The sequence below is a fragment of the Sciurus carolinensis genome, chromosome 12 (assembly GCF_902686445.1).
Source record: "Sciurus carolinensis chromosome 12, mSciCar1.2, whole genome shotgun sequence".
Taxonomy (NCBI): Eukaryota; Metazoa; Chordata; class Mammalia; order Rodentia; family Sciuridae; genus Sciurus; species Sciurus carolinensis.
In genome coordinates this window covers 29,093,349-29,230,984 of record NC_062224.1, presented here as the reverse complement: position 1 = coordinate 29,230,984, position 137,636 = coordinate 29,093,349, and the positions used below count along the sequence as shown (strand labels likewise).

Genomic DNA, 137,636 nt, shown 5'->3' with positions numbered 1-137,636 from the left:
ATCTTGGGTTCTTTTAGTGTCCCACCCAAAAATATTTTTTTTTCTCTTAACAACTCAGACATTCTAAATCTCATGTGGAAGCATTCAAAAATACAGTAACCGGAAAGACTGTAGTGAAGTCATTAACAGCTTGCCAGCACAAAATAAGAAAATGCAAGATGATCCTGCTGGAATGGGTGAAACTTTGTGTGAAGTGTGAAGTTTTCCTAGTCACAAGACAAGGTGGCCTGCCCCGCCGTCTGGCCTCTGCCACATCTGTCGTCCTGCAGTGAGCATCTCCGGTGAGAGCTGGGTACTACAAGAATAATGAGCCATCCTTTTTGTTCTCACCAAAGTTCTTAGAGCCCTTCCACACACACACACACACACACACACACACACACACACACACACATCGAAGTATATATTTAAATTAGGAACACTTCAAACTTTAAGAAAATTAAATAATTAATTAAACTTCACTTTATGTATAAACTCGCAATTATTATGGACAAACTTGAATACGTAAGTCACAGCCTTGCAGATAATAATATCACAAATATCATTTTGTTAAATGGGTCAGATACTGGAAGAATCTCCAGTGTGTCCTGACACACTAAAACTCTTGCAATCTATTACAACTGTTGAACTTGCTTTTTATTAAACCACTTTGCATTTCCCGTGCTAACAGTCAAGACAGGAAAATAGATCATTCTATAGTGCTGGCAAATTCATACCATCATGTTTTGGGGCCAGATTTTCTCATACCATATGAATTGCTAATATTTGACTCAGCCTTTATTTTGGAAAAAGTTTTCCACAGATATTAGTATTCTAGAGCTGTATGTGATTATTAAAAATACCAAGTTGGAATAAATGTTATTTCTCTTATCATAAATTGAATACACACATTTATTTTAAAAATAGGTTATACAACTAAGAATAAAAAAGAAAATAAAATGAATCTATAACTCTTCCTTTCTAGAATTATGTACTATTCAAGCCTTGGGGCACATTCTTCCAAGTCCTTTATTATGTATGCAAATAGCAGAGAGATTACTTGCCTAGGACAGAGGTGTTTTCTGGGGTAGTGAACTTTTGATTCCAAAACTGGACAGTTCTGTGTAAACCATGAAAGTTGGTTTGCATAGATGAGCTTGTGTACACACACACACACACACACACACACACACACGCATGTGCATGATAACAAATGAAATCATTCCTACTGAGATTCTTAAGTGCAAGGCCAACACTAAATTTTTTATATGCATTATTTTTATTCCCATTAGGAAAGTCTTTTTCATTAATGAATGTACTGCTAGTCCCCAAATCAACTTTCCTATTGGAATACAGAGGTGATATAAACTTTTTTTGTCCAACATATATTTGTATTTTTTCCTAGTTTGTCATTTCCTTTTTCACTTTACTTATGATTTTCTACATATAGAAATTATAAAATTTTATGTCAGTACTCTCATTTTTCCACTTTATGTGATGTTTAGAACGTCTTTTTCCCTCCTAAGGTCACATAAAGAGTAGCTTACAACTTTCCACCAGTACTCTTATGGTGACACAGAATTAAATAATCCACCCTTTCTCTTTTGATTTGAAATCCATGTATTAAACACACTCTACACTCATGTGTTCACAGGCGTGGGCTCATTTCTAGACCTCTGTTCTACTCCATTGGTCTCTTTGTTTCTGGGACTAGATCTCTCTATGCTAAATATTGCATTCCTAGAAGGAAGACAGAACGGACAGAGAAGTGTTAAAAACTTCCCTTCCTGATTTTAGGAAATATGAGATCAAATATAGTAGTCAACCATGGTTGTGAGTGGCAAACATGGCAGGCGGGCGGGCTGGGTATCAAAGTCACGAGTTACCGCTTTGCAGTTCCCAGAGAGAGAGGCCCAGGGGAGTCACGGAGAGATTGAACCTTGCAAAGTCCTTAATTGCAGTAGCAGACAACTTTGAGCCTCAGTCCCTTGTCTGTTTTGTTGCTACCCAGCACAACACAGAGCCTGAGCTTCTAGTTCTTTCACAATGAAGATTCCAAGGTCATTACACTTTTCTTGGAGGAGTGGTTCTTCCTACTGTCTGGAAAAACACAGAAGTTTGAAGGGGTGATGGGGAGGATGATAACAGAACTACAGAAAGGAAATAGCTGCAATTGGAGCAATATCAAAAAATCTGGAATTCTGGTCTCATTCTCAAGTGGCTCAATTGAGGATTCCAAGTTTCCTTTTTCTTCCTTAACTATGATATTAACAAAAATGAAAGATGAAAATACCAGTGGCACTGCTTAATTTCAGTGAAAAATGTGTTCTTCCTTGTTTAAGTGTTCTGCTAAAAACTGTGAGCTGGTTTGTTTTCTCAGTTAAGTGTGATTTAAGCTATTTCACATTTTTTTTTAAAGGCCTGAGAAAAGAGACAAGTGATTTCTCATTTTGCTTAGAATGTCTTGATGGTAGCAAACTGGTATCTTACCAAAAACATGCTTAGCCTGTTTGCAATTTGCTTTGGCTGTAAACCAGTGATAAAATTAGTTTGAAAAGTTTATCAAGTTTGGATAAGCATAGCAATTATTTTGTAGTCAGGTCCTTGGGAGTGTGTACAGTTTTATATCTTTCCTTTCAGATGTGGTGTTGTAGCGAATGAGCAAAGGCATCCAAAAATAGCCCACTGAATGACAAAGACCTTCTATAATTATTCAGACTCTGTTGGAGTTTGTAATCAATTCCATGCGTGCTAAAATCTTGATTTAGTTCTTAAAGATTGTATTCAGCAAATGAGTTTTAAAAGTGACATCTAAATCAAAGATATGAAACATACATTAGGTTGGTCAGTCAGTGCCCAATAACCAAAAAAGGCAGGGACTTCCTTCTGTGATGGATAAAATGTTGGAATGTGCCATTTGTTCTAAAAGTTGGTGGCAAAACTGGACTAGGAGACAAGGCAGCAGACTCAGTCTCTACTTTTCAATTTCTTGTCCACCTTTAAAAATTTGGAAATTTCTTCTACTAGCGCATTGATCCATCCACTCTGTAACTTCCAAGTGTCTGGGAGTGTGAGAGACACCAGGTGCTGAGGATATAGCCATGTCTTTTTGAGCCATATATTCTAGAGAGGAAGGACAGGCAAGAAGAAATGAACCAGTCTAGACAGAGAGTGTCAAATAGCACAAGGTAAGGGAGCTAGCAAATGCTTGTTTGACAGTTGGTGGTGGAACTGTTGCTATCTTACTTTGGAGAGACTAGGAAGGCCTTGCCAATATGGCGTCATTGTGTAACCATCTAGAGAAAAGAAGGAGTGGACTATGTGGTATCTTGGAGAAGACCACTGAAGGCAGAAAGATCCAGAAGCCCATAGGCCATGCCCACTGAACTGCTGGTGGAGCAGAGAGGTGGTGTGGGTGATAGTGGGGCCAGGAGGTGAGGAGAAACTGACAGGGAGGGCTCGTGAGGGGGTGGCACATGCAGGGTCTTTCTGGCCACGTGAGGATGTTGGTTTTATTCTGAGTGAGATGAGAAGGCTTTGGCAGTTTGGGGGAGAAGGCATGACTTTTGGCAGGACTTGCCTTAGGTTTTCATAGGATCATTCTGCTCCAGCATTGAGAATAGACCCTAGGGACTGAAGGAGGTGCTGGAGGGATCTCAGAAGCTTCTGTAATTAACTGGGAACGGTAGTTTCTGATATATTTTGAAGGTATAGCCAACAGTATTTGCTAATGGATTGGATGGGGATGAGAAAGGGAGGAAGACCAAAGGCAGAGTCATGGATTTGGCCTGGAAAACGGAAGGTTGTAGTTTAGATAATAGGGTCACCAACCTCCTTATTCATTGATTTCGCTAGTTGTGGTCCTGGGTCTCTTTCCTTTTACTTCCACCCTTTCTACTCTACTGATTTGTTTCAGTTAATAACATCTATCTTTTAGAGCAGTTTTAAGTGCATTGCAAAATTGAGTGGCAAACAGAGAGTTCTCATATAATTCCGTGGCCACATCCATTTACCACCTTCCCTACTATGACCCCCTCACCCAGAGTGGTGTGCTTCATCAATCATAATTGATGAAGGTACACACACGTGATTATCACCCAGAGTCCACAGTTCACTCTCATGTTCACTCTGTGTTGTACGAGTGCTGTGGGTTTGGATGAATATATAATGGCGTGTAACTAACACTCACATCACACAGAATTGTTTCGTTGCTTCTGAATCTCCTCCATGTGCCTTTACATCTGTCTCCCTCCCCAGCCTCTGACACCACTCATCTTTTCCCTGTATTGTTTTTTCCTTTTCCAGAATGTTATATAGTTGGCATCACATCATGGGTAGCTTTTTCACACTGATTTCTTTCACTTAATATTATGCATTTAAGTTTTCTCCATGTCTTTCCATGGTTCATTTCGTGTCTGGAATTATTCAGAGTTTATCTATCCATTCACCTATGGAAGGACATCTTGATCAAGTTCAAGTTTTGGCAATTGTGAATAAAGCTGTTATAAATACCAGTGTGCAGCTTTCTGTGTAGATATTAGGCTTTAAATTTATTTGGGTACATACTAAGAAGTGTGATTGCTGGATTGTATGATCAGAGGATGTTTAGTTTTGTAAGAAACTATCAAATTATCTCCCAAAGTGGTTGTACCATTTTTCTTTTCTACCAGCAATGAATAAGTGTTCCTGTTACTCCACGTCCTAAGCAGTGATTGGTGTTGTCAGTGTTCTGGATTTTTGTCTGTTCTAATGCAATGTAGTGGTATCTCATTATTAATTGATTCCGTTTTCAATGGCTTTCAAGATTTCTTTTTACAAAATTGACCTCTTTCAAACCTTCATCCTCCAGCATCACTAACGTCCTTCCAGCTTTCAGGAATTATTTTGAGTCTCAGATTAGGTAAACCAACAAATAAGGCCCTGGCAGTGGGCATTGTTAGTAGATAAACGTCCTCCAAGACCCAAAATCTGTCTTTACCCAGGTTCAGCCCACTGGAGTCTCTCCCTACACTGACCAACAATCTGTGAGTGGCTTCTGATTTTCCTGCCTCCTCTCTGTGTCTAAAGGACATTCCCCTTTGCATGACTTACTGTTCCTGTTCAATGCTTAGCACTTATGAAAATTTCAACCACCATATGTAGGCTGATAAGTCTCCAAACTATATCACCAATCTTAACCTTTTACTTAATTCTAGCTCTACATTTATAGGTTCCTGGAGAATCCTCCCATCTTGAGTATCTTGCTATCCTTTCCTTGCTGTCTCTCAAATTCTGTGTTTCTCATTTTTGCTGGCTGGGGACTGCAGATGCCAATCTTGCACAATACTCGTACCTTTCCTCACGTTCCTCCTTGATTCCACCAGCAGGTGCTGTGGGCTCCTTCAGCCAAGCATATTCACTGACTCGACTGTTCTTGACTCTTCTGCTGCTAGTACCTAATCCCACCAACATCTCTTGCCTGGAGTCCTGCAATAACCCCATCGTGGTCTCTTGCCTCCATTTAGGCTCCTTGTGATCATCCCACAGAGCAGGCAAAGAAGTCTTGTCAATCACATCCTTACACATTTTTTTTTTTTTTAACTAGAGATTAAACCCGGGGTGCTTGACCATTGAGTCACATCCCCAACTCTTTTTTATTTTTTATTTTGAGACAGGGCTTCACTAAGTTACTTAGGCCTCACCAAATTGCTGAGGCTGGCTTTGAACTCGCCATCCTCCTGCCTCAGTCTCCTGAGCCACCGGGATGACAGGCATGTGCCACTGTGCCCGGCTTCCTTACACTTTCTTGTTTGATGTTTTTGTTTCTCAATGGTGTCCTCTCACTATGAATAAAACCCAAACCTCCCACCATGGGCTAAAGCTCCTCTGTCATCTGACCTCATCCAAACTAATCTCCAACCATGTCTCCCTCATTTCCAGCTTTTAAACCTGCAAACCTGGTTCCTGCCTCAGGGTCTTTCCGTCCTCTGTTCCAGGTACCTGGGAGCCTTCCCTCAGGACCCTTGCTGAGCTGGCTCATTCTCATGTTAAGGTCTCTGGCTCTCCCTGCGCTCCCCAGGGAACAGGGTTACACCTTCCACCCCTGTCAGTTCCATTCATTCTCTCTCCCATTTCCTATTTTTATTTTCTTCATAGCATTTATTTGTTATTATTGGGAATTATTTTATTTGCTGCCATGTTTGTAGTCTGCTTCTCTCCAGTCAGATGTAAGCTCCCCCAGGGCAGGAAGGTGGCTTTACTGGTCACTGAATCCTAGAACTTGGGAGAGTGTCTGTCACAAAGTTAAGAACTTTAAACATACCTGTCAAATGAATAAATATTTAAAAACTTGACACATCCCGCAAATAACTCACCATCTTATTCCTTCCATTGTATTCCAAATAATTTCTTTCTTGTCTTCCATTTGCTCACCCCCTCAATAAAATTTTTCCAATCATCTTTATTTCTTCTCTTTGTATATCATATCCAACATTTGGTCCTCAAACTCGCCCTCTTCATCTTTCTTTCCCATCTGCTTTGGATTACTTCTTCCCTCCATGATCCTCATCATTGATTTGTTTTTCCATCTTTGGTCTTTCTATATTTTCCCAACATTGTGAGGAGTGATACCAGACTGATGTTTCTAAACATATGTTTGAAAATTTTATGCCCATATAGGCTACACTCCTTTTATATGCAAAAAATATCAAAACCAATGCTAGGAAGAAGCTTCCAGAAGTAAATGGAATTGCCTACCAGGGTACCCAATCAACTCTGAGGTATTCTGTGTAGCTTTTGTTGTGGAAACCAGTATGTTTGAATTTCACCTGGAATCTGCTAATTTAAGTTTAAACTAGTGAAAGATATATCCTTGGAAACTCAGTGGTATTTAATTCTGAATTAATGATTGCACAAATCCATATTATATCTTTAAAGAAGAAATTTCTAAAGAGGGTGAAACTGGTTTCTCTGTCTAGATTTGTACGGGGGAAGCTGGGGAGGCCTCATGATGTCGACTGTAATAGACACTTTCTGTGATCGAGATGGAAACAGTCTTTGACTTGGAGAAGGATAACCTATAAGCTGTCATTAGTTTGCTGTAAATGTTGTTTTGATGATGCAGAGTTTACTTTTTTCCTGATTCTTTGCTAAGTGACTTGCAATTTGGTTTCCTATTGACCTTCCCCATCTCAAAAAAAAAAAAAAAAAAAAATACACACACACACACACACACACACACACACATATGTGCACTGAGTTCTCACTGTGTGTTAAGCACTGGTGATATTGTAGTGAACAATACAAGTGAAAAATCTCATGCTAATTGAACCTGCATTTGACAGATATTTGTTATATATATGGCACTGAGTTTTGATATAGGTGTATTTCCTAAGAAAATTAAAAGATTTGCATTTTCATTAATAAATGAGACTTTGGTGAAGTTTGTTGGTGTGAAATGACCTCTCAAATTAATTCCCCCTTGGATAAGTGATGAGTTTTGTATTTTGGATGCTGGATCTGTATTTGCTGCAGATGCTTTCTGAAGTGGCTGTAATGGATTGTGACTTTGCCTGTACCTCCCACTGCTGCAACAAACTGGACTTCCCCATGCTAGTGTCCTGGCATAGTGACCTCTCTTGTTGACTCTGAGCTTGGCCATGTGTCTATCTTTGGCCAGAGGAACCCAGCAAACATGATCCAAATGGCTCTTACACTCTGGACCATGTCCTCTTGGAATAATCCTTTCTAGAATCCAGCTCCTGGGCTAGGGGAAGTCCAAGCACCTCTAGGAAAGTTTGCATAGGACAGAACTGAGGACAGGGTGGAACTTCAGCTGAACTCCAGCCAGCAGCCAAGATCCACCATCAGCTGCACATCAAGGCTGTTTGGAACTTTCTGTCATCCCTGTGACCAACCCTGACAAGAGTTCTCCACTCTCAAAACACCTTCCATGTTTACAGCATAATTTCAATTACAGATATTCTTTGCCATAAAAATATGGATGATAGGCATAATAGCAAAATTTTTATGCAGTTGTGTGATCGCAAATCTGTGGTGGTATAAATGCAAAGTTTTGTATTTTTTCTGAGTCATTGATTTAGATCACACTTGGTTGATTTCCTATTATTGGTCTTTGACAAGTTCTTGACTGGAGTGATTCTTTCCACAAACACTAAGTTCCCCCTGTGTTAAACACAGATGATACAGCAGTGAACAATACAAGTGAAAAATCTTGTTATAATTGACACTATGTTGTAGGGGAAAATGTAGATGATCAACAAAATAAATAAATGCATCAGTTAGCTTAGAATGAGTTATATGAACCCAAGAAAGCAACTGCAAAGATTGTTTGTAGGTTGTCTGCTGTGCTCTGTATCTCCTTCAGTATCAAGGAGCAAACCTTTTCCAGGACATGCTGATTTCATGGCAGAGGGAGGGAGAATCCTGCTATGGTTTTTGCAACTTCTGAGTCCACATCACATTCTCTTATACTTTACTGACCAAAGCAAGTCCTATGAACTAATCCTTAAGAAATAAGAAAGCATGTAATTGAGAACATTAATATGCTCTATCACAATATCATTAGATATTGATAAGAGTTGAGTAGAAAAATAAAGAAAATGGAGAGAGGGAATACAGGGGATGTGGAGCAGAAATTAAGATTTAAATAGCAAGGTGGTCTCATTTGGAAGATGTCATTTAAGAAGGATCTTAAATAACAGAATGAGACAAACATCATCACCCTATGTACATGTATGATCACACATATGGTGCAACTCTACTTTGTGTACAACCAGAAAAAAACAATAGTTGTACCCCATTTGTGTACAATGAATCAAAATTTAAAAAAAGAGAAGGATCTAAAAGAAGTAAGGGGATGTATTCTTCAATATTTCATTGCTATAAGAAGATATGTGAGGCCGGAAAAATGCATAAAGCAAAGAGGTTCATCTAGCTCATAGTACTGGATATTCAAGAGCTTGGTACTGGAACTGGCTTTGCCTTAGCTCTGATGAAGATCTCATGGTGGATGACATCACAGTGGCAAGACAGGATGCCAGAGAGTGGGGAGGGGCCAGCCTTGCTCTTTATAACAGCTTCCATGAGAACTAACCAAGCTCTGAGGAGCCTACATTAATTTCTGATGTTCCAATATCTTAATTACCTTGTACAAGGGCCCAGTACCTCTCAGCATCACCATACTGAGAACCATGCTTTCAACATACAAACCCTGGGAGGATTTGTATCAGTAGAGGATGAATCTTGAAATATCTGGGTAGAGTTTCAAGAAGAGGGAAAGCAGGCACAAAGGCCCTGAGGCAGAAGCCTGTCTGAAGATTGGAAGAACAACAAAGAGGTCAGTTGCATCTGGGAAACATAGTGCTTTAGTGGGTAAGTTACCAAAAGTAAGATCAGAGATGGACAGGGGTGGTAGGGTGCAGACTATGTATGAGAAGCTTGGGAGTGGTTTGGACATAAGAGTACCTCCATTTGACTTGAATTTTACTAAGATCATTCTACCTGCTGTTCCAAACACATCACAGTGGGGAAGGCTAAAAACCAGGACACAAGTGGAGAGCCTTTTTACAATAATCCAGGCAAGAGATAATGCTGGCTTGTACACAAGGGGAAGTAGCATCGTGGTGAGAAGTGGTTGGATGGTGTATACATTTTGAAGGGAGAACTGACAGGCTCTTGGAATGATCTGATAGTGGGATGAAGAAAAGGAGAGGGATTAAGTATGACTTTAAGGTTCCTTAACTTTCAGCGCAATTGCAGTTATTAAAAGCAGTTTAGTCTGAGGCTTCAGTTTCAAACTCTATGTCAGACTCACTTGCTTCCATTTCTCCCTCCCTGAGCTTGTCTAGGGACCTTGACTGCTGGGATTGGTGATGATGGAAGTGCTTGGAATGAGTCTGAGATACCTTCTCTCCCGTCCTGCCTCTGATCCTCCCGTGTGGTGGGGCAAGGAGGCAGGAGAGGGACGGCGACGCATCCTTCTTTCTGTAACTGGGAAGTCTTGCAGTCTTGCCTTGGTTGGTTGTCACTCCTTTCCTGGATGACACTAAGCTGCCACTGGTGTTCTGTGTTTGGTGGGTTCTCAAATGCTGCTCTCTCAAGGAGGTACCCAGCGAGCCCTTTGGCATGTACCAATGGCCTCCCTTATTTTGCACAATCCCTTAATGCATGGACTCTGTTGGGTGGCCATCCTAGCTGGGCCACCTACAGATAACTCAGATGTGGCTACTTCCCAGGGGCCACCAAAGGTTAGAAATGCGGGCTGTCCCCCTGCATGCCACCCTGCTCCAATTCTCTTTTGTTCAGGCCATATCAATACATCATTGTCTCTGCTGCCCCAGGCAGTCTCTCCTGGCAACAAGCTACCATCTCAAAAATGTTTCCTTTAGTCTTTTTCTTACCTGTGTCTAGAAGGGGAGATCCTCTACCTACTCCCAAGCCCAGGATGAGGAAGGGGGGTCTCTCAGCATGAATATTACACTTGTATAAAGACGACCACCCAGGACTCTGCCACCTCCTCTGAATGCTCTCATTTTCTTATGCAAGGCAAGAGGGACAGGAAGTGGTAGACAGTGGCTGCTGACCAGAGCAGCAGAGCTGAACTAGAAAAACCAAATGGAGTATTTTAGATCTAGGAAACAGGGAACTGATGGCAGAAGGAAGGGTAATAATCTTGTTGGTTCCTGTCTCCGAAGATCATGGACTCGCATCCTGTCATCCTAGGGACAAGTAGGTGTTTCCTGTGTTGAAGTCCCCATTGTGCCACTAGTGTGTGACATTGGGTCTTAATTTGACCCAAATTGGGCCACTCAGTATCGACATTTCTTGGTGCACAGGGGCTCTGGTCAGTGGAAGCTCTTCCCATAATCATCTCCTAGGCGGGGTTTACAGTAGATATTAAATTTACTGAGATAACTAGAGGAAAACTTTTGAAACCCCAGAGCTTAAGAGAAAAATTAATTCATGCAATTTCCCTTACTCAGTGATTGAAGATTATAGTAGATGACAAACGGGTACTATGTTCAGCTAACAATTCAATGCCCCACTACTGAGTCCCAATTTTGTTCCATAAATTGTTATTAGAATTGCAGGCATGAATAAGTTTTGGTTGCTGCTGCTGAAAAGCTCAAAACTTATTGTAGTGCTTATTAATGTCATCAGGTAGTTCACAAATCCCTGCTGAAATCTGTTGCTCCATTAGTCCAGTTTCCTAAAAAAGGGTGGATTATTTGGGGCCTTGAGTCTTTTTTTTTGGGGGGTGCTGGGGATCGAACCCAGGGCCTTGTGCTTGCAAGGCAAGCACTCTACCAACTGAGCTATCTCCTCAGCCCTGCCTTGAGTCTTTTAAATAGTTATTGCTGTTGGTCTGGTACACAATGTATTTGTGTATCATCTCCTTTAGAGAGTTAATATTTTTTCTCCTATATGTCATTGTTGAGTTAGTAATGTGTTTTGATTGGCTAGAATATTGAGTCATTGGTTGGTGAGTAAACTGATAATTGATAACAGTGATTATAATCCCCCCCCATTTATTGAATACTTAAGTCAGAAAATTCATGCACAATATTTAAAAAGCTCAGTTATCCATTTTTCAAGCCAAGAGAATAGAGTAGAAACCAAGTGACTTGTCCAAGGTCATGTAGCTGGTGAGGGGTAGGATCAGAGATGTCCACTATGGATGGCTCCGACCCTGGCAAAGAACTGCTGTGTAGTCCATTCAGAGTTTGGGGACTCTGCCAGATGAGGAAATAATGTACTGACTTTCTTGGAATGTAAAAATGAGTGAAGTCTGACAGTAAGTAGATAAGATCATATAGGAAATGTAGTAAACAAAAAAACATAATTTTATTTTCTCTGATTAGCATGATTTTTGACATGGCATATTTCCCCCATTAAAATTTTAACAAGATTATATATGTATTTATAGACAAAATGTTTTAATTTAATTCCCCAAGACAGCAGGAAATTGCTCACATTTGCTTTTTCACTCAGAATATTTGTTTAGAATTAGTCAATTGATTTAATATGTAACATCAGTTAGTGTGAACAAGAAAAGAAGGGCAATTGACAGGGAAGAAAATATTATTGCATAACGTAACCACTGTGTTGATAGAATGAGTTAGTGTTTTTCAGATGAGATGTTTAGTATTAATTCTGATTCTAGAACTTGGTGAAAAAATACTTACACTGTCAGTCTTAGATCAAAATATCTTCATGGAAGAAACTCATGCTTAGAAAATTGTAAACTACATAACCCAATACGGTAAGTACTATATCATATGGCAGTGGGCTATTTATGTATTTTCCTTAATTGATATTTACTATAAATTATAATTGTTAAATATATCTTAAGCAGATTGAGTCTAGATTATACCTAAGTGCCAGAAAGAGGCCAGGGGAAAGAACAAACATTTGTTGATCATCTAATATGTGCTAGGTTGCTTTATGTTTAATAGCTTGTTTAGTGCATGAAGCACTGTTCAATAAATTCCTGTGAATATTATTTTCAACCCCAGATTATACACGAAAGGGACTTGGTATTTAAGCACATTTGTTCAATAACATACAGGGCAGTCAGTCAAGGGGAGACTAGTCCTTGTCTTCAATGTGCTCTGTGCCAAGTCATCAGATCTTGAAGGTGTAGGCGACGCTGACTGTTCTTGATGTTTGGCACTACTGCTGTTGGTGTGAGTTTGGGGAAAATTCAGGGCTCTGGCCCACTTTTAAGTTTGACTATGTTCTCTTTTTGATTGGTAACAGCTCTCTATAAGTCCTGGATATGATCCTTTGTCACACATGTGTAATGCAGGTATCTTTTTCTGATGTTTGTATTGCCTTTGCACTTAATGTCTTTGATGAACAGAAGTCCCCGACAAGGTCCAATTTATCAATCTTTAAATGAATTTTAGGTGTTTTCTTTTAAAGATATCTTTGACTACTGCAAAGTTATAAAAATATTACCCTGTATTCATCCCTAGAAAGTTAGTTTTATAAATTCACTTTAGGTTCATTTTCCATTTCAAATCAATCTTCGTGTATGAAGTGAAGTAGGGATTAAGTATGATTTTCACACAAATACTGATCAATAAACACTACTTCCCAACTAGACCATTCTTCTATTTAACTGTAGAACCTTTTTTGAGAATCCAGATACATTTGGATGTCTGTTTTAGAACTACAGGTTGAACATACCTAATTTGAAAGAGATCCAAAATACTCAAAAACCCTGAACTTTTTGAGCACCAATTTCTGTACCACAAAATTATTAAAAATATTGTATAAAACTACCTTTAGCTATAAAGTGTATATGAAATACAATGAATTTTATTTAGACTAGGGTTCCATTCCCAAAATACATCATTATGTATATAAACTATCAAAATATCTGAAAAAAGTCCAAAATTTGAAACACTCCTGGTCCCAAGAATTTCAGAAGAGAGGGATACTTAACCTGCATTTTTTCCCCAGTGATTTGTTTGTTTATGTTTGTACCAATATCACATCTAAATAGTGTAGTTTATAAAACATCTTAAAATTTAGTAATTAAATCCTCCAAATTAGTTTTTCTACTTTCAGATTATGTTGTCATTTTCAATCTCCTTTTATGGAAAATAAAAGTTTATAAAATTCTACACATTTTAAAAAAAACATGAGGGATTTTAATTAGAATTTCATTGAATTTAATCTTAATATGGGAAGGTTTGACTGTCTTTGAATCTATGAGCATGGTATGTCTCTCCATTTCTTTATTGCTTCATCTCTTAGCAATGCTTCCTAGTTTTCAGCATAGAGAGGTGTATTTTTTTTAAATACCTTTATTTTATTTAGTTTTTTTTTTCAATGTGTGCTGAGGAACAAATCCAGTGCCTCACATGTGCTAGGCAAACATGCTCCACCACTGAGCCACAACCCCAGCCCAAGGTGCATCTCTTTGACTTATTTCTTCTTAGGTATTTGATTTTTTGATGTTATTGGAAATGATTTTCCAAAAAAAATTCTAATTGCCTGTTACATCTATTAAAAATGTGCTTTTGTATATTAACCTTATATTAAGCAACTGCTAAATTCACTTAAGAATTCTAAATGTTTCTACAGAGTATTTTACTTACTATATATGAGTAACATTTTAACTTTCTAATTTTTATACTTTATCGCTTTATTACAATGGCTAGGACCTGTGTGGAACAATACTGTGCAGAAGAGGTAAAAGATCAGAGTTTCTCCTGAACTTGGGGAGAAAGTGTTTTAACATTTCACCATCAAGAATAATTTTTTTGTAACTATTCTTTACACATGAAGTTCCCTTCTTGGCTTATTATTTCAGTTTTTTACCAAACGCTTTTTATGCTCTATTGATGTAATAAATTTTCTCCTTAATTATGTTAATATGAAAAAAAACACATGTGTGTATAATTTATTCATGTGTTTCAAATATGTACAGAATTTTTGTTCCCATGATCATGGGAAATATTTGTCTACAATTTTTCCTTTTTGTAATGTCCATTAGGTTTTTGTATTAAATCAGAGGCATTCTGGATTCACAAATTGAATTGTGTTGTATTTCTTTTTCTATTTCCTGGAAGCAATTTTTAAAAAATTGGTATTTTTTTCCTCAAGTGTTGGGAAGCATTCACCATTGAAGCCATCTAGGCCAGGAATTTTAAGGGAAGATTCTTACTAAATTTAATGAATATGGGATTTTCTTCATGTGTCAATTCTGCTGTTTTAAATAACTAGTCCATTTGATCTAAATTTTTTAATTCATTGGCATAATACAGCTTATAATTTCAATAATTTATTAATATCCAGACAATCTGTTCCCCTTTTTCTCATTTCTTTCTTGATCAGTCTTCTTAGGTTTAACACTTTTATTTTTTCAGGGAACTATCAGATTTGCTGAGTTCTTTTCCCCTGTAGATCTGCTTTCTATTTCACTGGTTTTTCTTTTAGCCTCAGAGTTCAGTGGTTTTACAACCATCACCGTGATTTAATTAGTAGGGCATTTCATTATTCCCAAATAAGCTCCATACACATTACAGCCATTCCCCAATCCTGATATCCCAGCTCATCCCCATCCCTGCTCCTGCTAATGCATTTTATGTCTAAGGTTTGCCTCTTCTGGACGTTTCACAGAAATAGAATCATAAATGTAGTCTTTTATAACTGGCTCCTTTACTTAGTATGTTTTTAAGGTTCATCTATATTTTGGCAAGTGTAATTCACTTTTTATTGATAAATAAAAATTTCATTGTAGGCATACCGTACGTTTATCCATCCATCAGTTGAATACTTGGGTTATTTCCTCTTTTGGACTATTATGAATAAAGCTGCTATGAATATTGACATAGGTTTTTGAATGTTGTCATTTCTTTTGGGGATATAATTAGCATGAGGATTGTTAAGTTGTATGTTCTGCACATTTCAAGGAACTACAAAACTTTTCTAAACGTTTTCCTTTCCTACAAGCAATGTGTGAGGTTTCAGATTTATCTTTCATGTACTTATCATTTGTATATCATTTTTGGAGAAATGTCTCTAAAACAAATGTTATTGGTGAGTTATGGGTTCTTTTATAAACTCTACAAATTCCTTGTGAGATATGCTTTTCCAATATTTTCTCCCATTCTGTCAGTTATTTCCTTTTCTTGATGGTATCACCTTTGACATACAAATTTGGACAAAGTCCTTTTTTTTTTTGGTCACTGGTGATTTTATATTCTAAGAAACCATGGCCTAAACCAAGGTCATGAAGATTTACTTCTGTTTCTATTCATTTTAGAATTTTAGTCCTTAAAATCCAATATATAATCATTTGAAGCTAATTTTTGCATAAGGTAAGTTGGGGTTAAAATTCATTCTTATTCATGTGAATACTTCTTTTATCTTACATCCTTTTTTTGTGTTTGTTGAGATACAAGCTTCGATTTCCAATTTGCAAACTTTCTACTTTTCTAATATACTTATTTTAAAACTATTTTTGCCTAAGCATTGCTTTAATTATAAACTAATTTTATTATGTCATTTTCATTATCGGTAAAAGATACATTGTAATTCCCATTGCAACTTTTCTTTGGCCCTTGGGCGATTCAGAAGTGTGTTACTTAATTTCTACCCTTTTGGCATTTTCTAGACTTGCTTTATCCCCCAGCATATAATCTGTTTTGGTAAGTGGTCCTCATGTGTAAAACGTACCTGGAGTTGTCTGGTAGTGTCTACATCTGTCAATGAAATCAGGCAAAGGTCAGTCATGCCTGTCCTGTGTAAAGACATCTCCCTGGCCACTGAGTGTCTTAAGCTGAGTCTCCAGACTGAGAAGCAGGAAGCCTTCCCTCCACTGTACCATTTGAACTTCTAAGTGACCAAACTGGTGAAACTAACACAAGGATTGTTTTATGCCATGACATTTTGGAATGATTTGTTGCACAGCACAGTAAGAGCACTCTACTATTTTGTAGGGTAGAGGATTATGAGAGATTTTGCTTTTTCAAAATCCTTACGGAATTTAAGACTGGAGTTAGATAAATTAATTGAGACATTATGTTTATATATGTTAAATATATATGCATATGTAGGTACATGTGTTGCATCAGAGGCAGCCAAGATTTGGCCAAAAATATTTTTTAACTGGAATTCTAGTAGCTAGTATCATACTTCTGGAACAGAATGCCACCAAGTTATATATAAAATCTCATGCCACTTTTTTTCCTGTGCTAAAATTTAATTATATTGTAAGTATCTGTACAAAAATAAAACCCCAAACAGATTCACACAGGAAATAAGCTGTTAAAGGTAAAGTTCAGCTCTGAAATGTGTAAGAAAATACTAAATGGCTGTCTGTTTCACATGTGAAGGCAAAAACACCTCTGGTAATTCAGGTTTCAAACTTCTGTGGAGCAAACTATTGGAATAAAGTAATCTCTCTCTCAAGTAAACAGGATGAAGTTTCTGCATCTTTGCTCACCAGTCTAGACAGCTGCCACCCTGGCTCTTCTGCTTCTGGCTGTGTGAGTTAGCAGAGCTCATAGGTAAAAGCATAAGGTTTGAACTATTTGTCAAGGACCTCTGAGTCCATTAGAAATGTTTTGGATGCTGTGTTTTTCAGGATGGCTGGGCAGAAACATTTAAAAATATTTATAAGTGTTGGTGAGGATGTGGGGAAAAGGTACACTCATACACTGCAAATTGGTGTAACCACTATGGAAAGTAGTATGGAAATTCCCCGGAAAACTTGGAATGGAACCACTATTTGACCCAGCTAATACCCAAAGGACTTAAAATCAGCATACTACAGTGATGCAGCCACATAAGTGTTTCTAGCAGCTCAATTCACAAGAGCTAAACTATGGAGTCAACCTAGATGCCCTTCAACACATAAATGGATTTTAAAAAACGTGGTACATATACATAATGGAATATTACTCAGCCTTGAAAAATTAATTTCTGGCATTTGATGGCAAATGGATAGAACTAGAGTATTTCATGCTAAACAAAATAAGCCAAACTTAAAAAAAAAAGGCAAAATGTTTTCTCTGAAAAACTGATGCTGATTTATAATGGGGTTGGGTAGGGAAGATGAAGGAACTTTGGACTGCACAGAGGAGACTGAGGGGAGGGGAAGGAGTGTGGGGATGAGCAGGATGGTGGAACGAGACAGACATTATTACCTATATACGTGCATACATGATGACACTACCTGTGTGACTGCACCATGTACAGCCAGAGGAATGAGAAGTTGTACTCCATTTGTGTACAATGTGTCAAAATGCCTACTATCACATATAACTGATTAGAACAAATTTAAAAAAAAGATTTACAACATCAGGAATGAAACCTAATGTAGACTACAGACTTTGAGAGAGAGTGATATATTAACATAAGTTCGGTGATTGCAGCAAACGTGCCATCGTGCTAGGGACAGTGATGGTTGGGAGGTTACGCATTTGTGTGGGACTGTGGGTTACAGGGGAACTCTGTACTTCCTGCTCAATTTTATACTGAATCTACAATTGTTTGAAAAAATAGTTTAGTAAAAAACAAAAAAGTAAAATAAGATAAAAATATTTGTTTACTTGTGACTAATGTAAGAATGCAAGGATAGAGTTAAAGAAAAAAGTTTTTATTTAGGCTATCAACTAGGATCATAATAAATAATGCAATATACTAATGTAATAACAGATGTTCTCATGCATTTATCACATTTATAAATATACAAGAAAGCTGGCTTACAGGGCTTTTGGAACAAATTTGGAAAAGCATTTGGCAATACAGTGAAAGTTAACAGTGTTAAGACTATTAAACATTCTTTCTATCAGTTTAAAAAATACATCCCCTATACCTGTGAATAAATGGGAAGTTCTCATATAGTTTCTACATTTTGTAAACATGCCAGAGTTAAGCCAATTATCAAAGGACCTGGACTGATAAATTGTTATTTATCAGACTTTCTAATGGAAAAGATTTTAGAAAAGAAAAAAAATTAACTTCTGCATTTCAGTGTGGAAGCTGATAATATTATAAGGCAGAATCATTCAAACGATAAAATGTGTCTGAATGAAATAAACCCAAAAGTTTATATATAGTGATTTTGATACTTATCTGATTGCAAAAGTGATGAACTTTGATTAAAGCTTAATTTTGCTAGTAAATTTCAACACAAAGGGTTAAAATAGGATAATCTTTAAGGTAAACTTTTAAAACGAATAATTTAAACATATCTTAAACACCAAAATGTGTTTTTAATTGTTATTTACAGTTAATCAATGATACCAGTGTTTAGCCAATTGCCAGTCATAAATCCCTCTTTCAACATCTGTTATTACGATCTTCCTTAAAATACTTAGGCAAATCAGTTTAGTGAAGGAGAGCGATCTGTGGTCCAGAGTAACTCAATGTATGGCCATTTGGTTTGGAGACAGCGTTTAATAGGTGTGTCATCTGTTTGTAGCATGGGATCTTCAAAACCCATAATGACTGCAGTTCCCTCTACATACATTACCTGTTGAAAAAAGAAAAAGCCACCAAGCTCAATTAATATTCTTAGTACGTTCTTTGGTGTGAGACAGTTTTTATAGGCTAGTAAGTTATTCCATAGGGTTTTATGTGGAGCTTCTCATCTATTTTGATAGAAATTATGAGCAAGAATATTTGCTTATTAATTTGAAAATAAATTTGTAAAGAAGTACTGATATAATTGCTAGCTGATCTGATGATTTTTAGAATTAAAGTATATGTGAATCACAAGACACATCAGACTATTTTTGATAAAAATCATCCTTCAAATAATATTTGGAGGAAACTTTATTATACTCAGTTACATAGCTTTCATTATTGTGATACCAAGGCACTTGGACACTCATGCCAATCTCATGAAATGGAAAGCCAAAACAGAAATATAGCTATACATTCTAAGGAGGACTTCCACTTTCTCCTTTCAATCTGAAGAATGAATTTCCAGAGCTGAAGACAATTTGTATGTTTGGAAATTAAATTTATTAATAAGTATTTCCGAAATTCAGCTCATGAATGCACTTTGTCCTGACATATTTTTTGATGTTTTTTTCCTCCATGATTTTTCATGCAGTACAACTGAGTAGTAGGAGGAGGCCGATAGATTAAGCATTTGATGCGATCACTGTCATTGCATATATACTGGTTGCTAGATACTGGAAAAAAATTATTCTTATTTCTTCCATTTCAAAGAAAATACACAAAAGTTTCTATGACATAACACACCAATGAAAATCTTAACTGTTTACAAAAGGTCCTCTGTGTACATGAAAGTACTGGTCATTAATTATTTTCTGCATCAACAGAAATTATAACCATATAATTTAATAGAAAAAGATATAAGCTGCCTCTTCCAAAGTATATGTAATTACTTTTACACATTCAATGGGTGGATACACGATTATAATAATGTTCTTCCAATATATAAGTCACAACTTGACTAAGGAGTCAAAATAAATAACTATAAGCCTTAAATGGGAGTTCCCTAAAAGACACATTATTTCTACATCAAAAGTATTACTAGGTCGGATAATTTGGTTTCATATATCTAATTTTTTAAGGAAGGTTTTCCAGTGTGAAATTTTTTTTTATATCTTATTTTGGTTACTATATGTTTGTTTCTAGTATTGATGAAATAAACTTATTATTAAAACAACTACTCTTACTTTTCAATTCCCCAAAGCAAAAAAGCCTTTTCCTGAAGAATTGTCTGCAAGGAATATAACTCAAGTTATAATACTTAAGTAAGACAGGACCTATTTTTCACAAAGAATTTCAGGTGCTCATAGCACCGGAGTCCAAGTGCTGGACAGAGTACGGTGGCTCACTTCTGGAGGTCCTCAACTAGCTTTTGTTGCCTGGGGGATCAGGCATGGTAGTCCACTTCCCTGTTTCCTCCAGATGTTTCTAATAGCACCTCACTAGCTCCTGAGTAACTGTATAACATGGTACTTCTGCAACTTAATGACATTACATGCTTTGATTTTTAGTTCTTATATACTACTGTCATGTTAATATCCCCTCTGTTTCGATATCTGATCTTTGTTAGTATGCCAGATACTTCTCACAAGCATAATTTGAAAACTTACTATATACAGGTAGCGTGGCCAAGCAGACCAAGGACAGGATTGGGAATCAGGAACTCAGTTCCAATCCCTGCTCTGTCAATGACTTGCTGTGTGACTCTGGATGAGTCACTTAATCTCCCTGTCTTATCTGTAAAATACGGATAATATTTGACTACCTTGCAGGAACTGTGTAGGTGAAAAACTAATGACTATAAAGCACCTTCATTTCAAGCTATGCAAAGCTTCAAAGTCTAGATGAAGCACTCAACACACATAGAAATGGCATCCAAGTTTTCTTACTGACAATTTATATTTTCTGTTATATGTATCAATAAATTATTTTTGTGAAAAGATTTTGGACCTAATAAAACTTTCCATTTATATTATGAAAAGTAAATTTTAATATTTTAGATTTAACCAAATCATGTATTTACATTATAATCTATTTTCTGTAGTCATCCTCCAATTTAAATACTTATGAAACGAGCATGTACAGATCAAATTTAAAAGGACTATCAGGGATAATTCCTTCTAATATTAGCTATATCCACAACAACTGTCACTTGAATAAATGCAAACATAATAGACATCACATGTGTACACAAAGTTGGTATTTCATCAAAATAGTGAGGTGGTGAGACAAAACTTTTGCTGAAATCATGGGAGTCATCTTCATGCCTTTTGAGTTATAAAGGAAAGCATTTTGGGGAAGAGGGCAGGTTCTGTGCTAGACTTCCTAAGTTTCAATCCCAGTTCTGTCACTTCCTGGCTGCTCGACCTTCAGCAAGGTTGCTTACCTGTGCTTCAGGTCCCTCCTCTGCAAAATGGGGATAAACAGAATACTTAATACAATTCCTGGTAAATGCTCAATAAACACTAGCCATTGTGGTTATTTTAATCCTTTAAACTATTTTTCTCAAATCAAAATTCTTATTGTACCTCTTTCTGCATTTAAACAGATTAGTAACAATGTTCACTATATTAATCATAAATGCCAATTTAGAAATACATACAAAGCCAAGGGTAACCCTACACATTGGATGCATTTATTTCATCACAGTGAAACTACTACTCCAATGTAGATCTTCACTGTACAGTGCCATGTTGGGCAAATCAATATGACCAATTCTAAAATATGTTGTGATAGTAAAGAGACTCCTGGAATAACCTCCTTAGTAAATCACTGCATGGGAATTAGATATTGTTATATACATGTGTTCTTATTTCATTCACCCAGTTGAAGACAAATTAGTTTGTGAATTTTCATACCTTTTCATTATAATTTGATTGCTTCAATCCATTGTAGTGGTAGACAGTAAAAGATTCTGGACCACTGGAACCCTATATAAATAAAGTACAATTAAAACTTTATATCATTTTATCAGGCAATCTCTAATAAGCAATGAACATAAAATGCAAGTTTCTTAAATCCTCATCCTTTCATTAGGGAATCATTTGACCAAGCAAATAACTTAAATGGGTACCTCCCAGAAAACCAAAAAGCTGCAATTGGTGCTTCTGGAGAAGTGACTGGAAAGTAGGAAGTATAAATTGTCATTCTAAGCTCTTTTGCACTTATGTTTAACTATGTGCATATTATTATTTTAAAACACAAAAATACTTACTAAAATATATCTCTACTTTTTCCTTTGCAATAAGTTGTTCTTGCCTATTAATATGGAAGAAGAGTAGTATCACTCTTGCTTAGATCATAATTATACAATGTACTGATGCTTCCAATTTAGTTTACAATACTGAGTTAGGGGTTTCCATTCTAAAAAATATCATTTGAAAACTGTGAACTTTTTTTTTTTTTTCCTAGTGTAGGTCCAAGCCCTATGCTTTTCTTTTTTTTTTTTTTTTGTAAACAAATGGGATACATGTTGTTTCTCTGTACATGGAGTCAAGGCATACCATTTGTGTAATTATAAATTTACATAGGGTAATGTGTTTGATTCATTCTGTTATTTTTTTCCCTTCTCCCCACCCCTCTTTTCCCTCTATACAGTCCTTCCTTCCTCCATTCTTGCCCCCTCACGAATCCTAACCCTAACCCCTCCCACCCCCCATTATGTGTCATCATCCACTTATCAGTGAGATCATTCGTCCTTTGGTTTTTTGAGATTGGCTTATCTCACTTAGCATGACATTCTCCAATTTCATCCATTTGCCTGCAAATGCCATAATTTTATCATTCTTTATGGCTGAGTAATATTCCATTGTATATATATACCACAGTTTCTTTATCCATTCATCAACTGAAGGACATCTAGGCTGGTTCCACAATCTGGCTATTGTGAATTGAGCAGCTATGAACATTGATGTGGCTGTGTCTCTGTGGTATGCTGATTTTAAGTCCTTTGGGTATAGGCCAAGGAGTGGGATAGCTGGGTCAAATGGTGATTCCATTCCAAGCTTTCTGAGGAATCTCCATACTGCTTTCCAGAGTGGCTGCACTAATTTGCAACCCCACCAGCAATGTATGAGTGTACCTTTTCCCCCACATCCTCACCAACATCTATTGTTGCTTGTGTTCTTGTTAATTGCCATTCTAATTGGGGTGAGATGGAATCTTAGGGTAGTTTTGATTTGCATTTCTCTTATTACTAGAGATGTTGAACATTTTTTCATATATCTGTTGATTGCTTGTACATCTTCTTCTGTGAAGTATCTGTTCATTTCCTTAACCCATTTGTTGATTGGATTATTTGTATTCTTGGTGTAGAGTTTTTTGAGTTCTTTATAGATTCTGGAAATTAGTGCTCTATTTGAAGTATGAGTGGCAAAGATTTTCTCCCACTCTGTAGGCTCTCTTTTCACATTACTGATAGTTTCCTTTGCTGAGAGAAAGCTTTTTAGTTTGAATCTATCCAAGTTGTTGATTCTTGCTTTTATTTCTTGTGCTATGGGAGTCCTGTTAAGGAAGTCTGATCCTAAGCCGACATGTTGAAGATTTGGACCTACTTTTTCTTCTATAAGATGAATGGTCTCTGGTCTGATTCCAAGGTCCTTGATCCATTTTGAGGGCCAAAAATATGCAATGGAGAAAAGACAGCCTCTTCAACAATGGTGCTGGGAAAACTGGAAATCCATATGCAACCGAATGAAATTAAACCCCTATCTCTCAGCCTGCAGAAAACTGTGAACTTTTAATTAATGAAAAGAACACTGTGAAAACAATAACCACCTTAAAATTTAATAATTATATCTTGCAATTTTCCTTTAATATTTTTTCTGTTTTACAATTTTCTACCTGTTGAAACACTTCTTTCCTGATAGAGGTAGAAGAGAAGTTGGCATTTCAATTGAAACAATGAATTTCAATTTAAACTATGTTGTGTATCTAAATAATTCATTGAAATATAAAATAATTAGATAAGAAGACAGCATAGGATATAGAATTGGCTTGCCAGTGACACAGACAAAACTCAAGGGTTTCGTGACAAGCATATATTCTAAATAACTGAGCTACTATCAACATCCAACAGAAGAAATGTCCCTGTATGAAACAGCACAGCTCCACTGAAACAAAACACCACCTTTTCTTCCATTCAACTGAAATTCTCCTGGAATTTAGGTTTACTAGTAGGGGCTCCTACTACCTATAGGCATCTTTGCTTTCTTTCCCTGTGTTTAAAGAATTCTTAGAAGAGAAATAGTAATCTATTAATAATAGTTACATATGAAAATGCACATGGGGTGGGAGGGAATGGAGAAAGGGAATCTTTTTAAATTCCAGATACTTCTGAATTTTATCCTTGTAGAAAAAACATATTGTTATGTATAAATATTGGTGTTAGCAGTGTCCTTTGCCACTCTTCCTCCTCCAAGCAGGTGTTGTTGTACTGGCATGCTGGTATCCTCCAAGCACTGCATTGACCTATTGGTACACAGGGTTCTGGCCTCTCTGCATGGGAAGGTCTTTCCATACCAGAGCATTCTCAGTCTCATATATACACTTCATGACATTTTAAAGAAGTAGGAACAAATACCCAAACCATGACAGGTGATCCACGCAAGAGAACAAAACAATAAATGTATTTCCTCAATTATTACCTGATCAGGAAAAAATTCTTGAAGAAATGGACCCAACAATATGATTCCTAATCCTTCTGGATCTAATTTATTCTTCATGAGATTTATACTATAGGAGAAAAAAGAAAAACAGTGAATAACAAAAGGGGGTGGGCTATTTTTTTCCTTTTATGATTAAATTACTGGTACTATAACACATGTGACTGCCAAAAATTTTAAAAGCTGTTCTTTTTAGAACCTTAATGACAAATACACAGGAATGACATTTAATTTGCCAAAACTTGGTTATTTTTAAACCAGAGTAATCTGTTACTATTTAAAATTTAAATTATGATGATGACTTTGGAATATTGTTCCTTATTAGGCAATTTAAAAACCAAGGCTTAAAAACTCAGTCTTGTTACCTCCCAAAGGCAAATTTTCTTTGCTTCATAGGTAAGCCTGAATTTAACAATCAAATGAAGCATTTAACTTAAAAATATTTCATGTTCAACCTAAGAAGAAAAACATGTCAAAAGGCAATGGTACATGAGATAATAAAAAATGTCTTATAAAAAGCTTACTTTCAAGAACTAAATGAGGCAAAATTCTTAAGACAATCTTCCTTGAAGGTTAAAGAGGGAAGACAATCATTAAAGGGCTGAAGTAAAGTGAATTAGGGCAAGTGGCAAGTACTTTATTGGTCCAGCAGTAGTCTAAAGAAAATAGAACTCTATAGTCCTCGCCATTTAGGTGAAGTCAAGGTTAGTTAACAGTGTTATGTGTGATTAGAAAGAAGATATATTAAAATGGACTGAAGTCTGGAGGATTTTAAAAAACAAAAATGGTCTTTTCAAAAAGTTTTATTCTCCCTGTTATCTCAAACTATAAATGCTAAGTTAAATTTAGCTTATTATATAACGAGTAAAACATTGTGTTTGGGGTTTCATTGGGCACTTCTCTTCGGTTCAATGCAAGTCAAAAAAGAGTCTGGACATCTTCTGTGGTTCAAGCTCTTAAGAGATGGGCAGCAGATGCAGTCCATGACATGAGTCAGGTATAGTCAGGGGGGCGTCTAAGGACCTCCTGACTTGGGAGTATGGTATTTAGTCTGAACCAGTTAACAGGAGTTTCTTTCTTAAAGGGGGTTTAAGTGATCCTTATAAGGGTGAACTTTGCTTTAAGATATAAGAAAGCCATATGTGTGCTGCAGTAGCCATGTCTCCTATAAACCCCAGGGCAGGCTGCATCATATGTGTGGTATCACATGTATTGTCAACCCTGTGAGATGATGAGTGGGCTATTCACATTCTACAATCATGTGTCTCTTCTAGGACATTATGCAAAGGGCATAATGTTTTAGTGGGATTGAGCAAGGCCATGTTATAACATGAAACAAATGGGCAAAGACATATTTTATATTTACTATATTTAACTTATTTAATGTTTAATATATCTTAGTTTATGGGTTATCGTGTTTTATGCAAACAGGCCAAAGTACAGAGTGAATAACTCAGTCCAATCTTTCAGCTACTTCAAAGAAAACAATCTGACTAACTATAATTCAAGGCACACTATATATTCTGATGAAAGGAGGGCACTTATATATGTATCCATGCAAGAATTTGAAAATAACAAAAAAGATCCTTTCCTCATTCTCATTCCATCTTAAAAACTGTCAGTAACCAAGACTGAGTTCAGTTCTCTTTTGTAAATTTAAGCAGGGCAAACAAGATGGTCTCTATGTGGAAAGAGTTTAGAAGAAATATAGTAATAACTATTTTATCATTTATCAGAGCAGTTCAACTCTGAATTTCTTCTAAGCTGAAATAATTTTGTCTAATTATTAAGAATGAGTAGAATAAAGTTCTAGGAAGATTGAGACATTAATTCAGATGTGATTAGTTTATAAGTATTCCATATTTCCAAAAAAGCATACCTGAACTTATTTAAAAACAGAAGGACCAAATTCTAAAAACTGTGTACACTAATGTTTCATGTTACTTTTGCTGAATGACTTTACTGTTTTGTAAGCTAAATTTTGCTCAGAAAAAAAAAAAAAAACTTGCCAAAGGAGAAACTGTGCAGAAAAAAGGAAAAATTGGGATAGATCTTATCTTTATTTTCATATTTGATCAATACACACACCCACTTTATTATTAATGAGAAAGTATTTCTTGTTAAAGGTCCTAAATCTATGGATGAAGTTATAAATTTGACAATGTATAAAACATAACAGTGAGGAATTACATGACAAGACATAAAGGCAATACTGAAAATCTATACCCTATAATATACTAAAGTCACTCACAAAGGGTTCAGATCAGTTAATCATTTAGAAACATTTAATGTCTTTAGTTATCTTTATTTAAGATTGAAAGTTAGAGGCCTGTTGATTCTTTCATTATTTCACAGAAACTATAAATCTTTAAAAATGGAATAACTGTACTTAAAACTTAAAGACATTTTCAGCAGTTTAGAAAAAGCAGGACAATAAGTACATGGTGGGAAAGGAAGCTCATTTTAAATATGCCAAGTCTCTTTTATCATAATGGATTATAATCTGGTTGCTTTTTAAATCTTTATATAAATTGCTAGTTTTTAATAGTACAGGTTTAACTTTTTTAAAAAAGGTAAATATAATGTTTAAGATATGATGGAATTTCTTTTGAGTTGGCAAAGTGACACTTCCTATTTAGCTTACTATTCAGGATCTGAAACAAGGTCCAAAGCTTTCATCACATCTTCTAGAAGTGAATCGGCTATGAATCCATTATCTGGAAAAAAAAAATCGGAAATAACTTTTGAGCTTACATCAAGAAATGCTATTACTACTGTTAATCAGATTCGGGGGGGGGGAATCACATAAAAGGAATACAAAAAAATTAAGGAATAGCATATTACATTCATATTTTTTAAGTGCCTACTATTACTAGATTCTCTTATTTTAGATTCATAAGGCACATGGACAAATTTTTTTGGGGGGAAATTTCAAATAGAAAAGTTAATCACATAATTTCTACTCAAGAACTCCAATGAAAACAAAGTCAAATTACTTCTTCTTTAAGCAGTCTTACAAATCTATAAAATGGGTGAAGTTTTTTTCTACTTAAAATTATAACAACTTATTATGTATATCTTTCAATAAACAAAGTTAGCACTTATTTCCCATTCAGAAAATAATTCTTTAATAATTCCTTTTATCACAATGTTATAGAACATCTTGAAAGAATGCAGTGATCCAGTACTATTAGGTAACAGACAACTTAAAAAAGATATCCTATAAGAGGCTTGATGACTGAAATAAGAGCCATAGATTTAATGAAAAAAATTCAAAATTGAAGTGTAGAGTAGAATCAAATGTTGATGATGACTATTTTATGGAAAAAAATTTTTTGGCTTGATGAGGAAATAGCTTTGCCAAATGGCTCAAACTTTGATGATATAATAGTACATGACACACAAAAAACCTTGTAGGGTAGTTAAAAATGATGGTAGTTTTAAACAAGCAAATTGTTTATTCCCTTAAATGTACAGTGCCCAAGTTCCCTTAATCATTTACTCATTCCTAAAGACTGTCTCAGTTTTAAATAAGCATTCCACACAATGTCTTTTTCAGGCTTTAGTTGATTTTGTAAAAATCTTGCCAAGGAGAACACGATGTCCAAAGACCTTGCTCCTATAATCAAACTACAGAATAAAGTTTGCGGTTGCCCATTCAGACAGTGTGCACTGTCTATCAAAAAGGAAATGAAGTTATAACTTCACAACATTCTTTTTCTGTTCTTAAATATCATAAGCACTTGTTTCCCCATCTGAAGACATATTAGTTTTGACTTAAAGTCTAGAAATCATTTAGGGAAAAAAGCACAATTTTTAAAGCAAGGGGTTAAAGTAATTCTAATTTGTCAAGTTACTGATAATTTGAAGCATAGAAAATAAAGAACTTGTTCGAAAGTACCTATGAAAACTTTCAAGCTTTGTGAGCTTAGCTTTGATGAATTTGAAAGGTAGAGAAAAATTATGTTGCTTAGTTAAGCCACAGTTAAAGCCTACAATCTCCAAATGCAAAGTAGCCATTAACTGATCACCAGGAGGCAGGAACAATTATTTGGATAAGTTTCTGTGTTTTTGAGCCATTATGTAGATCTATTTGATATTACAACGTTCTTCAGGAAGAACTACAAAATTCCTCTGCTGTCCAATATCTGATCACATTGATCAATCTATCTCCATCACTATTTTTTATTTTATAAAAACCCCTATAAAACAGACATCTGAGTACAAAGTACACATACAAAAACTCCCCCTCACACAAAAAGGTGCAATAATGAATAAAGTATGGACTTCCTCAAAAGTGCATGCATGATGCTTTGCATCGGCTTGATGCCGATGCCAATTCTCTTTACTCTTGAGACTCTGAGCACATATACTAGTGTTTATTTTCATTCCGTGACTTGGGATTACTCAATAAACTGAGTCAAGTAATTAGATGTGAGGTATCAAGGTTCTGCTAAAATGAAAATTTCTCATTTGGAATGGTACCAAAATTAACAGTACAAAAACATGATTTTGTTCTTCTAAGTGTGCTTAAGCTAGCACCTAAGATACAAGGAATCTGAAATGGAAGTTACTCTAATTGCTCAAGTACAATGAGTCAATATCAAACCCTTGTTCCACTAAATTAATAACAACAGTTTAAAGAAAACTTGAGTTAAAAAGTACTACTTGAAGATTATAGCCTTTAAAAAAGATATCAGCAGTAGCAAGGGGGAGAAAGTATTTGATCTCGTAGAACACCTAGATTCCAGTATTGGTTCTCACTGCTTGGTATGTAGCTTTGCTGTCACAAAACTGCTTATTTTTGAAGAACAATGATGATGACAGAATCCCTGCCTATCTCCTGGGTTTATGGCAAAGCTTAATAGGATCATGGATTTAAAATGTAATATGAACTGCAATGTTCCATGCAAATGCCAGTAACTGTTATTTTTAGACAGGTCCCCATTTCTAAACCAGGTTTATGTCCCAAAATCACTTGCTTAAAATATGCAAGATGCCTGAATAAGTCTATTGATTTAATTCACAATATGCTTAAGGCAGCAGCAGGAGAGAAAGTGGTGTGGGAAGTGAGATAAAGATAGAAAAATAAACTCCAATTCTCTTTTCATTATCTCCTCTCTAGATCAATTATTCTCCAAGTGTCTAAGGAGAGTGACAAAGGACAATTGGCCCCAAGCCAGTCTCTGATGAATGGAAACTGGAAGCTACTTAGAAGCTCGTAAGACAGTACATTGAATCTGAGCAATACATTAAGTTCTGAGCAGGCTTGATTTACTCATATGTGAAAAAGTATGTTATGTTTAGGGGAAAAAAATCAAAATTAGCAGAAGGGCAGATTAGTTTGTAAATGGCTAAAAAGGCAGAAAGTGAAAAACTGTTTTTAAGAAAAATTTGTCTTTCTATACATGATTTATCATAAAGAAGATATCTATTCTGTACCTGAACAAATTTTCCTTGCTTTTTAATAACTGTTTATAGTACTTTAAGTTGATATAAACAAAACTTTGTAGATGAAAATAATCAACAATTTTCTTTAGTAGGAAGAACAATGTTATTTTCACACTGCATCTCTTGAGTCAATTTGGAAATACTGCCACTGATTATAAATTGACATTCTAATTTTATTTGGCAAATTTGTAAAAGAAAATGAATAGTTCAAGCATCTCACTGATGATTAAAAAATGCAAACAGTAAGCACACAAATCTCTTGATTATGACAAGGTCTCCTACTTTAAAAACCTGCATTATTGAGTTTTTTTCATTCAGTCTTCTAATGAACTTTTTCAAATGGTGAGTGTTCCTCTGTGAACACCCCTTGCTGTGAAGGCATTTCTTGTGCCCTTACACATTAATGGTTCTTATCTTCAAGATCCTCTGACTCTCCCTACATGATCATTTTCTCAAGAACTTCATCACTCATAGTTTCAATTCTGATTCTAAAAAGTTCACTAGTGAAATAAACATAGCAGTATCTAACAAAGCAGACTACAAAGTCATATGTTTGGTTTTGGAATGTGCTGGGTAGTTACCCTGGCATAAGAATATAATTCATATCTTGTAAAATCACTTAAAAAAAAGTCTATACCATAAAGACCTGACTAAAAACTCTGGGAAGATGCCCACTTAATCTGCATGCCATCCTACATACCTCAGGCTATAATGTATTACATTGTACAAGGAATTTCTCTCTGATACCCTAATTATCATCAGTATGGTAGAAACGTCCTCACAGAAGTCCTGAAACAAAGAAGGATATGGGTGTGTATGTGCATGATTATAAAGTCACACTTTCCATTGAGATGTAAGGTATACAAAAGGAGGTTAGAGATGATAGAAAACAAAATATTCTTTAAATCTTCAAAAGGGTATACGCCAGGAAACTGCTCAACTCTTCTGAAATGTATTTCTTTAAAGTACAAATCCAACACTTAATAACATTAAGTTCCTCAGTTATTCTACTAACTGTGGACCTCTAGGAGCACTTCACAATAGTAAATTCGACCTCATTATTTTTCTTATAGCTTGTCTTTCTACTCAGGCCAAACAATAGTTACTATCTTAGATATATCACTTTCTCTTCTGTTAGCTTCCATTTGCCAAAGTGCCCTTTCCCTCCAAGTCTTCATGACAGCTCTCTAATTTCAGTTCAATTAATCACATTTCTTTGAATCTTGTATTATACTTTTTATGTCAATTTTATTTTCCTATTAAAGTTTTTAAAAATTTTTGTTGGATCTTCTGAGAATGGCTTGATTCTGGACATAATTCTTTATTTACTTATTTTTTTTACTTATTTTTACTGTAAACAAATGGGATACATCTTGTTTCTCCGTTTGTACATGAAGTAGAGGCATACCAATTGTGTAATCATACATTCATAGGGTAATAGTGTTTGATTCATTCTGTTACTTTTTCCTTCCCCCCCACCCCTCCCACCCCTCTTTTCCCTCTATACAGTCCCTCCTTCCTCCATTCTTGCCTCCCTCCCATCCCCCACTATGTGTCATCATCCACTTATCAGTGAGATCATTTGTCCTTTGGTTTTTTGAGATTGGCTTATCAGTGTGGAGATACCTTAGAAAACTTGGAATGGAACCACCATTTGTTATTGTTTTTAAACCATCTTTTGTTACGTTTGATGCTTAGCTCAAAATATATTTTAAAATTTTAGGAATAGAATTTATTCCTTAATATGATTCAGTGGTAGGAAAATATGAAGCTATAAATCCCTTTCACTTCCTTATCTAAAGAAGTAGAATGAAATATTACCAAAAGATTAAAAGATTATTAATTCTAGGAGGAAAGAAACTTGGATATTTCTGAAGTTAGAGAAAAGGCATAACGAAAGGAAGAAAGAAAATAACTCGAAGTTAACAAACTGGTAAAAGCAACAATTAACTAGAGGGGTGGAGAGCACCTTCTTTCATTGTAAAACACCACTGGTCAGAGTGCCTTCCACAATGCTTTAATTTTTTTGGAGGTACTGGGGATTGACCCCAGGAGTGCTCTACCACTGCAGTACATCCCTAGCCTCCTTCACAATTTTTTAAAAAATTGAGACTGGTCTCTAACTTTCGATCCTCCTGATTCGGCCTCTAGAGTAGTTGGGTTTCCAGGGGTGCGCCATAGCACCCAGCTTCATTTAATTGTTACAATGAAGAAATAAGTGGTTTTTCAAATTTGACAGATTTATAGAGTAAACAGATTTATAGAGTTAAAAGTAACTAGTTGAGGGGATCCAAAATGGCAGACTAGAGGGAGGCTGCGTTCATAGTCGCTCTGTAACTCCGGTTTCAAGCAGAGGATATCTGTTTCTTGGTGAGGCAGTTTTTGCTGCTTATCGATCCCCTGCTGTTTACCCCATTTGTCTGCTGTGATGACCTGCAGTCTGCCAGCATATCGCCTTTTTTGAGTGCAGATTGCTCACTGTCAGGCGCTATCATCCGCCATTTGCCTGCCTCTCTCCTGTCCATCGCCTGCCTTACACCTATCCATCACCCAATGCACGAGGTTCACCTCCCGATCATCCGACAACAGTCAGCAAACTGATCGCCAACCGCCAGTGGAGCACCAGTTGCCTGCTGTAGCCAGGAAGTTCACTGTTACAGTACCTGCAGGTTTAATTACATGTGGCTGCTGCAATTTTGAGACAACAGCCAGGCGCCATAAAACACCTGGCCAGACTGATTGAGCCCCATCTCCAGGATCCCTCAGCCTGACCAATCACTCCCTGCCTCTGGGGCCCTCACGTCGACTGACTGCTCCCGGGCGCCAGGACCCCCAGACCAACTGACTGCGCCCTATCACTGGGACCCAGACTGACTAATTGCACCCGGCCTCCAGGAACCCACAACCACACCAAACACACCCGACCTCCAGGACCCCTGCCTCATCAACCACATCCCGCCTCAAGGACCTCCTGCTGACCACGGCCACAGCCTGAGCTGCAGCTCTTCATTTGCCAACACATTTCAAGCCAGAGTGGCCATCCTGGATAATCCTGGAAGCTGTAGCTCTGATCTTTAAGTGGGGCAAATCCCATCCTGAGATGCCTGCTGGAGACTTGAAGCTCGTTGTCAGGGGCTATTTGGTCTAGGATTGTATAGTGTCTGAATTGGGCACTGCTAAAAGTGATCTCCCCTTAAAGAAAGGGTTTTGAAAACCTGTAGGGCCACTACAAGCCTATAGGGGGAAATCTGCAATACCCCAGATCTGCACTGCTAGAGGGGAAGATACATGAACAACATGAAAAAACAAGGGAAGAAAATGATCCAAACAAATCTAGATTCTATATTAATAGAATCCAGTGACAGTAGTTAGAAGAAATGTCAGAAAAGGACTTCAGATTATACATGATTCAGATGATTCGTGAAGCAAAGGATGAGATAAGAGAGCAAATGCAGGCAATGAATGATAATACCAACAAGGTGAAAGAGCAACTGCAGGAAGCAAAAGATCATTTCAACAAAGAGATAGAGATTCTCAAAAAAAAAAAAAAAAAAAACAAATGGAAATCCTTGAAATGAAGGAAACAATAAACCAAATAAAAAACTCAATGGAAAGCATCACCAAAAGCCTAGACCACTTGGAAGACAGAATATCAGACAATGAAGACAAAATATTTAATCTTGAAAATAAAGTTGCCCAAACAGAGAAGATGGTGAGAAATCATGAACTATGGGACATCATGAAAAGACCAAATTTAAGAATTACTGGGATTGAGGAAGGCACAGAGATACAAACCAAAGGAATGAACAACCTATTCAATGAAATATCAGAAAATTTCCCAAACCTGAAGAATGAAATGGAAAATCAAATACAAGAGGCTTACAGAACACCAAATGCACAAAATCACAACAGATCCACACCAAGGCACATTATAATGAAAATGCCTAACATTCAAAATAAAGATAGGATTTTGAAGGCCACGAGAGAAAAGCATCAGATTAGGGGGAGACCAATACGGATAGCAGCCGACTTCTCAACCCAGACTCTAAAAGTTAGAAGGGCCTGGAACAACATATTTCAAGCTCTGAAAGAACATGGTTGTCAACCAAGAATCCTATACCCAGCAAAACTTACCTTCAGATTTGAAGATGAAATAAAATCCTTCCATGATAAACAAAAGTTAAAAGAATTTACAAATAGAAAGCCTGCACTACAGAATGTTCTCAACAAAATATTCCATGAGGAGGAAATGAAAAACAACAATGTAGGTTAGCAAAGGGAGGAACTACCTTAGAGAAAAACCACTCAAAGGAGAAACGGAGCCAAGTTAAAAACCAAAAATAAGCCAAATGACTGGGACTACAAATCATATCTCAATAATAACCCTGAACGTTAATGGCCTAAACTCATCAATCAAAAGATACAGACTGCCAGAATGGATTAAAAAGAAAGACCCAACAATATGCTGCCTGCAAGAGACTCATCTCACAGAAAAAGACATCCACAGACTAAAGGTGAAAGGATGGGAAAAAACCTACCACGCACATGGACTCAGTAAAAAAGCGGGGGATTCCATCCTTATACCAGATAAAGTGGATTTCAAGCCAAAGTTAGTCAGAAGGGATAAAGAAGGACATTTCATACTGCTTAAGGGAACCATAAATCAGGAAGACATAATGATAGTAAATATTTATGCCCCAAACAATGGTACATCTCTGTACATCAAACAAATCCTTCTCAATTTCAGGAATGACATAGACCACAACACAATAATTCTGGGTGACTTTAATGCACCACTGTCATAAGTAGATAGATCTTCCAAACAAAAACCAACCAAAGAAACCATAGAACTCAATAACACAATCAATAACCTAGACTTAATAGACATATATAGAATAATCCATCCATCAACGAGCAGATTCACTTTCTTCTCGGCAGCACATGGAACCTTCTTGAAAATAGACAATATGTTATGCCACAAAGCAGCCCTTAGGAAATGCAAAAAAATAGAGATAATGCCTTGTGTTCTATCAGATCATAATGGACTAAGAGTAGAAATTAATGACAAAATAAAAAAAAAAATTACTCCAACACCTGGAGACTAAGTAATATGCTATTGAATGAAACATGGATAACAGAAAACATCAGGGAGGAAATAAAAAAATTCTTAGTGGTCAATGAGAATGATGATACAACATATCAAAATCTCTGGGACACTATGAAAGTGGTACTAAGAGGAAAATTCATTGCATGGAGCGCATTCCAGAAAAGGATGAAAAGTCAACAACTAAATGACCTAACATTACAGCTCAAAGCCCTAGAAAAAGAAGAACAGAAAAACAGCAAAAGTAGTAGAAGGCAGGAAATAATTAAAATCAGAGCTGAAATCAATGAAATTGAAACAAAAGAAACAATTCAAAAAATTGACAAAACAAAAAGTTGGTTCTTTGAGAAAGTAAACAAAATAGACAAACCCTTAGCCACACTAACAAAGAGAAGGAGAGAGAAAACTCAAATTACTAAAATTCATGATGAAAGAGGAAATATCACTACAGACACCACTGAGATACAGAACATAATGAGAAGCTACTTTGAAAATTTGTATTCCAACAAAATAGAAACTACCAAAGACATTGACAAATTTCTAGAGACATATGCTCCTCCCAAACTGAACCAGGAGGACATACACAATTTAAACAGATCAATATAAGCAATGAAATAGAAGAAGCCATTAAAAACCTACCATCCAAGAAAAGCCCAGGACCAGACGGATTCTCAGCTGAGTTCTACAAGACCTTCAAAGAAGAACTCATTACAATACTCCTCCAAGTATTTCAGGAAAAAGAAAAGGAGGATACCCTACCAAACTCATTTTATGAAGCTAATATCACCCTCATACCCAAACCAGGAAAAGACACATCAAGGAAAGAAAATTTTAGACCAATATCCTTGATGAATATAGATGCAAAGATCCTTAACAAAATATTGGCAAACCGTATCCAAATACATATTAAGAAAATTGTGCACCACGATCAAGTGGGGTTCATCCCTGGAATGCAAGGATGGTTCAACATTCGTAAATCAATAAACATAATCCATCATGTCAATAGACTTAAGGATAAGAATCATATGGTTATTTCAACTGACGCAGAAAAAGCGTTCGACAAAATACAACACCCCTTCATGCTCAAAACACTAGAAAAAATAGGGATAGTAGGAACATACCTGAACATTGGAAAGGCTATTTATGCTAAGCCCATGGCCAACATCATTCTTAATGGAGAAAAACTGAAACCATTCCCCTTAAAAACGGGAACTAGACAGGGATGTCCTCTTTCACCACTTCTATTCAACACTGTCCTCGAAACTCTAGCCAGAGCAATTAGGCAGACTAAAGAAATTAAAGGGATACCATTAGGAAAAGAGGAACTTAAACTGTTACTATTTGCTGATGACATGATTCTCTATTTAGAGGATCCAAAAAACTCCTCCAGAAAACTTCTAGACCTCATCAATGAATTCAGCAAAATAGCAGGCTATAAAACAAACATGCATAAATCTAAAGCATTTTTATACGCAAGCGATGAAACAGCTGAAAGGGAAATGAGGAAAACAACTCCATTTGCAATAGCCTTAAAAAAAAATAAAATACTTGGGAATCAATCTAACCAAAGAGGTAAAAGATCTCTACAATGAAAACTTCAAAACATTGAAGAACGAAATTGAGGAAGACCTCAGAGGATGGAAAGATGTCCCATGTTCTTGGATAGGCAGAATTAATATTGTCAAAATGGCCATACTACCAAAAGTGCTATACAGATTCAATGCAATTCCAATTAAAATCCCAATGATGTACCTTACAGAAATAGAGCAAGCAATCATGAAATTCATCTGGAAGAATAAGAAACCCAGAATAGCTAAAGCAATCATTAGCAGGAAGAATGAAACAGGGGGTATCGTAATATCAGAACTTCAACTATACTACAAAGCAATAGTAACAAAAATGGCATGGTATTGGTACGACGATAGACAGGAAGATCAATGGTACAGAATAGAGGACACAGACACAAACCGAAATAAATACAATTTTCTAGTACTTGAAAAAGGTGTCAAAAATATGCAATGGAGAAAAGATAGCCTCTTCAACAAATGGTGCTGGGAAAACTGGAAATCCATATGTAACAGAATGAAACTAAACCCCTATCTCTCACCCTGCACAAAAATCAACTCACAATGGATCAAGGACCTTGAAATCAGACCAGGGATCCTACATCTTATAGAAGAAAAAGTAGGTCCAAATCTTCAACTTGTTGGCTTAGGATCAGACTTCCTTAACAGGACTCCATAGCACAAGAAATAAAAGCAAGAATCAATAACTGGGATAGATTCAAACTAAACAGCTTTCTTTCAGTAAAGGAAACTATCAGCAATGCAAAGAGAGCCTACAGAGTGGGAGAATATCTTTGCCACTCATAGTTCAGATAGAGCACTAATTTCCAGAATATATAAAGAACTCAAAAAACTCTACACCAAGAATACAAATAATCCAATCAACAAATAGGCTAAGGATATGAACAGATGCTTCACAGAAGATCTATAAGCAATCAACAAACATAAGAAATAATGTTCAACATCTCTAGTAATAAAAGAAATGCAAATCAAAACTACACTAAGATTCCATTTCACCCCAATTAGAATGGCAATTATCAAGAATACAAGCAACAGTAGGTGTTGAAGAGGATGTGGGGAAAAAGGTACACTCATATTCTGGAAAGCAGTGTGGAGATTCCTTAGAAAACTTGGAATGGACCCACCATTTGACCCAGCTATCCCACTCCTCGGCCTATACCCAAAGGACTTAAAATCAGCATACTACAGAGATGCAGCACAATAGCCAGACTGTGGAACCAACCTAGATGTCCTTCAACTGATGAATGGATAAAGAAACTGTGGTATATATATATATATATACAATGGAATATTACTCAGCTATAAAGAATAATAAAATTATGGCATTTGCTGGCAAATGGATGAAATTGGAGAATATCATGCTAAGTGAGATAAGCCAATCTCAAAAAAACCAAAGGACGAATGATCTCGTTGATAAGCGGATGATGACACACAATGGTGGGTGGGAGGGGGGCAAGAATGGAGGAAGGAGGGACTGTATAGAGGGAAAAGAAGGGTGGGGGGGGGAAAATAATAGAATGAATCAAACATCATTACCCTATATAAATGTATGATTACGCAAATGGTATGCTGTTACTCCATGTACAAACAGAAACAACATGTATCCCATTTGTTTACAATAAAAATAAATTTTAAAAAAAGTAACTAGTTGAAAGTTATACTCCTAGTTTATGATGTGAGAAAAGACTCATTCCTAGAACCTGCATGATGCAAATTTTCAGAGAAGAGCATATTCCCTCGAGAATAAAAATATAAGAAAGTACATTTATAAAAACCGTTGAATCCATTAGAATGTTCCCTAGGACTTCACTGATCCAATAACTTTGGTTTCTATGTGGTGATTTACAATGGAACTTAAGGCATTAGTTTTGAAGTTACATTTGAAAAGTCAGTGAATAAGCTGTAATAGTTTTGTTACCTAAGTACACGAACATGTGTAAAGGTGATCAAAATACCCAAGTAACAGTAATAGTGGACATTTTACCAAGAAATGCAAAAATATTATGCCATGTAAAAACTTGTTGAATGCTTGTGTTTTTTTTTTTAATTTCCGTTTTCATCATTTTCCTTTAAAATTTTTCATAAATACAATCTACATTTATTTTGGATAAAACTCAGGTAAATCTCAATATATTTCAAATATACAAAGATATAAAACAGTTCACAGGATCTTTTACCTTCTGGATCATAGGTTTGAAACACTCTCCTTGCTTGTTCTGAAGGAGCCTCAGGAGCAACTAAAGCCATATCCTGAAAAGATAAAACACATGCAATCAATCAGCTTTATCACCATGACAATAAAAATAACACAAATACTAGATTAGGGAGAAAAATTGATAAGAACTCAGGTTTTGATCTACTTAGGTATCACAGATGTGTGACTAGAGATGTTACAAACTCCCCAGGCCTTGATTTATATGTGAAAAATGGGAATAATACTTCAAACACAGAAAAGCATTGAGAATTACACATGAAGGTTTCTATGAACACTTGAGGAGTAACATTATACAGGTAGTTACTATAAAAATGCAATCTAAGGGCTGGGGTTGTAGTTCAGTGTCAGAGTGCTTGCCTAGCACATGTGAGGTGCTGGGTTCAATTCTCAGCACTGGATGTAAATAAATAAAATAAAGGTCTATTGCTGACTAAATAAAATAAAATAAAATAAATGCAATCTACAACAGTCAATGATTTATGAGTTTCTTTTACATGATTATAGATATTAAGAACTATAACAAATATATTTTAGTTTTTAAACACTCAAAACTAAGATTTTTGCAGCAAAGAATTTATAGTATTATACATAGTAATGCATTTGAAATTTATCACTTTGGTAAAATCATGATTCAGCAATGCTTTTAAAGATTAATCAATCAAGTTCTACATGTCCAAATTTTTAATTTTTCTAACTCATTGGAAACATCCTAAGGCAGAATTATTCCTTTTCCTCATAAAACAAATAATCTATCATAACTAATTTATCACAGTGAGCATTACTGTTTACTACAATTCCATAGCACAAAAATTCAGTGTTATCTTTTGATTGTTCACAAAGCTTTCTTCCAAACACCTAAGTCATTGTAAAATTCTACTACTTAGTTGACATGAATCTAGGCCTAGAATGTAGGCTCCTGTTGTCTTCTGTCCATAGCTTTTACACCTTCGCCTATAATTGTGCTGAGATAAAACTCAGAGAACATGTTTCCCTTCCCACCATCTCAAATCCTTTTAAAGAAGTTGTGGAACACAAATGTTAAATAAAAATTAAAATGCTCTTCTGTGGAAATAATTTTTCTAAGAAATATAATAATTTTTGTTTTAACTTCTATATATGTTCTAGTATCGGCTTTAGCTTAACTTTTTATACTCCTACATATTTTTTCAATTCTCTCTTCTGGGATGATTGTTGGAATTTTAGGATGAACAGAACACTGAACTCCTGATTAAGGAGAAGCTCAACAGCAGATCAAATTTTATTCTGTTCACAGACAAATGAACTAAGAATTACAGTAATTCTTAACTGGTCATGAGCCTAGGTTCCTGAGAATCTTAGCAGCACATTCAGTTTTTATGAAAAAGTAGGAATGGGAATCAAAACAAGGTAAATTATGCAAGCCTTTGCAAACTTTTATGTATTCCAATAAAGATGAAATAATTTAAAAATCTGTTATTTTTTGGCATTAACCAAATTTAGTAATGTACATTGTTTCCCATTTACCAGCCTTTGATAGAAACTTGTCATTATCCCCCTTTCCTGCATTTTCAATGTTATTTTGCTGATAATGCACATGTTGAGGGACAAGTTTGCTTTTGATCTTTCAATGCCTTTCAGATTTCCTTTATTGCTGGATGTTCTGATTTTGTCAAATCTTCAGCTATTATAAATGATGCAGCAAATATGAACATGTAACTTCATACATGTATAGTTACATAAGAACAGACAAAGTGAGACTGCTAGGAAAGGAAGGATGCTTTTGTAATTCTGGTATATCACCACACTCATGAGTTAATGTTTGCTTATTAACCTATTTCCAAACAATATTTCTTAAAACCTTTCTTCTTTGTTTTAATGCATCACAAATACAGCCTTTGCTCTATAAATCTGGGTTGCAGCTAGTTGTGTCAGCTCTCAGATTTGGGAAGCAATCAGCAACACTGGGTTTATAATCCTTCAGCTTCCTTTATCAATCTCAAAACCTTAGTTGTAAAAATTTCTACATCTAGTATAATTTTTATGTTACTTGTTATATCTATTAATTTTTCAATACTTCCTTTTGAGAAAACTGTTGAAATTTGTACATGAACACTACAACTGAACTTCTGGCTTGGGTAAAACTCAAAAGCAGACCAAATTTTATGCAATGGGGAATTTATAGGGCATGGGATAAAGATAACAGTCATTCTTTCTATTCACATTTGTTCCACTTTAACCTTTTTTTTAAATAAGTGATAAGAAAAGATTTGAAATGAGTTTTAAATTAGTACTTAGAATTTGTAAGTATTACTTTATAGAAACAGAAAAAAAGAGAAAATCAGGTTTTTTTCCCTTGGTTAAAAAACAAAATAGTATTAATTCTTCCAATCTATGAAGACAGGATATTTTTCCATTTATTTGAATCAATTTCTTTTACCAATGTTTTGTGATTTCCAGTGTATAGGTCTTTTACCTCCTTAGTTATATTCCTAAATATTTTTTGGGGTAGCTATTGTGAATGGAAGCACTCTCATTTTTTTTTTTCTTAGTTTGTTGTTAGTGAATAGAAATACTGATTTTTGTGTATTGATTTAGTATCCTGAAACTTTACTGTATGTGTTCACTAGTTTCAGCAGTTCTGAATGGAATCTGTAGGGTGTTTTATATATAAGATCACATATCAGTACACTGATGATTTCAATTCTCCTTTCCCAGCTGGATGCCTTTTAATTCTTTTTCCTGCCAATCTGCTGTGGCAAGACTCTCGATACTTTGTTGAATAGAACTGATGAGTATGGATGTCCTTGTCTTCTTCCAAATCTTACAGGAAAGGCTTTCAGTTTTTCCTTGTTGAGAAGTTGTGGGTTTCTTACATGTGACCTTTACTGTGCTGAGGTAAATTTCTTCTATACTTAATTTGGTGAGTTTTATCATGCATTCATGCTGAATTTTGTCAAATGTTTTTTCTCTGCATCTACTGAGATGATTGTATAGTTTCTCTCCATTCTGTTAATGTGATGTATTACATTTATTGATTTATGAATGTTGAACCATCCTTGTGTCTCATGGATAAATCCTACTTGGTCTCAGCAAATTATCTTTTTCACGTGTTTGCCGAATTTGGGTTGCTAGTATTTTGTTGAGAATTTTTGCAATATCATCAAGAATAGTGGCCTATAATTTTCATTTCTTGTAATATCCTTGTTTGGTTTCGTATCAGGGTGATGCTGGTTTCAAAAAAGAGCTTGGAAGATTCCCACCTTTTTGATTTTCTGGAAGAGTATGAGAAGGATTGGTATTAGTTGTTCTTTAAATGCTTAGTAGAATTCAGCCATGAAGCAAGCAGGTTCCAGGTTTTCATTTGATAGAAGACTTTTTATTGATTCAATCTCCTCATGTGTTATTGGTCTGATTTTCTACTTTTTCATGATTCAGTTTTGGTAGTTGTATTTATCTAGGAAATCCATTTTTTCTAGGTTTTCAAGTTGTTGGATATAATTGTTCATAATGGTTTCTTATGACTATGATTAGAAGAATTAGCACTGTTAAAATGTTCATATCACCCAAAGTAAAATACAGATTCAATGCAATCCTGATCAAAATTATAACCCCATTTTTCATAGAAACAGAAAAGTCTTATTCCTAAAATTCATATAGAACACAAGATCCCAAATAGCCAGGTAACCATGAACAAAAAGAACAAAGCTGGACACTATCTGCTTTCAAAGTGTATTACAAAGCTACTGCAATTAAAGCACCATGGCAATGGCAAAGAATCAAAAAACAAACAAACAAACAATAAAAACAAACACACTGAACAATGGAATATTTGAAGAGCCCAGAAATTAACCTTCCTATGTCAAATGATTTTCAAAAAGTTGGCAAAAATGTATAAAAGAAAAAGGAAGATCCTAATGAATGGTATTGAGAAAACTGTATTTCCACTTGTAGAAGAACAAAACTGAACCCTTACCTCATTCCATATACAAAATGGAAGAAAACTTAAATGTAAGACCAGAGACTGTAAAACTGCTAGAAGAAAACAGAGGAAAACTATATGATATCAATCTGGGCAATGATTTTTTGGACTTGACCCCAAAAGTACATGCAACAAAAACAGACAAATGAAATTACATCAAATTAAAAAGCTTCTAAACAGCAAAGAAAACTGTGCAGAAACAATCTACAGATTAGGAGAAAATATTGGTAAACTATACATCTAATAGATTAATATCCAAAGTATATAAGGAGCTCCAACAACTCAGTAAGAAAACAAAAAACAAATTAAAAAATGTTCAAGGTATCTGAATAAATATTACTCAAGAGAAGTCACACAAATGGCCAGCATCTATATGAAAAAATACTAAATATCACTTTTTATTAGGGGAATGCAAATTACAACCACAATGAGATAATATTTTACACCTGTCACAATGGCTTTTATAAAAAAAGATGAAAGATAACAAGGGTTGTTGAGTGAATAGAGGAAAGGAAACCCTTTTATATTGTTGGGAATAAATGTAAATTAGTATAACCATTATGGAAAACTATATGTAGGTTCCTTGAAAAATTAAAATAGAATTACCAGAAGACCCAGCAATATCACTACTAGGTACTTACACAAAGATCTGAAATAAAATCTGAAATCAAATAGTTCTTTGCAGCACTATTCACAGTAGCCAAGTTATACAATTAAGTTAAATGTCCCTCAACAGATGAATGCATAAATGTAGTATATAGAGAAAGTGAAATACGACTTAAAGGAAATTACCATTTACAACAACATGGAAAGAACTGGAGAACATTATGCTAAGTGACATAAGTTAGGCACAGAACAAATATTTTTTGTTCTCATATATATGAAATCTAAAACAACTGAATTCATAAGAGCAGAGAGCAGAGTGGTGGTTATAGAAGTAGGAGAAATGGGGACAAAATGTTAAAGGGGATAAAAATTACAGATAAGTAATTTTTTGAAACTTCTATTTCATAGCTTGGTAAAGATAGATAATAAATATTATACATTTCAAATTGCTAAGAGGGTTAATCTTGAATGTTCTCACCAAAAACTATTTGAGATGATAGATCATTAATTAATATGATTTAATTATTCTTCATTGTATTAAAAAAATCACAACATCACTTTGTATCCCAGAAATTCATATAAGGTGTCAACTTATAATAAAAAATAAAACATTGAGAATAAAAGTAAAACAAAACACCTTTTAGGGGGATGAAATGGTGGAGAATATTATCAAAGTATTACTTCACTATTTCTACAAAGTAACATTTTGGGAAATTACAATTGTTTATAAAATTGAGGGAAGTCAGGAAGATTCCAGTTTTAGCTACACAAAAAGGTTTACATCAAAGGCTTCAGAAAATGCAGGAGTGGAAAATAAATTTAAGTGAACTACCCGATGCTTTGTCTCTAAGTTCCAAAGGTTACAAATAAAAAAAAAAATGTTTTGCTAATCTAGATAGGAATTATAATGAACTTCAATGAAAAATACACCATATATCTCTTGCCTCTGATCATGACTATATTAAAAAAAACTCAGCAGCAAAAACAAATGATTATGACTGTATTCCAATAAAACTTTATTTTACAAAAATAGGTGGTAGCTTGATTTTATTTGAGGGCCCAAGTTTGCTGACTTATTTGTTAAATATGCTTCCTTTTCTTCTAAAGATCTTGGGGTATAAAGATGTCTTAATCATCTTCATAAATATTTTGGCTATTGTCAGAAAGAGTAAACAATATGAAGAATTCTAAGTAGAAAGAAGAGAACCAAGAAAGATTGGAAGGTGGGGAAACCAGAGGAGTAGAAGAGGACTGAAAGAGAAAAGGAGAAGCAGCTAGAAAAGGGAAATCAGCTCTGATGGAAGAATGAATGGCTGTGACCTTTTAGAGTTCTGAGGTAATGGTTAAACATTCACGTACAACAAATGAAGTTATCTTAGTGCTTGGCACACTGTGAACACTCAACGTTTGTCAACTGTAAGCTTTTTACAGGTTATTAAAGACAGAACACAAGCATTAGAAGAGATATGGAAACAGATGAACGTAGGTTAATATAAAGAATATTTTTAAAAAGAAATTCAGGCAATGTACTGGTTGAAGTTAAGATATGTGAAGTATCTCAAAATTCCACATGTGGGTAACAATAACAAAACCATATGTTAACAACCTAAATGGAAACTCCCCTTTTCCTTCCAAAAACATCCCAATGGTACTGGCCAAGTCCCAGATAATAAAACCACCATATGTAATTGTTTCAAATAAAGCAAATTTTGTCTTGAACAACTGAAAAATCATGTTTTGCTCTGTTGGTCTCAATGATAGGCCAATTTGTTAAACTCTTTAGGAATTAACAGGCAATTTGTTAAACTCATTAGGAATGAACTCTTCTTAATCAAACCACTTATTTAAAGATGTGTTTAATAACAGAAGGGGGAAGAAGGGAGGGTGGAAGGACAACAGTAAATGCTAATGGAAATATTCCTAAAGTTCTCATCCATAAGTCAAAATTGGTACACAGTCCTCCAAAGTGATCCTGGCTTGCTTATTTTGAGTGTTTACAATGCCTTTTGGATTACTACAGAAAATGGTCTCAGTAAAAGTTATTTGTTTATATAATTAAATGTTTATTAATGAAAATCAGAAGTTATAAAATCATCCTCTATTCCACTAAAGTGTTTTATACTGAAATTTAAAAATTTGATTTAATATAAATTGCAGCACTAATTTTTACCATTTAATTTAAACATCTGTGAACAAGCTTCCTAATATAAATATCTGTAGCAGAATGATCCATGTTGCAAATTTGGTAATATACTAATATTAAATGTAGTGATTTGCTGTGCAAGTATGAATGGAAATACAGAATTTCATTCAATTTGGTGTGTTTTACAAGGCTAAAGCAAAATATTTTGGAGAGGTATTATAACTACCATATTTTTCTTATGGTACATAAAGGAAATAATTACAAAGGATAAAGTGAAATAGAACTTTTATGTAATACCTGTGTAAATGTGAAGAATATGAAGAGTATTCTACCCCTTAGATTTTCCATTTCTAAGACTTAATATAGTAACAGCTTTAGATTTCATAGTTAGAATATTTTCCTTATCTACCCACACAGCCATATATTTTATTTTTAAGACAGTCAAGTTTATTGGATGGTAGACTTAGTTGATGCACTTAGGATCACAGTTTAACACATGAAAGAAAACTATGTTGCTATATTTCCATGAATATTTTTAAAAATTATCTTTAAAAAATTTTTAAAATTAGGTAATTTTCTTATTACCTAATATGAAGTTCAAAAAAATACACACTAATCCTTTATTCTACTCAAATCAACCACTGATTACAATTAAGATTCCAATATTGTAATTCTAAGTTACTGGTGTTGGCAGCAACTTTTATCCCTAGTACCACTTAGAAGAAAATTTCAATTAAGTACAGCATCTAAACTCTGTTGTTACCATCAACAGGAAAACATCTTAAACATAAGAGAAAAATATTTCAATAATATCTGCTGTTAACTATATAAACTGACTCATAATCAAAATTATTTTTATTCTAAAAGCAATCCTCTATATTAGTCTGATAAAAATCAGATGCTTCGGTCAGAGGAATGTTAGGGTAAACAATTTCTATTTAGTCAGTTTACTATTCAACAGGGATTACTAAACAATAAGGATTTAAACATTATCTGCTCTCACCTTTACTTAATGGGCAAAGTGCCACAGAAAAGAAGGGGAATAAATCCAGAGGTAATAGGACTATCTAATATCCTACAATTGTGAAAGAATATCCCTTTCTCATGTAGCTCTTTGTATTATCAGGATAATTATTCACTGATCACCATAAACCTTTGAAAATGCTGTAACACTGGCTATCCTTCTGAACATGTAGTGAAACATAAGGACAATGTTAGCTAGATATAAGTAGTTTATTACTGAAAAGATCTTTGAAGTTTATTCATTATACTTTTCATTATTTATCAAGAACAACCTGCTGTCGTGAGTAATTAAAGAACCTCCAAAAACCTAACCTAACTTCAGGTACATATAACACATAAATAAATGACATGTTAGCTTGCAGACATTTTATAGTGTTAAAAGCCCCTTCCAAAAACAAGTTAATTGGAGTATAATTTACCTTTAAGTAAAATTTTACTTTAAAATCACTTTATAATCTACTTCATACCAACTCTTTGCCTACTAACTACACTTAGAATCTTTCCCATCATTTTTATAAGTCAATTATCAAATGCTCTCAATAGATGTAAAAATCACTTGGAAGTAGGTAGTACAGCATTACTTTTTCCATTTATTTCCATTGCTTTCCAAAATGTACAAAAAGCTCCAGCCTATCTCCATAGCAGTCTACTGCTACACGTATAGCACCAATTTGTGTTGTAAAATCATCAGTGTAGGAAACAATAAAAAACCTTTTGACGTTCTTCCTCCAGAAAAACACTATAATACATAGTGGAAATAAGGCAGTAGGAGGAAATGTTTGATAGATGAGCTATTCTTATATCATACTCATTATGGTTACTAATGAGTGGTGTTTTCCTCCCAGTATCGTGACTACACAGTTTGCTTTGCAGTCATCAGCTCTTCTTAACTGATTTCTGCCATAGGACACCTAGGGCCTCAAGTGTCCACTTTGTGAATGACTCTCCTATGCATCTAGTTTGCTATTATAGACATTTCTGGGAGAACTGAGAAAATAGTCTTTCAGATCACTATTTTCCCTTATTTATATAAATGCCACTTAAGAGCTGTTAGCTGTTTTCTTAATGAGATGCAGTAGTGAAAAGGCTAACCTGAGCATATGAATACTCACATAATTAAAGAAAAATGACTTTTACAGATGGTGGAATTTAGTATTATACAAACATAAAGGGTAAAAGATTTACTAAATCAAAAAAGTTTCTCTTTATTTCTAAGAAAAGACTTTGGATCATCAGAATGAAACACTTAAGTTACCAGGACACAAAGTAATCTGTTGTGGTAGATGACATTATTGTTTCCAATTAATTGTTCCTCCCCTTCTTTTGAAAAAAAGTTTTTAATTTGTTCTAATTAGTTATACATTACAATAGAAAGCATTTATGCACTTTGACATATCACACATACATGGGGCAAAATATTTTATTTTTCTGATGTACATGTTGTAGAATCACATTGGTCATGCAGTCACATATGTACATAAGGTAATAATGTCTGTTTCATTCTACTATTCTTCCTAACCCCATATCCCCTCCCTCCCTTCACTCCCTATTCTTCCCTAGCGCTCTTCCCCACCTTATTGTGAAACAGCACCCCAAATCAGAGAAAACATTCTGCCTTTGGTTTCTTAGGATTGGCTTATTTCACTTAGCATGATATTCTCCAACTCCATCCATTTACCTGCAAATGCCAAAATTCTATTCTTCTTTATGGCTGAATAATATTCCATTGTGTATATGTACCACATTTTCTTTATCCATTCATCTATTGAAGGGCACCTAAGTTGGTTCCATAGATTAGCTATTGTGAATTGCACTGTGAGGATTAATTATCATTGCGAATTAATGAGATCCTGAAGTCCTTTTCTATGAGAAGGGTTGACTCTCTTGCCCCACTGATATGTTTGACCAGGTAACTTTTTTGGGCCAGAGACATGCACTTGGAAGTGCCATTATGTCAGTTCCCAATAGAAGCTATAAGAACTCTGTCAAGTTTTGTGGAAGTCTCATTCTTACTCTTCTGTTCCTTCAAGTCAGATCTTAGAATAAAGGAAGCACACTGAGCACACCTGCAGCTAATGTGTAAATGAGAAAAATAAACTTTGGGGTGGATGTTTAGGAGAATGTTCAGAGGTGGTGGTGGTTCCCAGTTCAGGCAAAAAAAAAAAATTGGTAAGGCGTAGAGAATTTGAATATAATAGACTTAGTTAAAATCCTTTTATCACCCCCCCCCATAGGCATTTCTAAATACTCAGTGGTCAAATATTCCTCCTACCTGGAGGGTGGACAGCTCTTGTTGTCCTCTTCTTTAATGCCACTGTGGAAACCACTGAAATTTAGAGCTGTCTGTTAACTACAACAAAGGAATTAAAACCTGGTATTTTGGATGGGGTTTGATTCTGTTTGTATCACATGAATGTTTGCTCTTCTCATTCACACCTGACCTACTTCTTCCTCCCCTCTCCTTCCTCATGCTATTTGCTGACACAATTTTAACATAAGCTACATACAAAGGAATCTCATATGCAGACTTTCTGTGTTTCACATGGAAATGAATGCTTAAAAAGATTATGAAACTGAGTCTACTCAATACCAATTATCTATCCTGGGTAGGCCTGGATTAGTATGAATGAAAAGAGAGGGAAATCCTCCATCCTCCCCCAAGCAATTCTATCTCCCTAATATTTTAAACAAGGTTTCAATGACTGAAAAACAGTCACAGTACTCAAGTTTACAATATTTAAAACATTTCACATGGTTTGACAGAGAAGTTTATTGTTTATTAAGAGGTCTACTCTAATGAATTTGCTTTGCATAAATGCTTTGGATATTCATGTTCCATCTTATATCTCAAGATAAGCATTCATATAATGTGAAGATGATTTGCGAATAAATTTGATTATTCAAGCTGGTCTGATATTTGACCCCAGCCTCTGCCTGCTCCATCTCCTAGCACTAGGATGGTTCAACTATAAAACCAATTACTATTCTCCAAAAATAGTATGATCTTTCACATACCATATCTCTTTTTTCCAGACCTAGAAAACAGCTGTCCTTTCATATAATTCTAAAACTTACCATGTTCTTTCATTCAAGTGTCAATTCATCTGCGTTCACTTCTCCCTTCATCTCTACTCCATTCTAGCAAAATGATTTGTTTTTGTTTTCCTATAATTTGTTTATGACTTTGGAGATGACAGATTATAAAATGTAGATGAAAATGGTACTTTATAGGTTATTATGAGAATCAAATGAAGAATGCAAGTAAGATACTTAGCAAGGTACCCAGCAGACAACACTCAGTAAACGATTAAAATGTATTATTAATCCTTGAATTTCCACAGTATTGAATACAATGCCAAATGTTTGCTATATTAGGTAATGTGCAAAAACAAATCAGGTAGTGTCACAAAAAGGTAGGACACTGGAAAAATAGAGGTAGAAGAAATGGCAGCCATAATGCAAAAAGATTTCAAAGCTAGACCATGAGTGCCGAGCAGGAATTTTATAATCACATTCTAGGCAGACGGTAATAAGCAAAAGAAAAAAAAAAAAAAAAAAAAAAAACAAGGAAAAAATCAAACTTATTAAGACTTAGTGATGGTCATACATGAAATACCTAACATTTTTTCCTAACCTATAAATTCTACTGGTTACAATTTTTTTTCTCCAATTATGGACACAACTAGAGGTGCTGACTGATCAACACTGATCCACAGTATTGATGAAAGCTCATAGAATTTATATGTTTTATAATTTTAGGCCCTTCTATTGACAACAGTTTATATTTAGACAATTACTTGTATTATATTGTGACTAAAAATACACAAATTCTCAGGAGAAAAGGGACCTCTTCCAGGAAGCAAGACAATATCACGGACTTGACCAAGAAATAATTAAAAGAAAACGATTCAGAAAATATCCAAAAACTAGTTACACAAATATAGCTGCATGAGGACATCCAGAGTTGGAGCAGAGAGTCAACATTAATGTTGACTTTGTTTAAAAAGGCAAGAAAATTTATATTTGAAAATATTTCTGTTCAAAATATTTAAAAATAAAACTTTTAGAATTAGGATGGTACAAAGCATTAACATAATCCCAAGTTGCTGATGAGAGTCCCAAAGTATGGAAAGCAGGTAGAAAAAAGTTAGATTAAAAATTCATGTTTTTAAAACTGAAATAATTGAAAATGGTTAGTTTGTATAGACTTCTACCCAAACTTGCCAAGTATTTCAGATAGGAGAAGATTAACTTCGGTGTATTTTGTTACTTTGATTTTAGACAATAGGTATTAAAAATCACAAAAGCTATGTAAACTACAAAAAATACTTTAGCCTCTTAAATTCATTTTTTTTCTGTAGTAGTAAGAATCTAAACATACACAAACTCTAAAATTTACTTAAGATAAAAGGATGGGATGATGAAACTGCATTAAAATACAGAGAAAACTGTTAGAAAATGTGAATTAAGTATTTCAATTCCTATGAATTTTAACCAATAAATTTTCTTAATTGTGGTAAGCAGTAAAAGCTATAAAGCATCGTTTTGCTTCTTTTCCTTAGGATAGTTTATTTAGAGAAAACTGTTTAGGTAGAGAAATGCATAAATGTTAAAGCAGAACTCTGCAATTTTTAAACACCTAACAAAAAGGACCTAAACACTTAACTGTAGTGGTCTTCCTAATATATATACATCAATGAGTAAAACATGAAGCAGCCTGCTCAGTAGAGAATTCTACTTAGATTCCCATAACAGATACACCACTGTAGAGAATTCTATTTAGACTCCCATAATAGATACCACTTTAAGAATACTGTTCACTCCAAGAGAAAGAGGTAAATGTTTTTTGTTTCTCCTTCAAATTAAATTGTTTATACATTTTGTGTTTAAATGTTAATGTGTTTTCACATTAATGTGTGAATGTTCTTAATTAAAAACTCCTTTATCATAGGAAAGGTCAAAGGAAATATTATGTACACACATACAAAGAATCCTTTTATAACCATAAAAAAGAACAAAAAAGGGATGTCAAACTCATCTCCCAACTTCTAAAGAAAATCTGAAATGGATTATCAAGGGAATTAGTCACTGAACTTCTGAAGATGAAACTAGATGTTATAGGTATGTTTCAACTATTTTTATATTGGATCAGTGGCTGTCACCCCACATTGAGATTCAAGTGGACAAAAACCAAAGAACCTTTTGTCTACCGTTTACACATATCCTTGTAATACTAAAAGTACCATATAATATTAAAAGCACCTCATCTTGAATTTCATAATTCAAATTTCATAATTTCATAATTATGTATCACAAATTTTGTTATTAGTTCTTGAAGAAAAATTAAGAAAATGGCCCAAATAATTTATTCTTAAAACCCAAGTTCCAAGAAACCCAAAGAATCAAAAGGGAAATGATGGGAAAAACGAGAGCAAAAATATTCAACAAGCCTTTAAAGTATATAAATATGTATCAAGAAAAGACCTGACTCCTGAAAAATGAAAAAAAAAAAAAAAAAGTCAGAAGATGTATATCACACAACCTTGTTATAACAAGAACTGGTTTTATCTTTTGAAATTTAGGAAAAACCATTCACAAATAAAAATGAGTTTAAGTACAGGTTCTAAATTCTTTAAGCATCTCCTTTACAAAATAAATTTTTTACCTTGGCCATAGGTTTGCAAGTTCTTTACTAATCTCAGCAAAAGTACCATGACATGATTTCTCAAGACCCATGCCCAGAGCACACATTCCTTCTCAATATTATAAATCTAAAGGTTTTGTTCTGCCATAGCTCAGATGACCTGCCTGGAAAGTTTTCTATCCTACTTCATAGGAATTAAGTTTCCTTCTTTGAAGAGGTCCATTTACTTACTGCCTTTCACCTTCCCACAACTTCCTATTAGAAGGTTCTGTGGGAATTTTCCAGCTTGATGACTCTGCAGTACCTATAAGGTTTCTACAGTTAGATTCTGTGATATTCCCTCTCAGCACTAACTATAAAACTCCCATTTACAAAGGATGGCTTGTATGCATTACTCATAAACAGACTCCCTAAGATACTATGTCAAGGAGTACAGTATCAGTTTTGTTGTTTCACAGAGGCTGATGTTTAGACAATAAAAGATCTGTTTATACTAGGTAGAAAAGATGATTTATAAATATGGAAGACAGTTTAAAAACTTTAGGAAAAAAAATCTTCATAAAGATAGAAATAGTTGATAAATGATCAACCTGAAGTTTTATAAACTTTTCAAAAAACTGGTGAAACTCTTTTCCAATCTGATAAATATGTTTAATGATTGTCAATAGGTCAGGAAGATGGTTCTAGTAAAATTGAAAGCTAAGTTCTAGGCCACTGGACATCTCAAATAGGAAGTGATAAATGTCAAATAAACAGTTCAGCACTGGGGCTGGGGCTGGGGCTCAATGGTGAAGCACTTGCTTTGAATTCATGAGGCACTGGGTTTGATCCTCAGCACCACATAAAATAAATAAAGGTGTGTCCATCTACAACTAAAAACATTAAAAAAAATATTTCAGTACTCAAACTTGAAATCATGAATTTAACTTGTACTTTTTAAATAATTAAAATTCTTAAAAGTTATAAGAATAAAATCATTCATTTCAAAAGGGAAAACCAAAATAGATTCACTGAAGGGAAACAATTCTTATACATGTTCAAACCATGAAAGTAAATCTTAAACATAACAGTAAATAGTTTTACAATGCTTATTTGTAAATGTTCAACAAAGCTGGTCTGTTGACTTATACGGGTGTTTAAATTGATCAGGTAAAAAAAAAAAAAGCTAGTTCTTCAGCTATATTCCTTCCATATAGGGTATAGTAAGTATTAAGTACTATTTCTTGGTTTCTAAGCTTAGCATAATAGCCATTGCTAAAATAAAACACCCAAGTCTGGGTACTTCCCAAAGAATGGGAGTTTATTTGACTTCAAGTTTTGGAGACAGAGTCCATCTGTCTCGTCTCTAGTGAGGGCCCCTTGACTGCCTCCCAACATGGTAGAGAGGGGTACATGCAGAAGAGGCTAAGGAGGCAATATAGCCTTGCTTTGTAACAATTCACTCTTGTCAGAAGTAACCTCTGTCTTGCTGAGAGTTAAGTCCCCAATGACCTAATTACCTCCCACCAGGCTCCTTTTCTTAAATGTTCCATCACCTCTCCTCACTGACATACTGGGGAACAAGAGGGTAGCATGTAAACTTCTGGAGGACTGGCCACTTCTAACCTGTAGAATGGATCTAAGGAATTCTTATAATCAAAGAGTATTTAGCAGTCTTAAGTTCCCTCCTTACAGTGTTTCTCATAGCTATATATCACAATTTTTATTAGGATCAATATTGACTGTTTGGTAAGATCAATCTGGTGATCCTTGGTCTGTTCACACTTAAAAGTAACCAGAAAGCACTGTCTGTGTGAGCAGGACTTGTAAAAACCTCACTGTGAGATTATTTGATTGGGCCATTTCAATGAGAGAGCCCAAATGGCAGTCTCTTATTATCTCTTGAACTAGTCAATATGCATAAAGAAAAATCCTCTGGTTTCCTGCCCTTTGTCTTTATAATTGAGATTCCACCAACCAATTCATCATGCATTCTGTTTCATTGTTTGAAAATGTGCTGACTGCTTACCAGGCTACCCAGAATTCTCTATTGCCAAAGGACTCTCTCATTTCTAATTCTTAACCCTTAGTGCTAGGCCTATCTTCCTAAAATCAATGGTAACATTCTAAGAAGTCAAATCTTGATTTTTATCTCATTTGTCACTGTCTTGCCCTATAACCCTGAGCAAATCAGTGTTCTTTCCTTCCTATATGTGAAAAGGCATAAGTAAAAAATCAAACATTTATGATATGATTAAGATGACGATTAAGGCAAAAAAACTCTAAAGCTTGATGATGTCATATTAAAGCAATTTTGACATGCATGAAGGTTTAAAAATTTTTTTTTTGTTTAGTTGTAGATGAACACAATACCATTGTTTTATTTTAAATTATTTTTATGTGGTGCTGAGGATCAAACCTAGTGCCTTACACATGCCAGGCAAGTGCTTTACCACTGAGCTACAGCCCTGACCCCTACATGAAGGTTTTTAAATGGATGTGCACACACCTACTTTTTACAAAACTACTTAAAAATAAAAACAATTTATTGGTACTACCTACGTAATTTTAAGAGAAATATACCAAGGAAGACAATATCAAATAGTTACTTCCATCGAGAAGTTCAAACTAAAATAGTATAGGTGATACTATCAAGTCTCAAAAAGAAGTAGGGTATTCTAAACCATTCTTTCTCATATTACATTTAAAAGGAAACTTTAAATGTTAGTGAACTTTCAAAATAGTGACAATTACAGGATGATAAGTACTAGAACTGGTTTTTTCAAAAGGTACCGTATCTTGAGGATATGGTACTATATCTTAAGAATATCTTGAACACTTAACACACAGGACTCTCTGACATAAAATCTTAGTTTTTCCACTAAGTACCAGGAAACAATAACATCAAACCAAGAACATTTTGTTATAATGAAAATTTTAACTGACAAACACCTCTTTGAATCAATGAATTATCTATAAATATAAAAGCTCAAAAAAAAAAAAAACAACAACAATCAAAAATCTGAGGTCAAGTTCTGCATTTAAAAAAAAGATAAGGCCAGGCATGGTGGTGCACACCGGTAAACCCAGCGGCTCAGGAGGCTAAGGTAGGAGGATATCGGGTTCAAATCCAGTCCCAGCAATAGCTAGGTGCTAAGCAATTCATTGAGACCCTGTCTCTAAATAAACACAAAATAGTGCTGGAGATGTGGCTCAGTGGTCAAGTGCCCCTGAGTTCAATCCCTGGTACCAAAAAAATATAAACAATGCAGAAAACTTAACTGGATCCTTGTTTTAGACAGATAAAAGCTGAAAAAAAAAAAAAAAAAAGCACTTTTGGGATTATTCCAAAAGTTTATAAATTAAACTTTTAAAGGAAAGTAAGTTAGAAATGAGAAGGGAGGAGAAGGAAATAAGGTAGAAAGTAAATAGATTTAAATAAATATAATTTGTAACAAAACTGAAATTGGAAAGTGAAAGATTATCTTTCTGGAAAATAAAAATGCTAGAATTTTTAAAGTTGGTCAGTATGGCTTTATTTTCTTCAAATCCAAGAGCTGAGACCTTTCTTCTCCTTGTATATATCAATGTATTTGGAAAATTTGCAGATTTATTTGCACAACTTAGAAAAATGAGCCAAAGTCACCAACCATTTGACACTGGAAATATTTTAGTGCTAGCCATGAGACTACATAAGAATATTTGATACCCCATTTGTGTACAATTAATCAAAATGCAGCCTGTAAATAATTAAAAGATAAATAAAAAATAATTAAAAAAATTAAAAATATTTGAAAAATTTAAAAGTAATATTCTTTGGGACAACATATTTTCAAAATCCAATTCACATATATTTGAAAGTCACTAACTTGAAGAAAATACTTATAAATTACCAAAATGAATACAAATCAAAACCAATACTATTTCTTTGATGAAATGTCAATTTGTGCTTTATCTTCTAACATGTAGTTAATGTTACTCATTATTTATCTAAATTTAATTTTCAAGATGAAAATTAACATCTGCCCTTTCTATTTAAACAGGGTCTAATACTTAAAGCTTTCATTCTACAAAAATTTAATGACATGAATACATAACATTGAAACTAATTATAATCTAAAAATTAAACCTCATCAATCAAATTCAATGTATCACTGAGTGTTGACTTTTTACTTTGGGAATAAATTTCTCAAATTCATGTACTTTATTCCTTTCTGCATAACTACCCTGGTTAAATTGTACTCTCTGCTAATTTGAAGTCTTGTTCGCTCTCCCCTATCGTATATGAAGAGATTATATCCTCTTCAAAATGTCTGTCCCGCAATTAGCCAGAGGAAACTTTTCAAAATGTAAATTTAATCCCATTCCCTTCCTTCCTACCTACCCCAAAACTACCCCCACCCTCAATTTTTAACCAAGTCTAGTGACTGCCATTCCTCTTAAGGATATTGAGTAACATGGCGTGCCTACTTTTCTAGCCTCACCTCATTCCACTAATTCTTAGTGCTTCTGCTCTTCCCAGTGTTTGTTCACTCCATGATCCTCCCTTTTGCAGGCATTTGTTGTTCCAACTATTTCCTACATAGAGAATGACTTTCCCACTTCCCTCACTTCAATCTTTCTGATGCTTTAGTGCTCATTTTAGACATCAATTCTTCAAGGAAACATACTAATCTTTCAAAACTAGCATAGATTCTTACAGCATTATAGACCTGTGCTTTGTCAGTACTCACACTTGTAATTTTGTAAAGTGTGAAATTTTGAATAATGCCTCTTCAATTAGAATGCATACCTCCATAAGATCAAGAGCCACATCTGTTTCTGCTCACCACTATATTAACAATATCTGGCATAATGCCAGGTGCAAACTACATGCCCAATAAAATTTGATAAATAAGTATCTGAATACATAAAGACAGATGGAACTACTATCACCTTAGGCACATGAAGAATTCCACTGCTTTTCATTGGCATTTTACAATGCTAAAGCACAGGTTGCCTTAAAAATTATAAATATAAATTTCTTTTACTTAATTGTAACCAGTACAAAGAAGTCAGCACACAAATTATTTAAACCAGGCAAACACATAAACAGAGTTTTACAGAAAAAGACCTCAATTACTACAATAAATGTTGGGGGTAGGGAGACATGCTGTTTAAGGCCATGGAACACAGAATGAATAAATTCATCAAAATCAAACCAAAGCTCAAAAATAAAAACAAAAACAAATCCTTGGCCAAAAGTGGAAGGTTAAATATAGAAATATTAAAGAATGACTAAATAATGAATAGCTATTAATTCCAAATATAGCAAATTTTTCAGTGTTTTCTATATGGTTAAGAATATACAAACACTTCCTTAACAGGACTTCCATAGCACAAGAAATAAAAGCATGAATCAATAACTGGGACAGATTCAAACTAAATAGCTTTCTCTCAGCAAAGGAAACTATCAGCAATGCAAAGAGAGAGCCTACAGAGTGGGAGAAAATCTTTGCCACACATACTTCAGATAGAACACTAATTTCCAGAATATATAAAGAACTCAAAAAACTCTACACCAAGAATACAAATAACCCAATCAACAAATGGGCTAAGGATATGAACAGATACTTCACAGAAGAAGATCTACAAGCAATTGACAAACATATGAAAAAATGTTCACCATCTTTAGTAATAAAGAGAAATGCAAATCAAAACTACCCTAAGATTCCATCTCACCCCAATTAGAATGGCGATTATCAAGAATACAAGCAACAATAGGTGTTGAAGAGGATGTGGGGAAAAAGGTACATTCATACATTGCTGGTGGGGCTGCAAATTAGTGCTACCACTCTGGAAAGCAGTGTGGAGATTCCTCAGAAAGCTTGGAATAGAACCACCATTTGACCCAGTTATCCCACTCCTTGGCCTATACCCAAAGGACTTAAAATCAGCATACTACAGAGATACAGCCACAACAATGTTCATCGCTGCTCAATTCACAATAGCCAGATTGTGGAACCAACCCAGATGTCCCTCAATTGATGAATAGATAAAGAAACTGTGGTGTATATATATATACACACACACCATGGACTATTACTCAGCCATAAAGAATAATAAAATTATGGCATTTGCAGGCAAATGGATGAAACTGGAGAATATCATGTTAAGTGAGATAAGCCAATCTAAAAAAACCAAAGGACGAATGATCTCACTGATAAGCAGATGATGACACATATAGGGGGTGGGAAGGGGGCAAGAATGGAGGAGGGAGGAACTCTATAGAGGGATAAGAGGGGTGGGAGGGGTGCAGGGGAGAAAAAAAATAACAGAATGAATCAAAAACTATTATCCTATGTAAATGTATGATTACACAAATGGTATGCCTCTACTTCATGTACAGAGAAACAAAATGTATCCCATTTGTTTACAATAAAAATGAATTAAAAAAAGAATATAAGAACACTAATTTAGAGTTAAAAACATCTAAAGGTGAACCCAATAAATATATTATCAGTCTCATTTACCATTTACCATTTAATGAACTTCTAGCTTTGTCTTTTATTTCAAAAGGAAAAAAATTCTTTACTGGCAACTTTTTTTAAAGATAACATGTTTGAGCAATCCAAATTTAATATTTCTAAATTACATTGAAAAGGAACTTACTTATGCTTTTAAGAAGTTTCAAAATGAGTCATTAAAAGATATAGTTAGGGAATATAAGTACCACTAGAACTCAAGAGTGGAAAACGCATGCAGAAGGTTAACACATTCAACTAAGGAATCCTCTATCTAGTGAGCCAAACTATGTGTGCTAGGTGCTCAGACTACAAAGGTAAATCTTCAAACAAAATTAGTTCAAAATTCAAGAGTTCTATATGATAGATAAGGAACTTAATATAGAAAATTTGATAACAAAGATTCTAAAACTAAAAATTTCTATAATTACCTTCTGTATATGTGCACTTTCCTGTCATGACTATGCAGCTTCAGGAATGCAAAAAAATGAAGATTGATTCAAAATATCCTGTTTGTGACCTTATGACACAGTCACATACACTCACACACTGAGTTCATGTTTTGTCAGGCCTAGACCTGTGTTTCTCTTACAAATTCCATCTCCCTAATAAAACATTTCATTGTATGTGCCTGGGATCTATGGATAAGAAATAAGATGAATGACAAACCTGCCCTGGATAAGGCTCATGGAACATTCAAAAAAAGAGTGGGAACTGGGAACTCTGTGCTATGTGATAAACACAATGAACCAAGATTTATGGAAGCAACAACACATACCAGGAGAGGTAGGTAAAAAGAGTTTTCATCATGAAGATATAATTTGTTCTGTTTTTTTTTTTTTTTTTTGGGTACCAGGATTCAACTCAGGGCACTCAACCACTAAATCACATCCCCAGCCCTAGTTTGCATTTTATTTAGAGACAGGGTCTCACTGAGTTGCTTAGCGCCTCGATTTTGCTGAGGCTGGCTTTGAACTCACCATTTTCCTGCCTCAGTCTATAATTTGTTCTTATTGCTCTATTAGCATTTTTAACTCAGGTGATTAAATACAAGATTCTGCACATTCACATAGCTCAACTGATATATCTGTGTATTAACTTTTCACTAAATTTATTTTTGACAAAACCATTTCTTAAATATTAATTGTAAAATTTAAAATAATTTTCATCTCATCTTTTACATTTGTAATATACAGCTTGGTAATAATTTATTACATTTCATAATGTTGAAAAACAGGGTGGGAGATAAATAAAATTTGCTTGAAAAAATACATTATATATGTAAATTGAAATTTTCTTTTCTGGAAATACATAACAATGAGATCTTCACTAATTAGAAGATGTTCTGTTTCTGTAGTTTACATTCTGCTTTTAACTTCTTCTTCCCTGTATTGGGAGGGAAGTAAAAAGCAAAAATTTTCTGACTAAAAGTAACAAGGTAAAAAAGGCCTGTACTTTTAGAGTTGCCCATAGACAGCTTTCCCAGTTTAAGAAAATTTAATATGTTTCTTGTTCTAAATCTGCAAACTAGACTTTTGCTAGCACAATAAAAGTAAGAGGCTAAAGAATTGCATGTACAAAATTTAACATTATCAATTCAGATTTTGGCACAATTTATACAATTCATATTTTCTGTAGAAATAAGTAAACTTACATTGATAAATACTTGCTAAAAATCTCATGGAGGAATCTGAAAAATGCATTAGAACTAAAAACCTTTAAAAGATCAATTTTATATTTTCCCCTTCAGTCCAACAACTAACAATTCCATCTTATGAAACCAGAGATCTTTAAATTTTGTTGAATGAAAAAGACAGTAATGAAAACAGCTAAATTTTACCGAGTATTTAACTTGTACTAGGCACTGCTAAATGTTTTATATTTGAGCTTGACAATTAAGAGCTATGTACTTTAATCCCTATTTTAAAGATATTGCAAAAGAGGCTAAGAAATGTTAGTGAGTGGCAAGCTGGAATTTAAATTAAGGTTAAGGTCAAAGCTCTTAAACACTTAATTGTGAAAAGGTATTATATGTAGTTAACGATTAAGATTTTAAAATAGTTTTACATAAATATTTTGAAACACATAAATGCATTTCATCTATTTCAATATTATAATGAAAAACAAATTAAAATTGTGGGAAATATTCTATCTTAAGAGAACACTTGACTTTCATACCACTGAATAGATTTTTAAAATTATTTTCTAAAGAGAGGTAGTTATTTTATATCATATAAGTTAGACTTTTATCCTCCCTACCAAAGAAAGCAAACCAAAATGCAAGTGGGTCCTCCATAACACAAGTGAGTTCTGAAAAAAATAAGTCACAGCCTTAGTCAGAAAAGGCAAAGAAATTACTATTAGTGACAAATTTTATTGAAAAGATTCCAATATCAGAGCAATATAATAATACATTCTGTAGTATTAACTTCTTGAATTTTTGGAACAATCCATTTATTAGTGGGAATAGACTGACATTTGCACAATAATATAATTTATAGACTTACATAGTACCTGTTTGTCTGATTTCATACTTAAAAGAACAATTCCTGCTAGAAGCATACCTTGGCAAAAAACACGGTCAGGTGAGTTTCACTGCCAACAATCCAAATAGGAAATTTTGGAGATTTCAAGTAAGAACCAACCTGGAGGAAATATAGCAAAATAAAACAAATAAATGAAAAAATTTCAATGTCTATTAATACACAATATTTAAAGCATATTGTCTAATTCATACTCAAATGCAATTACATATTACAATAGTGTGCCTTACCCATGGAGATCAAATGTTTCATGTATAAATAAAATGTTTTTAAACCTATATTGTACCTTTACATTAGAACAACAGTCATATAAATTGAATGCAGTTATAAATAACTAGTTTAGCCCCAAGAGTCATTTTCAGTTTTTGGCAAAGGTCCTAGATAAAATGATCACTTCTAAAATTTTAACTTGGCATCTCAAATCCAAAGTCATAAACTTGATAATTATTTTGTAAAGAAAATAAATTAACAAATGAGATTTGGAATAAGCAAAGGGAAAATGACATAGGACCATCCTTTTCCTCAAGGAATATAGGGTAATATAATAATTTCTCAAGAAAACTGTACAACCTAAAACATGTAATATAAGAGACTACTCGTCATTGACTCTTCAAGTTTTACAATATGAATAGTCTCTTTAGACGTATAAAAAGCCATACTTGTAGTTTGCCTTCAGGTTATATATATTTATAGATATTAGAGTAGCAAAAACTCAAAAGCATAATTTTGTGTGTGATTGAAAAAATGCTTAATACTCAACAAATAGATTAATAAAATCCCTCATGTGTACACCTATCAATGCCATGTGCTTATGAGGTCAGACACCTTAGTAACAACTAATCTTACCAATCACATTTGCTGAATTTTCTTTTCTCATAGAGACTGCCTGTAATTGAGAAATTCCAAGTAGCTACTTGCAGCAGTCAGAGCCAATTACTGTTTCCTAATCAGTCAGCAGTCCCTGCTTCAACCACCACCAAGGCCCTGTGGAATTTATTCTTATCACTAGGAGGGAAGTAGAAAATAGGCACTCTTGTATTCATGGATAGAAAAATTCTATCTTTGCCCCAGGATAGGAGAGATGAATTAGATGTGCTAACAGAGTGATGTTGAACCAGTAAAGAAGAATGGTTTTGGGACAGCAGAGAAAAACAAAAGAAAAAGAAAAAAGAAAACTGAAAAGTCCTTATTAGTTTTAGAGTTGAGTGAGATGTTAGCAATGAGCAGTGCAAGTCCTTCAATACATACATAAGGAACCTCAGAAATGCAAAGCATCAGTGCCTGATTCGAATTTAAGCAACTACTACAGAGCTAGAATCAGAATGTTTTCTGATTCCTACTTGGGTAGATTTCCATCCTCATGCATCCTCATGCTGCCTCCTATGGTAAACAGTATAAATGCTGTTTCTTTTTCAGAAAAAGCATGTGTATGAATTTAAAATAAAAGTTAAAAAAGATTTCATGTAGTAGAATCAAAAGCTAAATGAATGCTGAATTCATGAAATGTTTTATAAAAAATAATAGAGTACAAAAATACTGTAATTGCTTTGAAAAAATTTGACAATTTCTCAAAAAGTTTTAATAAATAACCATATGACCACTTAATTTTACTCTTGGGTATATTAAAGAGCAATAAAAACATATGCTTACAATAAAGAAGTATAAAAACATTCATAGTAGCATTATTGATAATAACTAGAAATGAAAACCACCTAAATACCAATTGATGAAAGGATGCACAAAATTGGCATATTTTACTGAATTTATTTGATCATAAAAAGGAATGAAGTACTAATACACATTAAAACATAGATTAACATTGAAAACATCAATGCAGACACAAAAGGTTATATACTACACAGTTCCATCCATATGAAACATCCAGAATATTTCCTAAATGTTGACATATCTGAGAAAGTGGCAAGAGGCCAGTAGGAGAGACAGGGTCCATACGATCAGAATCTTAATGGTTATGTGAAAGATATTTTAAAATATAAAATCTCCACAACTTAACCTCTTCCAAGGCACACACAATTTCTTGGAGGAAGAAAGATCTACTTCTATATCTTATTAGTGCAAAACATTAGTGATTTAAATCCCATTTAAAACTATTTGAAATATTCAATGGACATTTCAGATTGTATAGAAAGGCAATAAATCAGAGTTTCATGGCAGTTCCTAATACTACCAATTACATATAATGAACAGTGTAATGTTATGAAATGCTTGGAATTTTGTTTAGATTGAAAACATTTTTTCAGATGGAAAAGAGTGAAGTTAAAATTTCAGACATTTAGCAAATTCTTTTTCTTTGCTTGATGAAATATCAGTTGTTTTGGTGAAGTGTACCTATTGTTAATGAAAGAAACAGTACTTTGTTTTTCTTCAGGCTACACAAAGAATTTATATTCAACTACCTCCATTTAATACATTATTTTATTCTGAGTTCTGTCCCTATTCCTCTCACAGAAATCTCAGGATCAGTCAGTTTAACCATCCTTAACCTTGTCAGTTTACGTAGGGAGATCAGAGAGAAAATTCAGAGAATGGTATAGTAATATATTAAAATGTGCCATCACAGGCACATATGTGCACAGTATCTGCAACAGAAGACATGTGAATAAAAAACTTTCAAAATATCTTAAAAATCAATTTACCTTACAATATCTTAAAGCTTCCATTAATGTTAAGAATCCTACTGCTGCTTGCTCATGTATACCAAGAAGTTCTGTAAAATAAGAAAATAAAAACAAAAACTTAGCACTGTATTTATATAAACCTGAGAAGTACTTATATGTATATGTGTTTAAATATTCACATATATTTATACTATACCAAAATGCTTACTTTTATCCAGAACTATACTTCAAAACTTAGCATATGTTTATTAACGGGTAACATCAAATCATTGTATTACCACTAATTATAAAATACCACTAGATCATCTTGTGATGGATAAAGATTATATACATTAAATGTATTTATAAGACTTCAAATTCAATGTTAACTTGTTTATTTCTTCCCTGAAAATCCAAAGAATTACTGGAAAAAATAGAGAATAATATCCATGCAAAAAGATTAACTTGAATTGACTTTGATTTTGAAAAACAAATGGACATGATTGTTTAGTAAAATTTATCATTGGGTAGCACAATTAAAACATGGACATTTTATGCTATCTCTCTCTCCTATAAAGGGACACTGGTAGCATGTTTAAGACAGGAGAAATACTGAAGGGAAAATAGTCTCTGCCTTATAAATGCTAAGAATTTACCAAGAATTTACCATGTGAAAAAATGTTTGTGCTCTGTGTATACATATGTGCATGCATGCATGTATGCATTCACGCACACATGCACACACACACACACACACACACACACACAGCTTGTTGGGAAGGCTCACAGAAGTGGTATCCTGAAGTATATGCAGTTTTCCAGGCCAAAAACAGGAAGAAGAAAATTCAAAGTAGAGGAAATGGCAAAGAGGTATGAAAAATGAATGTTATTTAAGTTAAGCATTTGTCAAAACTTCCTTAAATGCATCTAGCCTAGGGAACCTGAGGGAGAGTGATCAACTAAAAGAAAGAATTATGAAGTATATTCTGGTGTTGTATGAATAGAACACATGACTTTCTGCTTAGACAAGCTGGAACTGAGATGTCCTTAGGACTTCTAAATTAGGACAAACAACTGGAAGACATAGGGACAGGCAAGTCAGGGTTAGATACAAAGATTTGGGACTCATTAGCATTAGAGCTTTAAAGTCATGAGGTAGATAAGAAAGAAGAAGGTATGAACAGAATGAAGAGTTAATATTATTTCACAGAGATTTAACAGTTATGATAAAATCCTTTCAGAGACTATAGCATTACCTAACATTAAGCAGAACTATAATAAATATATTTGGTTCCAGACATATGTCTATAGAATTTTTTTTCATGGTTACAATTTACGTTCACTGTAAAACAATGTGTGTGTGTGTATGTGTGTGTGTGTGTGTGTGTGTGTGTGTGTGTATGTGTGTGTGTATAAAATTGTTCTTTTTACCATCCGGTCATGTCCATTTTCTATTAGGATACTATATTTTATCAATTAATATAATGTGAATATTAACTCTCAATCATAAATATTACTAAGTAAAACACCTAGTCAAGAACAGGTAGTTTAACTTTTTGGATTTGTAAAATTTAAAATTAATATAGGGCATGCATAGATACAGTTTGTATTTTGTCACTAGCTTCTTCCAAGCACAGATGAGTTAGAGCAATGGTTCTTTTATTGTGGTTTAGGACTCTCTGGGATCCAAAGAACCCTTTCTAGGAAGAAATCAAAATGATTTTCATAATATAGTGCTAACTGCTTATTTTACTCTTATTATCTCATGAATATAGATTGGAGTTTTACAGACCTAAATGATTTGTTATATCACAATAGATTGAATTCATAAACATATATGAAAATTCAGCACACTACACTGAGATTTCATCTCACTTCAGTCAGAATGAAAATTATCAAGAATACAAAGTAACAATGAATGTTGGCAAGGATGTGGGGAAAAAGGCACTCTCATACATTGATGTGGGAGTGCAAATTAGTGCAAACACTCTGGAAAGCAGTATGGAGATTCCTCAGAAAACTTGGAATGGAACCACCATTTGATCTAGCTACCCCACTCCTCAGAACATACCCAAAAGACTTCAAATCGGCATACTACAGTGATGTAGCAGCCATATCAATTTTTATAGCAGCTCAATTCACAATAGCTAAGCTATGGAACCAAACTAAGTACCCTACAATAGATGAATAGGTAAAGAAAATGTGGTATAGATCACAATGGTATATTACTCGGCCCTAAAGAATGACTTTATGACTTTTTCAGTAAATGGATGGATCTGGAGGACTCCCACAAAACCAAGGCCAAAGGTTCTCTCTGATAGGTAGATGCTAACACACAACAAGGGGGCAAGGGGAAGAGTAGAAGTTCACTGGATTAGACTAAAGGCAAGGAAGAAAAGGGAAGTGAGATGGAAATAGAAAAGACAGTAAAATGAATTGGCCTAACTTTCCTATGTTCATATATGAATACACCACCAGTGAAAATCCACATCATATATAATCACAAGAATGGGATCCTAATCGGAATATGATATACTCCACGTATGTATAATATGTCAAAATATGCTTTACTATCATGTATATAAAATTTACAACAAATCCACTTGTTATTTGTTTTAAAAAAGTTTTTTTTTTAAATTAAAAGTATTACAAGTAATGGACAAATTATTTTAAATTCATTGGTGCATATTTTTAAATTTCTCAGTTATACTGTCTAACATTAAAATTATTATTATTTTCTTAGAATCTGTAAATAATATCTCCTTGGGATCCTTAATAATTTTTAAGAATATAAAGAACATATGACCAAAAATTTTAAGAATCTTTAGGAAAGAGCTGTTAAAGGAAATAAAATGGAGTGTAGGGGTATAGCCCAAAGAGGTAGATGGATTCTTGCTGGCTTTGCAAGCATCTCTCCTTTTTCCTCTGAATGTAAGCAGTACTAAATGTTTACATGTTCAAAGAATACAGGTTGAGAAACACTAATTTCTAAAATCAATTACTACCACCTAGTGTTATGATTTGTTACTACATCATTTCTTTTTGAGTTTCAACAAATATCTAGAATAGTATATAATATTTTATTAAATATAGCAAACTAGATTTTCATAAACCTTTGGTAATGAATTTTTCAAAATAGATCAATAATGCCATGCTTGGGCATTAATTTAGAGGGTAATGTTTAAAAAATATATTAAGCCTATTTCCTTAAACAGAATATATACTTAAAATCTTCTCTTGACAGTTAAAAAGCATCATTAAGGTGTTTACTATCAAGTTACAATACACTGATAATATAATATTCTCACAAATTATAACCTGTAGAATTTATTTGTGTAAGACTCTCAAGTTTCAAAGAAGATTATTTATTCTTGCAGAAAATTCTAATGATTATGTTATATATTTTCTCTTTCCCAATATTAGGCTATTATGAGTAAAAAAAAAAAAACCATGAAGACTCATCTAATTTCTGATTGAATTTTTAGGAGTGCTACAGGTTAAGAGTATAAATAAACAGTGTCAAATAAGATTATTATTTAGCTTAACTATAATATACATTTTTCTTTTTGTGGTGAGAACACTTAAAATCTACTCTGATTTTAAAGTGCTTGTCATTAACTATAGGCACTATATTTTATCATAGACCTTTTAACATTATTCTACCTATCTAACTGAAATTTTGTATTCTTTGACCAACATCTCACCAACTTACTCACGTCCTGGTAACCACCGTTCTACTCTGTTTCTATGAATTCACCTTTTTAAAATTATAAGTATATTTTAGAATTTTCTCTCTAACCTGTTTTTCTTAGCCTAGCATTAAATTACATCTTAAAGATTAATCATGAGCAGTCCCCATCTACACATATGTGATTAAGTCAATGAGATTAACTATATTTCTATGCAGAGTACTTACATTCCAAGTACTTGATTTTACTATTTTACAGTCCTCTCTTCCACTATCAATTATGCTGTAAGGGTGTCTACAGGAATCACTCTTGGAACTTTCAAATTATATACTCTTGGAAGCCAGTTAACTGTTCCACATTTATTTAACATATCCTGAGTGCCAAGTAAGGAAAAGAACATTGCTAAGCATAGTGCAAAGGTATCCCAGAGAAGACGGATGATCGGATCCTCTAAAGGGCAATGTGGTAATAAGCAGTAAGAGATGTGGTAGGATGTGGTAAGTGTCAGGAAAGCAAAATGCTTAGAGGTAGGATCTTTCAGCCATGGGAATCAGAAGCTCTTCTTGGAAGAGCTGGCATATGACGTGATCACTGAAGGATAGGACAGGCACTGGTAGGAGGAATGTAACGTGGAACTTTAGGCACAAGCATGAACAAAGATATGAAAGTAGCATTATGTTGCTCAAGCAGAAGTTAGTGATGGCTGAAAAATTAAACTGGGATGAATTATGTAGGGTCTTTGAGTAAATAAAGAATCTGTAGTTTAAAATGAAAAAAAATTAACTTTTAAAAATAATGCTAGGACAACTAAAATAAAAGGAATATACTGAAAAAGGTTTAGTAGTCCACTTAGAGGTAAAGACACTTACAATCTGACCCATGTTTGAGCTACATTTGAGTGTAAGGAGCTTTTTAAACTCACTTACTGGTAGTCTGTTGTATTCCTAAGAAGTTAATTATTCAACTTGGCATCTAGCTAGCACTATTAAAATTAACAACAACAAAATAAGGAGACTCAGTTAAATTTAAATTTCAGAGTAATAAGTATATTCCAAATATTGTATGGAGACATACTAAAGATGATTTTTTAAATGTGAAATGCATATTTTATTTGGCAATCTGGTTCCAATTAAACTTATTTTTGCAAATAAGATTTGAGAAAAACAGCAACTCTGATCTTTTCTATTAATAGAAATCTCTATTAATATTAATTTCTATTTTTCTATTTTTATAAACCAAATACTTTTTCAAAATTGTAGAGCACCTAGTTATTTAATTGCAACTCATTACCTAATAATAGAATTTCAAAATGATCTTATTCCTTAGAGTTTATATTCTGTTATTTGCTATGCATCATGAATTCATGAACTTAAAATAAATATGCCTTGATAGATTACAGTAGTGATTTTAATTTAAAAACAAAACAACTTTAGATTTCTGATTTATAGTAGACATTTCTATATTAATCTCATGACAAAAATAAAAATACAAAAGTAATAAAGGTACAATACAAACAATAAAGAGTGTAAAATACAGAGGGATTCCTTTAAGGTAGAAAGGGTTCATAGGAATACTCATCTACAGGAAAACAAAAAAAAAATTCAGCTCAAAAGACAAGCAGTGGTACAAAATGAAGACAGATAGGAGATAGGAAACAGACCATGAAAAGATCTCAGTCCTAGTAAGGAATATGGGTTTCATTTTAAGTGCAAGGGGAAGCAGCTAGTAAATGGTTTTAAGTGAGAGAGAAACATAATCGGAAATACCACACTAGCTAATGTGAAAGTCTGAGGAAGAGGGCAAGAATGCAAAGGGGGAATCAGTTTTATTGCAGTCTATTTCTATCTATTGCTGAAGCAAAAGATAGTTTTAACATTTGGGATAGAATGAGGCACAGGGAATCAGGACCTATAAGATCTATGTGATAAACACTGAATTTTTACTGAAGGACATATGAAACAAGATAGGAAAATTCAATATTGTAAGGGTATCATTTCTTTAAAATCATCTACAAATTAAATGTGATCTCAATCTAAGTCCTTACAAATTTCTTAGAACAAGAGCCAGAAAATAAGGGAGAAAGTTCATTTGAAAAACACAGCATAGAAATGACTGTAATTTGTATATGTGTGAATGCACTGTGTTGAACCAGGGCAACTGGTGCCTAAGCATGTCCTTTATGTAACTATAACCCCCAGAACTAATAATTTTGAAAAAGTACATTATCAGGAAATATGTGCTAACAAATATCAAAATATAATACCATGTAACAGTGTAGTTTTGCATATAACCTCACAAATACATAGGTAGAATAGATGAATTAGAAGAATGACTCACAAATATGGGAAGTTTGTTTTTTGGTTACGGAGCTGTTTCCTATCTGTGGGAAATTGACTGGAATTAGGACTTTGGATAATTCTTTGAAAAAAAGGAAAAAGGTAGGGTTGAGGGTGTAGTTCAGGGTTAGAATGCTTGCTTAGCATAAGCAAGGCTCTGGGTTTGATCACTAACAAGCAAAACCAGTTTAAAAAAAATGTAAATGTAGATCCCTACCTAACACTATTCATAATTAATCAAGATGGACTAAAGAGCTAAACAGATGAGAAAAAAAAGAAGAAAAGAAAGAGAGAGAAAAAAAAAATAAGGCCCAGAAAAAGCATTTGAAGAAAATAACTAGGGAATATCAGTTTAATCCTGGGATGGCAGAAATATAAAATTGATACAAAGAGAAATATAAGATAAAAACCAATCTATAACAAATCATTTAACCTCATAAAAATGAAAATCTTGGGCATATTAAAAGACATCATTAACAAAGTTAACAGGAGATAGGAAAGGTTGGAAGAAAATATTTGCAACACAGTTAATATGCAAACAACCAAAAGAGAATTTATAGAGTCCTAGAAAATGAATGACAGAAAATAACTCCTTACCCCAAAATGCCAACGGGATAGGAAGAAGTAATTGCCAGAAGAAGAAATTTTAAATGCTGACAAATGCCTGAAAAAATATAATCAACCTCGGGCTCAGTAAAATCAGAGAAATGTAAATTAAAAGTCTATCACTGGTAAATAAACTCATCAAACAAAATATTCAAGATGAACAATTCTGGCAATTTTGAGCGTCAGCCAGGATGAAGAAAACGGGACCCCTCTTTTATAGATAGACATTTATTCTTTACTAGTTGGAGAAGCAAATTTCAGAAGAAAATTTATCATTATCAAAATTTAACATGTTGCTCAAAAGGCTAAACCTTATGAATTATTGTATGATCTCAGATTTTAACTCCCAGGTATAAAGGATACTAAAACACGTCCTCATAAAAATATGCACATCAATGTCCCTAACAGTATTATACATAATGGTCCAGTGGACATGCTCCAATTGTCTGTTAATTGATGAAGGAATAAATGTGGTATATCCATAAGATTAAATGTTATCAATAAAAAAGACAAGTACTGGTACATGGAAAACACCATAATATGTGAAAAACTCCAGTCACTAAGACCAGACATTGTATTACTTATAGGAAAATGTCTGAAACATGCAAATCTAATAGAGACAAAAAGTAGATTTTAGTAGTTGCCAAAGCTAGTGTGGAAGGAAACATGTTAATAGAAACAGAATTTCTTCTTGGGGTAAGGAAAATATTTTAAAATTCATTGTGGTGATGGCTGCACAACTCTTGAAACTTACTACAAAACTCCACTGAATTGTAAAGTTTAAGTGGCTACTTATATGTGAATTATATCTTAATAAAGTTATTAATAAAAAATTTAACTAAATGCTAAATATGCAATACACATTGAACTTTAAGAAATCAAACTGGTAGGAATATATGAATAGGAAAGACTTACATGCAATGTTTACTACAGAATTATTTATAACAGCCAAAATTGTAAACAGTCTAAAATATTTACCATAATTCAAGGTAAAAGACATACCACAAGAAAAAATGTTTACTATATGTAACAGATCAAGTATTGATATCCTTAATAAATAAAAGTTAGAAAAATACTCCATTCATTGTTCACTGAACCTTCTTGGCCTTTCCTGGGTTAAATATAAAATATTCACTTTTTCTCCCACTGCCCGACTCAAGTTAAATGCTAGAGGCAAAAAAACCTAACTACAAGCTTTCTCGGTAGGATTCACTTTAAAATAATCCTAGTTCATCTCATTTAAACTCTTGCTGCTGAATGCACTTTTCTCATCATCTCTATATTCTTTACAGCAACCAATTCAAACTCTTTCTCTCTTTTATTCTTCTGTAACTATACTTCAGTATACCCAACTCTGAGCAACAAAGTTTCAATTCTTTCACAGGTCAAAATGCCTTTGTCTTTTCTCAGTATATTACTTCTTCAAAGGAATGCGCACCTCCTCTAGGTTAGTGATAGTCTTGACCCCATTTACTATTCCTTCTACTGAAAGTGGCTCTTTCCTGGTCTACAAATTTAGGAGACTTCTAACTCTTAAAAGTTATGCATATTATCTTTTGCCCTTCTTATGATCAGGCAAAGGACTTCTCTTTTCATCCTTTCACCAAATTTCCTTCCCTACAGTGCTAAAGTATGTTCTTCCTAATAGGGTTTTTATCTCAATTATGCTTCTAAAGAAAAACTTTGCTGATAACTTCATAGCCTCTTCTTGGCCTTCATTTTCCTTGACTGAAATATATGTGTGCTTGGCTCCTTTATTAACTTTATCCAAAGAACCTTTAGATTAAATACTCAATCTCAGTTGCTTCTTCATCAATGGAACAAACATCTGCCTCTCAAGGTTATTATGAGATTTAAATAAGATAAACTTCCATGCTAACCCACATTTGTATGAGAGCATTCAAGTCTAAAACATACGTAGTATAAGAGGGATTATATCATACTGATTAAGTGTGCCAATGTATAGAATCAGACTACTATGCTTCAAGCCTCAGTTTTGCTATTTATTAAGTTATGTAAAATTAAATACAAAATACTCAGCCACTGGTCCCTTAGTTTTCTGATCTGTAAAATGAGGATGATCATATGGTAGCTATAGGAATGAAGTGAACAAATGGAAAAAAAATATTCAAATACTTAACAGTGACTAGAATGTTAAATGTCTGTCACCACTGCATAATGAGCATTCTTATCAACATCAAGAGTTGTAATCACACTTCAAATGAAACACCTGAATGCAAAGATCGTTTTTTTCCTATATCAAAACATACACAGTTACACAGTACTTTTAAACAACATGCCATGTTTCTTGTGTTAATTTATTCACAAGTTTTATTTGAAAATCTACTAATTATTTGTACCTTTCCTTCATACATAGAATATTGAATTCCAAAGATTCTACAGTCCTGGACTCTCTACCCCAGAAGCAAAGTGGTACCAGAGGAACAGGCCTTTGGGCGAGGGTCAGAAGTCCAAGTAGTTTAGGCCTCTGTTGACTGACTTTGGGCAAATTACTAAAGTATTTTGGCTTCAGTTTTCTTAACTTTGCTAAGGTTTAAAAGACAATACCCAAACATATTGCTTAGCATGAGGTACACGAATACTAGTTGCTCTACTTTTCTTCTTGCTATATCTTTTGTCATTATATTACCTCTGATCTGACTAGGCTATGTGCTATACAGCTTTGAATTTGTGATTCCATTCCAGTATACCCTACAAACTGACAGATTTTTTGTTGTTGTTCTTTTTAGTTATACATAACAGTAGAGTATATTTTGACATTTTTATACAAATACAGAGTACATCTTATTCTAATGAGGATCCCAGTCTTGTGGTTGTACACGATGTGGAGGTTCACTGTGGTGTATTAATATGTGTACATACGAAAGTTATGTCAGATTCAGTCCACTCTCTTTCCTATTCCTGCCCACCTCCCTTCCCTTCATTCCCCTTTGTCTAATCCAATGAACTTCTATTCATCCCCTTGCCCAATTGTACTGTGTTAGCATCTACGTAGAGACTACATTTGACCTATGGTTTTGTGGGAGTTCTTATTTTGCTTAGCATAATAGTCTCCAGATGTATCCATTTACTGGAAAATGTCATAAAGTCTTTCTTCTTTCTAGCTGAGTAACATACCATTGTGTATATACATAGCACAATTCTTTATCCAAATGTCTGTTGAAGGGCACCTAGGTTGATTTCATAGCTTAGTTATTGTGAATTGAGCTGCTATAAACATTTATGTGGCTGTGACTATAGAAAGCTGATTTTAAGTCCTTTAGGTACACAGTGAGGAGTGGAATAACTGGGTCAAATGGTAATTCCATTCCAGGTTTTCTGAGGAATCTCCATACTGCTCTCAAGAGTGGTTGCATCAACTTGCAGTTCCACCAGCAGTGTGTGAGTGTACCTTTTCCCCCACATTTATTGTTCCTAATATTCTTGATAATGGCCATTATGACTGGAGATGGAATCTCAGTGTAGTTTTAATTTGCATTTCTCTAATTGCTAGAGATGTTGAACATTTTTTCATATATTTGTGGATTGATTGTATTTCTTCTGTGAAGTGTCTGTTCAGTTCCTCTGCCCATTCATTGATTGTGTTGTTTTTTTGGAGTTAAGTTTTTTGAATTCTTTATATATCCTAGAGATTAATGGTTGAGATGCAGGTGGCAAAGATTTTCTCTCATTCTGTAGGCACTCTTCACTCCCTTGATTATTTCTTTGCTGTGAAAAAGCTTTTTAGTATGATACCATTCCATTTATTGACACTTTATTTTACTCTTGTGCTTTAGGAGTCTTGTTGAGGAATTGGGTTCCTAAGCCAACATGATGGAGGGTTGGGCCTACATTTTCTTCTAGTAGATGCAGAGTTTCTGGTCTAATGCCTAGGTCTTTGATCCCCTTTGAGGTTTGTGCAGGGTGACAGACAGCACTCTGCTACATATGAATTTCCAGTTTTCCCAGAACCATTTATTGAAGAGGCTATCTTTTCTTCAATGTATGCTATGGGGCTTTTGTCTAGTATGAGATCACTATTTATGTGGGTGTGTCTCTGTGTCTCCTATTCTGTACCATTGGTCTTCATGTCTGTTTGGTGCCAATATCATGTGGTTTTGTTATTAGCTCTGTAGTATAATCTGGTATTGTGATGCCTCCTGTTTCATTTTTCTCACTGAAGTATTGCTTTGGCTATCTGGAAATTCATTTTTCAAAATGAATCTCATAACTGCTTTTTCTATTTCTATGAAGAACATCATTGGAATTTCAATAGGAGTTGCATTACATCTGTATAGTATCTGTAGTAAGGCCATTTTGACAATATCAATTCTGCCTATCCAAGAATATGGGAGATCTTTCCACCTTCTAAGGTCTTCTTCAATTTCTTTCTTTTGTGTCCTGTAGTTTTCATTGTAAAGGTCTTTCAACTCTTTTGTTAGATCAAGTCCCAGGTTTTTTTTTGAGACAATTGCGAATGAGATAGTTTTCCTAATTTCTCTTTCAGCTGATTCATCACTGTTGTATAGGAATGTCATTGATGCACAGTTGTTAATTTTATATCCTGCTACTTTGTTGAATTTGTTTATAGGTTCTAAAAGTTTTCTGGTGGAGTTTTTGGGTCTTCTAAATATAGGATCATGTTGTTAGCAAATAGAGATGGTTTGAGTGGTGAAAGAGGATATCTCTGTCTTGTTTCAGTTTTTAGAGCGAATGCTTTCAGTTCTTTTTCCATTTAGAATGATGTTGGCCTTGGGTTTAACATACATAGCTTTTACGTTGTTGAAGTATGTTGCTACTATCCCTAGTTTTTCTAGTGATTTGAACTGGAATGGATGCATATTTGGTCAAATGCTTTTTTAGCATCTAATGAGATAATCAGGTGATTCTTGTCTCAGATTAAGGATTCTGATTTACAAGTTTTATGTTATTTCTCTGTGCCTTCAATGACTTCTCATACTTGTCAACTAAGCATTCGAGAGTCTGTATGTTCTTACCTGCCCTATGTTGATTATCTTTCCTTTTACTAGTCTGTCATATATACAATGACTTTTTCCTCAAACCTGGTTGCATATCAAAAATTATCTAGGAGAAATTTTAAATTATATGCCCATGGTCTAACACCTAGAGAGTCTAATTTAACTGTTCCTAGTTGGAGTCTGAGTATGCAGATATTTTTATTATTTTTATTTTTGGTACCAGGGATGGAACCCATGGCCACTCAACCACTGAGCCACAACTCCAGCCCTTTTTTACATTTTATTTAGAGACAGGATCTCACTGAGTTGCTTAGGGCCTTGCTAAGTTGTTGAAACTGGTTTTGAGCTTGCAATCCTCCTGCCGCTGCCTCCTAAGCCACTGGGAATACAGATATGCACCACCATGCCCAGCATTCACATATTTTTAAGCTCCCCAAATGATGATGTATAGTCAGAATTAAAAACCACACTAGTAAAGGAAAAAAAAAAAAAAAAAAGGACTAAAAACTACACTGCTATATTCTAACTGCTCTGTTTCCTTGTTCCTAAATACAACCTGCACTTTCTTCCAAATGCCCTTCTGCTCATTCTCTATGGCCATTAAAATGTTCATTCCTGAAGTCTGCTTACCCACAAGCTAAATCTAGAAGTTTTCTCTTTCTGAATATCTGTGCTACTTAATTTCAATATGCTTCATTTGACCTTATTCCATAGTTACTTACTTGTTCTAGTATTCCTAGGACAAGGTATATAACTGTTTGAGGGAAAACATTTCTTCCTATGAACCAGTGTAGACATTTAGAAATCTGATGTTAATTTTTACAACAACCCTTTGAGGAAGATATTACTACCATATTATATGAAAAATGAACTAAAAAAAAAATGAACTAAAGTCAAGAGAAGTAATGTGACTTGCCTAAGCATTTTAAAAGCAGGAACTCTAATTCTTCCAGTAGTACATATCTCCAACCATTATATCAAGGACCTAATCCAATAAATGCCAAATGAATTTATTTATTTTGATCTTAAGTTTAGGTAACTGAACTTTAAAGTCAATAGTCCTAATGATAAAGGGAAAATGCAAAAATATTTCAAAGTCATTGCTGAGTTTTGATTTTTAAGCTATACTTAAAAGTATTCATGGCAAGATGGCAGCATTGAATGGCAATATTTCAAGAAACAGAAAAGGATGAATCATATTTATCAAGAACCAAAACTTAGATAATTAACAAACTCATTCTGTAAAGAAAAAAGAAAGTAGGGAGTAAGCAGAAGCCAACATGAGAGAACAAAGAAACCTGCCTTTACTCAAGTGAGACTGGGCAGGATGAAATGCTTTCAGCTATATATCAGAATAAAACTCTAAGAATAGGATAAGCAACAAAATAACTTTGTATTTTCCCACCAAGAATTTCACTCCTTAAGCTATGATACTTGTCATAAATTAGCAAAACTAGGCTCTCATTCTATTTTTTTTACCTCTAAGTGAAAATTTTGCATGTATTACCTGTCAGTAATTGTTATGATTTAGACATCAGATGCCCCCAAAAGCTCATGTGTGAGACAATGAAAGAGGGTTTAAAAGGTAAAATGATTAGGTTATATGAGCCCTAACCTAATCAGTGCATTAACTTCCTAATAGGAATTAAACAGGTGGTAACTACAGGCAGAAGGGGTATGGCTGGAGTAGGTAGGTCATTAGGGTGTGCCTCTAGGGTATTTTTTGTTCTTGATAAAAAGAGAGCTCTCTCTCTCTCTCTCTCAGTTTCCTGGTAGGATATTCTGATCCACTTTCCTCCACCATACTTTTCTGTCATGATATTCTGCCTTGCCTCAGGCCCAGAGCAATGAAATTAGTCTTCTATAGATTGGGAGCTCTGCAACTGTGAGCCCCCAAATAAACTTTTCCTCCTTAAAATTGTTTTTGTCAGGTCTTTTGGTCACAGCAACGAAAAAGCTGACTAAAACAGAAATGAAGTTATTTCTTAAGTTCTTAAGTTTCTGAAATAGGAAAATGACTGGATTCCATTACAGTGCTTTTTAATTCTGACTTTCCATAAATTTTACTTTTCTTAACACTACATCCCTTCATGTTTCTGTTAACCATACATATTTCTAAAATTTGAGAAATACTTAAACCTAAGATTAAGAATCATTTAAATGGGAGCAAAAAGTAGTAACTTATTTTCTCAATCACAGTATTTGCTTTGCTGTTTGATGAGTTTTATGTAATTATAAATTAGAAAAAACTGTGTAATAAATTTGCCTGTGAATTAAAGGAACTATTCAGCTTCATGTCCTACTCTAAACACTTCAATAAGCGGCACAGAGTAGTTATTCAACATAAGTTGAATGGGTAAGTTAAAAAATTTAGACTGACGAATAATAAAATGAAATTTGTCCAGCATTTTAAAAGAAATTATGCTTATTAAAAGTGCTATGCAAACCCATTAGGCTCTTAAGGCAAATATTACAAATCACAATAATTTGTAATTTTCCTCAACTTTAAGCAACAACTTCAATGCTGTCTCCAGATAAATTCATGCTATGTGTATACAGTTATTGTTTTTTTCTCAAGGAGTTAGTCCTACAATTCCAATATCATACTAGAGAATACAAAGGCATGAGTAGTTAGTAGCCTGACTAAAGTCATACTTGGTTGGAAATGAACCCCAATATTGCCTGGCTCCAAAACTTATATCCTTGATGCCATGGTGTCTTGGCAACTGTAGAGGATTCTTCTATCAGAAAATAGTTACCTTAACTTCTAAGTCATGTGCAGCCACTGCATAGATGAATTTCAATCAACTATGTTCTACTGAAATATTAATAATAAAACAAACACAAACGAATATACTTACGCATTCCTGAGCATTCTCTATCACCATCCCATACATTAGAAACAGCATGTCCCGTCAGCAGAAGGTTAATTAAACTTTGGCTATTAATAAAAAAATAAAAGGCAATTAATATATGAAAAAAACTAGTCCTTGAGTCAAGTAATTCCTACGGTAAGGGATAAGGTAACTTTTTACATTAAATAATGTTAAAAAACAATGTTAGGGAGAGCATTATATTTTCCATTTTATATAGTTAGTCTTGTTAAATGCATTGCCACAATGGTAACTATTATTCTATATAATGATACAAATTCAACAACTTGAAGATATCATATTTAATGGATTGATAATTAACTATCATCTTTAAAAATATATAATTATTGGTATGTTTTGTCTTTGGTGGAAAATATGTGAATTTTAACCTCTAAGTCAGAATGGTCTAAAAAGGACTCATGTATTAAGGTAGAACTATTAGCTGGGTGTGGTAGAACACACTTGTAATTACAGCAATTCAGGAGCTTGAGGCAGGAAGATTGCAAGTTCAAGGTCAGCGTGGGCAACTTAGACTCTGAATAGGAAAATAAAATGGACTGGGGATATATATAGCTCAATGGTAAGGTACCTCTGGATTCAATCCCGAGCACAAAAATGAACGAAAAAAAAAAAAGAAAGAAAAAAGAAAAAGCAGATGATCTATCAATGTTCTATTAGTTTTGGTAAAAATAAGCTATAAAAAAGCTTGAGAGGAAGGATGGCCCCAGAGAAAATGGGAATTTTTTTTCCCTTCCCAAATAAGAAACCATTCACAAATAGGTAAGGATATTGTTTCTAATTCAAAATAGTAAATTCTATCTTTAAAAAAATTTTTCATAAATGAGACAAAGAATTTGTTAAAATGTCTCCCATCATCTGAAAAACTTGACACAATAAATGCAACGGATTGTGACCCTAAACTGGAAGCTGACATCTAATCCATAAAGCAAGCAACGCACTAAGGAAAACAATACAGAAAGCCTAGGACTGCTCAAACCCATAGACTTCCTGTTGTCAACACCAGTGACAAGAAAATTCACCTGCCTCACTCATGTTTTACCTTAAGTTCCTAAAAACTAAGGTTCGCAAAGGAGATCACAGAGTTTACTTAATTACCTGCCATGTCCATATACAGGATCTATCAAAGGTTCATTTGCATCTTCAATTTCATTTTTTATGTTTTCAATGCCCTAAAGAAACCAAGAATTCATAGAATTAATTTAAAAACAAATATGTAAATTATGGTAGTTTAAAAATCGACCACTTTGTACTTTAATAAAATACATTTACATAATCTTTCAAAGAATTACCCAGCTTTGAAGTGGGGGTACATTTGAGATAACTGTAAATAGTAGTTCCTTAAAACTTTTTCTTTCATGGGCTCTACATAAAGAATACCAATAGACTCACAGGTAATAAATCCACTGTTTATTAGAGAGGATAGAGAGATAATATTTAACTTTCAAGAGGAAAAAAATTTAATACAAAAGTTAATATTTATTTAACTTTAAGCTAAATTAAATTAAAACCTAATATACCTGTTAAAGCAACAAATTTTATTTGAGATCACTGAAAAATTTAGTAGTAAAAACTTAGTACTAAATATTCCACATGATTGTCAACAGATACCAATTAAATATAAAAGAGATATAACTGTTACATAAGAAAATGGAAAATTTATTTCTGATCAGGATTTTTCCCAAATATTGGCAATTTAAATACATACATATACATATATATATACATATATATGTATATATATATATATATATATTGTATACCAACAAAATAAAATGTAATTAGGAGGATACAAAGTTTATTTTCTTGAAAACCAGTTTCCTCACACTTTTTAATCTCCCAAAAGGACACCCAAATTGCAAAAGTTCTAGATAGGGGAAGAGTACAAGAAGATCTAGGTATTTTAATCTCATCAACTCCAAAATGACACAGATAAACTAACAAACATTGTGCTATTCACTTAATTTTAACCCCTGGTTCTATCACATTGTAGGCCACTTCTAAAAATTACATAGATGGCTAATCAATAATCAAAATATTTAATGATTGTATAAACACTGTAGGAGAAACAAATGTTTGTGTGATAGTGCATTTGCCATCCTTGTAAACAACACAAAGTAGGCTATGATAAAGTCAAAATGAATAACAGGAACAAGTGACACAGTCACTGGGGTGGAAGGAGGAGGTATCATTTCAAAGAGTAGCTCAAAGAAGAACAACTAGCACAATGATTTACTGGCTGTTAAAGGTAAGACAGGAAGCATCAAAAGTTTTCAGCATAAAAAAATGGGAGAACAATGTACTGTCAAGAAGCAATCAATCATCTTAGATACCACCATCAGTGCTATTCCCAACGACCAACCAATTTCCAGGTACTTTTGGTTCTTTTATTTATATTCAGAAGTCAAACATTTGGTTTATTTCTATTATTCATCTCTAAATATATTCACTTTCTTTTCTACTCTATGGTCACTATCCTGGTTTAGGCTTCACCTATTCCAATACTCACTCTTCTAGTTACCTTTATTCTAGGCTTATATTCATACAACAAATATTTTCATTAAACTCTTATTCCAATTTAAGGCTTCTTTTATCAATAAAAAGATCTTGTCACTTCCTTCAAATATTTTTTCTCTACCAATTTTGAGCAGATGAAACCTGAAGTATTTTTTGCACAATATACAAGGCCTTCATATTTGGAGACTTATTAATATAAGTGTCCAGTATCATCTTTCACATTAGCTCTCTGGCATAATATGATGGAGTAATACTGAGTATTTGTAGTTCCCCAAACCTGTGTTGTCTCAAATCTTATGCTTTCAGACTTGCTGCTCCTACTGCTTGGATATTACTACAGCTTTTCCTTATATAAAACTTTTATTCATTCATCAAATTCCTATATCCATCAGTGGTTCCGACTATATAATGTGTGCCTATTATTCAACTAGATAAACTTGGGCATATCTTCTCTTTTCTCACCATGCTTTGCACATGCAAAAAAATACCAAAACCCACAACCATAATGAAAATAATTGTTTACATGTATTTTTTACAACACTGAATAGAGCTATTAAGAATTTCTCGTACTGGCTGGGCACAGTGGTGCACACCTGTAATCCCAGCGGCTCAGGAGGCTGAGACAGGAGGATTGAGAGTTTAAAGCCAGCCTCAGCAACAGTGAGGTGCTAAGCAACTCAGTGAGAACCTGTCTCCAAATAAAATAAAAAATAGGGCTGGAGATGTGACTCAGTGGTTGACTGACCCTGAGTTCAATCCCTGGTATCCCCTGCCCCCCCTACAAAAAAAATCTCATACTATAAGCACAAGCCCTAGCATAAAGTCAATGCTCAATAAACATTTTTCAAATGAAAAAAATTTTGATTTCAGGCATCATATACACAGTAACAAGTGACCAGAAATATAAAATTGGTACTTGGGGAAAAAAGGGAGGACTAGAAGTATACATACTGGGATGAAACACACAAAGCTAAGCTAAGAGAGTGAGCTATTCACAAAAGAAAAAGCATACAGCATCCAGAGAATGAAATATGTGGAATACCAAAATTCAGAAGGGAAGAGGAAAACACCTAAAGAAAGAAAGAAGCTATTGAAGAAAATAACAACGGCAACAACAACAACAGCAAAAAGAACTGTGAGACATAAGAAAACTAGCATAATGACTGATATGTCAAGAAAAGAAGTGGGAGTCAAGAGTTTTCAGAAGGGGTTAAGAGGTCAATGCCAGAAACTGCTAAGAACAAAGAAAACAAAATTCATAAGAACTGACAGCATGTCATAAAGAATATCACTGATAACCTCTATAGTGCAGAAAAGCAGAGGTGAAAGTCTGAAAGTGGTTAAGCAACAAGTGAATGAGAGAAAACAGGAGTTAATTTCTTATTATCAACCTAAGTGATTTTTATTTTGAGATTTAGAAGCAGCAGCAGAAAGCATAAAATCACTCATCACAGCAGGATAAACAGTACTAAACTAATAAAGGGCAGAAGAAGCATCTTCTTAAACAAACCTTTGTCAGTAACACAGAATACAGAAAAAGCAATACTCCAAATTTGTTTCCCCACATTGAATACTGGTCCAAGACAGCATCTTTTAATTCTGATAAACTTCTGAATGATCTTTTTCTGAGGGGAAAAATAATTAAGTATTAGTAAAATAATGAGATCTATTACATTCACAAATGGGAAAAATTTTAAATTGTTTTGTACATTAAAACATATGTATGAACAGGAGATTTTTATAAGTATCTTGAATTTTCAAATACAAGCTTAGCCACTAAAAGCAAAATCTATTGCTGCCAACTCCCACTACATACAGTATATACCATTAAAACAAACCATCTACTTGGTAGGGGACCCTCTTCATCTCATAGTTGAAATGCCTGGCATTAATGCAATTCTTTAGTATACAGTTTTATAGAGAATAGAGTAGCTCTCTTTAAAGAGGTGTTTAATAACCATAAACATTTTATCTCTTAACACCTGAAAATCGTTTAATGAATATCTCAATGCTAAAACTATCATATGCATTTGTGGCTTCCTTTCAAAGAAATTAATACTAAATTCCCAAATGCCACCTATAATTCTATCAACATAGTCATCCTGACCTTATTTTTGTAACAAAATTTTAAATACTTTAATGAGATGGACATTTTGATATTACAGAAAAATTTTGGTAAATAGGATATAATTCAATATTTACCCACTAAAATTTTTTATATTCATTCAGGACAGAAAAACATTAGGCTGAATTGATTTTTTTCATTGTAATAATGAAAAAGCTTTTAATTTTTAAAAGTATGATTAGATAGCTAATTTGGGACTTAAAATAATTAAATATACACATATAAATTTTTTTTTTAGTTTGAAAGAAAATTAATCCTTAAGCAAGGGATTTAAAATTTGTGTTTAAGTGACACAGTACTATATAAATCTAAGAATCCACAGTATGAACAGATTTAGAATGGCAATGCGTCCACAAGGTAAGTATTTTAAATGTTCCAATGTTACTTACTGAATTAATGCATGAAATCGCTCAAAGCCAAGCTCTTCGACAGCCAAGGCAGCTATACATAAAAGACACTTTTCAGCACTACACATGGCAAATAAATGACACAAGATACACACAGCAGGCTGTAAATACTTTCAAGCAATCAAAATTTCCCTATTTGTTTTATTCCCTTAAAATTCTGTTTAGTGTTTACTATAACATGATTTTATATTTCAACATCTTAGTTACAATGGTTATAACTAAAATGGATAAAAAACTGAGAATGGAGAAGAACATTTATTTTCAATTCGGTTACACTAGGACAGTTTATAAAATAGAATGTAGAAGAACATTTATTTTCAATTCAGTTACACTAGAACAGTTTATAAAATAGGAAAAACTAATGACAATCAGTGCTTCACACACCATTGTCATGTGCCCTTCACTTTCAAATTATCTTTCAGCTTATGGATCCAAGTAAAATTATCATAGCTAATCTTCTTCCTTATAATATAAAATCTTTAATTTTAAAAGCTTCATTATTTAAAAAAAGTTTATACAAAGGCATAGCACTGAAATTACACAGGTTCAATGACAGCTTTAAGTTTGTTTCCTCATTCATCAAGTAATTGTTGAGAAGTTTTCAGTAACATTATGCTATTAATATAGTACAAATATATAAATTTCAAATATCCAAGGAAATCAAAGAAAGCATTTTAGTCAAAGGTGATGCTTGAGTGCTTTCCTAAGTACCAGGCCCTTTTGTAACTGCTGCATAGGTCTGATCTCATTTAATCCTCACAAGAACCCTCCGGTCTCCATTTTACAGAAGAGCAACCTGAGGTACAGAGAAGACATCTCTCAAGAACACACAATGGGGATTTAAATTCAACCTTGTCTTCTGGAAGATAAAGTCTTTTTAAATAACTGAATAAAATGACTACTTTTTCCACAACAAACAATTTCACATAATTTTATAAAGTAAATCTTATAGTTTCAAATATAAACTCATGATTATGGAAATTGATTCATTATGAGTTCAAAACTTAAAAACTTTCCTGACAATTTAAAAATATCACATTATGCTAGCTTTTCAAAGCATAGTTTAAGTTTTCAAATGTTTCACTTAATTTTTAAAAATCTTTAGAAGGCCAAATGGATTAATTTAAATAATCTTTAGGTTTATGTGGGAAACAAACTGAAATTGAACCCGAGTATTCACTACTGCAAACAACTGTGCATTACCAACAAGCCAAAAATATACACACCACATAAGCCAATGAAATTAATGTTTGTACAGAATGTAATATTAATGAGAGGGGAAAAAACTTCACATTTAAAATTTCAGAATATATTAAAAATTCTAACCTACTTTTTCCCAAGTGCTTAATTATTGCAATAATTTTACTAGGTATACTATGAAAGTTGACATAAAGATAGTAATTTAGAGAGAAAAGGCAAGCAAAATAAAAAGCTTAGCAGGCAGGGATGGTGGAAAATAAAACACAAGAAAAAGAACAGAGCTGGAAATAAAGGAAAGAACAGGTAAAAATAGATTGTTATATGGAATAAAAATTGTAATTTAAATTCAGTTCATTTCTCTAAGCTAAGCTCTTAAATTTTCAGTTAACAAAATGCTTTAAATGTACACAAAATTTAAAATGGATTTCAGATATGGTTTTTGGTCATGCCAACTTTTAAAATGAGGCACAAAGCAAACTGGAAAATTACTACAGCCTGTCTTTTGGAGGTGAATTCAATATGATATCCCCACTTTAGTTACTAGAGTAGCAAACCCAGTACATTATGAGGGCATATAATCTAGGTCAGTTTAACCTATCACTACAAGATGTATAGCAGAGTCCATGATTAGCACACAGCATATTTTAAGAACCTAAGGAAAAATATCACATTAAAAAGAGCTTAACAGTTTTTCATATATAACAGACTGGCTTCATTTACTTAGTCCTTAAAATACATTTTGAATAGTTTAATTATTCTCCTCTCAAATTTTTTAATATCCTAAGAGGAACTATTAAACATGCTTACATGCAACCTAGTGGAATCTGAAAAATAATTTTAAACCAATCTTAAATGACATGTTTTACTATAATCCTTGTGAATATTTTCAACTTATCTTCAATATCATTATCAACTGCAAAAATATTAAGTTTTGTTTGAAAGGCCCTGAAGGGGACATTACTCAACTGTTTAAATTTTTAAAATTATTCCTTGCAGATGTACTATTAGAATTTCCCAGGCTTAAGGCATTTTAACTGCACAAGTGGGAGAGAGAAGACAATGACAACACAAGGACATTTCAGCCTAGGGAGGCAAAGGTGCCTTACTGCTAATACTATATGGAAGGTAAGATTGTCTCTCACAAAAACAAAGCATCAAATTTTATTAAACAATTTCTATAGAGATAATAGTAAATGGAATGCATTACAGGTAAAATAAGTCACTTATCCAATAGAAGAACTTATCAAAAATCACCTATTTGTCAAGTTTATTCCTCAATAGCAAATCAGGAAAGCAACTTGTGTCTAGTTTCCATAGTACCAGAAGAATCCATTCTACTAGCTTACTCTTGCACTTTTTAGGTCAATCACATAAAAATTTTCAAAAGCTAGACACCTCAGAATATGTGATTTTTAGGAAAAAGAATAGCTGCATGTAAAACTTAAGAAATAATTAAAACATAATTAAAATTACCTTAAAATAATCCACATATATAACAAAAAGTTCAGGAGCAAAAAATAGCATGTAATTAAGAAAAAATGTCCCCATCTTTGCTCAAGAAAGCAACTAAAATATTTAAGAAATTTACTAATGTCAAATATCTCTTTTACTTCCAATGCTAAAGAAAAACATTAAGGCATCTGAAATTAAAGTATACAAATTTTTGGTTTCCTAACTTTCTAAATAAGAGTTGTAAAGTTCAAGGGAGATTGTTATCAAGCAGAAGTTAGCTAAAACTTTAAAAGATATTATGAGTTTTTGAAAAATGTATCTAATAGTAATTAAAATAATCAAAAGGAAAATAGGAAATATTAAGATTTATTAATTAAGCTTAAATTAGAAAAGATGTTATGAAATTTAAAAAATACTTTCTTCAAAAAATTCAAGTTTTATTAAAACAAAAGTATAAGAAGTTATTTCAGGAAATAAAAATATATCTTACAAGAATGTTCCACTTGGCAACTAGACTCTGCAGGACTCCCAGAAATACTAGCAGTTTCCTCAGTTGTCCTTCCTCTTAACCATGAAACCAAGCAGTATGATCCAGAGTTGTCACAACAAGCACTTTCTAAAATATCACATAAGGTATGACAAAGAAGTTCCTTCTGCTCGTCCTCTAAAAATAACCAAAGTATAAGTTATAATAGCTTTTTCTGGAAAAAGAATCCCATCATGAACAATATTAAAATGTTTTGATTTAATAATGAAAATCAAACATTGTAAGAATGTGGAAAACCCAAGAACAACAGATTGTAAATTATGCCATGGTGTGCTTGAGGATCAAAACATCATCATTTTAAATAATGCCATCATTAGAAAGAATGTCCTGAAAAGTGCAGAATTAAACATTATGAGAAAGACTATGCCACCTGAAATAATCTGATTCTAATCATGCCTCTGAAGCTGCAAATGTAACATTTAACCTGTGGTTTCCTCTACTGCAGAACCAAGCACAACCATCAGGCCTGTAGAGAACTCTATTTTTATCCTCTCTTCTTAATTCTAATGTGTTATCATCCTGTCCCACAGGAATAAGAAAAATGAGATAATACATTGTCAGCAAATACAAGACCACAATCCATTACATTAGCAGAGGCCACTGTGGTTATGCTACATAATACATAAGTTACTGACACTGTATTATAATGATTTGAGCATTAAAATTTTTTTGAAAACAGCACACACAGACCATTTCTTTCTGAACCTTAGCCAACTCTCCCTCTCTCAAGCTGTGTTACTTTCCAGTAGTAGTACAATTTTCTGAAACATTTTAAGAAAAGGGATAAGTTCTACACATACTCTATATAAAATTTTATCACTCAGGAACTTTGTTTCTCCTAATGAATTAGACATTCTTTAAAGACAGGGACTGCGCCATGCATCTACTTTATAATTATGGCAGCCTTTATGACATTTATGACAATGCTTTACAAGTTTGTATCAAAGTGAATACATTTCAGTGCAAGAAGTACAAATTTTATTAATAAAAATTCATTCTATGAATATATCTTAGTTTTACTAAAATTCTGCATTTCAGAAATCAAAGTACATATGTACATAAGTATGATACCTTAACTCTTAAATTCAAAATCATTAGTACATTCTATGGTCATGGTTTGGAATGGAAGCTGTTATGTCCTTTTATAAAAAACTGCAATCATAATATATCCTACCTTCTTCCAGAAGTTATTGTGAGGTTCACATGAAATTGTGTAAATGAAGGAAAGATCTTTGTAAACCGTCAAGTGGAATGCAAATGTTATTATCAGGTAGCGCTACAGATCTCTGACTTAATCATGTTGCAGATGCTATTACAGCTTCATTTGCAATTCAATTGAGAATTATCTGCAGTATTTGCAGTGTATAAGGCATTATACTAAAAGATGCAGGGATACAGATATAATCTGAGCTCTTGATTAGAGAGCTAAATAAGATAAAATACAAAAGCCATAATGACCTTTCTTTATGGAATACTATCATCTCAAAGTTCTAGGAAATGTACATTTTAGCAAGAGGCCAAAGGTTTTTCCCTGTCATACTACCCTGTCTTATATCTCTTAGTTATTAGAAAAATCAAATTTGGAAATAAGCATCTTAAATTTGGAGTTGCTATTTATGAAAAACTATAAAAATAAACCTGAGGAGAAAAATATCCCACTGATAGTTTACTTTTTAAGATATATAATTTTAGTTAAAATGTTGACAATGAATGCTGCATAGATCTTTAAAACAGAGGATGGAATAAGAATTTTAAAAGATGGCTGTTTATACCTGAGCAATCCCGCCAAGATGACTTCTCAGAAGAAAACAGGAGCTTCTTCAAAAGAAATGCCTTTATACAATTAAAGCATGAATTAGAATGCATTACAAACATACCTCTTATCATTTTATTTTAAAATGGGAAAAATTAATTTGTCCCTCCTTCTGATCTTTTGAATAGTTTTACAAAAAATTTCAAAAGATTCCCCTTCATTTTCACAGTAAGTGTGCAGTTAATTACTAGGAATATAGTACTATGAACTTGATTGTAGATCTATATTCATCTCTAACACATATTTCTCCAAAGTAGAATAGACTCAAATATAGACGCATAACTAGAAATTACAGAAACTTTCTGTTCCATTTACTAAGTGAGGGCCCTACAGAACAGGAACAAGTCTATATTTCTCTTAGATTCTTTGGGGTAAAAGAAATCTAAGTACAAAAGTGGTCTGGTTATCTCTGATCTGTGATAAAAGAATACCACTATTAGAGTTACCACTTAATCATAAAGAGCTCCTAACTTTCTGGTTTAACTCAAAAAGCTGTAAGATTTGAAAGCAAAAACAAACTTTCTGATCTTCGCTTCAGTGAGTCAACTTTTACATTGGTTATTTGACAGAAAGCAGCTGAGTGCAATAAAGATTGTACCTCTCATAGTACACATGACTTGTTTAAAATGCATCAATTGAATCTGAATCTCTAAAGGGCAGATTCAAGAAAAATAGGTTACTATGAGGATTCTCAATCATGGGTGTTTGTTTGAAAGCTTTAGAAACACAGATTGAGGACTGCTTTTAGTTAAACAGACCTAGATTTGAATCCTGGTTCTATTACTTTACTAAAAATAGTGGTTGCATGCAGTGAAAATTATTGGAGAAAATTTATGTAATACTCTCAGCACAGTACCTGGCACCTAGTAAGCTGTCAATTCAAAGACATTTAATAAAACTAGTATTCAATAGCATTCACATAGAAATAAAACCTACAGATACTACAATCAAGTTTTTCTGACTTTCCCCAAAATGACAACCCCATAAAATGGAGTAATATAACTACATTACGAAATTTGGGAAGTGAAATGAAGACATCCATTATTTCATCACTAACATAACCACTATTGCCACTGTGATACACAGTTTTTCTTTATGGTCTTTTTCCCACACTTGTTTTTATAGATGAGAATCATAATGGGCACATTTCTATAGAAATTCATAAATATAATCTTAATTAGTATTTGTCTATCAAGCTACCAAAATCTACTTATCTCATAAATCATTTTATATTAGTTTGTTGTAATTTTTTGATACTATAAATATGATCTTATTCTTGAATTCAACTTTTTCCATCCATATGATTATTTCTTTAACAAAGATTCACAGAAGACAACTACTGAAAAAAAAAAAGAATCTGATTATGATTCCAATTACAATGTAAAATCCCTTTCCAAAATAAAAGTACAAATTTGTATTAGTTGGCAGTGTATGATTTTGCTAGCATCATCCTATCTGCACATGCCCTGGCAATTATAATTTCATGTAATTTTTAAAAGTAGGTAATAGGCTCCAGTTACAATTTTATTTTCATTTTTTATTTTCATTCTCTTGGATTCTTGTTGCTTTTTTTTTAAGTCCAGCATCATTTCCCCTGCTACAACTGCATATTTATGTGTCCACTTTAGCACTGAGGTCCTAAATGTTTTTCTAACCAATTTGTACACATTCTTTGCATTAGAAAGACAATATTCCCTTATTGCTAAAGGTCACTGCAAATATTTTTCTGAGCTTATAGTAATCCTTTCTGTTAAAGTACTGACAATATATTAATTTTTGGTTTTCCTATGATCAAACAGTTCAAGAATATATTTGGTATATGGTATCAGATGATCTAAACTCATTTTGCCCCCTCAGACTGCTAGGGAGTCATATCAATGGCATTTATATGTGATTTCATTTAATTTCACCATTGATGTTTAGTTCCTTCTTTTTATCATGCTATGTAATAAACCTGATAAATTACTAAATGAGGGAAGATCTATGATGAAATTATAGATTTGGTACTATTATTATGCCTATTTTTCTAGCACCATCACCATGTTATAAATGTTATAGTCTAACTTAATATTTAGACTTAATCATTTCTGTCATTACTCTTTTTTTAATATTAGCTGTCAATGGACCTTTATTTTATTTATTTGTATGCAGTGCTGAGAATCAAATCCAGTGCATGACACAGACTAGGTGCATGCTCTACCACTGAGCCATTACCCCATCTGCCTTTACTCTTAATGATTTAGTTTTGGTGTTTAAATTGAAATGCTAAGAAAAAAAAAGTTATATTATTGATTGAAAAGATTTATGTGCCTCTTAAAAACAAAATAATTACCTCAAAAGGTCCATAAGGATAGATGCAGAATTTTTTTTGTTCTTTTTAAATATACATGACAGCATAGGGTATTTCGACATATTAAACATACATGGAGTACAACTTCCCATTTTTGTGATTGTACATCAGAATTTTTAACATTATAGTTATCCCTTGTTACATACAATTATTGCACTTACTAACTAACTACCACCTGGATATATTCAGAATTTTAAACTCCTGTGATATACCTTGCATTTCCCTACATTCATAAACTTTCACGAAAAATTTAAGGGGGTAGTATTACAGATTAAGAGGGGCTATGTTCATGAAATCTAATTTATTTATGGACCAGACGAGCATCTTCAAAATCAGGTAAGATTCTTACTAGTAAACAAAATTTGCTTCACTCCCTCTATACAACAGCTATAATCACTAACTTATGGTTGAATTTCTTTTTAAATATTCAGTTAATTCTGAGGCAAGATTCCAACATTTTTCTTAATTTATAACTTCACTAATGCAAAAACAGTCAACTTCATTCTCTAAGGAAATCATGACCCACAGAGGACATAATTTGGAATCCACCATAAGAGATTTTTTTTTTTTCTTTTTCAGAAATACATTTTAAATTTAATAATGTAAAATTATGTGAAATACAATGTTCGGGAGAAAAATTTATTTTGCAGCTGACAGTTCGGGAATATATTCTTATACCCAGAGAGTAATAAATATAATATTAAATATATATTTTAAAAACAAGATTAAAATTTAAGCAATAAATTAAAGCTTCTTTTTAACAATTCTAAAGTTGCAGTGCTGTTCACAGACCTTGTAAACATTAACAGTAAACTGAAAATTCTTTAACAATGTTAGAATTTATAGCAAATCAGTCTTTCAAATTCAAAAACATTCAGATTTTAAAATCAATGACATTCAGATAAGCCCTATCTTTGGTGCAAAGAAAATTTCTGAAATTCTGTTTGAAATCAGTTGCTATGTTTATTTAAAAAGGCCAAAGCTACAGCTGAAGTAGTATGTAATGACAACATATAAATACTTTAAGTTTTAGGCCATGAAATCTAAGATATCTTCAACTTTTTCAGAAAATCATTTTTATACAAAGAACAAATGAAAACAGTATGATTACTATGACTGTACCTATGTAAGGCATAAAATGTTATTACTCAATAATTTCTTTATATTAGAAAAGTGTTGAGATCAACAATTCCTACTTTTTTGAAAGTTGGGGAAGTCCTATTCTTTTTCCTTGAAAACAGAAAAAAGGGTACTATTGTACACCATGTTCACCCATGTTCTGAATTCCTTTTTATTTTGGATATTTATAGCAATCTATATGAGCAAAATAATTAACTGACCATGTCTCATGATTATATAGAGTACAGACATTAGAAAACAAAATGCCAAATATGAAACGTTTGAATATGTCCTTCTAAGGAGTTGGTAAAGTAGTCTATGTTACCTGAACAGGTGCAATAACAGCACAGGGGCCACCTTCAAACTGTTCTAATGCAGATCCCTCTGATTCACTAAACACAAACCCTAAAAATGAAAGCAAGTAGCAAAGATTAAAAATGTAATTCAAAAAGCAGCTAAAAGAATCTTTCATGTACTTTGTTTAAAGAAAGATCACTTGTAAGAACAGCAAATACCTACAAGTCATCAGGTACAATAGTAGTTCTTCACTTTGGGGAGCATCAAAAAGCCCTTTGGAAAAAGCTATGCAATCAATGTTAGCCCTCCCAAATACACGAGTGAATACATATACATGCGTGCACACACACAATTTTGCACCTAGGGACCACTTCAGGAAGAGAACGTGTGAACCTGATAAAGGGACACTAAGTCTAACTTTTAAAATTTTTATTTATTGGTTCTTTTTAGTTATATATGACAGTAGAATCCATTTTGATATAATCATATAAGCATGGAATATATCTTATTCTAGTTAGGATTCCGTTATTGTGGATGTACATGACGGTGGGATTCACTGGGATGTTTTCATTTATGTATGTAGGAAAATTATATCAGATTCATTCCACTGTCTTTCCTTTTCCTAAAGTCACTCCTTTCCCTTCATTTCCCAATGTCTAATCTACTGAATTACTTCTATTATATTGTTTCTTCACTCCCCTCCCCTCATTGTGGGTTAGTCTCCACATATCAGAAAACATTCCACTTTAGGCTTTTTGGGACTGGTTTATTTCACTCAGCATGATAGTCTCTAGATCCAACCATATACTGGCAAATGTCATAAAGTCACTAAATCTGACTTTTAGTTTTTCATTTACTTTTTGATGTTGAGGAAGGAACCTAAGCACACACTCTACCACTGACCTACACCTTCAGCCCCTGATTTAATTTGTTTTAAGGAAGATTAGACAGTCTACTGAATTTGAACAGAATTTTTACAACTCCTTCCAAACATATCTTCCTATTATTTCAATCTCTGAGTTCCATTGTGTTAAGTTAAAAATTAAATGGCATCATAGATGATAAGTGTGTTTATACTGGCTCTGTCTTAATGTAAACATTATTCTACCTACACTGATTGACAGTGGCTAGAGAAGATCTTCAGAGGACCCTGAGCCAGAAGTCTGCAGAATTCAGTAATTTTCTGGATAACATTGAGAAAAGCATTTCATCTCCCTAGGTCTCTGTTTTTATTCTTAAAATTCAACATGCTAGGAATCTATCAAATTTTATTTTACAACTCTGATTACAACTCAAACATTCACCCACCACATATTTAATGAACATTAGATATTATACCAATCATCTAGGATGTATTCATGAATGTTACAATCAGTCTGGAGAAGCCAACAGTCTAGCTGAAGACAGACATGCAAACATATGATTATCAAAAGGAAAACGTTAAGGTTTTAACAAGAGAATGAAGAAAATACTGTGGCTAATGAACGATACAATGCACTCTGCCTGAATCAAGTCATAACAGATAACTTTGAGACTGATCTCCAATAAGAATCTGAGGGGGAAAAAGAGTGGGCAAATGAAATTCAGATAAAGAAAATAGTTTTATTAAAAGAAAAGGCACTGTAAGTTGGGAAATTTTATGAATCAGAGGGAAATTTAATGTAGCTAAGGGTAGGATGAGGTAAGCTGAAGGAGATGGCAAATGGGAGGAGCTGAAGAAGACAAGAGGTTCATATTGCAAAGGACTAAACCAGTACTCAACCAGGCAAGACCTTTGAGTAGTCATATGATCACTCAATTTTTTTTCATGTTTTCTTAAGAACCAGAATGGAAATAAGGTTGTTTCAAGAGCTCTACAGAGATGGTGCTAACCTCATAAAAACAACATTCATGTAGAGAAGAAAAACTATTTTAGACAATATTTGGGGTAAAATTAAGATTTGATTGGTATGTAAGATAAAATCAAGATTTGATTAGTATGCATAAGTGGATCAAAGCCTTGTTGTAGAAGAAATTAGAACTGCCTGAGGTTTCTAGCTTAAGAAGGTGATAACAATTTAAACAAGAAACACTCATTCCTTCCTACCTTCTCTCTTCCTTCAGTCTCTCTTCCAAGCAGCTTTTAAATGTGTATCTCACACTTCAAAAAACTCAACACTTGCTCCTTTTGTTCTCTCAAAGCTCCCCAGTCAACTAGATGCAGTATCTCACTTTACTTTCCTCACACATTATCCAACCCACATCAATTTGGTTTTTAACCTATGACTATACCAAAGGCATTCTCATCCAAGTTAATCAATGACCAATATAGGTTATTTTTCAAATCTTACTAAACCTCCCAGAGAATCACCTCAATATAACTAGAACTTCTGAATAATCTTTGTCTCTTGAGTTTTGGTCCCTCTTGTTCCCTGTTTTCCCTTTCTATTTCTTCTCAATCTCTCTGAGCAGCTCTTTGTAAATGTAGAAGTTCCCTTGGTCCTCACTTTAGGATCTATGCTCTTTTTATCCTATACATTCTCCCTGGGCAATTTCATCTATTCCCTGAATTTCCATTACTGCTAATAACCAGGTAATTCCCAAATAAGCCTGGATTAGAACTCCAGACACACAGTCTAAATTCCTTAATATGGTCATGGATGAACTGGTTTCTGCCCCTCTCTCCTACTTCACCTCAAATAGTTCTCCCTCTTTTAGATTCCAGGCATGCTGGGCTTCTTTCAGGTCTTCAAATATTCTATCACCCTCTGTAAATGATATTACTTGGGTTTGAAACACCTGATAACCTTTTCTCTAAAAAATTCTGATTCATCTTTTAGGCTTCACCCTTTGGTTCAAGGCTCCAAAAGAATCTCAAGCATGTCCATTTCAACTGCCATCATTTCTCACCTAAAATACTGTTAAATTTTTCAACTAGATCTTCCACTTCCTCCCTAACTCCTTAATTCACATCCATTTACCAGAGTTGCCACAATACTTTAGAAAGGAAAATTAGATTTTGTCACAATCTGCTTGAAACATATGAATGACTTCTCATTGTAATTAGAATAAAATGCAAAATCCTTTTCATAGTTTAAAGACTCAGAATGATCTATCAATTCAACCAGTCTTCAGTTCACCCTTTCATTCTATGCAATGACCTTAGGCTAACTTAGACCATTACAAGGTCTTTTTCTGGGGCTTCCACATTAGCTGTTCTCTGCATGAAATGCTCTTTCCCCTACTCTCTTCTCTAAATTGTTCTTAGTCTGCAGGACCTAAGTTAACTCCTTAGAGAAATATTTCCCATCTAAGTAGTCTCTCCTATCATCGTTAAGCACAACCAGCATTTATTGTAATCTGTAATTATATTGTTTATTTATTCATTGTCCACCTTACCTTACAGGTATTTTGACTGTTTTTCCACAGTATGTTGTATTGCCATTGCTCAATTAATGCTTGTTGATGTTTTCAAAAGGAAGATAATGGGGTGGAGGGTTGTTTCTATGAAGGCCAAGTTCAGTTTCAAAAAAAAAAAATGTGAAACCTTTTAGTAACATTTAGAAGAAGTAGGAGATATGAGTCTGGAGTTCAGAGTAGGAGTTAGGATCTTCTGAAATATGTCAGTTACCATGAATGAGCACACACACAAAGGTAATGAAGTTGGAAACATTAAAAGAAGTGATCAGGGGCTTAGTCAGCAATGTAAACTAACAGATTAGAAAAATAAGTGGTAAGAGAAAAAGACAACAGGTTCTGGGAAGAAAAAATCAGAAGCAAAGAACAGTCAATTGTTATAAATGCTCCTGAATAAAGATAAAACTACTGGATTAAACCTCTCACTGGGTGGGGAAGTGTGTGGGGGGACTTGCAGTGCTGGAGAGAATAGTCAAACTAAAAGAATTAGAAGGTTGTCACAAACCAATAGACCAATAATTTCTAAATTAACCATCAATCCATTGTTACAAATTAAGACACAGGCAAGAGAGCCACTCAAAGTACAAAACAATGTTATGGTTTGGATGTGAAGTGTTCCCCCCAAAAGTTCAGGTGAGACAACTTAAGAAGGTTCAGAGGAGAAAAGATTGGGTTGTGAGAGCCTTAACCCAATCATTGAATTAATCCCCTAATAGGGATTAACTGAGTAATAACAGAAGGGTAGTAGGTATGGCTGGAGGAAGTGGTTAATTGGGGGCTTGGCTCTGGGGTATATTTGTATCTGGCGAATGGAATATCTCTCTTTGCTTCCTGATCAACATGTGAGCTGTTTTCCTCCACCACACTCACCTCCAGCCAGCAGAATGGAGCCTGCTGTCTATGGATTGAGATCTCCGAAACCATTGGCCCCCAAATAAACTTTTCCTCCTCTATAGTTGTTCTGGTCAGGTCTTTAAGTTACAACAGCAAGAAAGCTGACTAAAACAACAATCAATCAATGGATTTCAATGTAACTGAGTAGGAAAGTTCACTGCTCCAGTTTCAGCTTTCATATGGCTGCCAACTTCAAAGACTATTGCCTGTTTAGTTTTGGTACGGTATCAAAGAATATCCATGGTTATTATAAAAGAGCAATACAATAACTTGTTCAATTACAAATCTGTGTGAAGCCAGTATTCTGCATACACTTCAACCAAAACAACATATTGCAACAAACTGAATGGGAGGGCAAATGTGAGAATGCAGCTATCCAGCAAGCTGGATGTTAAACAGATTTACAAAAATGCAAAACCAATCAGGGGTTTCTTAATTTTGCATTATTTATATAAAAGTCCCCAATAAGTTTTACAAGATCTCAAAAAACATGAAGGTCTCCAGCACACAAGATGAGTCTTAGAAGGCTTCTAATTTAAACATGGGCAAAGAAGAAATAAACAGATGTTACTTATTCAAAGTGAGGGAAATGAGAAAGAGAATTGAGGAAAATGCTAATTCTGAAAAACTTAAGGAAAGCTAACAAGAATAAAGAACTAAGAAGTAGCAAGACTCAACTTGGATTTAATTACATCTGTATTGATGCTGGAGAATTTTCTCCAGCAGTACATAGTTGACTGAGAGTTAGGTAAGAGGGTAAATGGAGAAATGGAAATTGGTTAGGAGATAGGAAAATTTAGCAAGGCCAAGTACGACTAAGAGTGTTGGTTATTACATTAAGACAATCAAATTTAAGGTCCAACCTAGAAACGAGAGGTGAAGTCAAGAGGCCTTCTCTGTTTGCCCAATAAGGAAAGGGCCCCTGGTTGTGTACATCTTCAGTGCAGACCAAAAAAAAAGTCTCTGCCTAACTTTCTGTGTATGCAATGAATGTGAATTAGTAATGGACTCTAACCTTCCTTAAAAATCCTAATAATATAATGCAACTTTGGGGATCCCTGGGTGGAGCTGATAGAACTACATTATAATGAGTTGCTTTTGTACTATTAAAACTTCAAGGAGAAAATTCTAGGTAGATATGATTTACATAAATTGTTTAATTGTACATTTTTGAGTGTATTAATTGATAATGACAAAGACTATTAAAGCCTAAATTGAAATGAAGTCAGCTAAATAGAAATTAAGTATTTTATCTACAATAGGACTATGCCAAGGAGGCTTCTCCTAAAGGTTTTGAGTTTGAACTTCTTAGGACATTGAGTTACTTTTCTTGACAAGAGTTTCCATACTGAACTTATCATTTAAAAGTAATTAACATATCATAAACTGGTTTTTTTCCTGATTAGATCTGAAATGGCCCATTTAACAACTGACCATAAAAATACAAAAAAAAACCAATTGATCATAAATATATAATCTTATATCACATGTCACAGTACTATAAATCACAGAAAAATCTGTTTCATGATGTGTACTTCATAAGTAATTTAAGCCTGAGCCATGAACCTCTGCAGTTTTTCAGTATCATTTTCATGACTTATTATACATATATATATTACTCAAACCAGTTGACAACTGTGGTGTCTATAATTCTAGCATTCCACGTACACATGACCATAGAAAGACTTGGTTTGACTACAACAAGGTAAGATGATCTTGTTTAAGTCAGATATCTGAACTAGACCTTACTTTCCTTATCAAAAACTAAGAGGGCAACTACACTTATTTTTTTGTTATCTTTCAGGGTTGTAAGGGTTAAATAAGAGTTTCAAAAACTGTAAAGCATAATATAAAAGTATGACGCTATGAGATACTTCAAAGTCTTTTAACAAAAATATATTACATGTTAAAATTATCAAGGAATTAATTTTGTCATATGTGCTCTTATAAATTAATTTTAAAAAATCTGCTGTTAGATGAATTATGATTTAGGTGTACTGGAGAAAGGAAAATCCATACTCAAATAAAAGGCTTCCAACAATAAAATCTTTGAAATGATGTGATCCACAGCATACTCACTTTGAGGGAAAAAAATTAATGATGCTGATATATAATTTTATTACTTTAGAATAATATTGAATCACTTTATAATAAATTCCAGTCATACTTTCAAATTTGAACCCAAAAGGATTTAATTCTTAATACACTTCATACGTATATATTTTCAACAGATTCTTCATTTATTTTTTTTCATTTCATGTAATAAAGATTGTCCAATATTGAAAACCTAGAACTCTAACTTCAAACAAACACAGCCCCACCTCGCTATCCCCGCCCCCACAAAAAAATAAAACCCAAAACATTGAACTGCTGTAAATAGCAGAACTTTTTCCTTTTCTGGCTAATCATCACTCGAAACAATAAAACAACAAAGCTTGGAAGTAGGGAAAAATAGTTTCTGAGTATTTATAATATAGATTGGCAATTGTCTTCATATGCTTTATAAATGCAGTATGGCTGCTTTTGCTAAAACAGTACTGAGAAAAAGGTCACTAAGGCTTTATAGAAAACGTCTGCCAAATTTGAAAATAATTTCCGATAAGTCAAATGTTTTTAAGTATAACAGTAATTCTGCTGTTATTTAATCTAGTTTGTTTTTGGTTTTGGTTCTGTTGGAATTTCTCAACCTGACTACTTTCTATCATCTCCATTAGTATTACCCTAAGCCAAACTATCTTTTCCCCTGAATTTCTGCAGTTGTCTCTTTTTTGACTTTACTGCCTCACTTAATCCACTGCAGTCTATCTTCAAGTACAGTAACAATTCTTTAAAAACTTGGTATCTCTAAACCTTCTTATGATCTCCACTTCATTCCGAATAAGACCAAAGTCCTTAGAATGGCCTAGAAAGTTTTCTATGACTTGGGCCCTATTATTTCTTCACTCATCTTTTATTACCTTCCCTCATACCCTCTTCAGTCACTAACTTTTTTCTGGTCCTTGAGCAACAGGCAAGGTATATTATGCATTGTCTTTTAGAATAACTATTCCCTCTGCCTGGAACACTTTCTTCCTATGTCTGCATGACTACTAGATCAGCGACTTCAAATGTTTGTTCAAATCTCATCTTAAAAGGTAGGCCCATTCAGGCCATTCCATCCCAGAATACCCTATTTTTTTTTCACCATCTACATATGCTTAACTTATGTTTATTTTCCCTCCTACTCTACTAAGTCTCAACTGCAGGGGCCTGAAACACTGGTTTAGTTTGTAGAAAAAAAAGAATGAATGGTGCTAAAGAACTAAAGAAGTGAAAAAATGTATGTTTTTCTTTAAAAAGTACTATAGGTGATAATAGCAGGAAGGAAACAGAATACAGAATACATTTTCAAGTTAAAAAACAAACCAGCTTCAAGCCTTTAAGTGGCTTCTTGTCTTTGAAATAAAAACTGGCAAAATAACAACCCCTATCCAGTTTTTAAACAATATTTGCAGAAGAGAATAATCTAAAAATGTCAATTCAATTAAAAACAACTATTTATCACTTGCTGCAGCTTATTGTTTTTGGCAGCAATATCAAAATAATTTAACTTGACCAATAAATGCAATCTCACATGAAATAGCTCTAGATATAACTTTGCATTTACCCTATATATTTTATACCTATATCCTGCTTCCAAAGGACTGAGATTGCAGTTGTCAATTCAAAACACTGCTCTTGACTACAAAATAAAGCCAGTGTTGATGTCACATTACTAATGCAGTAAAGCAGTATTTTGTGCCTATTCCCACAATCCCAAATGACTTCCAGAGCAAGAGTTAGCAATGACCTCTAAGAATGACAGAATGAATACAACAGTCGACATACAAAACCAAGAACAGTACCTGACTCAGAGATGATGACTTAAAAAATTATGTTGATTGCCTTAAAATCTTGACCAATGGAAGACCTTGAAGAATTAGAGCTCCACAATATAAATAACCATCCTGGAGGAAAAAGTCCCTGATTTCAAAATAATCTGAAGTGAACTAATTTTTTAACCCCATTAAGCAACTTCCACAAAACTAAAAGTTGGCTGGCAGAGCATTCTAATATGCCATTATAAAGTTCTATTTAAAATAATGATTACATATTAAATAAATAATTTCTTGTAATTGTCAGGGTAAAGTCAGTGTGATCATGGGCCTAGTCAACAATCAAATAATTCTTAATTTTATATAGCAATGACTACTATTTACTGAGTATTTACTGTATATTGGATATTGTGCTAAGTGTCCAAAATATTTACATGATCTTTAACCCTCATAACAACCCTGTAAGGCTGACACTGCTATTTGCATTTTTACAGAGAAGACAACTGAGGCTTAAATAAACTAAATAATGGAACCTAAGCACATCCAAAGACTGTGCTCTTAAGTACTACTAGAATTGCCTCCCTAAAATTTTCCTTGAATTTGCACAATAAACAGGGTTGAAAATTACCTTATTCTACCTTGTAAAATACTTATTAAATGTTGACTGATTACAAAGTAAAATTTCTCTTAATCCTTCACAATTTAGGGTATTTTAGAGCTGTCCACTATTCACATAAATAAGTCAAAGTGGGAGTTAAATTTTAAAATAAAATCTGCAAATGCAGGAATCCGTGATTTTACAAAATATTGGTTAGCTGATATAACTGTGTAAAAAGAGCTAAACTAAATACATGTGAGCTTTAGAAAGTCAAAGGAAATAATGAAATCAGAGCTGTTGGGAGTTAGGAGATATGAAATTCATTCCTTCACAAGTCATTGTTCTCATGTGGAAAACTAGAATGATAGGCTAAGTAGTCCAACTTATTGCAATAAATCATCTTAGTTTTGCCAGTTCTTAAAACAGACATCTAAAAGAAGGAATGACTTCTTCGATTCTGATTTTTTGTTACAAAGAATACATTTTGAAGTAGGGATTTCTACTTACTATGCCAAAAATTCACCCAAATCCTTTGAGAACATGTTGTTCTCTAAATAATAGTAGTGTTTTACATACATACATTACTGACGACTCCAAAGGCTATGCTCTTAAATCTCATCATAATTTAAGTCGCCTTAGTAATGTGTTATTTTACTATTAGAATTTAAGAATTTGGGACAATTATTAGTAAAAAGGACCCAGTACGGAGCCCAGAATAGTGCGAGAATTAAACAAATGGTTACTTTTACTTCATTATTTTTGTAATAGTAAGAATTTTTATACAAACAAAAATCCTGTCTGGGTAACAGGAGAACTGCACAGGAAGTGCTGTGATCCATAGTCGCTTTTAAGTGCAACAGAAACTATCAGATACTAACAGATACTATCTTAAAACCGGGAATACTTTGGGCCAAGAGAACACTTAGTAGCCAGCAGCATTCTGTTTATATTCGGAGTACCACGCCTAACCACTGAAATACAAACAACAATATAGCTTTCTGGTTTAGCCACCTTTAACTTTCCTGTGGACTCCCCGCCCTCCAAAAATAGACCAAACACAGATAACATACACCTCGGTCAGGAGCAAAAACAGACCAAACACCAATACAATAAATCTGTTAGGGGGTAAAGATTCAGACGACCACAGCATTGAGACACTGACACGGGGCAGAGGGCACACTTTCCTTGTCACACACTGCCCAGCAAGGGACCACCCGCCCCTTCTCCCCAGGTGAAGGGCATGCCAGTGGGTGGAAGAGGCGCTTCAGTAGGCAGCTGTAACCACTCTCCTACTCAACCTCTTCCCCACAAAGCAGGCAGGGCGTTTCTAGAAAATCCTGTTTTAGCGCCGAGCATGGGTACTAGGACAGGGTGCGGGGCTCGCGAGGGTCTGGAGCGAAAGGCGTCACAGCTATACTCTCGCAGGGCATAGGAAGAGGCGGCTGGAAGTGAGAACCCAGTCAGGGTACCTTGCGTCCAGCGGCAGAAGATGGTATCGGAGAGACCAGGGCTGCTCTTGGTGCCCCACACCAGCTCCATCAGCTCTTTAGTCAGTTCGGACATGATGGGGTACCGGCGGGCGGATCTTTGCTTACAGGACTCCTGCCTCGGAACATAGGGAAGGGGCGATTTCGAAGGCAGGAGCTGCGGGACGGCAACGGCAAAGGAGCTTGAAGGTTAGACAGAAGAGAGCTGAAAGGCGACAGCGCTACTTGCAGGGACCGCGCCTGTCAAGCCGGGTCAGAGCCGCAGCTAGTTTTCCGGACCGGAAGTGGGGCCGCTTCCGGCTCCTCTCTAACTCCGCCCCTCAAGCCCGAGGGCCAGGGAGTCACCTCCCCGGAAGCGGAAGTGGGGTGGGAAGAGTTACGGAAGGACCAGAAGTGTGCCGCCGGCTATTTAAGCTATCCGGAGGTTTTTATTGGTGAGGCGGCTTGTGTACTGTGAAGGCACGCCCAGGGAGGGCAGGAGGGTGTGGCGTCCCTTTTGGAACACCACCACCAACCCTTGGGCACTATTCTGGCCTCAGCTGGAGGGTCAGAGGCACGAACTGTAGGGTGGAGGACATTCACCTATTTTCTTAAATTTGTTATATTAATTACGCAAAACTAGCTCACCTTTCTTGTAGAGAGCTGCGCTTGAGTAAGAACTTTTCTGTATTTCTGCCTAAACCAACTAGGACTTGGAAATATTTGAAAAATTATGGTATGTTAGGGCATTAGAAAAACCTCTGCCAGGTGTAAGGCAGAATAATAAAGTTATTTGTAGGAAAACAGGCAATCTGTAAATGGTATAGCATCTTCATCCCCAATTTTTGAGACTGGAGTGTATATGGGCAACAGACTAGGTTTTATTCATTGACCAGCAGAATTTAATTTCTGTGAAAGTTTCTATTTGTGCCATTAAACAGAGAACTTAAATATTGTTTGGTCTTTGAATTTAAAACAAAAGGGCAGAATCTAGCTTTCTAAAATTTGTATTTGGCGGTGGGGAGAGTACATACATTTATGTGCTCCTCGTGAGCCATATTACCTTAGGATGCAGTACACATAGTCATTAGGAGGCTAGGCTCTGGCTCATACCCAGACCCTTAGCTTCTGCACTTACTGGTATTACAACTTTCTAACTACTTTTTTCTTTCTAAAATAGTGATAACATGTACTTCATATAGTGTAAGTAATAAATGGAAAAATTAATGCATGCAAAGTATTCATTATACTTCCTGACACATTAAAGATATTCATAAATAAAGGCATTTTCTTACCCAAAGAAGGCATTATATAAAAATTTGATGCAACACTAAGATTTTCTAACTTTTTAACTGTACTTGTAAGCAAGTTGAATTAGCATCTCTGTCAACCAGAAAAAGAACTTGAATGCAAATGGGGATTAAAGCTGTAGGCCAGTTGGTTCCATGTATGGGAAGAGGACTTGAAAAGTGGGAGTTTAATTTCAGAAGGGTAACATTTACAGAAATCATTGCATAAAAACTGGATTTGAGGATGGGTTACCCTGCCCTTTAAGGAAGCCAGAGACACTATGACTACCATATAAAACTATTACCTGGTTAATCAAGAAAGCATAGGGAATGTGTAGGTCCAGAGAGCATAGGGGATGGGGAGTATGTTATTTTTCCATTGCAGTCATAACAAACGATCACAAAGTTGGCAGCTTAAACAACACAAATTTATTATCCAACAGTTCTGTTGGTCAGAAGTGAAAGGGATCTTGTCTGACTGAAATCAAGGTATCAGCAGAGCTGTGCTTTTTTCTGTGGAATTTAGAAAGGATTTATTTCCTTTTCTTTTCCAGCTTCAAGAGGTCAGTCTTAACACCCATAATGATGGTATTAGGAGGGTGGGAGTTTGGAGGTGATTAGATCACAGAGGTGGAGCCCTAATGGGTGGGATTAGTGCTCTTGTAAAAGGGGCCCCGGAGAACTAGTGCTTCCCTTCCACTCTGTACAAGAAGGTGCTGTTTATGAAGCTCAGAGGGGCCCTCACCAGACATCAAGTCTGCCCACACCTTAATCTTGAATTTTTCAGTCTCCAAAACTGAATATGATGTTTTTGTTATTTATAAGCTTGACTCAGACAACTAACATCAGGCTACTTTGACTTCTATGTCCCTTTTCCACTTTTAAGAACTTTTGTAATTACATTGAGCACATCTAGCTGCTATGAGATAATACTACTTTAAGGTCAGCTGAAAAACAACCTGCCCCACCATTATGAAGGTTGTGTAGACTGGATAACTAGTCCGTTTATTTGGTACTAGGGATTGAACCCAGGGGTGACATCACCAAACTACATCCCCAATCCTTTTTATTTTTTTATTTTGGGACAGGTTCTCACTAAATTCCTGAGGCTGTCCTTGAACTTGTGATACTCTTGCCTCAGCCTCCAGAGTTCCTGGGATTATGGGCTTGTGCCACAGTGTCTAGCTGACTAGTTTCTTTCTTGAGAAACTGCACCTGAAGAAGTGCAACCACACTTTTACCTGATTTAGAGGAAGAATTAAAGCCAGCACTTTAATAATATGAAATTTTGGGGACCTTGGGCAAGGAATAAGTATATTTTGCACGTAAAAGAGACTTGAATCATTAGAGACTTGAATCAAAGGAAGACTATGGTTGTCAGCCACAAGAAGGCAACTAATGGTTCATGCCTCTTCATAGTCATGCCCTTGACTATCATTGAAAAAGGCTGAATTGTGTGATTGATATAATATGGTACAAATCATGGTATATTATTTCCAAATGTAGGTTATTAAAGGTATTGCAGTTTCTGCATAGGCTATTGGCTCTTCTGCTCTATTGGTAAGCCCACTCCCATACTGGAGGATACTCAGGTTGTCTGTAACAGGCACATATAGAAAAGAGCTGCATCCGCTGGGCATGGTGGTGCACACCTATGATCCCAGCAGCTTGGGAAGCTGAGGCAGGAAGATCATAGTTCAAAGCTAGCCTCAGCAACTTAGTGCAAGGCTATAAAAACACAGTGAGACCCTGTCTCTAAATAAAATATATAAAATGGGCTGGGATAAATATATATATATATATATATATATATATATATATATATATATATATATTAAAAGCCCCTGGGTTCAATCCCTGGTACCAAACTTCATCTAGATATCCCATTCCCCCAGTCATACCTCCTTATTAATGAAGTCCTAATCTAGACAAAGAAGTATTAGGCTTTTGCTGAAATTCTTCTACTCTTAAAAATAAATTCTGTCTGGCTTTTAGACTTGTGTATTTTTCTCATTGCAGGAATTGAGTTTTTTTAAAGTGCTGCTGCCAAGAAGAATTTTTTGATTCTCCTACTGTTCTAGATCGTTGATTACTAAATAAGAGAATATGAGCCTGGCATCTTCTTTCTTTGTGTATATGTGTGGGATGGGCAGGGGTACTGGGGTTTGAACCCAGGGGCTCTCTACCACTGAGCTACACCCCCAATCTCTTTTATTTTTTCATTTTGCAACAGGATCCTGCCTTCTTCTGTGACTTGGAAGTCTCTGATAGCTTCTATCACAATTGAACTGCTTGATTTTTGCCAAAATAATATCAAACTCTACCTCCCTGTTCTGGAAGAGGAATGGCAATTTCTGTTGGGTGAAGTTTAGAAACTGGATGAACTTGAATAGCCAGAAAAAATAACAACAAAAACATTCTGCAGGTTTGGAACTAAATCAGTAAAACTGGATATAAATATCGATTCTGTATGTTCAGAAAGTTTTCAATTTGATCCCAGACTGTCTCCCCAACTATGCTGGTTCTCTTAAATAGCATCTTAAATGTTCTCCAGTGGTCCACATCTTAAAAGCTTGGTCCCCAGGCTGGTGTTATTGGGAGGTAGTGGAACCTTTAAGAGGTGGGGGGTCTAGTGGGAGGATCTTAGGTCACTGGGGATATGTCCTTGAAGGAATCTCTGGGACCCCAGGGCCTCCTTTCTTTCTTTCTTTCCTTCTTTCTTCTTTTGTTTCTTGTTCCTGCTTTGAGCACTTTTACTCTACTGCATGTTTCTATCGTGATGTCCCAAGCCCAAAAGCAACAGGGCCAATTAATAATGAACTGGAACCTCTAAAACTGTAAGCCAAAATAAACATTTTCTCTCCCTAAGTTGATTTATCCCAGGCAGTTGTTATAGCAATGAAAAGATGACAAACACAGAGCTTTCCAAATTTGTTTGACTCAAAGTTGGTGTTGGAATGTTACATTAAAAATACCAAGAGGAAGAGGTGTCTGATAATCATTAACTCCCTGGTTCAGTTAGTGTCATGATCACCAGCATAGTTGCTGTCCAAGCAGAATGCCATTCTTGCTGTGGGATGAATGACTTCTGTGCCTGGATCTTTCTGTGTCATATATTCTGCAGATTTGGGAAGCAATCTTTGGTAGAACTATAGCCTAGACAGTCAGGCAGAGATCTGGCTCACATTAGTACCTTCAAAATCAAATGACAGTGAAGCCCCAATCTGCTTCTATTTTCTTTGGTTTTTCTTTTTTCCATGTGTTATTATAAAAATTTCAAACATATGAAAGAATGAAAAGAATGGTAAAATAAATTTGTCACCTAGATTTGATTATTAAATCATGTGTTCCATCTATTTTTGGTAAATTAAAAAATATAAATTACACAATCATAACAATTTACCCCTAATTATTTCAGTATGCACCTCTAAAAATTAAAACACTTTTGACATAAGCAAAACATCATTATTATATGTAACCAAATTAATAATAATTCCCTAAAGTAATTTAATATCGGTCTTCATCTAAATGTTTCCATTAGATCCCACAATGCCTTTCATCGTTATTTTCCTCAAGCTAAGATTTAGTCAATGGACAATATATGGCATTTCTCTAGAGAATATTTCAATATAAACATTCTTCTCTCTCTTTTTCATGACATTAATTTGTTGAAGAAACTAGATCGATATGATTGTTTCCTTGTGAGGTTGTTCAATTTGCACTTTAGTGTTTTGGTATTTCCTGTGACTGTGCTATAAATTGGGCGTATAGATATAAAGGTTTGATTATACTTATTTTGATTATATTTAATTAGATAGCAAAATACTCCTTTACAAGTTATTAAAAAATAATGCAATGCTGTGCCAGGACTGGTGGCACAGGCCTGTAATCCCAGCCTCTTGGGAGGCTGAGGCAAGTGGATGGCAAGTTCAAGACCAGCCTCAACAACTCAGTGAGGCCCTAAACATCTTAGTGAGATCCTGTCTCACTCTTAATATCTACCAATTCTTATTATTTTCATTTTTAACCTGTTAAAATGAGATTTTTAAATCTTAAACATCTCTTAGGTGTATCTATTATTAGATTCTATCAATTATATTCTATTCAGAGGACACAGTTTATGATCCTTATACCTAGTATTTGGTGAAACTTGTTTTTAGACTTAGTTCATGGTCAGTTTCTTTCCCTATTATTTTTGAAAAACTTTTCTATTTTTTCTTTTTGGTTACAAATGACAATAGAAAGTATTTTGATATATTATACATACATGGAGTATAACTTCCTATTCTTGTGGTTGCACATGATGTAGAATCATGGTTATTTTTTATAAAAGTTTTGTACATGACTGATAAACTATTTGCTCTCTGAATTTTTGTTATTTTTTATATATTACTGATAGATTAACAGGTTAATTCATCCACAGTCTTAAAACTATAAAAATCTAGTTTATCAGTCATTTTGAGAGGAGGATGTTAAATCTTCCATGGTTACGTTGGATTTATTGATATTTTTCTTTTTCTTTCAAGCATTGTTTTATGTATTTTTATATTGTACATTAAGTGCTTGCACAGTTAGAGTTATTATATCTGAAAATTATTCCTTTTATCTGTAAGATACTACTTGAATAAACAATGGTAGTATCTAATATTTAGTTCCTCCTTATTTGTATGATACCTAAATTTGTCTTCATGTTTTTGTTTTGGGCTCTTATAGTTAAAGGATGGTTAGGTTTACATAGTAATCCCTTTTTTTGTTTAACATTCCTACTTTTTAGATTTATTAGATGTTGATAGACCTTTATTTTATTCATTTATTTATATGTGTATGGAGAATTGAACCCAGTGCCTCACACTTGCTAGGTAAGCGCTCTATAACTGAACCATAGTCCCAGCCCAATTTCCTGCTTCTTTTTTTTTTAAATTCATTTTTATTGTAAACAAATGGGATACATCTTGTTTCTCTGTTTGTACATGAAGTAGAGGCATACCATTTGTGTAATCATACATTTACCTAGGGTAATAGTTTTTGATTCATTCTGTTATTTTTTTTCTTCCCCCACCCCTCCCACCCCTCTTATCCTTCTATACAGTCCCTCTTTCCTCCATTCTTGCCTCCCTCCCACCCCCTATTATGTGTCATCATCCGCTTATCAGCGAGATCATTCGTCCTTTGGTTTTTTGAGATTGGTGTATCTCACTTAGCATGATATTCTCCAATTTCATCCATTTGCCTGCAAATGCCATAATTTTATTATTCTTTGTGACTGATTAATATTCCATTGTATACATATATACGACAGTTTCTTTATCCATTCGTCAATTGAAGGGCATCTAGGTTGATTCCACAGTCTGGCTATGGTGAATTGAGCAGCAATGAACATTGATGTGGCCGTATCTCTGTAGAATGCTGATTTTAAGTCCTTTGAGTATAGGCCAAGGAGTGGGATAGCTGGGTCAAATGGTGGTTCCATACCAAGTTTTCTAAGGAATCTCCACACTGCTTTCCAGAGTGACTGCTCTAATTTGCAGCCCCACCAGCAATGTACCACCTATTCTTAAATTAGACAATTTATTTATTCATCTAGATCCCAGGTCAAGACAGAGAAGCTTGCCTGTCATTTTCTTAAGTTCCCTAACCCTAACCCATTTTTTTTTCAATTCCACACTTTCAGTGTGGGTACAACCATTCCAATGGCTCAGTTTTAACTATCAACATCACACAAGTTCCAGTTACTTATCTTTGGTCTGAGCCTTTGAAACCAATCTGGATCCCGGAACACACAGGTACTTTTCCCCATAACAATTAAGAAAAATTCAGCTTATTGTTTATTGTTCTGCTTTTTTGTGTTCTTGAAAGGTTTTGCATAGGAGGATCTCTCTTATTTTCATGCAAGTATAATAAGCATCTGAGAGTATTTTACTGTGTTTTTAAAGGTCATTTTAAAATGTGTTTACTGGTCATTTATACACTAAGTTTATTTCCCAAAAAAGAAAATATGAAGTCTATGTTTCCCAAAATGTGTTTAGCAAAATGCTGCTGTTCAATCTGATATGACTGTGTTGAACGGAAAAAGTCAATGTTGGCAATGTATTCTCTCTAAAACTTACATTTAGGTATATGTGAGAAATTGATATTAACTATATATTGTATGTTCATGCAATGATCAGCCCTTAAAGAAATTCTTGCTCTTCTACATAAATGCAAGAGACAAAAAAAGCAATTAATGTAATCAAGTCAAATACTGTCTTATGTCACTCCATCACATGCTCTGTGGGCAATGGTCTATGTTCTGTTCCTTGATTTTTAAATCACAATGAATATTTAATATTGTATTGTCATTTTAGGATTTCAATTCTGCCATTCCATCAACAGATGGTGCCATTGTATTATAGTTTGAATTTGGTGAAAAAAAAAAAAAACTTTTGTAGTAGTTGTACCTATAAAAATACCATCTTTTTTCAAGTCCTTGATCAATACTATTGCATCCTAAGAAGCTTGGATCTTAGAGTTTAAAACCTGCCTATGGTTAAAATTACACTGCAGAACAAAATTGATTAGATTCTTCTAATGTAAAATGCTAGACATTGTAGGACGTATGTGTACTATTTTGTCTATAAAGCAATTAACAACCAAAATAATATGTATAATAGGTAGCTATACATTGTGATATGTAAAGAATATTTGGTTTAATGTTTTAGATTATGATTATTCTTATTTTATTCATTTTATAATCTTTAAAATATTGTTGTGTATTAGTAAAAAAAAAAAAACCATTTTTTTTTAATTCCAAGAGAACCAAGATAACACCCAATACCTATTTATGTTTCTTCTTTTACAAATGCTATTAAATATGATATTGGTCACAGCTCTGCCAAGAGATTTATTTGTAACAGCACTTTGGAGATGGCTTTTATGTTGTGGCCAAGTCATGCAGGGACAGCTTGGGATGGGTAAGCTATAAACCATGTCATAAAGGGAATGAAGAGAGAATGACAGTGGGCTCTGTCCCATTCCCAGCTCTGCTTTTGATCCACTGTGTGAACTGGAAACTTTACTTGCTCAAGGGTGACTGTCAAAGTCACAGCATGATCACAGAAGGTGGTAATAAGAAGTTGGCACAACTCACTGACAGAGATTAGTTTGAGGCTTCTTGTGATTGTCCTCAGGGATTTCAGAATCAGCTAGCTCTTCCAAGCTAATTAGTCCCGTGTTGTTGATGTGGATGATCTAAAAAAAAGTAATTGAAAATAATGCAGTTCTTTAGCAATACTAAAACTGTAAGTAACACAAATATGAAAAAATGAAACGAACATATTTAGAACCATTTGGATCAATTAGCTGAATAGGTCAGCAGATGGAATATTTGATTTCAGAGTAAACAAAATATATTTGGGAGTAGAAGCATAAGTAAGGGAATATATGTTGAATGATGTAATTATCAATATACTATACGCATTTTAGTTATTAAAAAGCTGGGAGATTTTCTTAAGATATAGTATAAGTTTGAATATGTAACATTCATTTAGTAACTTATTTCCATGGCTCACAGATACATTTAAAAACTTATTCTCAAATTTATTCTCATTTGTTCTTATTACACAACTATGAAACAATTCCCATCTCACAATTAAGATAAAATTTCAAGAGTTACACTGGAAGTAAACATTGGAGCCCAGACTAAAGCCAGATCTCTCTAAATTATGTGGCCTTTTTTTGTTGCACAATGTAGCCTGAACAGATTAAATTTTAACCATCACTGTATTTGCTCATGGTAGAGTAAGTGAAGAAGATTAGAGAAAATGGTAACATATAGACTAGTACAAGTATTATTTTTATTAAATTGTGACAATAGGCATTGCATGCCCTATCCCTTCAATTTATTATGCTACCATATTGTTCTGTCTTAGGGTTTATATTGGGCAGTGGGAATCTCTTTGACTTTCAGACCTGGCATTTTTTTTTCTGAATGAAATAGTATGGAATAATGAATATACTTTTGCCTGGCACAAAAGATACAAGGGAAAATCCCAAACATATTTTGTTAATATTCAGTACCTATATGCCATTATACAATTTAAAATTGTTTATCATTCCTGTTTCACTCAGCAAGAAGCAAAATGCATATTAGCCCTTTATTCAGAGACATGAATAGTTTTTTTTTTAAATGAGAGTAAACTTTTTATTTTCTTTAAGTCCTTTATTTATTGATAGTGGCTTGTTTTAAATTTTTTTATTCATCCTTTTTAGTTGTACACAACTGTAGAATGTATTTTGATGTATCATACATACATGAAGTATATCTTCCTATTTTTGTGGTTGTATATGATGTGGAGTTACACTGATTTGTGTATTCATATAAGAACGTAGGAAAGTTATGTCTGGTTCTTTCTACTATCCTTCCTATTCTCATCCCCCCTCCTTTGTCTGATTCAATTAACTTCTATTCTTCCCTCCCCGCCATCTATTGTGAATTAGCATTCTCATATCAAAGAGAACATTTGGCCTTTGGTTTTTGGGGATTGACTTATTTCACTTAGCATGATAGTCTCCAGTTCCATCCATTTACCAGTAAATGACACAATTTCATTCTTATTTATAGCTAATTAACATTCCATTGCGTATATGCACCACATTTTCTTTATCCATTCATCTATTGAAGGGGCATCTGAGTTGGTTGCATAGCTTAGCTGTTGTGAGTTGAGCTGCTATAAATATTTATGTGGCTGTGTTACTACAGTATGCTGATTTTAAGTCATTTTGGTATATGCTAAGGAGTGGGATAACTGGGTCAAATGGTAGTTCCATTCCAAGTTTCCTGAGTAATTTCCATACTACTTTCCAGACTGGTTGCATCAACTTGCAGTCCCACCAGCAATGTATGAGTGTACCTTTCCCCCCACATCCTCATCAACATTTATTGTTACTTGTATTCTTGATAATTACCATTCTGACTGGAATGAGATGAAATCTCAGTGTAGTTTAATTTGCATTTCTCCAATTGCTAGAGATGTTGAACATTTTTTCACATATTTGTTGATCGATCATATTTCTTCTTCTGTGAAGTGTTGGTTCAGTCCCTTTGTCCATTTATTGACTGAGTTATTTGCTTTTGTTCTTTTTGTGGTGTTAAATTTTTTGAGTCCTTTATATGTCCTGGAGATTAATGCTCTATCTGAGGTGCAGGGGGCAAAGATTTTCTCCCATTCTTTAGGGTCTTTCTTCATGTTCTTGATTGTTTCCTTTGCTGTGAAAAAGCTTTATAGTTTGATACCATTCCATTTATTGACACTTCATTTTACTTCTTGTGCTTTAGAAGTTTTGTTGAGGAATTCAGTTCCTAAGCATACATGATGGAGATCTGGGCCTACATTTTCTTCTAGTAGGCACAGAATCTCAAGTCTAATGCCTGTGTCCTTGATCCACTTTGAGTTGAGTTTGGTGCAGAATGAGAGATAGGGGTCTAATTTCATTCTGCTACATATGGATTTCCCGTTTTCCCAGCACCATTTTTTATAGAGGCTATCTTTTCTTCGATATATGTTTATGGTGCATTTGTCTAGCTGGAGGTAACTTTATTTATGTGGGTGTTTCTCTGTGTCTTCTGTGCTGTACCATTGGTCTTCATGTCTGTTTTGGTGCCAATATCATGTTCTTTTGTTACTATAGTTCTGTAGTATAATCTGAGGTTTGGTATTGTCATGCCTCCTGATTCACTTTTCTTGATGAGAATGAGAACATGCTTTTTTATTCAGTGAAAAAAATGTGGATTACTGGGCACAGTGACATATACGTATAATCCCAGTGACTGGGGAGGCTGAGGCAGGCAGATCATAAATCAAGGCCAGCCTTGGCAACTTAATGAGACCTTGTTTCAAAATAAAAATTTTAGAAAGCAGGAACTGGGGACATGACTCAGTGGTAAAGTGCCCCTAGGTTCAATCTCCAGTACAAAAAAAAAAAAGAAAAAAAAAAAGAAAAGAAAAGAAAGAAGAAAAGGAAGTATAAATTTCAGGTCATTGTTTGCATCCTTAGTAGGGTATAAGAATATGTGCCTTTTATTTAGGAAAAAAATTGTAAGGATAGAAAACATTAGGTAAAATGTCAACAGATGGGGAAGAAAAGGGAGAGGGAAGATAATAAAGTAGGGTAGACAGGAAGAAGAAATTTTTAAAAACACAAGAAAAGATCTGAAGCCATAAAGAGCATAATTAGTGCTACAGAAGATCAGTTTAGCACTGAAGTGAACCAACTTGAACAATCTTTTCAGAATGAAGATGAAAGATCCTAGTAATGCATAAAATGGAGGTAAGAGAAATATTGGAAATTAAAGATGATTGGCTAAAATAAGCTGTACAAGTTATTACTGAATTGTTCATTGCATATAGGATAGAACCTGTGTCAGAATAGGTTCTCATTACCTCAAGCAAAAATTGTTTGAATTTTTTAAAGTTCTGAATAATTGACATCAATGCTTTTATCTATAAGTCATAGAAAACTCGTCATGACTTAAATTGTTATTGAATATGATTTGCATAACTAGAAGTCCAGGGAGGGACAAAGGTCAAGACAGGATGACTCAGTTGTTCAACAATGTCACCAAGGCTGGGCATTCAAGCCATCCCTCTGCTCTAGCTTATATAGTTTATTCTTCACTTTAAGGTAAGTTCCTATAACTTTTAGCATGATGGACAAAGAACCTCTCCCCTCCACTTCTGAACAAGTGTTTAATTTGGAAAAAGTTTATATATCCTCTCTTAACTGTTGCAAGGGGTCCCTATGCTGGGATTACTTTAGGCTTAAAGTTAGAAACCAATCTGTAAGAGCTGTGTGATTGCAAGAATTGACTTATACAAATCAGGTACTATTCCTTGAGCCTAGGTTCCAGTTTTCTCAACCATGTTGCTGCTAACGCATGATAGAAAACTAGAATTGGATTCTTAGAAGTTAAGCACAATGTTCTTTAGAAAATTCTAAAAGATGAGGTTTGAGACAAATGATGAAGTAGAGATGTAATTTTAAAGATTCTCCTGCTGAAGAAAGATTTATGCATACATAAAAGAAAGGTCATACCAGTTTTTGTGTTTTCCCTTTGAATTCAAAGTCAAAGGCTTTAATTCTTCCCCTTTTGTATTAGATTGTTTGGGCTGCTACACAGCATACCACTCACTGGGAGGTTAAAGCAATACAAATTTATTTTTCTCACAGTTCTGGAGGCTGGAAGTCCTAGTTAAAGGTGCTGTCATGGGCTGGGGATGTAGCGCAGTTGGTAGAGTGCTCACCTCACAAGCACAAGGCCCTGGGTTCAATCCCCAGCACTGCAAAAAAAAAAAAAAAAATGTGCTGTCAGGGTTGGATTCTGGTGGGGCCTCCCTTCCTGATTTGTAGGCAGACAGACACCTCCTGAGGCCTCACATTCTTTCCTCTGTGTGTGCAGAGAGAGACTTCACTTGCTTTCTCTCCATCTTTAAAATAAGGCCAGTAGTTTTTCAGATTAGGGCCCTACCATTATGACCTCAATTAATCTTAATTACCTCTTTAAAGGGCCTATTTTCAGATACAGTCATGTTAGAGGTTAGGAATTCAATGTATGAATTTTATGGGGCATGGGGCATTCAACATAGTTCATAAATATTAGCTTTGACATGTTTGAAATAATGACAGGTCCTCTGTGGAATATCACTTAATTTGCATTTGTTTCCTTGTGATGAGCTTTGGATTATGGGTCTTGTGAGGGAATATCACCGAGGTGATGCTGTGTTCTGGCTTGCATCCTCCCCAGGGTCATGCGATGTCACCAGTCCCATAATGTTCACTTGAGGCTTCTCCACTACATATTTGCTTATGTTACTATGTAATAGTTACTAAGCATGGCTCTGAGCTTGGAAAACATAATGGCCTACATTAAGTAGAGATATTAGAAAAGTCATGAAAAGTCATGGATCAAAGAAATGAGAATTCTAGAATGATTCTACTATATGAGAAAATGCATTAACTCACTATGCTACTTGTACTCACTCGCTATTTGTAGGAGGGCCTACAAATATTACATTTACCAAATTTATAAGAGATTCCTCAGTGAGTGGGAGGGTTACCAACTTTTTGAGGACCTCAGTAGTGCCTGCTTTAGTAGGCTGAGGCTGAAGGTAACTCATACTGTTTAAGAACTGAGTTTTTTAGTGACAAATAGGGATGCTAGATCCCTGGAGAGCAGACACCAGGAGGTAGCCTATGAGACTGACAAGATGACATAATTACTGTAAAGGATAGCAAGACTGGAATTCCATCTAGGGGAGCCTGCCCTGCAGGGATCTTGGGAGATGGCACATGGAGTTCCTGAAGGAGAGAGGGATGAGCAGTGTCACAGGTGGGGTTTTGTAGGAAGAAGGTGGTGTTTTGAGAACAGGTTGTTTATTTAGGTATTTCCCTAAAATTTAAACTTGGAGAATTGAGGGTAAGAAAGTAGCATTATTCAGAGGGAGATGATGTGTGTACAGACTTGTCTGACCCCATTGTGAGCTGTGAAACTAGAAAGGTCTTTTTGCATTGCCCCAAATTAGGCTGAAATGGCCAGACCCTTGTATCCCACATTGTTGAGTCAGTGGATGTGGACTACCCTGGGCCTGCATTAGTCAAGGTTCTCCAGACAGACAGAACCAAAAGAAATCTAAAAATCTGTCTTTTAGAAAGAGATTTATTATTCATCACATGATTATGAAGCTTTGGAAAATGATTATGTAATTCTGCTGCCTGCCAAGCAGGGACCCAGAAAAGCTGGTGGTGAACATTCCAGCTTAAGTCTGAGGCCTTAGAAACGGGTCTTCAGAAATGATTGATGTCCTACTCAAGCAACCAGACACAGAGGAAATTTAAACTTTTCCACCTTTTTTTTTTTTTTTCTTTCTATTCAGGCCCTCGATGGATTGGATGATGCCCACCCACCCTGGGGATCATCCATTTCCACTTCTAGGAAGTGGAATAGTGACTCCTTTATTGAATGGAGCTGGGTGATACCTTTGAGTGTTCAGTTCAGTCTACCTCTTGTATCTGCTTCTTCATGTACTTACCAGAAGCTTCTCCTCTAACAGCATCACTCTCATCCTTTGGGAATCTTGGAGGAATGTTAGTGTCATTGAATACAGCTGCCACTGTTCAAATAATGTGCTTCTTTGAAGTATAGTCCCTTACTTTCTCTAGTATATTACTGACTAGGATGTTCTGTCTTAACCTTGGTTATGGGCCTAGAGACCAGGAAAGGAGGTAGATCCTAAGTGGGGCACATTTTATATTGTAGGGAAGAGACTTCTACATTGTCTTCAAGTAAAATGGGAAATGTTAGCTCTAACATAGAGGATGGGCCCTAATGCAGGATGAGAGTTCAAAGGAATCTAGGCATTCGAGATCTGGGGGAGACATCAAGCCACATAATCCCTTTCATATGTGCCAGGACCCATTCTTTCCAAACCAAATCCTGCTTTCAGTATAGTGGTTCTGACTTTGTTTTGAGTTCAACTCTCTCTAGAGCTTTGTTAGCCCAATGATTTATCTTTTGTCATGGTTCTCAGCTTTTGTGGCCTTCCCAATGCTTGGAATGCTACAGAAACCATCTGGTTTTCTGACTTAGCTTTCAATTGGCCATCAAGCTCTCTCAGCTTTCTGTTATCTTTTTCAGAGTTTAATACAGTTTAACTATATCCAATTTTGTTATCCTTATAGTTATTACACCCTACATAATTTTTCAAAATTTCTGATATATCATACCAGCTAGTACACTCTCCTCTACTGATATGTCATTTATCCCAGTTCACTACCAGCAAATGTTCCTGGAAGCACATGTGTTCTGCCTAACACCAGTGACATGGTCCTCATTGCCACTGGCAAGTGCCAGCTCTGAAACCCACTATTTTATCTCTTTCTTTGACAGACTACTCTTGCTACCAACGTTGTAGGTTGGATTTTCTAGGAATAAGGTTCAGAGGCAGAGTTGAGGTATAATATGTTCATTAGTAGTAAACTTGGATTCAACAGCTGTGGAAAGGGCTTTGGGAAGGCATGATTGGGTAGAGGGAGATCCAGTTGTATTGCAGACCCCTTACCAGTCCTGGCTAAGGTAATGGGAGTTCTGAAGTCAAAATGGCCCTTCAGAGTTGCCCCAAGTTGAGCTTGGATGCTTTGCCTTTATATTCCTGCAGCAAGCAGTCACTGGATGTCCGTCATTCTGGAAAAGAGCATGAACTTAGTTGATGGTCTTGATGCAGTTGAAGCAACACCTGAGGGTACTTGGCAACTACAGGTTGTGTGCAGACATTACTCCCCATATCTGGGGTGTCAAGTCATTCATGGAGGGAGCATCTGAGTCATGCATCATTGTGTTCATAATAGTAGCCCATAAACAGTCTTACTATGTGCAATCAAAGACATAAAGCATGGATGAGCAGAGACTGAGATTGGTGCTTTAATGGGAAATTAGGAATCTAGGCCTGAGCAGGTTTTTAGACTCCAAACTCATTGACTGAAAAAGAGGTCTGGTCCCGATGAGAAACTGCTCTGTAATTCTACAGTAAGTATGTAAAATACAAATGTTCTTAGTCCTTCAACAAAGACACCTAGGGAATGTACATTGGGGAAAGGCAATACTCAAATACTTTGCAAATTGTTGGATACAGGATCCAAGTTTGTGATGATTTCTAGTAATCAGAAGTGGGATAATCCTCATCTCACTCCCCATTCAAGTGCATTTATATGGGGGTGAAAGATAATAAATGAAGTGCTGGTCCAGGCCTATTTCACTCTGAGTCCTCTAGGTCCACTGAAATTATGTTTAATGTAATTATCAATTTGGTGAGTTTTGAGTCTATCATCCTGCTATTTGTTTTCTATTTGTTCTATCTGTTCTTTGTTCTCCCCTGTATTTTTCTTGCCTTCTTTTGGAACAAGTGAATTTTTGTTTGTTTATTTTTGCACTCCATTTAATCTCAGTTGGCTTTATCTTCTAGTGGCTGTTCTAGGTCACCATGTTTCTTTAACCAACTAGCCTATTTTCATGACTTCATGACTCACAACATTGTACTTAATCATTATCTCTTTCCTGTTTGTTGGTCTATAATTGCTGGACCTTCTGCTTCTACACTGTATAAACCCTACACACTGAGCAAGTGTAGGAGGTGGGTATATCACTTCTAACTCTTTGGGCAAGATGAGATATTGTATTGTGCCCCCCAAAGTCTCATGGTACACTCAATCAATATAAACCTAAACTATCGCTCTAGTTTCTAATGCCCACTCCTTCTGTTTTACTTCTTAAGGATTTTCCTTACTTTAATGGAAGCTCTCCATTTAAAAGGGTTGTTTTATTTTACATATCATGTCTAGGTACTTTGAATTGGGAGAATTTTTCAGCATATCTGGTCCATCATATTTCTGAAAATACAAGTTAACTAATGTAACAAAAAATGTCAATTTTAAAATTACATTCATGCATGAATTAATATAATAAACTTTACTTTTTAAACTAAGTTTATATACTTTCTTTAACAGTGCCTTAGAATATTTAAAAGGGTCATAGGTATATTAGGCAACAAATGTTTTTCTCAGTGAGTGTGTAAATTTTAGGATACATATTTTTTAGTCACAAAGCCATAAAATGAAGATTAATAACAAAGGTTAATGAAACTTACTACTTAAAATATATAGAATACCTTTTATACAATTTCTGGGATAAAGGAAAAATACTAACTTCAGGAAATATTTTTGTTGGTGTTTATTATTAAACAAGAAGGCACAAACATAAACTAAAAATCTCATTCGAAAAGTTCTAATAAATGAACATTAAAACATACCTTAGAGCATAGAGAAGTTACAAAAAGAAAAGCATAAAATATTCAAGTAAAAGCAGTGAATGGAAAGATCAACTTTTTGAACAACACATAAAGCATATAGTTGGAACTCTAAATAGATTAATGATTAGAGAAGAAATGCAAAAAATTGTTTTGGAGGAGCGATCATCCAAACGTGTTTGACTGAGAAACCGTATGGCCAAGTTCTGTCACATGTTCTAGGTACATAATCTGTGCTATCTACAGCAGCCAAGATGTTCTGCTTAAAGTAAACAACCTTGAAACATAAATGACTAAGGTGCTTCCTTGGTTCATTTCATTCATTATTTAGAGATGTATCCTAAAGATTTTGCTGTGAAATGACATGATACCTGGCATTTGATTCTCTTTAAAAAAGTCAGCAAGAAAGTAAAGGGTGATATATTGAAAAAATATTATAAAAGCACTGTCAAATTTGACATTGGCACTAAGTGAGGAGTTTGTGGTATTTTAGTTTATAATTCCCCCTACTTTTCTGTTTGTTTGAAAATTTCCATAACAAGAAAGTAAACAACATAAAACAAACAAAAACACCATAAAACCACATGGTTAAGAACAGGGAGATGGTGTTAACTATCACAAAAAGAGTGGATGAATGGTAGAACAGACCTTTACTCCAGTTAAGTCCTATTAGTAAATTACATTTTTCAAATCTCTTTATGTAGCTAGTATAGTCATAGTATAAGCTATATAAAGTATAGCAAAATATAAACTATAGACCAATATAATAGTGAACATAGATATTAGTTCCTTCTTTAAAGAAACTAAGCATATATTGAAATAATTACAAAATTGGATTTATTCTAGGCTTCATTTATCTCATCTATAGCTCAAAGGACAAAAATTAGCTTCAGAGATGCTGAAGAGGCATTTGAGCAAGGTTGCATTAGTCACCTTTCCTTTACTACAACAAATACCTGATGCAGATCAACTTTAAGAAGTAAATGTTTCTTTTGGTTCCCAGTGCTGGAGGTTTCAGTCAAGAGGCTGTGTAGTTTCTGGGCTTGTGGTAAGGCACCACATCATGGTGGGAGCTTGCAATAGAGTGAAGCTGCTCACCTCATGGATGAGAAGCAAAAGGGAGATGGGAAGGGACTAGATTCCCACTATTCCCTTCAAGAGTACACCCCAACACCCTAAACACTCCCCACTAGACCCCAAATCTTAAAGGTTCCACCATCTCCTGATAGTGCCAAGCTAGGGACCACCCCTTGAATAGGGGAGTCTTTGGGCAACATTCCGGAACCAAACTATAATAGAGGTCAACTTCCAATATGCACAAACCTCCCAGGAAACAGAATAAGTTACATTGTTAATATAAACAATACACATTGGAGTCTAATGGTCAAATATCTTAACAGAAAAACACTGGATGCTTTTCCACTGAAGAATACAACAAAACATAAGATTCCTACTATTTATACTATTTTATAATATTGTCCTAGAAATTCTAGTCAATGCAATGAAATAGAAGGAAAGAAAAAAGGACCAAAGGAAGGAAGGAAAGAAGGGGAAACTCATTTAATGGAACAGACACAAATATATGATTATCACCCTGGAAAGATTTAGAGAAACTACTGAACGGCTGCATAATCTTGGAAGGCCAGAGGAACTTCTAAGCCTATGCTTAATGGAAATGTGGAAACTCAAGATTGCTAAAATAATAAATTAAAAAAAATTTAAAAAGAAATGGTCATAAACTTGCCATACTGAAAACTAAACATCAAATAACATGCTACAAAATATATGTGTAACACATATGCTAAACAAAGAACTAATGTTTTCATATTTAAAAGATCCTTAAAAATCAGTGAGGAAAAACTGTATACTCTTGTAAAAGTGAATTAAGAAGATAAATATGTAATTATAACTACTGGAGAAATAAAGTGACCCACATATGAATGAATATTGTATTGTTCTAGTGACCAAAGGAGTGTACCTTAAAACAAGATACTTTACTATCTGCCTCTCAAATATTTATGGCTAGTTTTGATAAAGTGTTATGTAATTTTTGTATAATCTGGCAACATCTCAAAAGTCTTAAAAGATGTACCTACTCTTTCATCCAGTGTACGTGCTGCTATAAGGTTACCCTAAGGAAATTCTCAAATAAATATGCAAATATATGTATAAAGACTGTTATAAACCAGACATTGTGATGCACACCTGGAATTCCAGCAGCTTGGGAGGCTGAGGCAGAAGGATCAGAAGTTTGAGGCAGAGTCAGTATTTCAGTGATACCCTGAGCAATTTAGTGAGACCCTGTCTCAAAATAAAAAATAAAAAAGAAGCTGGGGATATGGCATAGTGGTAAAGCACTCCTGGGTTTAATCCCCAGTACCAAAAAAAAAAAAAAAAAAAAAAATCTGGGAATGTAGCTCAGTGTATTTGTCTAGTATGAGGAAGTCCCTGGCTTCTATCCCCAGCACCACACACACACACACACACACACACACACACACACACAAATCATTTATAGGAGTAAAAATGTACAAGAATACACGAATAGGGATTAGTTAAATAAATTATAGAGCATTTATCAATCTAAAACTAATTTATGGTATGTAGATGAGATTAAAATATGTATTCATATGAAAAATATTCCTGATACATTACAGAATGAGAAAAGACAGTTCACCAAACATCTATGTGTATACATGTGTGTGTGCATGTATGTGATGGCAAATGAAGACACCAGCTTGAACTAGCAAATAAAAAAAACCTAAAATGGAATTTATTATAAAAATGAAAAGAGATCTCAAGGATTCCTTGGCCATTTAGGAGAAACATCTAAAAAAAAAAAAAAGGCTAAACCACATATTAAAAAATTGTCAGGGCTGGGGATATGGCTCAGTTGGTAGAGTGCTTGCCTCTCAAGCACAAGGCCCTGGGTTTGATCCCCAGCACCGCAAAAAAAAAAAAAAAAAAAAAAAAAAAAAAAAAAAAAATTGTCAGTATTCTTCATCTTTCATCTCTATTTCACTCTGCCTGTTTAATTCCAGGATCCATGTGGTGTATTACATCGATCTCAGGCAACTTCATATATTGCAGTCAAGTGATATCCAGAAACCACTTAGCATTCTGTAAATTTTATTTCCAAATTCCTGGAAGACATGGGCCAAGAATATATGAATACATGATCTCTATCCTTAGGGTTTCAACTAGGGCCAACAGAATTGAATTGTACCACTGAAAATGTGGCTGTCAGAAGCCCACTAGGTTTGCGGAGTTGGTGCTATACTGGAAAAGGGGGATGAGCGTGGTTAGGCATAAACCCCACAGGTATTATATAAACATGCAAATATATTCATAGAAGGCTGAATCACCTATCAGTCTTCCTTTAAATAATTTAGAAGAGTAGCATCCTTTAAAACATTGAAAAGAGATTTCAGTCTTTATTGTGGTATGTTCAGCTTTCTTCTGTTTTCTCTCAACCTCTGTCTCTCAGTTCTTCCATATCCCAGATCTGTTGTATTCTTTCTCAATGCCCTCACCTATGAAATTTGTTCAAGCCAGTTTTCCTGCTGCTTCTGTCTCCCCATCCCTTACAATCTCTTTCTATATAGTAAGTACCAAGGCACTCTGCTGACAAGACATGTCCTTCTGAGCCAGCACAGAATTAGGTACATTATAAGTTTCCTCTACCACAGGATTCATGAATACATATGGAAAAAAGGTTGAAAGGTTGAAAGATATAAAATAAAGTTGTAATGCTGCTTATCACCAAAAGTTGAGATTATGGATGATTATAGAATACAATTTAATTTTTCTCATTTGTTTTTTCTAGGTTTTCTCTTCTCATCGATCTTTTAAAGCTTTTAAAAATTATTTTAATTGATACATAAAGATTGTATATATGGAGTGCCATGTGATATTTTAATACAAGTGTGCACTGTGTAATGATCAAGCTAGGGTAAGCATATCTTCTCATTTTTTTCCAATTCTTTGTGATGCAATTTCTTCAAACATCTTTTCATTGTTTTGGGGTAAAAACATTAAAAATTCTTTCTTCTAAATTTTTTGAAATAGATGTACATTATCATTATGGGTAGCCATTGTGCAAGAGAATATCAAAACTTGTTTCTCCTTTTAGTAACTACTCATTTGTTGTAAAAAAAAAAAGATGAATAATATAGAAAACAAACCTATACTTACTTTGTACAAATCAATAGATACTTACCTTATACAATTATCCTCATTAATATTACTAACATTATTTTATCCCTAGTATATTAAAGCCTCTAAATCAAAACTTATTTATCTAGAATGCTCTAGTAAAATTACACAGTAGTGCTTTAATAAATATTTATTTTAAAAAGAACAATAAATGTACAAATACATAAAAAATAATTTCATAGTTTACAAGGCAGCCTAAACAAATAGATCTGTAGAAATAATGTAATCGAAGCTAATATTTTTTTTCAAAACACAAAGGCTAGTGTAGTTATTATGTGAAATTAATTTCTACCAAGAAGTAACTTTACCATTTTTCAAAATGTCAAAAATTAATATACTTTCCTTAGCAGGAGTTGGATAAAACTAACAAAATTCACTATTTTGTTATACAATGTACTTTATTATACATTGCACTACATATACAAATATATATATATATTTAATATGTACTATCTACCTAGAGTATACATGGTGTACCATATTGATACAATGTACTGAGCTAGAAGCTATTCACTTACTGTGGAGTTTTATTGTTGCTTGTTGCTATAGTTTGGGACATAAATGACCCCAAAAGTTCAGATGCTAAAGACTTAGTCTCTTACTTTTGTACAAATGGGAACTGTTGGAAACCTAAAGAGGAAGAGCCTAGTAGGAGTTCTTCCAGTCATGAGGGACATGCCCTTAAAGAAGTTAGTAAGACCTCAGTCTTCTTCCTCTTCCTTTCTTTTGCTTCTTGAGCATGAAGTAAGTAGATTTGCTCTGCCATGATCTTCTGATGTGCTGCCTCATCAGAAGCCCAAAAGCAACAGGGCTAATTGATCATGGGTCGAAACCTCCGAAATTGTGAGTCAAAATAAACTATTTTGCTTTATAAATTGATTATATCAGGTATTTTTTACAGTCATATACAGGTAACACACGTATTAAAAACTGATTTTCAAAGATGGGAGATGCCTATAATCCCAGTGGCTAGGGAGACTGATGATACATGAGGATCTCAAGTTCAAAGCCAGCCTCAGCAAAAACAAGGAGCTAAGCAACTCAGTGAGACACTGACTCTAAATTAAATAGGGCTGGGGATGTGGCTCAGTGGTTGAGTGCCCCTAAATTCAATCCCCTGCAACTCCCCTCCTCGCAAAAAAAAAAAAAAAAAAAAGATGGCAGATGGCAGAGTAGAGGAAAGCTGCATTCCAGGTTGTTTTACCATTTCTTTTTTCTTTTTTTTCTTTGTGGGACTGGGGATCGAACTCAGGGCTTTGTGCTTGCGAGGCAAGCACTCTACCAGCTGAGCTATCTCCCCAGCCCTGCATTCCAGGTTGTGCTGAGGCTCCAGACTACAGCAGCAGATGTACAGCTTCCTACCAAGGTGGGAGAAAAAGGGAATTCACTAAAACGTCATATCGGATACTAAAAGTGACTTATGGACTCAGAAATTTGGGTACAATAAACAAAGAAGAAAGAATACATCAGAGCCAACTTGTACTGGTTAGATTCACCACAGGCAGAGTGGGAACAGAGGCTTGGTACAGAGAAACCTGAGATGAAAAATGCTGCCTAATCTTAGCTAATCCAGAGGCTGCACTGCATGCTGGTGCTTGAAAAGCCTGCTCTGTATCTAAGCTGGCATCAGAGAGCTGAGTCTTGAGCCATCTTGGGGCAAACATGCCACTGCAGCAACTGTGCAACCCAGGAGATCAGAAGCAGCAACAACAACACACAGTCACAATATCTTGGCAGGCACCTATGGAGTGACCTAGTCTGGGCCTGACAGAACGTGAGTGAAACAGACACGGAGTAGACTGTACCTAGGAGGATTCCACTAGGAAGGGCAGAGGGGAGCCCAGCTCACTTCTTTGAGTCTGGTGGCTCAGTGACCAGATGAAGTGGGCTGGGAGTCTGAGCTGGTAGGGTGAACACCCTCAGGGACTAGTAGCCCATGAATGCAATGCACATGGACAGCAGTGAGTGGAGGATGGGTACCCCTCACCCCATGATTGGATTTCTTGGGAGGCTCTTGAGAACCACATCAAATAAGGGCTACTATCAAGCCCTAGGGCCTGGTCAATCTAATCTCTTCTAAGCAGGTACCACTCAACAAAGCCCCCAAGGCCTTTAGCCTCAGCACCTCCTGCTGGAACACTGCAGAAATGGTATCCTGGGAGTGCACCAAACTGGTCCCAGTGGACAAAATGCCAACTGACAGTATCCTAACCCATCCCACCTCATAAGGTTAAGAAGGGAAGCTGAGTCTTATAGCAAACAGATTCAATCTTAAGTTGTTGGAACTGGCAGCTCAGAGAGCAACACAAAACAGGAAGGGGTTAACAACCACCACCCCTTGCTCCATCAGTACTTAACTCAAGAAGAGATGGAAAGAAAGACTGTAGGACACAGATAGTGACCACCCGATCTGAGCAACTATTTTGACCACCTCAATGGAGAAGTTTCCTTCATTCTTCATTAAGATTTTGGGTTTAAAAAAACTATTTTATTTTATTTTATTCCTTCTCTCAGGCCTCTTTCCCTGCTTTCACTCTCTGGTATGTGTGTGTGTGTGTGTGTGTGTGTGTGTGAGAGAGAGAGAGAGAGAGAGAGGGAGAGAGGGAGGGAGAGAGAGAGGGAATTCTGGTTGTGCTGCTTTGTTCAGGAATATATATACATACACTTATTTGTTTCTTCTCTCATTTTTAGCATTTTAAAATGTATTTTTTCCTAGTGTTGTCTTTTGAGAGTTCAGGGTTTTTTTGGGGGGGGAGGGGACTGTATAATTTGGCTTGGTTTTGTATTTTTGTATTTATTTCTCTTGCTTTTCTCTCTTATTTCTCCTGATAGTGACCAAATTCTATTGCTCTCTCGCAATATTTTGCTTCTTCTATTTCCCTCTCCTTCCATAGAAAGATCATGTTACATCTCTTTTGCATTCTCTGTTCACTTTTTGAAATTGGAAAAAAACTTTCCTAACTTCCTAACCAACTGTATATTTACCATGCTTCAGAACTAATTGGATTATATAATCACTGCCCCCACCATTAATGCTAATACAGTCATTAGTGCTGTGGATGATATAGTTGACATCGGTGGTTTGCTTTAATGTCAGATCTAGTTCATGGTGATTGTTTTTACTGTTGGCAATTGATGAAAACACCGTTTCTCTTTGTTAGTGGCAATTAATGTTGAAGATGTCAGAGTAGTAACTGGGTATTTACTTTTAATACTGTGTATTGTTTGTTGTTTGTAGTGGTCATTACTATTGTTTATTTCATCTCATTCTATGAGATGCTGGGAACCTAAAAGACAGTAAAAATTCACAGGTTAGAGACTCTGTTGCTGAACTAAACTTTCCATACCATTACTCCATCTCAAAGAAATAAGGAGATAAAAGTCCCATAACAAAATCAAGGACCTAAGGAGGAACAATCAGAGAAGGAACTCAGCTTATATCTTTTAGCATCTATGCATATATCAAAAACAGAAGTCCCAGAACAAATGAGATAATTACACACAAAAGGAAATATGCGAGAGAGAGAGAGAGAGAGAGAGAGAGAGAGAGAGAGAGAGAGAGTAGAGGAATCTACCTCAAGTAATGTGCACATACAAGACCTCTGAAAACATGAGAAAAATAGGCAAACAAATCTCTCCCCCAAAATCACAATCCCCCAACAAAGGATCCCACCAATAGCAAGGTGGACAAAAACCTAGAGAAACATGATAAAAATTGATTATTAAAATGTTCAATGAACTAAACAAAGATCTAAGAAAGGAATTAAGAGCACAATCATAGGAGATGAAAGATCTCTTTAATAAATAAATATAAATAGTGTAAAGAAACCAAGCAGAGCTCCTAGAAATGAAAGACACAATCAACCAAATTTAAATCTTATTTGAAGGTATCACTAATAAATTAGAATATGTAGAAAATAGAACCTCAGTAGAACCATAGCCCTTGAAGACAGAACTTCAGGCATTGAAGACAGACTATATGATTCTGAGTACACAGATGGCCATAAAGGGGAAGAATTATAGAACATGATCAGCATATACAAGAACTAGGGGACAGGGAGGATGGGAAGCAAGAGAAGAATGGAGGAACTTTATATTATGTAGAAGGAAATGAGAGGGAGGGGGTTATGAAAAATTGTGGAATGAGACAGACATCATTACCCTATGTACATGTATGATTTCATGAATGGTATGACTCTACATCATGTACAATCATAGAAATGAAATGATGTACCCCATTTGTGTACAATGAATCAAAATGCAGTCTGTAAAAAAAAATAATTGAAAAACAAAACAAAACAAACAACAAAAAAACTATGGGATAATTAAAAAAAACCACACCTGAGAATCACTGGGATAGAAAAGAATGTGGAGATGTAAACTAAAGGCATAAAGAATATTTTCAATGAGATAGTTACAGAAAACTTTCCCACATCAGAAATAAGATTCATATTCACGTACAGGGGGTTTATCAGACTCCAAATAGACCTAGTCAAATAAGAAGCTTGCCAAGCATAATCAAAATGCCTAACATAGAATTTAAGGAAAGAATATTAAAGCCACAAGAGAGAAACATCCGGTCACATTTAGAGGCAAGTCAATAAAATTCACTTCTGATCTCTCAGTTCATACTGTAAAATCAAGGAGGGACTGGAATAAGATATTCCAAGCCCTAAATAAAAACAACTGCCAGCCAAAGTTACTATACCCAGAAAAGCTAAGTTTAAAAGTCAAGGGGGAAATAAAAACTTTCCATGACAAGATTAAACAAAGAATTCATGAGCACCAAGTGAGCACTACAAAGAATACTCCAATACAAACTTCACAGAGATGAACTAAACTACAATTCCCAAAACTCCAAATAGGAAGTTTAATAGAATAATAATCCACTAAATGAGAATCAAGACAGGACAACATATAGCAAAAAAACAAAGTGGCAGTAAATCACAAATATATATCCACACTTATGCTGAATGTTAATGGTCTCAAGTCCCCAGTTAAAAGACACAAATTAGCATAATGGATCAAAAAACAAGATCCAGCCATACACTGTTTACAAGAGGCAAAGACATTCACGGGCTGAAATTAAAAGTATGGTAAAAAATATTCCAGGCCTGTGGTCTAAGAAAACAAGCAGAAGTAGCTATTTTCATACCTAACAAAGCACGTTTCAAGCAAAAATTAATCAGAAGAGACAAAGAAGGCCACTACATCCTAGAAAAGGAACAATCCAACAAGAAGATATAATGATGGTAAACATTTCTGCCCCACATTTCAACACACCCAATTACATGGAAAAAATACCCCATGACATAAAATCCCACAGAGACTGCAACACAATAAATTGCCAGCCAGGATTACTATACTTCAAAGTTATTTCAGTACATCCTTATCATAATCAAAATAAAATCAATAAAGATATCTCCAACCTAAACAACATTATAAATTAAATGGACCTAAGGGACATCTACAGAAGATTCCAAACCAAAACAGCTGAATTTATCTTCTCAGCTACACATAGAACTTTTTCCAAAATGTAACATATTATAGTCCACAAAGAAAATCTTACCAGACACAAAAGAATGAATATAATCCCATCTATCCTATCAGATCATAATAGAATGAAGCTACAAATCAACATCAAGAAAAACAACAAAAACCACATGGGAACTGAACAATACTCTCTCAAATAAATAATGGATGAAAGAAGAAATGAGAATAAAAATCAAGAAATTCTTAGAAACAACTAATAAAAGAGATATCACATATCAAAATCTCTGGGACAGAATGAAAGCAGTTCTAAGATGAAAATTTATTGCACCGAGTGTCTACATTGGATTATCAGAGAGCTCCCAAATAAATAAGTTTATGCTCCACCTCAAGGCCTTAGAAAAAAAGAACAAACTAAACCTCAAACCAGCAGAAGATAGGAAATAATTAAGATCAGAGCCAAAATCAATTAAATTCAGAATGAGAAAACAATACATGGTATTAATGCAAAGAAGAGTTGGTTCTTTGAAAGGATGAATAATATTGGCCAACCCTTATCTAACTGATAGAAGAGTAAGAGGATGCAAAACAACAAGATGAGACATGAAAGAGGAGACATCTCACCCCTGAACATTTTTTAAAATTTATTTTTATTGTAAACAAATGGGATACATGTTGTTTCCATTTGTACATGGAGTAACAGCATACCATTTGCATAATCATGTATTTACATAGGGTAATGAAGTTTGATTCATTCCGTTATTTTTTCCTTCCCCCTACCCCTCCCACCTGTATTTTCCCTCTATAGAGTCCCGCCTTCCTCCATTTTTGCCCCCCTCCCACCCCCATTATGTGTCATCATCCGCTTATCAGTGAGATCATTCGTCATTTGGATTTTTAAGATTGGCTTATCTCACTTAACATGATATTCTCCAATTTCATCCATTTGCCTGCAAATGCCATAATTTTATTATTCTTTATGGCTGAGTAATATTCCATTGTATATATATATATATATACAGTTTGTTTATCCATTCATCAGTTGAAGGGCATCTAGGTTCGTTCCACAGTCTGGCTATGGTGAACTGAGCAGCTATGAACATTGATGTGGCTGTATCTCTGTAGTATGCTGATTTTAAGTCCTTTGGGTATAGACCGAGGAGTGGGATAGCTGGGTCAAATGGTAGGTCCATTCCAAGTTTTCTAAGGAATCTCCACACTGCTTTCCAGAGTGGCTGCACTAATTTGCAGGCTCACCAGCAATGTATGAGTGTACCTTTTTCCCCACATCCTCTCCAACACCTATTGTTGCTTGTATTCTTGAAAATCACCATTCTAATTGGGGTGAGATGGAATCTTAGTGTAGTTTTAATTTATATTTCTCTTATTACTAAAGATGGTGAACATTTTTTCATATGTTTGTTGATTGCTTGTAGATCTTCTGTGAAGTGTCTGTTCATATCCTTAGCCCATTTGTTGATTGGGTTATTTGTATTCTTCGTGTAGAGTTTTTGGAGCTCTTTATATATTCTGGAAATTAGTGCTCTATCTGAAGTATGAGTGGCAAAGATTTTCTCCCACTCTGTAGGCTCTCTCTTCGCATTGCTGATAGTTTCCTTTGCTGAGAGAAAGCTATTTAGTTTGAATCTATCCCAGTTATTGATTCTTGCTTTTATTTCTTGTGCTATGGGAGTCCTGTTAAGGAAGTCTGATCCTAAGCCAACAAGTTGAAGATTTGGACCTACTTTTTCTTCTATAAGATGCAGGGTCTCTGGTCTGATTTCAAGGTCCTTGATCCATTGTGAGTTGATTTTTGTGCAGGGTGAGAGATAGGGGTTTAGTTTCATTCTGTTGCATATGGATTTCCAGTTTTCCCAGCACCATTTGTTGAAGAGGCTATCTTTTCTCCATTGCATATTTTTGGCACCTTTGTCTAGTATTAGAAAATTGTATTTATTTGGGTTTGTGTCCGTGTCCTCTATTCTGTACCATTGATCTACCTGTCTATTTTGGTACCAATACCATGCCGTTTTTGTTACTATTGCTTTGTAGTATAGTTGAAGTTCTGGTATTGCGATACCCCCTGTTTCATTCTCCCTGCTAATGATTGCTTTAGCTATTCTGGGTTTCTTATTCTTCCAGATGAATTTCATGATTGCTTGCTCTATTTCTGTAAGGTACATCATTGGGATTTTAATTGGAATTGCATTGAATCTGTATAGCACTTTTGGTAGTGTGGCCATTTTGACAATATTAATTCTGCCTATCCAAGAACATGGGAGATCTTTCCATCTTCTAAGGTCTTCCTCAATTTCTTTCTTCAATGTTTTGTAGTTTTCATTGTAGAAATCTTTTACCTCTTTGGTTAGATTGATTACCAAGTTTTTTATTTTTTTTAAGGCTATTGCAAATGGGGTTGCTTTCCTCATTTCCCTTTCAGCTGTTTCGTCGCTTGCGTATAAAAATGCTTTAGATTTATGCATGTTGATTTTATAGCCTGCTATTTTGCTGAATTCATTGATGAGGTCTAGAAGTTTTCTGGAGGAGTTTTTTGGATCCTCTAAATATAGAATCATGTCATCAGTAAATAGTGACAGCTTAAGTTCCTCTTTTCCTATTCGTATCCCCTTAATTTCTTTAGTCTGCATAATTGCTCTGGCTATGGTTTCGAGGACAATGTTGAATAGAAGTGGTGAAAGAGGACATCCCTGTCTAGTTCCCGTTTTTAAGGGGAATGGTTTCAGTTTTTCTCCATTAAGAATGATGTTGGCCATGGGCTTAGCATAAATAGCCTTTACAATGTTCAGGTATGTTCCTACTATCCCTATTTTTTCTAGTGTTTTGAGCATGAAGGGTGTTGTATTTTGTCAAACCCTTTTTCTGCATCAATTGAAATAACCATATGATTCTTATCCTTAAGTTTATTGACATGATGGATTACATTTATTGATTTACGAATGTTGAACCATCCTTGCATTCCAGGGATGAACCCTACTTGATCGTGGTGCACAATTTTCTTAATATGTTTTTTGATATGGTTTGCCAATATTTTGTTAAGGATCTTTGCATCTATATTCATCAAGGATATTGATCTAAAATTTTCTTTCCTTGATGTGTCTTTTCCTGGTTTGGGTATGAGGGTGATATTAGCTTCATAAAATGAGTTGGGTAGGGTACCCTCATTTTCTATTTCCTGGAATACTTTGAGAAGTATTGTAATGAGTTCTTCTTTGAAGGTCTTGTAGAACTCGGATGAGAATCCGTCTGGTCCTGGCCTTTTCTTGGATGGTAGATTTTTAATGGCTTCTTCTATGTCATCGCTTCATATTGATCTGTTTAAATTGTGTATGTCCTTCTGGTTCAGTTTGGGAGGAGCATATGTCTCTAGAAATTTGTCAATGTCTTCAGTAGTTTCTATTTTGTTGGAATACAGATTTTCAAAGTAGCTTCTCATTATGTTCTGTATCTCAGTGGTGTCTGTCGTGATATTTCCTTTTGCATCATTTGTTTTAGTAATTTGAGTCTTCTCTCTCCTCTTTGTTAGTGTGGCTAAGGGTTTGTCTATTTTGTTTACTTTCTCAAAGAACCAACTTTTTGTTTTGCCAATTTTTTGAATTGTTTCTTTTGTTTCAATTTCATTGATTTTAGCTCTGATTTTAATTATTTCCTGTCTTCTAGTACTTTTGCTGTTATTCTGTTCTTCTTTTTCTAGGGCTTTGAGCTGTAATGTTAGGTCATTTAGTTGTTGACTTTTCATTCTTTTCTGGAATGCGCTCCATGCAATGAATTTTCCTCTTAGTACTGCTTTCATAATGTCCCAGAGATTTTGATATGTTGTATCGTCGTTCTCATTGACCTCTAAGAATTTTTTATTTCCTCCCTGATGTTTTTCGTTATCCATGTTTCATTCAATAGCATATTATTTAGTCTCCAGGTGTTGGAGTAATTTCTCTTTTTGATTTTGTCATTGAATCCATTATGATCTGATAGAACACAAGGCATTATCTCTATTTTTTTGCATTTCCTAAGGGCTGCTTTGTGGCATAACATATGGTGTATTTTCGAGAAGGTTCCATGTTTGCTGAGAAGAAAATGAAACCGCTTATTGATGGATGGAATATTCTATATATGTCTATTAAGTCTATGTTATTGATTGTGTTATTGAGTTCTATGGTTTCTTTGGTTGGTTTTTGTTTGGAAGATCTATCTAGTGGTGACAGCGGTGCATTAAAGTCACCCAGAATTATTGTGTTGTGGTCTATGTGATTCCTGAAATTGAGAAGGAATTGTTTGATGTACAGGGATGCACCATTGTTTGGGGCATAAATATTTACTATCATTATGTCTTCCTGATTTATGGTTCCCTTAAGCAGTATGAAATGTCCTTCTTTATCCCTTCTGACTAACTTTGGCTTGAAGTCCACTTTATCTTGTATAAGGATGGAATCCCCCGCTTTTTTACTGAGTCCATGTGCGTGGTAGGTTTTTTCCCATCCTTTCACCTTTAGTCTGTGGATGTCTTTTTCTATGAGATGAGTCTCTTACAGGCAGCATATTGTTGGGTCTTTCTTTTTAATCCATTCTGCCAGTCTATGTCTTTTGATTGATGAGTTTAGGCCTTTAACTTTCAGGGTTATTATTGAGATATGATTTGTATTCCCAGTCATTTGACTTATTTTTGGTTTTTAAGTTGGCTTGGTTTCTCCTTTGAGTGGTTTTTCTCCCTTTGCTGACCTCCATTGTTGTTTTTCATTTCTTCCTCATGGAATATTTTGTTGAGAACATTCTATAGTGCAGGCTTTCTATTTGTAAATTCTTTTAACTTTTGTTTATCATGGAAGGATTTTATTTCATCTTCAAATCTGAAGGTTAGTTTTGCTGGGTATAGGATTCTTGGTTGACAACCATGTTCTTTCAGAGCTTGAAATACGTTGTTCCAGGCCCTTCTAGCTTTTAGAGTCTGGGTTGAGAAGTCGGCTGCTATCCGTATTGGTCTCCCCCTATATGTAATCTGATGCTTTTCTGTTGTGGCTTTCAAAATCCTATCTTTATTTTGAATGTTAGGCATTTTCAATATAATGTGCCTTGGTGTGGATCTGTTGTGATTTTGTGCATTTGGTGTTCTGTAAGCCTCTTGTATTTGATTTTCCATTTCATTCTTCAGGTTTGGGAAATTTTCTGATATTATTTCATTGAATAAGTTGTTCATTCCTTTGGTTTGTATCTCTGTGCCTTCCTCAATCCCAATAATTCTTAAATTTGGTCTTTTCATGATGTCCCATAATTCTTGGAGCTTCTGTTCATGATTTCTTACCATCTTCTCTGTTTTGACAACTTTATTTTCAAGATTAAATATTTTTTCTTCATTGTCTGAGGTTCTGTCTTCCAAGTGGTCTAGTCTTTTGGTGATGCTTTCCATTGAGTTTTTTTATTTGGTTTATTGTTTCCTTCATTTCAAGGATTTCCATTTGGTTTTTTTTTTTTTGAGAATCTCTATCTCTTTGTTGAAATGATCTTTTGCTTCCTGCACTTGTTCTTTCAACTTATTGGTATTATCATTCACTGCCTGCATTTGCTCTCTTATCTCATCCTTTGCTTCGGGAATCATCTTAAACATGTATAATCTGAAGTCCTTTTCTGACATTTCTTCTAACTTACTGTCATTGGATTCTATTAATATAGAATCTAGATTTGTTTGGATCATTTTCTTCCCTTGTTTTTTCATGTTGTTCATGTATCTTCCCCTCTAGCAGTGCAGATCTGGGGTATTGCAGATTTCCCCCTATAGGCTTATAGTGGCCCTATAGGTTTCCAAAACTCTTTCTTTAAGGGGACATCAATATTATCAGTGCCCAAATCAGACACTATGCAATCCTAGATCAAATAGCCCCTATGGGACAATAACAAAATTGTCATAGGAAACAGAATGAGTTCAAATATTATCTTTGGTAAAACAAACAGGTTTGCAATAAGGTTTGCATTTTCCAATGGAGGACAAAGAGGATGCAGAGGGATGTAGAATGTGGTTGTTAATGGGATAAGAAAAGAATATACAGAAGTTCTAGAAAATAGAAAGGGTGAGAGTGTAATCAAAAGAAATTGGATATTAGCATGTAAAAAAGGGAGAAAGAGACTCTGAGGGAACAGGTAAACAAAAGGAAAGGAGAGCAAGAAAAGTAAAGAAATAAAAACTTAAATTTTTTAAAAAGGAGATAAAAGAAAATCTACAGTACAACAGTCATATAGTAATGAAACCTCCCAGTGTTCAGTAGCCTGATGCATGAGAGGTACCTGACATTGAGCTTCAAGTCTCCAGCAGGGGTCACAGGATGGGTTTTGCCCCACCCAAAGATCGGAGCTATGGCTTCCAGGATTATCCAAGATGGCCGCTCTGGCTTCGAAATGTGTTGGCAAATGGGGAGCTGCAGGGGTGGATGTGGTCAGCTGGAGGTCCTGGAGGCGGGATGCGGTTGGTCCGGCAGGGATCCTGGAGGTCCGGTGTGTTTGGTGTGGTTGTGGGATCCTGGATGCTGGGTGCAATCAGTCGTCTAGGGGTCCTGGTGATAGGGCACAGTCAGTTGGTCTGGGGGTCCTGGCGGCAAGGAGCAGTCAGTCGATGTGAGGGCCCCAGAGGCAGGGAGTGATCCGTTGGGCTGAGGTATCCTGGAGATGGGGCTCAGTCAGTCTGTCCTACGGGGCCTGGCTGTTTTCTCAAAATGGTGGCAACCATGTGTAATCAAACCTGCAGGTACTGTAACAGTGAACTTCCAGGCAACAGCAGGCAGCCAGTGCTCCACTGTCGGTTGGCAATCAGTTTGCTGACTGTTGTCAGATGATCAGGAGGTGAACCTCATGTGTTGGGTGATGGATAGGTGTAGGGCAGGCGATGGACTGGCGAGAGGCAGGCAAATGGTGGATGATAGGCGCCTGACAGTGAGCAAGTTGCACTCAAAAAAGGCGCGATATACTGGCAGACTGTAGGTCATCACAGCAGACAAATGGGGTAAACACCAGGGAATCGATAAGCAGCAAAAACTGCCTCACCGAGAAACAGATATCCTCTGCTTGAAACCAGAGTTACTGAGCGGCAAGGAACACAGACTCCCTCTAGTCCACCATCTTGGATCTCTCACCCCTGAACATTTTAAAACAAAGAATCAAGTTGAGGGAGCTCTGGAAGATTTTTCCCCCAATACCAATAATGAATAGTATTAGTGGAATACAGTTAAATTACAACACTCTTAAAAATTTTGCTGATCAAGAATCCTGACATGTTAGAACAGTAGAGGGTGGTTAAGTGTGGAGATTATGTTGTTAATGTCTGTGTTTATCATGCAAACATGCGAAATGTATGACTAAGTTAAAAAAAAAGAAGAAGAAAATCACTCAAAAACATAGCTCTCTTGCTCTTGATAGCAAGAGTAGAATTTATTTGCCAATCAGCAGAACTCCCAAGTTTTGCTAAATGTTTGTGAATCTGGACACTGTTGATAGTTTAAATGAATTGAATTTTATTCTTGGAGATTATTATTTAATTCTCCAAAGTTCCTGCAGCATCTTATTTGTTAATTCTCCAAAATACTCAACACCTTAGATGATTTATTGAAATGAACATTTAGGCATTACTATGTATTTTGAGAAAAAATATTACTTATAATTTGGAGGCAAGAAGAGGTAGATTTTTCAACCTATAAAATTGCACAGGGGCCTTATTGCATAGAAATTTGTCTGACCTGCTTTATGAAGCCAACTGACTGGGAGGTTTTCTTGGAATTGGTTAAGATACCCCTTAAATTGTAGAAAATCCATTTTCTATTATTATACCAGAAAATAACATGTCATTCCTTAGTACTATTCAATGGGTTTTATGTGTAGAGGTAATTTTGCCAACCCTGGAAAAAAGCAGCATAATAGATTCTTCTACGATTCAACAAGACCACAGGAATAGGTGCTGTGAGACTCCATGAAACTCCTTGGGAGTTGCCTTTCCTCACATCACACACCTGGAATCTTCTTTGTGTCATTGAAGTTTCAGGCATTTAAATGTAACTAACTGAAACATTTCAGTGGAACAAATATCTTCTTCCCACGTGTACACTGAGGGCTGCGCAAGAAACAGTCTTCATCTCAAGGGCTCTGCAATTCATCTAGGGGGTGTTGGAGGGAGCCCGGGGGTATAGTGAAATGTGCTGGTACAATAACAGTGATTAAAAGGACAACTGCATACATAATCTGAATATGAAGAAGAATGGACCAAAGACTCCAAGAAGGCAA

The 137,636-nt window shown here is 34.7% G+C and overlaps 1 protein-coding gene across 6 annotated transcripts; it reads right to left on the bottom strand.

Annotated features, from left to right (window-relative positions):
• Positions 1-18,073: 18,073 nt before the first annotated feature.
• Positions 18,074-102,839, bottom strand: Mindy3 (MINDY lysine 48 deubiquitinase 3). 6 transcript variants are annotated; one of them, XR_007104424.1, is made up of 16 exons: positions 102,539-102,839; positions 92,356-92,435; positions 88,521-88,581; positions 86,692-86,865; positions 83,532-83,583; positions 82,528-82,642; positions 79,599-79,672; positions 78,471-78,550; positions 64,039-64,109; positions 61,403-61,483; positions 38,945-39,017; positions 27,271-27,343; positions 24,609-24,696; positions 21,822-21,893; positions 20,574-20,700; positions 18,834-18,973 (listed from the first exon to the last, which is right to left on the bottom strand). XR_007104424.1 is itself a non-coding variant. In XM_047521252.1 (16 exons), exons 1-16 carry the CDS (start codon positions 102,630-102,632, stop codon positions 18,970-18,972), a joined length of 1,236 nt encoding a protein of 411 aa, XP_047377208.1. In that variant the 5' UTR covers positions 102,633-102,839; the 3' UTR covers positions 18,863-18,969. The 6 variants fall into 6 exon arrangements, 5 of the variants coding, with proteins under 5 accessions (XP_047377206.1, XP_047377207.1, XP_047377210.1 ...); XM_047521252.1 differs by lacking the exon at positions 20,574-20,700 and adding an exon at positions 20,151-20,194 and having other exon boundaries at positions 18,863-18,973; XM_047521250.1 differs by lacking the exon at positions 20,574-20,700 and having other exon boundaries at positions 18,074-18,973.
• Positions 102,840-137,636: the final 34,797 nt, after the last annotated feature.

Coding starts and splice junctions, on each gene's coding strand:
- Mindy3 (XM_047521250.1), bottom strand. CDS start 102,632: ATGTCCGAACTGACTAAAGAGCTGATGGAGCTGGTGTGGGGCACCAAG. Junction 64,110..78,470: donor TAGAGAATGCTCAGGAATGC/GTAAGTATATTC, acceptor CTTATTTTACAG/AACTTCTTGGTATACATGAG. Junction 24,697..27,270: donor CTTGTTTCAGATCCTGAATA/GTAAGCTAAATA, acceptor TTTCTCCTATAG/TATAAATCTCATGAAGAATA.